General features: G+C 38.4%; 2 protein-coding genes across 2 annotated transcripts; one reads left to right on the plus strand and one right to left on the minus strand.

Moving 5' to 3' along the window:
- The first annotated feature begins 12,763 nt into the window (after positions 1-12,763).
- LOC105441177 (VWFA and cache domain-containing protein 1) lies at positions 12,764-77,411 on the plus strand. Its single transcript, XM_030996493.1, has 28 exons — positions 12,764-13,432; positions 39,008-39,076; positions 40,815-40,963; positions 41,362-41,468; positions 45,969-46,113; positions 49,126-49,270; positions 49,850-49,985; positions 52,608-52,697; positions 53,378-53,512; positions 54,194-54,300; positions 56,419-56,554; positions 56,824-56,973; positions 57,490-57,613; positions 58,319-58,391; positions 58,732-58,810; positions 59,232-59,321; positions 59,780-59,922; positions 60,710-60,807; positions 61,205-61,288; positions 61,624-61,734; positions 62,268-62,390; positions 63,100-63,199; positions 63,551-63,805; positions 64,337-64,455; positions 65,002-65,118; positions 65,815-65,957; positions 66,708-66,989; positions 72,625-77,411. Exons 1-28 carry the CDS (start codon positions 13,028-13,030, stop codon positions 73,056-73,058), a joined length of 4,149 nt encoding a protein of 1,382 aa, XP_030852353.1. The 5' UTR covers positions 12,764-13,027; the 3' UTR covers positions 73,059-77,411.
- Positions 77,412-79,315: 1,904 nt separating this feature from the next.
- Positions 79,316-96,869, minus strand: LOC582926 (general transcription factor 3C polypeptide 3). The gene is made up of 19 exons (XM_011672058.2): positions 96,732-96,869; positions 94,774-94,936; positions 93,946-94,011; positions 92,838-93,124; positions 92,142-92,256; positions 91,414-91,580; positions 90,683-90,770; positions 90,214-90,328; positions 88,747-88,940; positions 87,156-87,217; positions 86,258-86,438; positions 85,624-85,779; positions 84,597-84,757; positions 83,886-83,972; positions 83,030-83,128; positions 82,283-82,361; positions 81,377-81,501; positions 80,586-80,673; positions 79,316-79,822 (listed from the first exon to the last, which is right to left on the minus strand). Exons 1-19 carry the CDS (start codon positions 96,816-96,818, stop codon positions 79,644-79,646), a joined length of 2,499 nt encoding a protein of 832 aa, XP_011670360.2. The 5' UTR covers positions 96,819-96,869; the 3' UTR covers positions 79,316-79,643.
- Positions 96,870-144,179: the final 47,310 nt, after the last annotated feature.

The following is a 144,179-nucleotide window of genomic DNA, read 5'->3' on the forward strand; positions in this document are numbered from 1 at the left end:
AGCAAATTAGCATACATATGCTTTAGCAGTCACGCAAAACAAACACTGGTAAATTATTATTCCATAAAATCTGAGAATGTATACTATTATCTAGATCTATTAGGAATAAATCATTGTCAAATAATTCCATAAATTGGGGTAAAAAACAATATTCCAACTTTATGAGCAACAGTGTACATGACTTGAAAAGGTTTTTAACATGTGAGGAAGGTACTTAATAAACAGCATGAGTGCGCCCTTTAACTGAATATACATTATAGTCTGTCAGTTGAATAAAATTACATAAACTGGATACTGTTACAATCGTCATCATCCCTATTACCATCATGATGATCATCAATGTATACTGGAACATTAATTCGTCCCACATATATATATGATCCTACTCTTCTTAAAAGATGTTTATAGTCTTCCAGTTTTTTGATATGCTGTAGCTGAGACAATTCTCTACAAGGTCAGTTTCACAATTTTCATTTTGATGACGTCATCATAGTGAAAATTCAATTAGAAGGCGACATGTCAGAACTTTCTTAATTTGCGTATTATGCCTATGGAAGAAGAATTCCGTTGACATCATGAATCTACATGACATTGTTCTTTGAGCAGTATGTCGCGTATTTTTGCTCTATTTTCTCCCAAATTTTGTTCTATGAGCAGTATGTCGCGTATTTTTGCTCTATTTTCTCCCATATTTTGGTATGTCAATACTGAGACTATTGGCCATAGGAAACGTGCCGTATGTAAGATCAACGTGCCCGATCAATTGCATCTCCCCCCCCCCCCTCTCTCTCTCTCTCTCTTTCCTTTCTCTTGTTCTGTTTCCCTTCTCCTCTCTTGATTTGCCCCTCTCTTTCTCTTTTACTGTCTCTGCATCTCACTTTCTCTGTTTCTCTTTCCCTCTCTTTCCTTGCCTCCCTCTACGTACCTCTCTTGCCTTGCCTCCCTCTTATTCTCTTGCTCTGTATCCCTTTGGTTCTAGTTCTCGCTCTATTATGTATTGTAATGTTCCTTAATTTTCTATGGCTCTGCCCTTTGCCCTCATTCACCCCTACCATGTTTACCATGGAGAAGCAAGAAATTAAGTATAAAGTGCGTCCCAGAAAAAAACGAAACCGAGAATTATCGATGTTTTATCACTTAATCACAATTATTATTACTAAATGACACATGTTAAGCTTAGAGCCTCCTCTTTCATTTGATGCAACTCATATAATGCATATTTCACGCATGAGTGACCTTAGTTCGTTATCTCAGAAAATCGGTAAGAGTTTGAAAATCTGATATCACCAATAGAAAGAAGAATATCAAATTACCCCGAGACGGAATTTTTCTCGGAATTGGGTATGAAATTATGAAAATATTGACAAAAGATCGGCAAATTTTGCAATCATTTGCGTCCGTTCCCAAAAATTCTTGACTTACCGACAATTAGGGTCTAGAAATCTTGATTTTCAAAGCAGATATGCTTTAAAAAATTGTAGATATGATGTTATACCAACTCGTTGTATGATATCTTGCTTTGCAAATCATGAAATTACCTTATTTTTTTAAGGATCGCATTTTTAAATAAATTAGCTGTTACCCCCTCGCTCAGCTGTTCGTCTGTGCGGTCGGATTTGACACAAATTGTTGTCAATAAACAGTGAGCCTATGCGCAGTAGTGCCTTGAAAGAAAATATCAAATAGAGCATGCGCAGTTCTGCCCAAGAAAATATAGTAAACAAATATACCATGCACTGAGAGGCTATAATTGAAATTATGGATCGAGCTGGCAGGAATAGTACTATTTCTGTCGCCGAGGAATCCATAATTTCACTAGTGGCTTGAAATAGTGCATGATATATTGTTTTAATATTGTTCAAACCAACCTTAGAAATAATAATGATAATAATGTTTCCTGTCCATGAAGGAGTGAAGAGTGCAGTGAGAGCAGCGCAGTCGACATAACCGCGACCGCGACCGCGACCGATAGCACATTGATCTTGATCGATCGCATATATATGACGTCATCCATGGTATAGTGCCATGGTATAGTGCACTATACCATGGATGACGTCACACTTACATCATAGCAATGTTATGTTTGGTCACATGATGCTATGTTGACCAATCACTGAACAGGATGTCATTGATCAAAAATATAATGAAAACTATTCGGAGCTCTTGCAGAGATTTGTTTTCAATAGTGAAATATTTTATCATGTGAGCACCAATAGACCAATCACGTATTTAGAATAGGCCTACTCATATAATCATAGAAGGAATATAATGCTGACTTACTACATGTACTACTATCTACTGATGATCATAGTAACAAAATATGTATTGTTTACCCAGCTAGGGTAGCCTCATCAGTATTGATACTGAATCACCTAGATTGAGAGTGACAAATGTGGATTAATGTCTTGCCAATTGCAGTAATGCATGGGATGGCAGGGATCCGAGCACCGTAGGTGACGGTGACCATGTGCTCCTTAGGGACTTCATAATGTCTACATCAGAAAAACCTCTACACCTCCATGACTTACCGTCTGATCTCAGAAATATGGTCGGTACTACGGTTCTCGTTCCATCTACTGACGATTCGCAGTAGAAAACACCATACGATCCATAAGGTTGGATTGAGTTCAACTCTGTATGATAGATGTTTGATGTTTGATCTTCGCTCAAGAATATCTCTGGATCTGGTGGAGGTGGGTTTGCAGGACCTGGGTAATCGCCTATATTACTCGTGTCAGCATATCTTCTCGTGGTAATGACAGTATTTGGATTGCCTGGTTCTGTGTAGCACTCAAAGAATGGACTGCCATTCTCTGTGCTTGTGAAACCTCGGCTGATTGTAGTTAAGTAGTTAGGAGCGGCATCAGCTGTAATAGATGAGGCAGACGAGATGGTAAACGTGTGTATGAGTGTGTACCTGGGCCGTGGGGTGTGTGTTTATAATTTGCTTTTACATACGGCCATCAATCAGATAATTATTATATATATATATATATATATATATATATATATATATATTTTTTTTTTTTTTTTTGGGGGGGGGGTCGATTTTGAATTGGGGTCTATCTGATTCAGTTTGTATAAGCGATGACATCTAGCTGACCGAGTGGACTACCGTTAGAACAACTAACGCAGGACCACCCCCCCCCCCCCCTCCGCCCCCCTCCCCCACTCCATAGCGCGGCCATTTTGTATTTGTGACCTTAATTTTATTTTTCCGTGCATCCACGCGTTTTTTCTGTCTTCAAAACTTATGCATGTTCATACCCACATAAAAAGCTGTCGAATTAGAAATCATGATTTATAATTATACCTCTAGATTAAGCAAATCGAGCTCGTTCCATAAACATCTAATTTGTCAGTAATATTCATCACAAAATTATTCCAAAAATAAGTGGATTAAAAAATGATTATGTTTGCCATATAATCGATTCTTAAAATTATGGTTATGTTTCGGTTATAGTTGAAATAGTTGAAATAGTTGAAATATTTATTGGTTACTGAATCATCATAGGTTATAACAATAATGTGACAATGTCTTTACATGAGTATAAAACATAAGTTAAATTACATTTCCACATTCAGTAAATCATAGATACATACGCTCGAAGAGGTGATGATACAGAAGGGCTACAGCCTAAGCGTGACAGCTTGATACGCTTACAGCCCAGAAACATTTAAAATCATAACGATTGTAAAGTAAAGTAAATTACAGAACATAATTGGGGGAAAATAACAAAAAATAAACAGTGACTTGCAACCAAAAAAAAAAAAATGGGATAGAGGGTGCATGGGAGGGGGATTTTCCTGCTATATCAAGGTTGCCATGGTAATTATTTATTATCTATTATCCTATTTAGTTAGAACTCTAACGAACTTTTATTCTCCATCATTCTATCTTCAAATTGTTTTTATATGTTTGCAAGTCTTATTTGCTTGTTTTCAAACTACATCCCCTCAAAGTTGTATCTCAAAATTCTACGAATTAGCTATATTATTTAAAAGATTGAATCATTGGATATTAAAGAAACTATATATGGAAAATTCCGCCACTTTGTTTGTTTGATTGATTGCTTTTATTTCTGCGTTCTAATAACAAATACAAGGTTATACATTTTTACATAAGTATTACATAAATAGCAAATCATGTCTAAAAATATTATGCAATCACCATAATACAAAGCATACAGACAAGAATAACGGATATATGTGTATATTTTCATTGAACTAAAGAGATCAATTTTAGAACGCAGGAGACCGCAATCGTGAGCGGTTAGGATGGAAAAGGATGGCGGCCCTCATGAAAAAAAGATCTAGCAACATAACTCTCTTGGTCAAACCTAGTAATCAAGTGGGTGGAGTGCAATGCAGGAGCAGGTGCAGCATGCAGACAGCAGTAAAAGGAATAATAAATCATGGTTTCAGACAATGCTATTTTACTAATTTAGAGCGTTTGGCAGATATGATTGTATTATATTTCGTTTAAATGTCGCTTTGAAGGAATAGGGGGTTCAACAAAGATTTGATGTTGTCGGGGAAATTGTCCCAAATTTCAGTACTACAATGTCTAATGGCTTTGTGTTATTAATAATTTCGGTTAGTTAGATAGAAATTTCTAGATCCTGTACAAATATGGATAGTTCTCTTTTGTAATTTAAAAATAGAATTGATTTCAGTTGAATGGCCACGCTCTGTAAATTCAACAAAGTCCACGTTCGTGAGAGGAGGTGCGCATACGTGAATTGGGCTTGTCTCGAAAGGGTGCGCTGAGAACGGAGTACCTGCTGAACGCACCATTTCGGTATAAGCAGGGGGGGGGGGGGTTGTACGCCTATAGTTACATTTGATTAATGTTTACTTTGTTTTTCTTCATTCATCTTCTCATTCGAAATGTATTGTCGATGTCTGATATAAAGCAAATAATCAACTCCTTTACTTTGGCGGTTTGAGGCTGATTCGTTTTAATGAATAAAAGCCTTGTATTTTTGTATGATTTGCTGGCATTGTCAATTTAGGGACTCCACGTTTAATACACAACAATATATCACCACTGTCTCCAAGTCGAAATGAATCAGGACTTTAGTTGAGATTCTGGGTGAGATTAAGCGTTTGGTAGATTTTGGTTTAGTGTTGGTTAGGAATTCGGTTCGTTTAGAAATTGACGGCGGAGCAATTGTCGCTGGACCATGAGTCGTACACTCATCAAAACGAGTCCCTCAGGATTACTCTTATTATTAATACACACGCTAAAATTCAGTTATTTTAGTAGTCGCGAACAATAATAAACTAGTGAGTGAATGATGCGACAAGATCCCTCTTTATTAAAGGGATAGTTGAGTTCTTGTTTCAGACCGCAAATCCCTTCAAAGTGCATAGGTATTGCTCTTATTTTGATCAAACAAAGAAGATATTGTTATTGAAGTTGTATGTTCTTTCAAATTTGACACTCACATATAGCTCCCTATCGTCACAGTCCAGCAGCCTATAAACATGTTAGCCTATGGACTTTTACAAAAGGTATCGTTCAAAATTCTTCGTTTTTTTTTTGTTTAAACGAAAAGCACATCCCACCCCGACGTACGTTATCACTAGCTCTTTCATTGGAACCCCCATGTCCCATTGACTATTGAAAGTTTACCCACCGTAATTTGGTCAAAATAGGTCGCCAGCTCGCCATTGCCTATATAACACATGTGCAACAAGTCGAACTTTGGACGAAGGATAACGAAGGATAACAAGCATGAATTATCATACATCAGTTCTGATGTGTTCATTATGACCATTTCAGCCAACCCCCCACCGTAATTTTTCCATTTAGTATACATTTTGCCGAGGTAAGCAAAAACATGAATATTCATGAACACCATGGACTATTCGATTATTAACAGAGGGGTGCAATTGTGCACCACATCAAACTCCCCTACTTTCAGTCAAGTATTTCATTGTATTATGTAGTTTGGTAGGTTTATTTTACTAACTGTTTAATTATCAGATATCAATGATAGTTTAAAGATATGGAAAAGGTTCTTATATTTAGCAAAGCAATCTCACATACAAAATCACTATCAAGTGTCGTCTGATCCGCCGATTGCCGTCTGCTATATACGTTCAAGGCACATTTATCTGTGGACTGTGATGTACACAGTTTACTCGGCATTGTAGATTTATGATTAGCCATCTGTCATGTATTAGTCTTTAATTGTTGACACACATACAATTACCACACACATGAACGCTCTCACTTCCCCTCCCCAACACACCATTTCCGCACACCCGATTTACCCTGCAACATAGTGGAACATTCTAGTTTGGTAGTGACGGCGAACTAGCTACGTTTGTGCTGGCGAAAATGAGACAACCAGAGCAATATGGTTTTTCATTACCTCACAGCAAAATTGTTTTGTGTAGCGCCCTCTGCAACAAAACTCAATTATCCCTTTAAGTGTCCTCAGAAATGCAGAAATTAAAATATGGCGCATAAACATTATTGAATATACACATGGCATATTTAGAAAGATTGTTACTGGTAAAAACACTGCTACAAAGCAATGAGAGAGTTATAGACTTACCAATGTGACATGCTACAGCTATTATCAGTAAAACGTTTGCTGCATGATGTGATAAGGAAGACTTTGAAAACATCATGGCGAGCGAGCCTATGTTACGATGTCAGGAAATATTCTTTCCAGATACTTGTATTACCCAAATCACGAGTGCCTCAAGATCCCATTAAATTTCAAATTTGTTGTTGTATTTCCGCGTTATAAGGGTAAGAGCGAAGTACACGGTGCATGTTCTATGTATGGTGCAAAAATGCATTTAGATATAAAGTAAAGGTTCACTGATTCCTATTCAAGTGACAACAAATGACGTCTTTCATTTTTTGCGAATCTATGAATCATTACGACAATGACAATGGCAAGTTTTTTTGTTTATAAGCAGACCTAAAAACCACAATGTCAATATTTTTTTCATTTTATAATTGATATCACCTTTTAACAGATCAACAAACCCAACCTTTGGTCTTACATCATAATAGAGATCACTCTAATCTTTTAAAAACAATATATGTATCCTGAATATCATTGACACATTGTCTTTATATCCGTATGGTTGTAGAAGAATCTTCTATTCAATGTAAATTACCTTTTTGCAGAAAAAACATACATACATACACCTCGGGGCAGTTTTGTCAGCAAGTTTTGAAGCCAAAATAATGTAGGCTGCTTATTATTATCAATATTCTAGTACATTGATATCTTTTGTATGTAATGGTGTCATTGTAAACACTTCTTAATAAAGAAAACTCGAGACAATATACGCAATAACACTTATTAACCTGTTATACAAATTAATTTTTCCTCCAACTCCTAACTCACTTCTCAATTTTGTACAGTTACTTGTCTTCATATGTAATGGACGTCCCAGAAATAAGCATTTGCTCTCCGGATTTTTGCCTGCTTTTTATTCATTAAACTGTACTGTTATATTTTTTCTATTTGTTTGTTTACCATATTCTCAATGAAAAGGAAATAGATTTGAATTCAAACACTGAAGAAAAACAAAATTACCAAAAATTAATCTAATTTTAAGGAGGCACATTCGCTTTCTGTGCAACAACATTTAGATTAAAAATTTAGCTGCATTTACACTGCAAGGAAAAACAAAATCGTCGATTTTTCTCATATTCCGATATTTAAAATTAAAAAAAAAGTCATCTGGGGTTTGGTTATTTTAAACGCTTGCCGAAGTTTCATCCATTTTACTTTGGAAGTGAAAATACCCGCTCTCGAAACTTTGGTACGATTGCGAATTTTGGCAACGTTACTCTCCTTGCTTCCATGCGATACCACACAATCGGAATGAACAAAACGTTTTTTTGTAAGGGATTTTCCAGTATAAATGGCAGTCCACAAAATCTACGATTTTTTTCTTCTAAATAGAGTTTGGGATGTGTAAATAGTCCTTTTGACAGCTAGCATTAGTCTCGTAGAATATCACCTTTTGACATTATTGGCAACGGCGGTGCGGTATATAAACTAAATATTGACTGCTTATTTGTCGGGTGAAGATTAAAACTATAGCTATTCGGTGATCTCAAAACTGTGGTGATCTCGAGACTGTACTGTGCTCCTAGACTCCGTCTCGGGACACGGTTCAGTTTGGAGGTGCCCCTCGAGTTTTGATCGAAATTGCTTGGTGGTGTTTTCTTGACTATTACTGATTGTCGAACGAGATGCGTCAATATTTGCTAGCACATAAGAGATCACGTCTGGAGTATGTAACATTTTGGTTTTTAAATGATTGCTCCATACTTATTAATTATTAGTCAAAAGCGAATTGTATCAAATATTTTGTAACCAATATTCAAGGGTCAAAGATCTCCCCTTATCTCAATGTCTCATTGTATTGTCCCATTCTCTTTTGAGTGTTGAAATATTTAGATTCATTTACGAAAAATATTGAATATCTACGGAAGCGTTAAAGTGCCATTCTACTTGACGACATGACGAGATATTTCATCTTGTCAAGTCGACTTAATATCCATATCATGTCGACATGTAAAGATATTTAACCTACCATGTCGACTTATCAACTTTTATTAGTCGACATGGCGAAATAAATTATCTTGCCAAGTCGACTTCACAAAAACTTCATGTCGTCATGGCGACATAAGTTATCTTACCAAGTCGACTTCTAAAAAAATACATGTCGTCATGGCGACATAATATATTATCTAACCAAGTCGACTACCCAAAAAGTAATGTCGACATGGCGAAATAAATTATCTTGCCAAGTCGACTTCACAAAAAGTTAATGTCGACATGGCGACATGTATTATCTTGCCAAGTCGACTTCACAAAAAAGTTTATCTCGTAATAGCGACATAAATTATCTCACCAAGTCGACTTCCCAAAAAGTATATGTCGTCATGGCGAGATATGTAGTGTGACGACTATTTCATGCAGCGCGCGTATATGGCAAGCCCTTTGTGTAAAAACCAGATAAACTCAGTTTATCAGAAAAACTGTGTGTATCAATGATAAACACAGTTTATCAACAGATAAACAGAGTTTATGGGAGAATAACTGTTCTGTTACTACTTGATCTATCTTCCGCATTTGATACTGTCAATCATATAATTATGTTAGATACTTTGAAATCACTTGGTGTAGATGGAAAAGCTCTTGAATGGTTTAAGTCATACTTATTTGAAAGGTCTCAAATTGTTTGTGTTAATAATTCAAAGTCTGATCCTGCTGCGTTGGTAAGTGGTGTTCCGCAAGGATCTGTTGGAGGCCCAACACTTTTCTCAATTTACTTAAGTGGTCTAAAACAGATTTTACAATGTCACTCTTTTAATTACCATTGTTATGCAGACGATATCCAACTGTATACATCATTCCTACCTAACCAAACCAATGTCATTGATACCATCACAAAACTTGAAGCTTGTGTTCATGATATCAAGAAATGGATGAGCTCTAATTCCTTGAAATTAAATCAAGAGAAATCAGAGCTGTTGTTTATCGGTTCTAAAACTCTATTAGACAGGGTCAGCCTTTCCTCTATTAAGGTTGATGGTGATGTTATCACTCCATCTATATCATGTAGAAATCTTGGAGTTTTATTTGATTCTACAATGTCCATGTCAGTTCAGATCCCGGCTGTTTGTAAATCTGTCAGGTATCAACTACGTAATTTAGGCATTATTCGCAAGTATTTAACCCGCTCGGCCACAGAAAAAATAGTTCATGCCCTCATATCGTCTCGACTGGACTTTGGTAATGCACTTTTGTTTCAGCTGCCACAATCTCAACTCTCACGGTTACAAAAATTACAAAATGCAGCAGCCCGTATTGTTACCCTTACCAGACGTACTTCTCACATTACTCCTGTTTTGTCTTCACTACATTGGTTACCTGTTGAATCCCGTATTGTATTTAAATTATTATTGCTTGTTTTTCACTGTATACATGGATCTGCCCCAGAGTACAATATTAATTTGTTAATGCCTTATAATCCTCCCAGACGCTTAAGATCTTCCGATTCTCAATTGCTTGTTGTTCCGAAAACTAAGATATCATGGGGGATCGGTCATTTGCACACGCTGGACCTCACATATGGAATCAATTGCCACAACATATTCGTTATATTTCAAGTGTAGATTGCTTTAAACATGCCCTTAAAACTCATTTGTTCAAAGCGGCTTTTCAGTAGATTTAGTTTTATTTTCACATTGTCGTTGTTCATTTTTGTGTGTATTTTTGTGTACGTATATCTTTTCTTCTCCATGCGCCTCGAACACATTATTCATGTGGAGTTGGCGCATTACAAATACTCTATATTATTATTATTATCAGAGAAACTCAGTTTATCAGTTGATAAACTCAGTTTATCAGTTGATAAACTCAGTTTATCAAATCAGTTTATCATTGATAAACACAGTTTTTCTGATAAACTGAGTTTATCTGAGAAAAACAGAGTTTATCTGAGAAAAACAGAGTTTATCTGGTTTTTACACAAAGGGCCTGCCATATACGCGCGCTGCATGAAATAGTCGTCACACTTCATATCTCGCCATGACGACATATACTTTTTGGGAAGTCGACTTGGTGAGATAATTTATGTCGCTATTACGAGATGAACTTTTTTGTGAAGTCGACTTGGCAAGATAATACATGTCGCCATGACGACATTAACTTTTTGTGAAGTCGACTTGGCAAGATAATTTATTTCGCCATGTCGACATTACTTTTTGGGTAGTCGACTTGGTTAGATAATATATGTCGCCATGACGACATGTATTTTTTTAGAAGTCGACTTGGTAAGATACCTTATGTCGCCATGACGACATGAAGTTTTTGTGAAGTCGACTTGGCAAGATAATTTATTTCGCCATGTCGACTAATAAAAGTTGATAAGTCGACATGGTAGGTTAAATATCTTTACATGTCGACATGATATGGATATTAAGTCGACTTGACAAGATGAAATATCTCGTCATGTCGTCAAGTAGAATGGCACTTTAACGCTTCCGTAAATATCAGTACTTTTCAAAAATATGTTTAATTACCCCCATTGTGTTGTCATTTAAGATTCATATTCTACTGCAATATTAGCTAGGTTTTTGTGTTGACAATAATGATGTTTGTTGTAGAAAATAATGATTAATACAAATGTTAAATTACATCTGTTCTGTTTTTTAATTGCACTTGGTCTATTATTGAAATATCTTTTTAAAGGGTGCAGGTTTATGAAGCAAATTCACACGACAACTAATTATTCGTGTAAATAAAGAGCAAGAGAGAGAGAGAGAGAGAGAGAGAGAGAGAGAGAGAGAGAGAGAGAGAGAGAGAGGGGGGGGGGGGGGGAGAGATAGAGTGAAGCTGGTAATAAGAGGAGGTAGAGGGCTGCGATTATCAAAAGAAGAGAAATCTTCAGGAGAGCGAGGGGAGAGTGAATGAAACAGAGTGAATGAAAGAGAGAGAGAGATAGATAAGATAGAGAGACAGAAAGAAAGATAGGAGAGAGAGAGAGAGAGAGAGAGAGAGGTGTAAGGGAAATATGAAGTGAAGCTATAAATAAGAGGAAGTAACAGACTGATGTGAGTACTAGAAGAGAACTCTTCGGGAGAGCACGGAGAGTGTGAATGAAAGAGAGAGGAAGAGATATTGAGAGAGAGAGAAAAAAAAGAAGAGAGAGAGAGAGAGAGAGAGAGAGAGAGAGGGGGGGGGGGGGAGGGAGAGAGAGTGTATGTGAGAGAGAGAGGGAGAGAGAGAGAGGGAGAGAGAGAGAGAGAGAGAGAGAGAGGGGGGGGGGGGTGAGGAGAATATGAAGGAGGCATTTTTTGGGGTCCAATTTTTCAGGAAATATTTTGCGCCGACTCAGTCAGCCGGTGAATAAGGGGGGGGGGGGGGGGGGGGGGGGGAGGGGTAAGACCACTATTTCTTCTTTTTTTGGGGACCTAATTCGTGAGATTTAAAAAAAAAATTGTTGTTGTTGTTGTTGACCCGCCAGCCCCCCCCCCCCCTTGGATCCACGCCTGCAGAGGATCCAGTCGCCGTCAAAGGGGGGGGGGGGGGTAGCCAAATCTTAATACAAAATCTAGTGCCGTCTCAGCCGGCCGGCGAATAAGCGGGGGGGGGGGGGGGTGGGGCGCTTTTGTTTTTTGTTTTATAAAGGTTAACTTTACGTTATTATCCTATTTTTTTTATAGTTTTGTGGGGCTGGGGAGGGGGCGGGGCTCGGGCCGGAAAAATCGCTACGTGGATCCGCCCCTGGCTGCCGGAGTTAGGATAACAATTGCTTTGATTGGAAGCATATAGAGACGTTGTATATGTGATATGCGCTTTACAACAACCGAATATTATTATTATTATTATTATTAATCCGCCCGACTGCAATAGCGTTATTATCTCACGAGTCGCTTCCAATTATCCCTTCACCCCTCTTTGCACCCTTCTGGATCCCTGCACCCCTCCCTTCAGGCCCCCACCCCCTACCCCTACCCCACTTCCTTGGAATCCACCTACGCCTCGCCCGGGGCCTCGCAGGGGACCAGCATACATGTCAATGAAGATTCTCTGTATGCATTCTCTCTCAATCTGCCACTGAAAAAAAGTTGTTATTCCGCCCTCTCTCCCCAACTCGGCTAGCTCCAGTTCACCACAAACAACACCACTTCCAGCGGTACGCACCGTACGTACATGTACTAAGCCTGTGGATGGTACGGTACGGTATACGCGGTGTAAAATTAAGCACGGTACAAATCTTACTTGACCAATCTTTGTCAGTGTTCCGAAGACGTTCGCCGTGCACCTCTTATGCAGAGGGAGAACGCCACCAAAATAACCCAGGAAGGAGTGTTTAGCTTAGTCGGGAGGACACTGTGCATTACATCAGTAATAATGATACTGTAGATATTATATTCATAGCTGATCTCTTCTTGTGGAATAATTTTAGCAGGTTTTCTGCAGGAAGCTTTTAACCATCGGTGACAGCCACCACTGTCCACGGGAAGAACATGGCGTCGTTACTGCGTATAAAGCCCGTGGTAATGGTATACACAGTTGCCAAGCTGTGGCTGTGTTTTGCTCTCATTGTGTCGTCGATCCACGCCGAAAAGGCCAACAAATCCACCAACGAACAGGAAGATGAAATCGATGGGAGCATCAAGGATGATCCTACAAACTCTAAAAAGAAGTTACCAGAGTTTCCGAATGGAGTTATCAAATTTAACAACCCAGATTTGTTGAAAGGGATATCGGGAGCTGGCCGATCGGCTGCGGGGAGTAAGCGGCAGGGATATTCCGTTGTACAGGCTGAGTTCCGATCTGGAGTTACAACAAGTTTGATGGACGAATCAAGGACGCTTGCTAAGAAATACAGTCAGATTATGGAAGAGGAGCTTGGATATACTGCCATGCAGGTTAGTTCAATTTTTTCTTCATGTACACTGTACCTCTCTCTTTGTTGTTGTCCCTCCGCTTTTCGGAGATCAGCGAGTTCATCGCATTCGAACTAGTAGGCTGCTGTAAACTAAATATGCTATATAATCCTTAGTTGGAGGGTATGGAGTGCAGGTTAATTTTGTAAAGATAGTGAAGTGTCATCTTTAAATCTCTGTAGGTAGCAAGCCAGGTTTGTGTTAAAAAAGGACTTTCATTTAACTGTGAAGTGCAGTTGAAGGCGACAATTTTTGCTTGTGAACTTGTCACAAATAATAGTAACAATGTCGTTCTTAGAAGAATATGTATGATCATTAATGTAAATTAAAAACAATAGAGGACCTAAAATAGAACCTTGTGGTACGCCATGTGTAATAGAAGAAACATTGGAGGAATTGTTATAATAAACTACATATTGAGATCTATTAGAAAGATTACTCTCAAACCAAGATGACAGACAAATTTGAGTGATGTTCTACTAGCTTCCGAGTGGTGCATGGTGAGTCAACACACCGATTACTGAGCTGGGAGACATTGCCAGGCATAGTGCCAGGTGGAAGGGCATAAATTAAAACTTGTACCTGTGTATAAGACGCACCCCGACTTTCAATTTTTTTCGGCAGCAAAAAAGTGTGTGTTATACTGAGAGATTTACGGTAGGTTTGAAGTTGAGGCTTAATTGCAGAGTACCCTACCATATTTGATTTGATTTGATTTATTTACCAACAGCAATACATTCCATACATTTTATACAATAATTACATATACAGAAAGAGAAACTATTTGTTGGTAAAAGGGGCCAGATAATAGCACATGTGCTAGTCGAGCCTAACCCCTTAAAAAACTAAACAAAGTATTTTGTTACAAATCAGTTTATAGAACGTAACAAAACAAAAAATAATGAATTTACTGTTACAATCGATACTTAGACAAAACAAGAATCAGTACTCAACAATGTCTTACAATATACAAACTAATAATGTAAAATATGAATTATGAATTATGAATTGTGTACAATATTGTAATGTAAGTCTTCATATTATTAGCCAGTAGCCGTTAGTAGATATACTGGTCTAGTTTGTGATTTTATTGTTTTTTCCGATAACAGTGATAATGGAATTGAAGATTGTATGATGCAAGTGTTCGTATTCATTTGGTGGATGAAAAGTGGTATTTTACGCTGTTTGGTGCGTCATTGCAGCGCTGAATTTGGTGTGTTCGTTGCTCATTTGTGACAAATTTAATTAGTCCACTTGTGTGAAAGGCTGAAAGAAAAGCAGTCAGTGAAGCAGAAAGTTTGAAAGAAATCAGGCAAATAAAGGGAAAATAATGACCATTTTGTTGAGTTCAGTAATAAAAAATATATGTATAAAATCTCTACCGGTAATTGGTCCATGGATTGTGAAGAAGATATGGAGATGACAAGTCTCCCGTTATTTGAAATATTACATTTATAATCTTCTGGTTTTCTCACTTTTTCCCATTTTCTCCCACTTTCTCCTTGGGTACTACATTATGCATACTAAGAATTGCGTCTACATGTACATGTACATGTAGGTCGTCCGAAAAGAAAAGATCCTCATGTCATTTAATTACACTTTGAAAAAGTGACATTTTAGTTTGTTTGTGTGATAAAAAAGTTGGTAGAGCTGTCCAGCACTACAGTACATCATACAGGGTGTACATGAACATTGATGAGGCATTACCAAATACCGATTACAAATAATCTGTCTTGTTGTTTCTCCAAGGTCATTTAAATTTTCATCAATCTGCTTTACTTATTTTCCTGCTAACTATCTTTTAGTCTTTGAAAGAGCAGTTGACTTCCCAGGGAATTTAACTCCTTTAGAGCCTTGCTGCACGAGTCAGCAAAACACAAACAGCAAATATAATGTACGGTACATGTACATGTACATGTGTACAGTACATGTACATGTATCAGATGTCAATTAATTTAATGTTGATGTGCATGACAAAGGTAAATAGGAAATAGAAAACCCGCCACAGTTGGAGATGACACAGCCCACTAGAATATGTGGATTAGGAAACCAGGAAAATGTAGTAGACGATTAAAAATTGCAAGCAGCATACATGTACATAATATGTATGCACATGTAATAGGAGTGGAGGTTGGAGAAAAAAATAACAAAGTAATGGGAGTAACTAAGTGCTTTTAACTAGTAAGAGAAAGTTGAAGAGAATAAGAATTGAATTTGAAGTACGGTAAAAGTAAAAAATAAGATGGAGAGAAGAGGTACATGTACTGTATATTATGTAAAGGCTAGAGGATAGATGGGCATACAGTAGTTTACAAGAGTTGATTAAAGCGTGAGAATGGAGAAAAAAACGAGATGGAGGAAAAGAAAAGAGAGTGGCCAGATTTCAGCATAATACAGGATTAAATAACAATTTTGATTATCTAAAAGTATTTGTGTGTGTCATCTGTCAGTTTACTTTGTCCTCAAATCTTTTTGAATTATTTGTAGTAACCCATCATCCTATATTGTTTACATGCACAGTTCATGGTTGATTTGCCAAGGGATTTATTGCAGTCATTACAAGATTATCAGATTTTCTGCATGGTTAGGGATCGGAGGAGGTGCCACCAGCCCACATACCACATGAACCTATTGAGGGGCATCCCTAAAAGTACCCCAAACAAATATTGTACTCACATTTGAAATAACATGAGAAGAGTGTATAGATTAGAGAAGTGATTTAACATCCTTCACATGGCTGTGAATACAAATGCAACATTTTAAAAATATTTTTAAGCTTAATATTTCTTGCAGGTCTGATGTCTTTGTAATATTTGTTGTTTTGTATTCATGTACATGTATAATTTCGTTGTACTATTTGCAGGGCCCCCAAGTATAAACAGTGTTTGACTCACTGATGGGATTACCCTGGGTAAATAAAACAAAATAAATAAATAAATAAATAAATAGCACAGTACGAGTAGATTTATTCATTCCATTCAATAAAAAACATATATGTATATAAAAGACAACACAAGTTATACAAACATCAGAAGGTCACTGATCAGTACATTTAAAGGTAAAGAAATCAAATGAAATTTGGGTCACTGCAAAAGTTCAAATAAATTTGAACTTGTCGAGGCTGTGCCAAAGGTTTGAATTAAAATATTTTTGCAATAGATAACTATGTACATAAATAATTTACTGGACAATAACAAAACAATACAAAACGAAACAAATATATATACATGTATATATAAGTAAAGAAGGAACAAAAAAAAAAAAAAAAATGAAATTCTTTTTATCACATAAAATAGTATACAGGGGTTATGTACTCGTTAATAAATAAGATATAGATAAACATCATTTCAAAGTACAATTCTGATGTTTAAAAAATGAGAAGATAACCAATAGATATAAAACCTGCGTACCATGTTCGTGTTTTTAGGCCCATGTATGATATTTTTTTCTTCCTGTATGAGTGTTTAAAATATTTTTCAAATTCAAGTTTGTTTATTTTAAATTCAATTTGTAGACCACAACATGCAAAGAACTGTTAACTTACAGAATGTACTTATAATTTCCTTAAACATTCCAAAGGTACATGTGCATGTTTATTGTACATGTACATGTAGGTTTGCACCCTGAAGTGTACTAATCTGTATATGATTTTTATATTATTATCTACATGTACATTACTTTTACCCTACCGGTAAATAATTTTGAAACTAAACTCTGATACAATAGACCTACGATTATACATTAACTTATACATTGAATAGAATTTACTTTTCTGCTGATTTCATCTTCAAAGCAAAGTCATTTCATTTCTACGACAGAGTTTTGCACTCTATGTGATGTAGAGTGCAGATCACACACAGATTATGCAGTCAGAGTGTTTGACTCTAACTTTGCAGCATATTTGCCTTCTTTTAACTGCCTTTGTGCGGAGGAGAGCTCTCATATAAAAAAGCAACTTCTATGTTTACAATGTGGTAGGGTGCACATGTCTTCTATAGTCCTGATCAAGTTAAAGGGACCAGTAAAAAATTGATATTCTGTTCATGGGATTGGCAAAATTCCTGTATTTGAAGACCTACAGTTGTACAGTATTTTCACCAGAAGCAAATTATGTTGAATGGTTTTAAAAAATTGTTATACCTTCATTTAAGAAAGAATTTAACTCTTCACTTCAGGAACACATCATGATGAAGACACAGTCTCACAGTGTGAACTGTGAAATATATTGTTTTGTTCTAAAAAACTCTTTTAGTTTCTAATCTATAAAAGTATAAATATATTGAAATTTCATGAACGGCGATTCACATTTCCCCTAATTTTTGTCACAATAAAGCCCACACAATGTACTTGCAATTGATGCTGATGTGCATTGTACATGCACCAATGCAAGCTTCAAACGGCATAAATAGGATGAGTTATTTTTCTTGACCTCAATCTTTACAAAGTGGGCATGTAGTGCATAAAATTGGCATCTTTGAGACCTCCTTTTAATTTTTGCTCATGCATATTACTGGTAGTATACATGTACATGTACATGTACTTGTTTTTGTGTATAGCCAGGGAAATACTGTTCTGGCGCAGCCTTTTCTTGCATGCATAATATGAGCATTCACCATTCATCTGCACAACTGTAAATATAAGATCAAGATAAAACTGTTTGCATTAAAGATTATAGACCCAGATAGTCCAAACCTGAAGCATTTCTTTCTTCATTTTCTCTATGCTGCTGTATTGAGTCATGCTTTATTGTGTTGAACTGGCATATTTTCAAAGGTTTTCTCACTATATTTTAAAGGGCGTTTGATCACAGTCATATATTAAAGGTACGATTTAACAAGTTTGGTGAACATTCTCCTTGTGAATCTCTCTTTGTTTTAGTTTTGCGAAATAGAAAGAAATGTGGGTCTTTGCAGTGTCTATTATAAGTTAAAGTCCTATAGATTATAGTTGTCCATATATTTACATGTATATTATTGTAGATCTTTTTAAATAGCATACACATCTGCATGGCAAAGGGCATTTTGTAAGAATTAGAGTATCATTTTATCTGTTATTTTTTCGATACAGTAAGTACAGACATTGTGCAGTCATCAGATTAACTATAATCTTAATTCTCATGTGGTCGACTAGTTGGTAATGTTATGAGACAACATAATATGCACATGTACATGCAGTGTAGGCCTACTGTAGCTTGGACTTTTCCCAAATGGAAGTATCAGGTACTAACTTTCTGCCAATGCTCTTCCACTTGGCACACTGAAAACAAAGGAGATGGGATGGTACAATCAAGGAGTTTAATATAACTCCTTTAGTACAATCATCTACTACAGTGTAGGCCCAGTCAAGGAGTTCATTGGTACACACATGTACTGTACAATGTACATTGCATGCCTATATCCTGTAGACCCAGAATACTTGACTGTATGTATGGTGGCATCCTCGCCCTGGCCAAGCCTAGCCACAAACACAGGACCATGGTGTGCAAGGACACAGTTAATGGTGATGGATTCTCTACCAATAAAAAAAATATTCCAATAAAAACTGACAAGGAATTGCCCTCAATTTATGACATGCCAGAGCTAAAAGCAACCTAAAATGAGAGTTGGAAAGGTCGTTGATTTTATTTTGATAGAATAAGTGATGTTCTCTCTCCCTTGTCTCCTCCCTTTCCGTCGTCGGTTTATTGAAAAGAGCTTCTGATATTGTAGCTTTGATGATGTTGATATTCTTTTCCTTCTTAAAGTACATGTACGCTTCTAAGCCTTTGTGTTTGTGTACTGTCCTTTTCTTTTAATACGAATCTCAGAAAGTTTGTCAGTATTATCTTTTCCCCTCTAGGGATATTTAAAATTTTCATCAAAAATAGTATTAAAGAGACATTTGTTTGTTTTGCAATACCGGTATTGTTCTTAATTTGTTAAAATGCAGCCTTGGCTATCCAGGGTGGAAAAAAAAGAAAAAAAGGAACAATAAATATATGTGCTGTGGTATCACTTGTCCTTCAGGGTAGTCCAAATTATAATTTCTTGATTGAAAGTAATTACCAGTCAGGACATAAAAACTGTAAGTTCTCACTTTCGTTTTTATAACATACAGTGTACATGTAAAGTACAATGTAGGCCTACATGAGCGTGTAGGCCTACAAATATGTACATGTTTTTGCAGATGTATAAGGTTTCATGATGATTTCTCTTATTTCTTTGTTAAAGGTAAAGACCAGTTATGGTCATGCGATTGCATTGTGAAAGAAACGTTGTGGAATCGATCAGAAAAGGTTGATCATCTAGCATCTAGCGTCTGCAAGGTTCTGGAATCATCAAAATGATAAGAAATTTGGTCCATTCTTTGTAAAGTTACAAGCACTATACACAGAAAGATGTACAGTGTATATGGGACTACCCTATATCTCTCACAGACCATGAGAGAAACAAATTTACCAAATATATGAATTAGTAGGCAGTTTCCCCGGCAAATTTTTTATCATCATGTATTAGTCAAAACATATTCTTTCACATGATAGGTAATGAGAGCTTCCATTTCATTTTTTGAAATTGGGGCGTTTCCAAAACTGGTCTTTACCTTTACATGTTGGCCTTCATACTGTTTATTATCATTATTATTATTTATTTTGGCCATACAAATCAGAAATTCACAGTGTATACAAAGTCAAAATAACAAAAACAATTATCTTTAAAATAGAAATAATAGAGAAAGAGAAGGAAATGAGAATATAGTGATGCAAGGTAATCATGTTTCAAGATCCCTGAATATTACAATGCAGATGATGTAGCTAAAAAACACACAAATCCTTACAAGCCTACAGACATCCTACACATATTGTATTAAAAAGCAATTCTATTTTTTTTCTTCTCACATTGTTGAGATTTTCTGCCCTGCCAAAATAAAGCAGTTAAAACGTTTGTTAGCTAGGCCAGTCATCGGTAGGGCACGCTCTATCAATTTAGCTGTATGCATTGAGGGGGTTCTGTTGAGGTAATTCACAGTATTCACATACAAGACATGAGATAGGCTAGCTAACCCAGAGCAGGCCAGGCTCCCCCATTGGAGATGTGATTAGCATAGATGACAATAGTCTTTCTTTCAGACTCCTAGGCAATAAACTTTAAAGTGTACATGTATGTTTAAATGTGTTGAAAGTGTAGGTAAATAGTAATGGTGTACACTGTACGATGTCCATTGTACTTTTACTTTACACGTCTGTTGTAGTGTTAAAAATGCTTTAAATGAAGTCAAACTATAATGCATACATGTTCAGTAATAGTTGGGTAATAAAGCACTTTGGAATGGTTTCATTGTACTGGTATACCTTTACAGTGTACATGTACAGTGTAAGTGAAGTAATTAGAGCCAAAAAACACATACAGTACATTTAGAAGTACTTAGTAATTTAGCTCTAGGAAACTAGTAAGTCATTTAATGTAGCTCTCTGAATGTAAGCAAGACCTCTGATATTTATTTTATATAGATTTGATGATGAAATATCTTTTTCTTCAACAATTCCAAGTGGAGTTCTTTGTGAACTGAAACCATTTTTACAGTGCATTAAATGATATTTGGCAGTACTAATAGTATCCCCCAAAAAGTAATTTCCAATGATTTTAGTATTCATATAGCTAGAGGTACAGGTACTGGCATAACAATTTTTTTTCATTTTTGATACAAGAATATCAAAATTCAAGGAAATTGTTGGTCTGTCTGAAAGGAAGGCAATTTCTTGTGAAGGCAGCCCATTCCATACAAAGCATTCAATCTCCCCCTAGTAATTGCACTTACGGTGTCCCGGTCTCCCTCTGTCTCCTTGCTGACCTGCTATACATAGAGAACAGCAGGAGACAGAGAGAGGGAGGGAGGGAGAGAGAGGGGGGGGGGGGAGGGAGGAGAAGAAGAAAAGGGAGGGAGACAAAGAGAAAGACAGAGAGAGAGAGAAAAAATAAAGGTGGTCATACAGGTACATGTATATATGTAAGTTGTACATTATAGAAGATGAAGTAGAAAGTGATTCAGAGAATAGCAGAATGAATAAAAAATAGTGGAAAGAAGAAAAAGAAAATGGATACCATAAGCAGGAAACGGTAATAAAAACATCAGTGGTCTAAAATGTGATGAGACCAGTAATGAAGGATAGGAAGGAGGAAAGGAGAAACATATTGGAGAAATGATAGAGGGATAGAAATTTGAGCGAGGTAGCCTTGTGATTATGGCAGAGAGAAAGGGATTTCAGCGAAGGGTTGTCCTTACAAAAGAATCCCCATTGCTTTTAATTCCAGAGCTCTTGTGCCAACACTGGCCAATTGTAGTAGGGTGTATGGAGAGGTCCCTTTGTATGAGGGGGTATGTCAATGGGTCTGTCGGAGTATTGTTGTGGGGTCTTTCTATAATGAATGGTCTGCTTAAGGGCTAGAAATAATTACGGAATGAAAAGGAGTCAGGGACCCCAGAAGATATTGCTTTTTGCGGTGAGCTAACTCTTACTGCATGCATTCTCAGCAAATGTTTTGAGCCAGTTAAAAGCTTTACAATGTATACTGGATCTCCACATGTAGGCATAGATTCTGGACAGAATTTCAGGTAGTGCATGGAAGGCCTACAAAGGCAATCATCCCAAAATATTGGCACACCTACAGTGTACACTGTACTGTACATGTATCTAATGTATGTATATGTACATGTACATGTACATGTAGATACACTTAATGTTAAACTTGAGTTCTGGTAAATAGAAGAAGAACAAATCACAGAATCCAATGAAACACTGAATGTTCAAGATAACAAATAAATGACATGTGCTGAACAATTTTGGTAGAAAATGTAATATTGGCTGAGTAATGAGCATTGAAAGATAAAGAAATTCAGGTAATTTGGCCCGACACCATGTCATGTGCTGTACATGTATATGTGCAAAAGAGAGTTGTGGTTTCTATTGAAGATGATTTCCAGCAAGATTTTGTGAGGTTGTTTTTATTTTACTGGTTCAAATAATCAATCTACTGCAGGGAAAACAATCCAGAATGAATTATAGCCATGTTGTAAGTTGACCATACCAGAGCTCAAGATGAGCTTTTAATGACAAGGATGACTTAATTGGGACTGGAGATAGAGCTTTGCTATACGTTTGTGCTGCATCACCTATTTATTCTCAATACAGAATTCATGTCCTTGGTATGTTTGTACTAATGTATACATTACAATATACAGGCTAGATTGTAGGCAATGAAATACAACTCCCATTAAATAGTGAATTGTAAAGAAAGCATGCATATCTACATGTAGCTTGGTTTGAAATTTCATTGAAAGAGTGCACGTACATGTGTACAGTGTAGATACAAGTAGAAGGACAAAGCTATAGAGTACCGAAGCTGTGACGTCATAAAAATCTATTTTTAGAATTTCTCAATTTTTTCTTCATATTCCGAAAGAACATCAAAAATAATGTCCAAATGTCGAAAACCAATTGAATATGTTAAGTATTGGCTGAGATATGACCATCTGAATGAATATATGTCCTATGGGAACTCAGTGTTATATGCTCTGGCTCCTAACCATTAGGAGCCAGAGCATATAACACTGAGTTCCTATGGGGAGTATATTCATTCAGATGGTAATATCTCGGCCAATACTCAACATATTCCATTGGTTTTCGACATTTGGACATTATTTTTGATGTTCTTTCGGAATATGAAGAAAAAATTGAGAAATTCTAAAAATAGATTTTTGATGACGTCACACTTCACCACTCTATGCAGGCTATATGTCTAAGAGTCTAGTCATTCAGCCTACCGCAATTCTTGTATACCAAAGTCGATATCAATCGCAACTAATGTACATGTACAGGTATGTACAAACTAAGAGATACTGTAGGAGACTGCAAACTTGCGATTGATTTGGATCAATCGTAACTCTTTGTAAGACGGGACCCAGAATCATATACAAAGGTACTTTTTTCCTAGTCTGAATTTTGTATAAAGAAATGCTGTTTTTATAACGAAATGCATGTTCGAGCATCATTTCCAACAAAAACTTGATTTAAAGAATCAGTTTCTTAATCATATCTTAATATACGAAAGTGTATAATTGGGTGGGGCTTATTGTGAGTGGTGTGCGCACTGCTGATCTACCAGCTTTCACATCAGTTGTCTTCTTCAAAATTGGTTTATACATGTACAGTTGTATATACGATGATGTTTTCTAGTCTGTACGCTCCTTTCAATATACAATGGAAAAATACAATTTCTTTTTACATGTAGTTACGTTTCCCTAATAGTCTGAACAGAATGGTGCAAATATCTGTGGTGGTAGATTTGTCACAGCTTCTAGTAGAAATCAGCGTGCATGGATATCTGAAATAATAAATCACAGGCCGGCAGTATCTCTCTGGATGACTGTACCCATTGCAGAGTCAGCATGTGGCTACCACAGCTCAGAGGGGCAGGCAGAGAGGAATGGTGTGGAAGAAATGGAAGAGGAGGGAGAATATGTATACTAAGGAGATGGAGAAATGGGACAGAAGAAGAGAGAGAGAGAGAGAGATAGAGAGAGGGGGGGGGGGGGGATTTGGGAGGATGGAGAGCCCAATGAGTGCATGAACCCAGAGAGGGAGGAGGAAAAGTGACACAATAGAACAATGCTTTTACTGTATCAATTTTTAATGTTGAAATGCTATTTTCTGTTTGGGCAGTCATTAATCTTTATTTTTTTTATCTTTTCATCTTTAGTATAAAAAAAGGGGGGGGGGGGCTTTCAGTGGGAATCGATAAGGAAGACAAGCGTTTGAGAAAGAGCGGGATAGATTCAGGGAGTGAGAGAGAGAGAGGGAGAGAGTGGGAAAGAAAAAGGGGGATTGAAAAAAGAGAGATAGAGTGAGAAGTGGAATCAGAGAAGTGGGTGCAATTCTCTCTCTTTCTGGATTCTGTCAAAACAGCGGGCATGACCTGCAACTTGAACTTGGAGGATTTAGGAAAGAGGCAGAAAATTAGAGTCCCACCTTAAGAAAACAGTGTGCTTCCTGCTGCAAAGAACGGGTACTTTTCAATTCTCCATCTTGCTTTCAACATTAAAGGGATAGTTGAGTTCTGTTGCAGAGGGCGCTACACAAAATAATTTTTTTGTGAGATAATGAAAAACTGAGTGTCAAATTTGAAAGAACATAATATTTAAATGACAAAATCATCTTTGTTTGATCAAAATTGGTTCAGAGACGGCTGAAATATGACGATTTCTAATATTTGTGTACTACCACAAATATTACGGTAGATATTTTGAAAAATTTGAAAAAAACGCTAAAAACCGCTGAAAAAAGGAAATAAGGCCTTTTACGTCGTATTTAAGCCAATGCAAATGTTGGGTTTTGGTTGGCATTTTCGTGTTGCTTATATTATCCACAATCAGCCGGCTCATGTATTGTTATTTTTAATTAAATAATTGATTAACAGTCACCGTGTTTTTGTTTAAAGTGGAGCTGAATTGGTATGATCGTATTGGCTAAATTTCACACATTTTGGGGTCTAAAATTACCTTCATAGCAATTTTAGGTTCTAAAAGGGCACTATAAATGTCTTAAATAAGAATAAGAGCAATAACCATGCACTTTGAAGGCATTTGTGGTCTGGAAACAGAACTCAACTATCCCTTTAAGTGAAATTTACAAGATGTGCATTGTGCAGGTAGCACCTACATGTATAAACATTGTCTTATTTAGCCAAGTTCTTCCTTAACATTGTTTTTTGGCAGAATTCTCGGTACAAAAACATCACCCCTTTCATGACAAGTTACAGGGTATCAGTATGTCCATGTAAAATTTTCCATAGAAAATGAAAGCTGCTGCCTACCAGTGTCTTGTAAATTCCCAAAAATGCATTGATAACCCATTGACTTCACTTCACTCATTCCAATAAGGTTTTTATACAGAAACCATCCGGTTCCAGCAGGCAATGGGTTTAAACCTTGAAGATGTGTTGATATGAAACTTTTCTTTTGAAATTCTATAAAAATTTACAAGAGATGTAGATTAATATGATCTTTTGAATTAAGTCTTCTAAAAACTTTCAAGAGCGGATTAATAACTGAAGAACTTTCACAACTATTAAACAAATATTCAATACACATAAACATTAACATATCATGCGCAGTATTACTTTTAAAGGAAAGAGATTGAGAAATAAGTAAAAACAAAGGAAGGATGTCAACATTCCAGTATCAAATACCATGTTTTGAGTGTACCGGTAGGCCTTTATGCCGTGCGTGCCTGCGTGCATTGAGAATGAATATTGTACCGGAAACCAAGCATCCAATGAACAATGCCTCATTCACATTTCAAGCTGACTAGCTGTGACCTGAGAGAACAAGGCAAGATCTTGGCTTTGACATAAAAGCAGCTCAACCGCTGGGCCGGGTACCTTGCTTGTTGTGTATTCTCCTCCAGTACACACACCCCCCCCCCCATCTCCCTCCCCTCTCTTCATCTCCTGGTACATAAAGAACATACACTGTCAGGCCTTAAATTTCGTCATTTTTAGGGCAAGGCCAGTTTGGCCTCGAGTACCTCATATTTTTAAGGGCACCAAGGCCAAAATATTTTTACAAAAAGGGCATCGAGGCCAAAATATTTTACAAAAAGGGCATCGAGTATGAGGCCAAAAAAATTGATTCTATTTTTGTTAGATGTCATGTGTATTTTATGAAACTTGTGCAGGATCAATTTCCCATGACTTTTAAGCACCAGCTTCTTCACAGAATGTATAGAGGTCTACGGTACATACAAACAAGCAGGCGCGTAGCCACGGGGGGCACGGGGGGCACGTGCCCCCCCCTAAAATTTCCAGGATCGGTTGAAATTTTGTAGACCCCTTTTTTGACCTCGATCGATTACATGTATGTGCCCCCCCAAACACCAAACTCTGGCTACGCGCCTGCAAACAAGGCAGCGGCCCGCAAGCCTTAGATTTAGCAGCCAGGAGCAAGGGGCAATTTTCCAAAAACAGATAGGCCGCTTATCTAATCATAAGTTCAAAGAGAGTCTACAAATGTTAATTTCATAATGTGAATAGGTCTAGATCGAACGATCAATTTAATAACTTTTTAATCTTAACAATATGAACAGGAAAGATTGATTAAGAACATCAAACTTGTACATTAAACAGTATTTTAAAGTAACTAAAAATATTGATGAGCAAATGAATAAATAAATTGTCAATTTCACAAACATCGAAAGTCAGAAGGACTTAATTGGCAAGTTTACCGGGCCGGGTATTCCAAATCAACATCGCACCTCACACACAAACCTTCCGCCACTCTCTTGGTAGTAGGAGCAAATTTGAAGAAATTATCTTTTTAACTGTTGTATAGAAAGGTCTACATAGGCCTAACTAATGAAATAAGATGTAAAAATGTCCTTATAGACATTCGACAGCTGAAAGTGACACGCTCAGCTCAGTTGCGTAACGTGCATTCACGAAACCAAAATCGTTCCTCGCACACACACTCTCGCCACTTTTGGTGGGAAGCTGTCGGGCTGGAAGTTTGCCAGCGAAACCGATGCACCCTCGGAATTTTACCGGGACTCGAAACGTTCGTCTTGGGAAGCTGGCGGGGTAGCTTTTTGAAGCGAGGTCGGCTGGTGGCAAAATGAGAGTAACTACGATCGAGAACATCGTAGGTGTTCTTAACTTATTAATAAGATAATTCTAAATTCTATTTGAGATAAAATAATAAACTAGGCCTACAAACAAACCTCGACAGATCTCTAATGACTATTTGAATGCTTGTTTATTTCTCCATTTGACGATTTGTTTTCTTGATCCTGGCCTTCGATTTGTACGTACGTACGTGCGTGCGTCAACAGCATGCACCATATATCGCATAATATGAACGTACGTACGTACGTGCGCTAGCGCATTGCCTATATAACAAAGGGCGCATTTTCACGGCACTTGCGCCTTATTAAAGCACTAAATACGAAGGTAGAAGAGAGCTCGTGGGCGGCAAACTGTTCGTGATTCGTGTATTTTTACTGTTCTAATAATTTATGGGCGCATTTTCACGGAAAACACTTGCGCCTTGCCGTCTAGTTTTAGATGATTATGGGCGCAATTGGTGGTTTTATGTGCGCAAATTTAAAATAAAAAGGGCACGTCCAGTTGGAAAAAAAGGCACGTCGGCCAGTTTGAAAAAAAGGGCACGGCCTTTTTGGCCGTGAATATATCTTTTTTTGGGAGGGCACCGCGGCCAGTCATAGGGGCATCGACGGCCTGGCCGTCGATGGCCGTCGATTAATTTAAGGCCTGCACTGTACATGTACAATATGTTCCTTTATATTGTATTTGTAGGCCTTCATGTTCATGTACTGAATGTAATGCTCAGTTTGTACTTTTATTGAGAACTTTGTTTTATTTCCATTAAATTTTTCATGTATGTGTATATATATTTTTTAAAAGATGAAGAGTCGTATTTTCAAGAGGCAATATAATTTGTTTATCACTTTGTACATGTAGGTGTATCATTGAAGTACTGATAACCTGTACATAATCCTATGGTTTCCAGGTTCTAGAAAGCATTTTGCCCCCAAGGTATTACATGTACCGGGTACATCTTAAATGTACTATGTCCCTTTTGCAGCCAACCTCAAATGCTGTAGAACTTTGCAGGAATTATGAATATTTCATGTACATGTATGTCCTATCTGTGAAATTTAAACGTTAGCAGTGTCCTCATATTCAAATTATGCAAGGAAACCCGTTTATTTCCATTATAGATTATGTACTGTCGAACACCAGCCTTTATTTCAGTATCAGCATCTTTTAAAAAAACTCAAAGAATTTCTTTCTTCATCCACAACTTGTACAAAGCTGTCTCCCTTTGAGGGCAGATATTTTTCAGTTGACTTTTTATAAAGAGAAGGAGCCACCCTCTGATCATTTTTCAAATCCTAATTCTTGTCAGGGTAGTAGTACCTTGGGAATGGGGGATTTAACTGACAGAAGGGGGGGGGGGGGGTCAAAATATGAAAACCTGGAGCAGTAGAGGTCAACTAATAACAGCTAAATTGGAATGTACTTTGGGGAATTCTTATAAATTGAATTTCTAGCATAGAGAGATAGATCATTTATAACATAAGTGGCTGTGTGATACCCCTGCATACCACAATACAATGGCTCACATGAATTATTTTATTAGATTGTATGGTGCAAAATCTTTCTCATCTTTTGTACTAGTCAGATGAATGAAATGTTGTAATATGACACAAGACCAGATTTTTTGTTCATGTGAATTATCTTAATAGTGCTCAGTAAGCAGTGTATATTATACCACAATATTTGTCCTTCACAATGGTGTTTTGAATAAACATGTATCAACAATCCACTGTATTCAATATTCAATCATATTTATAGACAGAAAATGAACACTCTTGAGGTCTAATTCAAAACGACTTGCAAATTGGAAATTTATCTTCTGAGGTTAAATAAAACAGCATCTACATGTACATCTATGATACATGTAGACAAAACAGCAGAGTTACTGTACATGTATATATCACTTAAAAGAAAAGAAGTTTTTCTGAAATCTGAACCATGAAACAGAGAGCAACCTCTACCCAAAAAGTTCAAAATCATTGCCAAAAACTGGCAGATTTATGGGTGAAAGCGATCCCCTTCTCAACAGCACCTCAATCATCAACCTATCCACTCTCTCTCTCTCTCTCTCTCTCTCTCTCTTCCATCTAAAATCCAAGTGAAATCTATCCCATTTCGAGAAGGCCTACACATGTTTGTTGGTGATGTACACATGAAGTTGTTTTCAAAATCTTAAAGGGAGATCCAACCTTGATCGCAAACTACTCTAGAGGAAAGCCCCAAAATCAGAGAAGTAGACTGGTGAAAGTTTGAATGAAATTGGACAAAACATGAGAAAGTTATGATTTTTTAAAAATTTGAAATCACTATAAGTATGATCTCTTCAAATTGGTTGAATCAGTAATGTCTCTGTAATGTAGTCACAGACAACTTTCCCATTGTTCCAACACACAAAATGACTCAGCTCAGTAAGACTTGTTTATTCTTTAGAGGACCTAAATGTATGATAATATGATATCCATATTGTTGAGTAGTGGCATGTATTTGGGAGAAAAACATAAATTAATTACATTTTTGTACACTACAAATGGGAGAGTTATCCACGACTGGATACACCAAACTGCCAATTTGAGATTGGTATAGACTTTGTGATCTCATAAATCAAACATTCATAACTCTCTTATACCCTTTTCACATCTATTTTTCTTAACCCCGGACTATCCTTAACCCCATACTATCCTTAACCCCATACTATTTTTTTTGCTGTTCACATCTATTTTCTTAACCCCGGACTATGTGCTTAGCCGGGGTTAAGAAATTTCACGCGATTCACACTACGTTCGCCTTAGCCCCGGACTATTCGATAGCTCATGAATATTAATGCTTTTGCTACCGCGCATGCGCCTTTCGACTAAATGATTTTTTCATAATGACCTCTGCCTCGTAAAAGACTAAACGTCAATACAGAGAGCATGCATGCGTAACGTGAACTGCATGCATAGCGCGCGATAAATCCAAATTCACGACCACACGACCACGCTGTCTGTGATTGGCTGTTGCTTAGCCCCGCTTCTCCTTAGCCCGGTTCGGATTCACACTACGCAGCTTAGCACCACAATTGCCCGGCTAACCCCGCAATTGCCCGGCTAACCCCGCAATTGCCCGGCTAACCCTGCTATTTTGCAGGGCCAGATAGTCCCGTACTATTTGTGGGGTTAGCCCACTTTGGCAAAACGTAATGTGAACAGAAAGCCGGCTAAAATTACCCCGGGTAATTGGTGGGGCTAAGGAAGGAATTGGTGGGGCTAAGAGCCCCCTTAGCCCCACCTATTTCCCGGGGTTAAGCAATATTTGGTAGATGTGAAAAGGGTATTAAAGGAACAACATGTATGTCCCATTTGCAGGCCAAAAAATGAAAAAGTTAAATTCCAACTGCATTTGAAAGATAATACTAATTTAGAACTTCCCTAAACAAGGTGCATGGGCTTGAAAATGTCTTCAAGTGGGAAAATAACGACTATTAGTTGTCAAATCGACTTTAGGGCTATAGAGCCCAAAAGTAATAGTCTTGATTTTCAGACAATTGTACCGAATGGTCATACGTTTTATGCTGCCCAAAGATTCAATCAGTTTAATCTTGGCCATCACAAGAAGTGGGTTATTGATGTAGACAAATGATGTACCCTTTACAACTCTTTTCATGTATGTTATTACCAAAGAAGAAAAAAAGTCAGTCAGTCACTCAATAGTGTCTGACAGTGAAGTCTAGCAAATAAACATGTTCATTTTATGCAAAAAGGGATTGCCGGGGGGAGGGAAGGGGGAGGGGGGTGTTGCATGGGTGGTGATGATGCCCAAATATTGTATGGTGGAATGTACAGTAGGCCTATACAGGTACATGTAGCTTGATGTCCATAATTTTTTTCACTTTGTTTTTTTCTTCACTTTGTTGTTGTTGTTGTTGTTGTTGCTACATGTATATACCGGTACTGTACATTGTATGTTCAAGGCCAGTGTGAGGTTTTCAAAAACTTATGGAAAATGGTTTACATTAGGAAATTAGAAATAAAGTGAAATGATATAGTACAGTACATGTACAGTACATGTAGGCCCCCAAGTGTCAATTTATCACACACAAAATGAAGGTCTAAAGTGTGGTGGTGGTGGTGGAGGGGGTGGGATGGGGATGTTTACCCCCTCACTCTGTCTCTGTTTCTCTGTCATTCTCTGTCATTCTCTGTCATTCTCTGTCATTCTCTTTGGGGAGGGTTGACTGGTCGAAGTGATTACAGCATGGATGGATGGGTGGGTGGCACGGTGAATGAAAAATGGTGTTTTTCTCGGAGGGGCATCAATCCCATGGGCTGAAAGAGGAGAGGCTAGAAATGTGGAGATGATTTGAGGAGGATTTGGGATGAAGTCCATGGTTGGGGGCGCAGAGGTACTCATGCATTCCATCTTCACTTCTTGCTCCCCAGACTCAGTTGTAGAAGATATATTGAAATCTAAAAGAAAGAAAGGATGAGTAAGACGCTGGTATTGTTCTCTCAACTTGAATGCACTGCAGAGAATGTCATTTTAGAAGAGGATTTTGTGTAAGGTTTGTTATTAGGTCTGATTTAATTCACAGAGATCTGTATTTAAGTGAATTTGACTGTGAATATCAAAATATTAGTTAATATCTAATTATAAATAAATTTATACAATGAATATCATCTTTCCTTTTCTGCTGCTTTAAAATTGCAGTAAACTTGTCCTGGCTAATCTTTGCAGGCAGTAATTGCCTATTTGGTTTGAAGACTCACCTGGCTGTAAACATGTTTTGAAGAGTGCGAACACACCACGCTGTTGTCCTCTCTCAGCTACTCAAAGATATTAATCCTCGTCGCACTGCCTGACCTGTCATTAGCAAATTAACATTGACTTGTAATTGGGGGCACTTATTGACTTTCTAGCGCTTAATGGTACACCTTTAATGATTAACCCTAGAATTCTGCTCCACAAACACCTGAGAGTCAATACCCTCTGTCTGGAGCCAGAAGGGCATTAACTCATATATTCTCACAAATGATTAACTCCCTTCTAGTTCCAAACAGTCAATATCATCGACATGTACATGTAGTTGATTAACACAGAGCCTCATATTCTTGGGTAGTCTTGCGGTGTCAAGGATCTTCCTCTTAGATTATTGAATACATTTTGTATAAAAAGTGTCTTCTGAAGAGGACTATTATAGTGATTAATTTCCTTGCAAACAGTGTACCTTTATGTACGTGTACTTTACTCATGCATTCAGTATGATAAATGCAGTCATTAGGCACTCATTAATAGGTTGCATACAGGGGTGTAGTGCATACATTTCAGAATTGCAACAGGAAAATGTCCCTGTTTAGGATTTTAGTACAATGTTTGTATATATATATATATATATATATTTTTTAAAATTTTGGAAAGGAAAGAATTTTTTTTTACTTGCAGGGCCTAACATTGTTTGATTACCAACTCTGCAATCCCTCATGAAACTATAAGAAGTACATTAAAAGCCTGTTCAGAGTTCAGGCTTTAAAATGTATGTGAAACTTAATGAGACGTCATGTACATTGTCAAGAATCGTTGTCGAATAGGGGAATATATACATGTATGTACAGATTGGATAACAACATAGAAATATCGTATAAAGAAACCAGCTTTTCAATATTGCAACACTACTGGGCCAGAAGGGATTAGACCACACAGTGAGGTCACTGAAAGGTGGCTATCTCATTAACTCAGCTCTCAACTAACATAAGAAAAAGAGGATCATGGGGGACCAACAGGCACCGATTGGGGAAGTTTTCTATATAGAGGGAGCAAGTAGCTACAAGTAAGACAGTGGGGCTTTAAGAGGTCAATTGAATGACAACTGGCTAATCTGGTGCACACTCATGATTAGCCTGGCCCATTTACAGATATAACAGTTTATAATGTTTTTGTTTAATTGATTAAACGTTCAGTAGGACCCTGATTCTTTATTCAATTTTCATTAAAAAATATGGTCATACAGTGTAGGTGTAGATGAATTTTACTATACCAAGTTTCATCATAATATGATTTTTATGCAACGTTCAGATTAGACAAAAAGGTGATAATTTGTTGTATACCAAGAGCTATACTATTTTGGTAGTCTGAACGACTGGTATGGAACTACAGGTATCCATGTTGTATGTGTCTGCTTCTTCATGTGTACTCAACCTTGTATGAATTCATGCTTACATGTATTTGTTATGTTATCCTGATCAAGCAGCCTGATCTTGTTACAGGCATGAAGGCCATGCACCTGAATAAAATGACACAAATTGAAATGGCCTTTCTCTCATTTTAACAAGATCAGTCCTATTGGCTTGCAGTTTCCTTTATTTGTCAATGTCATAGATGTACAGAGTACCTGTTTGCATGTACAAAATGTGTAGGCCTACATCTTGAAGAGCAGACATTGGCTGAAGCATATTGGAATAAAAAATAGTAAAAGGTGTGGCACTTTATGATATTCCTACAAATCATGGTTTATAATAAACATAGCAGAAGAGCTACATGTACAATGTACATGTTAAAAAGGTATATTCTTTTTGTAAAATACACATGGTAAAAAATGAATGCAATTCCAAGGGATATCAATGCATGCAGGCTCCAAATTTGAAACATTCATTTTTTTAAAAGTACCCTACAGACCTTTTTTTATATTCATCAGCATTTTTAGGCGCTGTGGTTTTGATATAAGGAGAAAGTACATGTAGGTCTTTCACAAGATGACTGCAATAGAAATTTTGATGTAGCCTTATTTTGATAAGGAAAATCAATAACAGAGAGACAAATGATATCAGAGATAGTAGCTGAATAAATAAAGAACTCTGTGGCTTAGTTGTGACACCCTACTGTGTACTTATCGTTATTAAATTCCCATTATTGATTCAGCATGACATTTCTGATTCCAAGGCTCTCGCCTGATTGATTTCGATTAGACACAGAGCACCCCAAACGTGACTTCTCCTATCCTAATATTTATTTCATTTGGGTACATAGCTACATGCATGCATCTCCAGCAGTGTATTAACTTTGGTTTGCTTCAAGCTTCACTTATCATACACATCACCACACATGTTTAACATTCATGAATTTGGGTTCATACATTATGTGTAATTCAAGAATTTTACTGTGTAGGAAACTGTCTGTGTGAAAATCAAAGTGGAAGTACAGGTACATCAAGGTGTGGCAAATTCACAAAGATAGCACAGTGAAAAGGTTATTTCAAGAGGAAATTGTCAGTCAAAGAAGCAAACAAAACATATACATACATGTTGTTCTAATTATGTTTACCTTCTTAAATGTGGACAAGTTTGGATCCTTCACTATTAATATACTTTAGATGTTCTGATGTGTGCACTGAAATCAACTTTATGTCTCCATGTTTGCCCTACATTTAGCATTGTCCAAATGAATCAAGATGTGTGTCTAAATGCTTTCCATCACAAATCTCTGCAAGCCCGGAGAGCTTACCAGGAGCTCTACTTTTTATCTGATTGATATTTAAATGATATATGTAGACCTAAATATCATACAAGTATCAGTGCCATATTACTGTCATCATCATATTGTTCCTCGTGTATTGAAACTGACATTACCTTTGCATGATCATTCCTGATTGATGTCCATTAGGCAAAGTACATGGAGGATAGATCTACCGGTATACAGCTACACTGTACATGTACATTCACCATTTCTCTCTCCCTCTATCTTCTATCTCAGATGCAGTGTTGGAACAAAATTCTTGTTCTTTTTACTCTTTTATGTTCTCCACCAACCAAGTGCAGTTGCTGTATTGATTAGGAAAGCACAAGATGTACTTTGAAGAATTTGTGTTGATGTTCTCTCCTTTATTGTCTCAATAGAACTCAGGATAAATAAATCTCACCAGATAAATGGATGTGTACTTCATCTTTGGCATTTGTAAATTGTGAATAGTGATGCTCACACATCCATGTGTACATATCATTGCTTGTTTAAGATTGTTCAATGGCTTAAAGGAAACCAAAACCTTCATACTACATGTAAGTTACTTTTATTGTAAAGTTTAAAAGATTTGAATAAAATCAATGAAAATTTGAACAAAATCGGGCAAGGAATAAGAAAGTTAGAGCATTTTGAAATGACTCGTCACTAGAGGGCGGTATTCAATTTGATGACATCATCTGTGAACAACTCTCCATGCCTTTTGTACATAAAATTTCACAATTTTTTTGTTTTCTTCGTATTTATTTGTGTTCTTGATCCGACTTCATAACGTGTGAAGTAGAACATCATTTTGCATTCTATATCTTGCTTTCAGGGGAGTACATTATCTCAATCACAAGAAAGAAGGAAAAACATGAAATTTGATGTACAAAAGGCATGGAGAGTTGTCCACAGATGATGTCATCAAATTGAATACCGCCCTCTAGTGACTAGTCATTTCAAAAAGCTCTTACTTCCTTATTCCTTACCTGATTTTGTTTAAATTTTCACTGATATTTTTCAAATATCTTAAACTTTACAATAAAAGTAACTTAGTATGAAGGTTTTGGTTTCCTTTAAAGAATCAGATTACTCTTTGTACATGTATACTTCTGGAAAATCAAAAGGAGATTTGATAAAGGAAAGCAGTCCTGTACTATTATGGACATGAAGAGCAAACTTGTGCAAACAATTAGCATTGCCATTTTAAAGTGCTTTCCAAGACTTCAAGTGTTGATTTCAACATCCCATTGGTTTGACAGTTGATACAATGATCTCCCTTGAATCAACTAAAAATCATGTACATCCATAGAGACAACATGAGATTCTACAAAATCAACATTGTCCGAATGCTTGAGCACAAAGAAACAAATCTTGTTTATTCATCTTCTGGTCTTTAGAGAGGCGGCACAAGCACGTAGAATTCATCATCTTCTGGACTTTGCCGAATGGATACAAAGAGGTCCCAGTGCAGCTATAGACGTAGAATAGCCTGTTCACACCAGTTGAAATTTGGTTGAAACTCTTAATTTTAAAAAATCGTCGTGCTATGAAGAAACGTTGTTTGAAGAATCATCATATAAAGAACAATGTGTGAAGAATCATTGTATCACCTATGGGGCTAATACAGACTAGATAGCATCGTATAAAGAAACCAGTTTTGATAGGCCCTGCCGAGTTATACAATTTTCATACGATACGATGTTCAGAGTCATACTAGAACCGGACTTTGATTCTTTTTATCAAGCTTTTTGATGCAATACAACATTTTGTTTATGTATTTTTTATGACTAGTTCATACTAGAAAAAAAAAGCTTTAATATTGTATACATGTAGCTATATAATTCTTGTGTAACTATATGATGAATCATGGTAGTCTGAACACTGTCTTCTAAGACGACATCCATCCAAAGGCATTTCATTAAAGCTCTGATCACTCTGATGGGGATAGTATATTTGACAGATGATCACGTCTTAGGTTCCAAGGCTTAGCTCATCTTCACACCTCCGGGGTGACAGCCAATCGCTTCTCTGGTTTAGGCCCAGGATGATAATGCCTCTTATTCTCACACCTCCTAAAGATGATATTTATGATAGGGAAATCTCGATAATGCCTCGCAAGAGGAACATTATCGTTAACCAAAACGTGAGTGTTTTTCAGTAATGTAAGGAATCTTAAGAAGAGGAACTGTTATGGTTAAATCTCATACTACACTAAAAGGAAGAGGTTTAAACAAAATATTCAGACATATTTATCTTTTATCATTGTGGATTAGCCATTCCCCATTTCATCTCTAAGACCACCCCTCCCCAAAACATTTTGTTGAGCATAACAAAAGAGTGTAGTGTATTTGATGTAAGTATGTTAAAAGTATAATACAAAGAACATACTGCTCTTTCTTCAGAGTTCCAGCCCTACAATTATTAATGTCTTGCCAAAGAACATTAGTGCCAGGCTGGGATCCGAACGCTGAACCCTGGTACAGCTTTTAAAAATCTTATCAAGTGAAATCATATGAATATAATAATATTGAAACATTTCAATCATTTTGGGGACGTTCACACTATCTTCTGTAGATGTGAAGTGTAATGAAGCTTTAACACTGTATGCTGTGTTCATACTAACCTGTGTTGGTTAACATACAAGAGTATGGTTCATTTTTATCTTTAAACCTTTAAAAACACAAACATAATCAGTTACTTTATTAAGAAAGTATACAGACAGGCACAAATTAACACCCAAAACTTTCTGTTGCGGTTTACAGAAAAGCAGTAAGATAACCTTGAATTTGTATATGTACATGAAATTCCTTGTCGAAGTCACCTGAAGTTTGTTGAGAATACGTTTCCCCTCTGCTAGCATTGATTCTGGCCTCCTTCCTGATTATGCATGCAATACGACTGCACCACACTGCCCTAGACAGCACTCTGTATCAAAGTAGAAAGCAGTGAACAGTGAAAAGCCAATTTGATTTCATATGATGACAGAATGTTAAAATCATATTGATGTGATTGGTTTTCTTCATGTGCCTTTTAGGATTCTGCTTTTCATTTCTCTCTTGTCATGTTTGGATTGATAGTCCCTGGATAACTGAGTGATTCAGAAGATCCTAGCGGGAATAGGAGGGGGGGGGGGGGGGGTTGGATTCAGATAGTGAAGGTGTAATGGATAGAGGTGCATTTAGAGAGAAAGGAAAACAGAGAATAGATAGAGATAGAGAAAGAGAGAGAGAGAGAGATATGAAAGGGAAGAGATTAAATTGTAGACAAGTGAGATGGGATAGAGAATTGGAGATGGGAAAGACAATAGATCGATTGATAGAGAGATCAAGAAAGAGAGAGACATGGATTGATATTCAGAGAGAAAAAACAACTAGATTTAAAGGTAGAGATAGAGATAACAGTAGCGTAAATGAAGATAAAATAGGAGGAGAAGGAGAGGGATGGAGGCCAGGAGATAGCTATAATAATACGGAAGGGCTGCTACAGTGAGCAAAGTAGAAAAGATATCACCGGTACACCGTTCATAGCGTATCTGGTACAGTGCTGTCAGCAGTAGATAGTAAGATATTGTGATGATATAGCCAGAGGATGTCTCTTCATGGCTGCATAGATCTGAGAATCAGAGAAGATAAATTGGATAATGCTGACAGAGGAGGGAGGATACAGCATTTTAATAACACTAAGCATTAGATCCCTCTCCATGCAGCCACGATGTACATCAATGCTGTTTGGAGAATCTGCTGATTAGGAAACACTAACAATACATGTGCACCATGCAACAATAGAACTTGTAATAATACATTTCTGTCTTCAGGTTACAGTGAAATGTGTTTGTAAAGAATGTTTTGTCAGTTTATAACCAGACTGGCTTTAACTCTTTTACCTTTAACAATAACATAGAGTTAATGCCATTTAGGCTTTCAGTAGAAAATCTCCAAATTCTCAATATGATTTTAACAGAAATTCTGAAATTTGCAACATTTCAGTATTCATGAGCAATCACATTTGTTTATCACATGAATCTTGGAATTCACAAATATTCAAACTAAATTGAAGCATTAAACTGTTAAAAGCCAGGAGGTGAGAAGGGTGCTTACTTTCTTTAAAAATAATATGAGTTAACACCTTTTTGGTTACCTGAAGATTTCCATTTTTACATTGTAATTTATTAATACAGTGATATTTCAAAATACTATGTAGGTGTACATGTAGTTCATCCCATACATGCATGCATATAAGGAATGTCTCACTTACAGTGTATTCATCAAGATCCTTTTGTTTATCAATAACCACTCATTCATATTCTATATTTGGTTTGAGTTGAAAATATTGAACAAATAGTACCACAATCATATCACATTCAAGAGTATTTGAAGGAGATTAGAAATGAATTGTTAAACAAATTGTTGTTTTGTCTCCCCTTTTGTTTGCCTTCCAATAGAAACTCTTGGACTCTCAGAACTATCAACAAGCAGAGCAGACGACCAGTGAGGATTATCAGGTCCAAAGAGTAAGTCACTATTCATTGATCGTAGCAGAAACAAATTATACATGCAGTCATTACCAACATTCAGTGGTGGAGGGGTGGGGGTGGTGGTGGGGAGGGGTGGTGGATGGGAGGGGAGGATGGTAGTAATCTACATGTACACTCTTAAAAACATAGCTTCAAATATGAATAGAATACATTCAAACTTTATCAGAAGAACTCGTACGAGGGATATTTACGAGAATCTATTAAAAATTAATAATACAACAATGTTTTGTGTGTTCATACTAAAATCCCTCTCTGACAATACTGTTTTACAATACTTTAATTATTTGTCAAATTCTTCAGGAGTAAATGAATAAAGAGGCTTTATTTAAGATCGCTCAATTCAAGTTTTGTGTAAGATAGTAGAGTGGGCACAACTGCACCTTACAAACATCCCATCCACCTTGATGTAAGCGCTGCAATCAAATGCTCCCCACTTCAGCTTCTATTCTTAAAGGGCCTTACATTGTAGCTCTTGTTTCTATGCATTTTTATCGTCTCTCCTATCACCTCTCGCTTCCTTTTGCATGGAGGCTTCATCTAGTCAGAGTCAGAAAGGCATTAACTTGTATACTTTAATACAGAGTTAACGCCCTTATGGCTCTCAGCGGACGACATGTCAATGAATGAATGGTGTATGTCAGCAAGCAAGCAAGAGGCATTAGATGGGAGACGGTTAGAAGGTAGTTGAGATGAGAGGATGGGCTATTAGTGACAAGGCTTGAACGCCCTTCTGGCTCTCAGCGGACTACATGTCAATGAATGAGGAGGCATTAGATGGGAGAGGGTTAGAAGGTAGTTGAGATGAGAGGATGGGCTATTAGTGACAAGGCTTGAATGCTTCTCAGGGTTATTAGGCTCACATGACAGAAAACGTATCTCAGTGATAGCCAGCCGGCCATCTTCCATTCCTGATATCAATGTGAAGTTTCGAGTAGATAGTACATGTACAGTATCATATCATATAGAGATACTACAGTACATCATATTGGATAAATTGCTGTCATGTACTCAGTTAATGGTGATACAAGGTTGGTTCAGTTTATACTGTATAAAGCACAAGGACAAGTTTTTTTAATGACGAAAGAGAATACATGTAGTTCGTGACAGTTGCTTTGGGTCGTGAATAGTAGTCGAGTAGTACTTCTACATGTAATTAATGTCAAATGTCATATTATGACTAACCGTAATATTTACCGTATGTACATGTACATGTAATTAGGTTTATATCCAGAGATGTTAACTATACATACAGTAGGCAAATGTAAATTTTGTTGGTGACAAGTTAAACTTGAATGTTGGTCTTTTCACATGTCAGGGTATAAATACATGTACAATTATTTCCTAGCCCTCGTAAATTTGATGTTTTTCATGTTTTTCGTGACTCAAGAAAGACAAGAATGAAAGGTGTACTAGTTGAACTAGGGCCTTTGTCAAATACTTGTAGATGTAAAGGGTTGATATGTCACATTTTCAAGAAACATAATTCGGGACAAATTAATTTTTCACATAATTTAAAAATTGTGAAAGTTGGCAAGGGTATGAATAATTAGGTTATTAACTGTACGTATTGTGTTAGTGTAACTTCTTTGAACCTTCAGGGTACCTGTCAAAATGATTTGAATAAACAATGATCACAATCATCACATACTTACATATTGTCAGTATTACACCAAGATCTAATTAACAAAAACTTTTCATCCTTCTTCATGCATAGATATCGATGAAGATCAGATTAAAATTCAGGAAGTTCCAGAACGTGCTCAATACGAATCGACGCACAATAGAATCTCTGTACAGACAACATAGGACATCATCTGTTTCTTCCAGTGTAGACTGTTGCACTCTCTCAAAGTCAAAACAAAGGTAAGACTGTGTGTTGTGAATGAAAAGATCAACACCATTCTGCAATTATTTGTGTCAGTTTCTAATCTTTATGTAGATAAGGTTGTAATGTAGCAGTTCTGACACTTACAAGTACCATGATATTCTCTATCTTATGATATTGCAATTTCAATTAACTACTTAATGGGTTTTAAAATAAAATAAAAAAAATCACATTTATTCATTTTGTCACTGTTTCTCATTTGGGAAATACTTTTGCTGTTTGATTCTCCATGTATTATTTGATGTCCATCTTGATACATCTTAGTTTAAAACTATAAAATCATTGAAAATAGTTTGTTTTATCTCAGTATTAATTCATATTCTTCAAATGATTTTGTTTTGATTGTTGAAATGCATTTGTTTGTTAATCATTTCAGATATGACTCTAATTTTGGTGCAAACATCTCTCGGGACACTGCGTGTGAAATCTCCTCTCTCTCCACTCCCACTGGAGCATTCATACCAACAAAGAACCTCACACAAGGTAAGAATTTTATTACTACTAATAATAATAAATCTGGTTTTACACAGTGCTTATAATACGGAAACTGTCTCTAAGCGCTTTACAGATATTAATATTACCCCTAACATAAGATTCATTTACGCACACACAGTGCACCATATCTACTTCTGGGAAGTATTCCTACCATATGGTCACCTTAAGGGCACATGGCAATTTTTATCATCTTACTAGGTGCCCATTTCTCTCCTTGGTATGGAGTGGCAGATGTAGAATAATATCTGGGTTTGGAAAGCTTTTGCCATTTTGCATTTATTGAATTCAAAAGAGGGTGATATTTTGCTTTTACATGTTTGATGAACTATTAACACTAACAGTGTACATGTAGATGCTATTTACTAGACATAAACCCTGCAAATGCCCAAGCCCCCCCCCCCCTCTTTTTGAAGTCATATGAAAACCTTTACAACAATATTGCATACATATATATTATACAGTATGTTACACATGTAAGCCACCATTCCATATACCTTGTATTGAAGCAGTTCACCGTCCTGTCCTGTCTGAGGGTAATAAATGTTAGATCATTTGTAGGAAACCTATTCATTTCAATTTGACAAATGACAAACAGAGTGTCACTACCTCCCCTGTTCAGACAGATGAATGGCCCAGTAAAACCGTAAAGACTTTAATGTTCTTGTTTATCCCTCAACCATTCAGGGTATTTGCCTGTATTTTGCGGTTTTCCTCAATAACGCTGATTTCAAGCCCTTAATGCTTTGCACGAGCAGAAACAGCAAATATATCTGCTTATACTGCGTCCATTTTCGTTACGTCACCAAGTCAATGGATGCAAGGGATTTTTTTAAAGAAAAGGAAGATCAGAGCTGCCAACCTTGTGCGACCAAAAAAAGGAATCATGATGGCAAAAAAAAGGAATTCATGAAAACGAAAGTTACAACCACGCGTGACACACTTCCAATGTAGAAAGGTTCATTCATCATGCTGTTTCTTCCATACAAGCAGGTATTTTTTGTGTGGTTATTTTGATATTATAGGCATTTCATTCTTTTTGAGAATATTTTTCTCTTCAAGTATGTTCTAAAATTAGTGTTCTATTGAATCTGTGATCAAATCACCATTTTTGGGGCAGTTGTATGACGTGCAGTATGTAAAAAAAAAGAATTATAACAAATTAAAACCAAATATTTTAAAACGTAATACCGTAATTTGGAGGAAAAAACGGAGTAATTCCGGCAAAAACGGAATGATTGGCAGCTCTGGAAGATATATAAGAAAGACATAATATAAGTATTCAAATCATTGAAAAAATTATGACATGCTGAAAAGTGCAAAATATTTTTCATACAAATGACATTTTTTAAAAAGTCTTTGGCATAACTTCTATCAGTGTACATTCTAGCTGATAGAAACATGGGATTTTATTAGAAAAATGAAGCAGGTAAAGAAAATCCAATGTTGCCATGTTAAAGCTGATCAATTCAGTCCTCAAACTTTTGATGTCATAAAAAGCTTTTAAGAAGCTAGGTTGAAGGAGTGGATGAAGCAGGATACATGAAGAGATGAATGGAAGGCCATGGCTCTCGTAGCCGGTAATAAGGAAAGCTTTATTTATCTTGCCGAAAGGAAAGGAACGGTTCATTCTTGACATCTTTCTACCTGGATTGGTTATTCATGAGGGGCCTACATGTTAGTAGGAGGGTAATAGTATCCATGCATTCATGGTCCTCTTCAATGGCAGAGGGTAGTGTGATGCTGATATATACTCTTCAAAACAGATATGAAACATTGATAAGAATTGACTAAACAGGGGAGAAAAGTGACAATGTTAAATGAGATAGAATTGAATTGAATTGAATTGAATTGAATGGTTTACTTATTAAAATTCCATTGCAACCAGAGGCTGAAATCACAAAGACAAGGCAGTCGTAAAATACAGGATAAAGGGTATATGAAATATACATGTACATGTACAATCATTCATTCGTTCATTCATTTTGGATTATTGAAAGAAAATTTCTTTTAAAAACAGTCCAAAGACAGATACACAAACCGAGATTTCATAGTTGCATTGTTCAAAATTGTATAAAAGAATCTAATGAATTCACCAAATGAATAGACCAAAAGCATTATAAGGAGTAGCTTGCAACACATTCATGTAAGCCTAAGTGGTGTTTAAACATACAATTAAGGTAAATGTAATCGGTTGGATGTTGTTAGACTTGACATATCAAGGAAAATGAGAAGAAGAGAAAGAAACATGCAATTACAGAAACATCAATACCTGTAGGCCTACTACAATTTTAATTAAGGTAGGAACACATTTGAAGACTGTGCAAAATTGGCAATAGTTAGTATTAGTATATAATCTGTTTAGAGCCAGAAGTTCCCTTCTGCTTCTCAACGGATGATATGATTATATTCCTCTTTAATGTATGTGGATGTAACATCCAAAAGGGTTACCTTGTGATTTACGCTGTAGTATACCAGTTGAATTATTTTAATAAGAAGCATCTTAAAACACACCTATTCACATTGTTATTAAAAACTGCATTACTTTTCCACCATATTTTTCGTTGAGTTTTAATTCATTGATTGATTTGTTTTGTAAAGTGCTTTGATCAGTTCTAAATTGGATACAGCGCGAAAAAAGAAACAATTTATTAAAAGCTGCTGAACTGAAATCCACAGTATGAACATTTAACAAGGAGTGAAAACAAATAAACAAAGATAATGTCAGCACCCTATATGCCTTTATGATGTAACTCATTGTGTTAACTCAAGCACGAAGACTGTATCATCCAATTTAACCATGATGTATGGATTGAATGTAGACTGTTTGTTTACACTAACATGCTGTATTTGACATGGTCACCATTCCTCCCCCCAGTGTGAATGCATCAATCATCCCAGGCCTTTCAAACAAACCAATATTTTCACACCCCAACCCAGAATTTATGGATATTTGTTATGTAGTTGTGAGCTGTAATTGGGGGAAGGGTTGTATGTGTATTTGAAAGTGAAGATGTGCAGACTTACTGCATGGAGATGTGTTTTTATTTAATCTAATTTTGTTCATCAATTAGTAAATGGAATACTGTATATAAGAGAAAAGTGATATGCCTTGAAAGGATTTACCTTAGGAAGTTGATACTGTTGATTACATGTAGCTTATTTTCAAATTCTACAATGTGTACTGTAAAAGCACATACATGTATACTTTTATACAATTTGGAAAACAAATAATCTCAAATTTTTGTCAGCTTGTAATGGACAATGTGTGCTTTCATTCAGATTAATTGTTAGGATATTGAATTTGACTGTCAATATCATGTATTCACATCTAAAACGATGGCTGCTTTTAGAATTTGCTAAACAATAGTCCAGTTATCAAGAAATAATTATCTCTAGCCATTTTAGTACTTGTGCTTGAATGGAATCAATCCGTATGTACATTTGCATAAGTAGCAAAAACAAATTCCAATCACCATGATACAATGGTGCTAATTTAATTTTAAAAAGAGATTTAATAACTGAGGCATAAAGACAGAATCATTTCTTTTTTCTAATACAAATTTTTCTGTATGCACATGTACTGTGTAAATAAAGTGCATTTGACAATGTCTGCATGTCCTTTCCATTATGCCTATAATGAATTAACAATAGAAAATGCAGTGTACTGGAAATTACAATCATTTTGTTATTAAGGCTTAAGCCTTTTGAAATGTATATTAGATCGCGAAAAAGCATTTCAGTTTATCAGCTTTGACAGCGTACATTCCCAATTACTATGAATTATTTTAAGATGTTTATTTTGTGTTGCCTTTTTTCTTTGATTTTTCTTAGTAAAAGTTAGCCTGCATTTGTGAGACAAAAAAAATGACCACATTTCTCTGTAATTTCGATTTTAAATCATTATCTTGCATCATTCATATTCATTCTAAATAGAACATTCTTATTGCAGGATACATGAGGCTGCTTTTTATGTTTTTTTCTGTAGTTGGAGATATTTCCAAAATGCTATATTGAGAAACTATTTTTATTCAAAACTCTCAAGAGAACAAGAACCAGGGTCACTTTTACCATGACATTTAATGCCAGAACGAAAAATGTCAGAACGAAAAAAAGATATATATCTATTCCTATAACTTGCATATTTTTGTTAATAATTGAAACATGTAGTTAACAAATAGATTACTCATACCCTTAGCAAGTTTTGTAATTTTTCAAGCATGTGAAAAATTAAGTTGTCTCAAATAATGTTTCTTGAGAATGTGACTTATTAAAGATTACATCTAAAAGTATTTAACAAGGCCCTAATTGAACCAGTCTTTCTTTCAATCTTGAGTTACAAAAACACAAAAAGCATACAATTTACAAGGAGTATCAAAAATTCAGTTGTTAACAGGTTATGATGTATTGACTAGATTTTTTTTGCAAAGTGAAGGTGCGGAATATTTTTGAAGTGTGACACTTTGTTTTTGTATGATTTATCCTCTCTAGCCTTCAAGCGCCAGCTGCTGAGCAACCCGACTCTCAAATGGCAGTATTTCAGTTCTGAGGCGGGTATCCATGCCATCTTCCCTGCCACACAGTACCTAGCTACACACAAGTATGCTGATCAGTGCTCTGTAGATGTCCGTAGCAAGTAAGTGACATGTAACTCTAGATGGTGTTCAGGAGTATCCTGAAGGGTGGAGAGGAAACTTAACTTTCAAGAGGGAAGGATAGAGAGAGAGGGAGAGAAAGAGAGAGAGAGAGAGAGAGAGAAAGAGAGAGGGGGTGGGGATGGAAGGAGATGGATGAGTTTGGAGATCAAAAAGAGAAAGGGAGGTCAGAATGATATCAGAAGAGAGATAGATTGAGAGAGAAAGAGAGAGTGAGAGAGAGAGAGAGAGAGACAGAGACAGAGGGGATGAATTCATCATGAAAGGAGATGGATGAGTTTGAGATCAAAAAAAGAAAGGGGATGAGTAGAGGTCGGATGATATCAGAAGAAAAAGAGGAGAACCTTAAAGAAGGAGAGAGAGAGAGAGAAAAGAAAGGAGGGGAGAAAGGGATGACTGTAGATAAAAGAGAGAGAGGGAGAGAGAAAAAAAACATGGAAGTATTAAAGAGGGAAAGAAGGTAAGGAAATGGGGTAGTGTGAATACAGTGGAAAGAGGTAAACTAAGAGGAGGGCTAGTAAAAGAGGGATGAAGATAGATAGAGAGAAAGAGAAAGAAGGGAAAAGTTGTTGGATTGAGGGAAGGGAAAAGAGAGAGAGAAGAAAAAAGAGAGGGGGGAGTTGGATGAATAACTATAAAAGAGAGTATTGTACTGGGAAAGAGAGAAGATGATAGATAGATGGGAAAGGAGAGTGTAAAAAATGGAAATGATGAAGAACATACTTAGAGAGAGAGAGGGAAGACAGAAAATGAGAGCAAGAGAAAGTGAGAAAAGGCAAAGGCAGTAAAATTTAGTGAGAAAGAGAAATAAAGTATGGGGCAAGTTTGCACTGATATCTGGGTTAGATGTGAATGTACCATTAGCTCCATTCTTGTGAATAAGAAATGAAGGAACTACAGATTGAGAAGGAAATATACATTGATTACGTGAGAGGAAAGATAGAAAAGGAAGTGGGGGGGGGGGGTGATAACCAAGAGACAAGGATAATAAGACAAAAATAACATGAGGCAAATTATCTATCCTGTGAAGATAGAAAAGAAGAAATAATTTCTAAGCAACTTCTCTGAGAAGTCTTACAGGCAATCCCTTTTTCAATCACTACAAACCTTGTCTCTCTTTGTGATAACCTACAAAAAACTTTACAGGAAAGGATACACTCAATGTGTGCAGCAGTGTATATGCTCATTAAATATTCATCTCAGGTGTATTGCACCTCCACCCCCACACATGTCCTATCTGTGATAGCCACAGCGCTAGATACAAGAAAACTCCTGTTTATGCCGTAGGAGTAGCATTCCTGGTGCGCGCCTCGTACCTGATGGTTTTTCCAGGCCCCCTGACGTTTTTGCTAATTTGCAGATCATTCGCTGTGTGCCCTGCTCGATCTCTTCATGCAGGGCTTAGAGTACCGTTCCCTCTGCCAACAGTCTGTCTTGTTCCTTGGTTTAAAGAACATAAAATGAAAGTATTCCTTGAAATATATTTAGGTCATGGGAGGTGCTTTCTTTTGAAAATACTGATCCATGTTTCTATGATGAATTAGTCCCCCAGAATTACCAGCACTTTTCAAAAAGCATTTATTTTTTTATCTTCTATCACTCACCTGGTTGATTATGGTAAATGTGCTTTTAAAGTCTTGGAAGTCTTATCTTCTTGAAAACTCTGTTATTCAAGGAATTTGTGTGTGTGTGTACATCCTGCAGTCTGCAAGCAGTTCAATTTTTTTGATTTTGTGGATTATAAGATGAATGAGACATTAAAGAGAAGAACCACTCTCTGTCATCTTTCAAACCTTTATCAATTACTGAACTAACCAAAAGACTTGTCCATGTGAACATATCTTGATGTTGAGCTAATCAAGCATAGTAGCAGGCTGTGTTTCCCATCAGCTACTCACACGCAAAGTAGAGATGGGGCAGTGTTGTTGAGCTTGAGCTTTTTGGGTGGAATGGTGAGAGATAAAGACATGGAGTGAAGTAGAGATGGGGCAGTGTTGTTGAGCTTGAGCTTAGATGGGTAGAAGGGAGAGAGATAAAGACAGTGGGTGAGGTAGAGACAGAGCAGTGTAGTCCAGCTTTAGGTTGGTGTAAGGGTGAGAGATAGAGACAGGGAGTGAGGTAGAGATGGGGCAGTATTGTTGAGCTTGAGCTTAGATAGGTGGAAGGGTGAGAGGAGGTAGAGACAGAGCAGTGTTGTCGAGCTTTAGGTGGGTGTAAGGGTGGGAGATAAAGACAGGGAGTGAGGTAGAGCTTAGGATGGATTGGTGGAAAGGCGAGAGGTAAAGACAGTGAGTGAGGTAGAGTTGTAGAGCTTGAGCTGGGTAGGTGGATGGATTGGAAGAGATGAACAGATAGAGGGAGGGAGAGAGAGAGAGAGAGAGAAATTAGAGTATTAATGATTAGGGTTATAGGCTTTCAGATAGATTCATGGTGCTCTAGTGATGTGTGACTTGGAGAGTTACCCAAGGGAAATGATGAGATTGACATATATATGTTGTGTGCACACACTATCAAGCTTCAATTTGAAAGAGTTAGAGGCCCGGGTGCAATTGAATATCACATTTTGTGTATTTTGTGAACACATTCCTTTTTGGGGGGGTTAAAAGAATATTTCTTGCTTACTTTTGAGAAACATATTTAACCTGCATTGTATTTATATTTACCTTTGTCCTAATACTGAAAAAAATCCTAAATATTTAAATACTGATTTTTAACAGCAAAACAATTTTTTTAAACAATTCTCCCCTTCATTTCTTTAGGACATGCCTATCAAAACTTTGATCACATTTTTCAGTAGTTTTTGATGCAATCAACATTGCTGCTGTGAATCAGAGTTATGTCGTTAAATGGCTAAAAGGCAAGATGTATTTAGATGTTGTTCATGGCTCATGTAAAATAATTCCAGATCAAAGAGAGAGATAGAGGATGGTAGTACACGATATGTTTATGAACATTTATCCAACTGTCACTTTTAACTATATTTTCTTTTGCAGGAATCTTTATGCCTCTACCGTGCAGCCGTCACCTACCAATGTAGTGATCATCATAGACCACGGATCATCTATTAGTCCTGTCTCTCTGGTCATAGCTCAGAAAGCTGCTAAGACTGCGCTAGGAGCACTCTCACGCAAAGATAGGGTAAGAATCAATGTTCTGCCTAGCTAGAAGTATGTATTCAACTGATCGCAACCAGTATCAAATGCTTAATGTTCATCATATGTCCACTCCATGAATATATATTCCAATATTAATTTTGTGTCTGATATGGTGGAAAAGTTGCTATTGTCTGTCTCCCACAGTTACATGAATCTTTCATGGGATTAGGAAGTGAATAATTGAACATTTCCGTCTTAAGTATTTTGTTGTCAAACAGTGCCCTTCCATCTTTGATAGTACTAGTTTTCATGTCAACATAGTAAGCTTTTATAGCCAAAGGCTGTTTGTGTTTTAAGAGGTTTATGAATCTACTTTGCTTTTGCTGTAGTTTTTGTGTTGATGTTTCTCCTTTGACAATCAACAGCAAGTCTACAGGAGTGCATGAAAGCTTGCCTACTAAATGTTAAGGCAGGGTAGAAGCCTAAACTACATGTTACGATGACATCAACCAATGAAACTTTCCTGTATCATTATTAGAATGGTTGTAGAAAAATGAAAAATGAGCTGTGGCTGTTAAAATTCTTGTAAAAATATGATGTTGTTTGTCTCTCTCTTGCAAAGGTTGGTGTCCTGAGCATGGGTTCTGAAGTCGTGACCAGCCAGCCAGGGAGTTGCTATGACGACATGCTGGCACCGGCCTCGGCGGAAGTCAAAGAGCATCTGATCAAGTTTATTAATGGCATCAAGGCAATGGATGGTAAGTGACTTACGCTTTGCTTCATTGGCTCTTCCTACCGTACGTACGTCTGCCCACACTTCTTGTACATGTATGTAGCTGGTGTTTCATTTCCACTTTCATATTTGGTCTTGAGCTGAGGGGTAATGTTGTTTCCCTCAGAGAGGTTTGCTTATGGGCTAGATTGATTTTTATTCAATTTGAAATGTTGTTTGTTCCATTTTGTATATTTTCCTTTACTCCCCACTTTATATCTTTTTTTCCATATTTCATTCCTCGCCATATTTTTTAAACTAACTTTTCACTTTCCTTTTTTTCCCATCTACCTTTTGATTCATTCTCTCCCACTTTCTTGCTCTCTCGCTCTATATCTCTTTTATCTCTCTCTCTCTCTCTCTCTCTGCTTCTCTCTCTCTTGCTCTCTCTCTCTCTCTCTCTCTCTCTCTATCTCTCTCTCTTTCTCTCTCTGATTAACACACACACACACACACACACACACCTGCGCACACTCTCTCGCTCTCTCTTACTGTGTTGCATAGCATGAAGTAACATGTTTAAATCGTTTTATTTCCTTGTTTGCAACAGGATTGACACAATGTGTTCACTTTTGCCATTGAATTTTCTTTCAAGGCTCAAGGCTAGTCATTTAATTAGTTGATAGGGCTTCATTTATTGAGGTAAATTTGAACTATAATGGCTTCTCAAAGAAAAATGAAAAAACAGTGTCATAGAAACCATAGAAAGTTTGTAAAGATGCATTCTAGCATTCCCAACATTATTGCAGTCATTTATTTTCAGAATTAAAACTGCATGTACATCAAGTGACTGCATACTTTCCTGGGCCCTGTTCATAAACCTTGTTATCAATACAAAATGCTAAACTTCAATGAAAAATTTGATTTCCGCCAATCAAATGCCACATTTTCAGTTACAGTTATTGCAACATGTTATTGATTACAATGTTCATGAACCAGGGCATGACAGGAACCATGTTGCATCTAAGTATCTCATTTTCATGTCTACTGCTCTCACGTTCTTTCACTACAATCTGGTCTGGATAATGATAAGCATGTTTATGTTTGCTATGTTATGAACATTCCCTCCTGCCGTCCCTTATGCCATTTGTTAAATTGGCCAGGCTCCGTGTTTCTGGGGCCTTATTTATACTGAACTCAAATATAACTCTAGGGTATTGTGAAATCAATTTTGTTTCATTTCAGAAATGTGGGCATACAAACAGGAACATTGTATCTATCCCTGGCGAGATCCCTGTATTAGAAGTTTACAGTAGATTCAATTTCTTATGTATGCCTGGAAAACAAGATGCAGCAAATGATTTACCTTTCAATTCAGAGTATTGGGAAATGTTTAAATACATTACATTGATACTGATGGAATATATATTTAATCCTTACTCTACAGTCTACAGTAGGGGGGGGGGGGGGGGTTAACCACCAAAATTCTAATACTGTCCAGTTATTTTCTTTTCCCCTATCTCTCTATCTCTTTCTGTACCTCTCCATCCTTATCACCCCTCTATCTCTCCCTCCCCTCTACCCCCCTCTCCCCCCTCTCTCTCTCTCTCCCCCTCTCTCTCCCTCCTCCCCTCTCTCTCCCTCCTCTCTCTCTGTCTCCCACCCTCCTCCTCCTCCTCCTCCTCCTTCTCTCTTTCTCTCTCTTTGTTGTAAAAGCTCCCCCCTTTTTTTTAATTCAAAACTTGGCTCAAAGAAGTTTTGATTCCATACCATGAATCAAGATGAATAATAAAAAATGTATGGTAATTTAAAACACTGTACCATGTAGATTTTAGTTGTGATGTATGTTAGTACCACAAGGGTGAATGTTCAGATCTCAGAGGACATTTCAGGAATTTACAGTACCAGTATCTTTCTTTTATGGAAATAGTGTTTCTCTTCTCTTTACATTAAATTATTTTTAAATTACATGTACCTATAGTTGAGGAGAACATTCAAACAGTTAAATACATGTATAACAAAACATTTCACATGATCTCCACACGTTCCAACATTTGAAACATTTGATTCCTCGGCACATCTTCACTCTTCAGTGATTTGGTATGACACATCATTGAAAATCAATGCAGTGAGGCCTTCTATATGTACTGGACCATGAGAGCTAATCACTTTGAGATAGAATCAGAGAGAGAGAGGGAGAGAGAGAGAGAGAGAGAGAGTGACACAGAGAGAGAGAGAGAGAGGGGGTGGGTGGGGAGGGGGGGGGGTTGTAATGAGGGAGTTGTCTTCTTCTAGCAATATGACTCATTTTATTTATTTATTTATTCATTCATGTATATTTCACTAGGGTAGCCCATTCAAGAAAAGTTGGTCTTCCATGAGGCCCTGAAAATATTCTACCGTAATTTATACATCAATAGGGCCATTTACACTGGCAACCAAACATGCCAAAAGATGCCAAACCAGGGCCTGAATGCAATCTTTCAGTGAAAGTTGCTAGGCAACTAGGCCAAAACGGATGAGCATTTCATACCAAAATGCGCCAAAATATCACTGAGCTTTTCCATTCAATGATGTTTCAGTGCAAGTGTAAACGATAGCGCAAAAAATTTAATGAGGTTTTTTGACAACTTATAAAAAGTCTCATTTTGATGATTTTTCTTTGCAGGTCCTTCAAACCACACATCAGCTCTGAGAACGGCATTAGATCTGATTCAGAGAACAACCTCTCCTATGCCACTCAATCAATCTAAACCAGGTTAGTTTTACATTATGGTACTCAGGATTTGATTTTCATGCATTTGGAGATGGGAATCAAATGCGCTATAAAAGAACAACTTATTATATATTATTATTATTATTATATTGCAATATTTGTCTATGTCAATGAACAGTATCGTTGGAGATACCAAGAATGTGTACATTCTCATTTTTGTTCATCACATTTTCATATTAATGATATTAATGATATTAATGATATTAATAATATTGAATATTTAGGATTGCTGAAAATTAAAAGTACCTCATTCTTACAAAATCTAAGAATATAAAGAGAAACATGAAACATAAAACTCAAAAGATATGATATAAATAATATTACGTTCCTCAGGAAAGAACTATGTTTTAAGGGATCTTTTCAAAGATATATTGTTCCATGTTTTCGAGGAGCCACTGTAAAATCCTTTGGGTAGATGAGTGACTTGATTTAGGAATAATTAGTTTACATCACATGATGATTGTCATTTTCATATCATGATCATCATTAAATTTATTATACAAAAAGCATTGTATGTTGATTAGTATTGTGCATTTATTATAACATAACATGAAATAATGCCTTTGATGTCGTAGGTTAATGTATGTGTACATGTACCGTGTATTGTGATATATGTTCATGAATTCTATGCTCTTTGTCATGTCTTCATCTCTCCTTTCCAGATTCAGTAATCCTGTACATCAGTACAGGCCATGCGAGTAACCAGGATGAAGTGAAAACCGCCATCAACATAGCCATCTCTGAGAACAGAAGACTTAATAACAGAGTAGCCATCATGACTTATGCTTTAGTAGAAGGTAGGAAACATTACGCATTTCAGAATTTTAAGTCGTTTTACAAAAATATCCTCCAATACTATTACTTTTCAAATTTTGTATTATACATATTCTCTTGTTTTTCAATTGTTTGTAACTGCATTATACATGTACAGTGATGGACACATGCTTTGTTTTCTCAAGTTAAATGAAAATTAGTGACATTTTTGCTCCCTCCCCCCAAAAGAAAAAAGTTGCAAATAAGTAAAGAATTTGCAGAAACTGTTTAATATTTTATAATTTGCCTTGAATTATCTCCGGTCTGTCCTGCATCTGAACAAGAATGCTCCTTAGTTGGGTATGCACGGTGAGTGCAGAATTATAATTGAATCCACTGACAAGGATAACAATACATTTTACAGAAATTTGATCAGTTCTTGTAACTCTGTTAAGGCTTGTTCAGATATGGTTAACAACCTTAAAAACAGCTAAGAAAAAAAGCTGCCGTTTGTTTTGTAACATGTAAATGAATGACAACTGTGCGCTGGGCATATTCACTGAGCTCTGTGTATTAAATAAGATACAGAAATGTTATGCATATTACACTGTCATAAAATACTGGTGCGTTTTTGCCATGTCATGTGAATGAGGCCGAAATGGCAATAATCTATATCATTAAATGTTGTCATTATAACCTTATCTTTATCTGTGTTGCATGAACAGAGGGTAGAACTGGTCTTGAGGAGCTAGCCTTCTTACGTGACCTAGCTGAGCAGGACAATGGGACGTACCGAGCTGTAGCTACTGATTCTGATCTCCCGCCTGTACAGGTTAGCATGTGGAGATATCATCACGTAGACGTGTCATATCCAAGTGACTTAAACACGGCGCTAGTGTAGTTTCGTATCCATTTTTTAGCAGTTTCATATCCATTCTTAGCAAAGGAATTTTAGCCCAATTTTTTTACTTATTTGAATAGTAATCATATATTGCATTTTCCACCTGAATTTGGATCACATCCGACATCGGGAAGCCTCCGTTCAGGGCTTCGATGTCGACATCGTCGCTCAGTACCGTCTCCGCGCTATAGCTTTGCAACTCAAACTGAAGCTATCAGTCTAAATTTATGCAAGCTTCTCGTATAGTTTATGGTATCGTGCATGTGCGTAATACCATGAGGCATACGCGAAGTTTGCATAATTTTAGACTGATAGCTTCAGTTTGAGGTGCAGAGCTGTAGCGCAGAGACGGTACTGAGCGACGATGTCGACATCGAAGCCCTAAACGGAGGCTTCCTGATGTTGGATGTGATCCAAATTCAGGTGGAAAATGCAATATATGATTGTGATTAAAATTAGTAAAAAAATTGGGCTAAAATTCTTTTGCTAAGAATCGATATAAAACTGGTAAAAAAACTGCTTAAAAAAATGGATACGGAACTACACTAGCGCCTTAAACACTTGGCTGAAGATGAGAAGGTCCTGGCTTCCAGCTCTAGCACAGCACTACTGACTAGTGTCCTTTGGCAAGATATCAATCTGCATTTGACACTCTTCACCAAGGTGTTGAGTGGGTAGCAGTAGGAATTAATTCCTTGCTGCGACACTGAAATCTGTAGCCTAGTTAGAGCAATAGTAATAGAGCACATTGGGCTGTTGATATAAGCGCTACAATCCATCCATTTTGTTTGTTATTATGTTTATCATCAATAAGAAACAAAATCCAAAAATTAACAGGATATTCAAGATTTTTATTGAAATGATGAGCCTCTTGACATTTTGAGAGAGTGTGGAAGCTTTTCTCTTTGTTGTTCTTCATCAGTGATTTACAGGAATGGTTTGGAAAAAGTATCTTGGACATATTGTATGATTGTAAATGCTTGTTTCCCTACACTTAAATTTACCATCTATGCCATATGTGGCATAACTGTCTTAGGGAGATCAGTAAACATTTAGTTCCTGGCCATTCCCATTAAATTAGCACACTTAAGCACAGACTCTAATAATCGACCCATTTGTGCACAGACACAATAGAGGATTTACATGTAGCACCCATTTGTACACAGACACAGTATAGGATTTAGCACCCATTTGTACACAGACACAATATAGGATTTAGCACCCATTCATCACCTCTCTCTCTCTCTCTCTCTCTCTCTCTCTCTCTCTCTCTCTCTTCTCTCTCACTGTAATCCTAATATTGGGACTTGGCTTTCTTATGATGGATTAACATGGGGTCGCACAATGGGTGATGTAATAATAGCTTTGAAGAAGTCCATGGACAGCTTTGGTATTCTTAAACAGGGCTCTTTGTCCTGTAGTCTTTTGGGGGGTTCCATTCTGAAGTTTGATGAAAGAGCTGCTTAGTTCATGCCCCTGGACAGTGTTGGTATTGTAGAACAGGGTCATGTGTTGTAGTCTTTCTACAAACTGAAGTGTAACAGAATTAACTTGCAGCTCAAATCCTTACATGCACCAAGAAGCATTTCCCTGAAGCACTGTTCTTCTGTCAAAGAAGCATATTATCCTGTACCTTTCTCCATTTAAATGACTAAAAATGATACCCCCTTCACCCTTGCTATATTGCAGGGTTAGAGATTTCTCTCCTTTATTTTGATTAGACCATCTGAATGAATAGAACGACTAACGGTACTTGGTCTGATAATTTATGATTGCACATAGAGGTGGCACACTTCAGAATATTGATGCATGTACAGGCATTCCACACACTGTTAGAACAGTCTTCATTCTCTTTTTCATAAATTCCTAAATTGCTTCTATAATTTAGTATAACTTAAGCCAAAACACTGCTCTTGATTGCAAAAATCATGTGTTCTTCAGGTTTCTTATACATCACTGACAGCTTCAGGTGTCTGGTCTGGTTTGTACAGCCAGGCTGAAGGTGCATCTGAATCTACTGACCTTTATTCTTACTGGTTCTAATTTCAGATTGGTATGATGACGGTACTAAACCAGCTAAGCCATCTAGAATCGACTGTAGGAACATTCTATACAGTATTACCCCAGGAACCTACACAAGCACCTGTATCCTTCTCTCTACCTTACATGGATTATACTGGTTCAGGTTAGTTCTTATCTACATATATAGTTAACAACTAAATCATTCATACCCTTACCAACTTTTGTAATTTTTTTTAAGTATGTGAAAAATGGATTTGTCCCAGTAGATGTTTCTTGATAATGTTGTTATCATTTTTTTTAAATACATTTTTTTTTTATTTGTTACGTTCATGAAAAAATAATAAATCCCAAAATGTTGTTTTGTTTGACCTGTCGACAGTTCTTTCAAGACTTGTAACATGCTATGATTTGTCTCTTTGTCTTCTCCTGCAGGTTTGATAATGAGTCTGACCAGGCCATGCTATGCTAATGATCAGGTGCTGGGTATCGTTGGTCTGGATATGAACATGGCTGACATCTTAGAAGATGTGACATACTTTGAGGAGGGGGATCGCTCCTATGCATTCTTGATTGATAACCAAGGTAAGCTTGCAGAAAGAAGCCCTGTCCGGTTTCAACTTACAGTCAAACCTGTCTATTAAGGTCACCCAAGGCAGACATAAATGGTGGCCGCTGTAGGCAAGTGGTCTTTCTACACAGGTTCTACAACTCACATTTCTTTCTTGAGGGAGACAAAAAAATGGCCACTATGTACAGGTGGCCTTTATACAGAGGTGGCCACTAAGACAGCTTTGATATATTAGAGTATACTATAGACACTAACAATTTGCCCTGATATATGTGTTTTCCAGTGAGGCAGTAAACTTGATTTTGTTGTTCTTCTAGTGGAAAATTATTAATTTGAGCAGTACGTGTGTGCTTGAAAGTGTCGTTAAATGTGAGTTGTTCGTTAGTATGAAATGCAATTTATATTTGGTCAGATTTTATGCATGTTCTACCATGATGTATATGTAATGTAGGTAGAATTATAGAAGTTAGTAATTAGTACCACTATGTATTATTTATGTAATTTCTCTATCCTCTTGTGTTTGAATACAGGCCTTGCCATTATGCATCCATCGTTACCGAAGCCCTGGCTAGTCACTGAACAGCCAATCTTTACTAGTATCAAGCATTTTGAACAGTCTGTTGGATTTGATAAGCTGCAAGAAGTCATGCTCAGGTGAGTCAAAATAGCATATATATACCGGTAATATTTTCTGCCATTTATATCTTTACCGATATCAGAATACCTAAAATATTTTTCTTCAGAACCAATCTCACAAGAATATTGAGAGTTTCGTCTGATTCGGAATGTCAGGTACACACAACTGCTTGTTACACAATACTTTCTGAGGTTTATTTCTCAAATCTTGTTTTTAGACATTATAAATAGTGATAATGGTAAACTGGATCTATGTAGCACTTCATACCAGCACTACTATATGTCTCATTAGTGCTTCTCAGATATATCACTGCGTAACCCTTGTCATCAGATTGAGGATCGCACCACATACATTTGTTGGCCATGTAATTTGAATTATTCTAACAGTTCCTACACTGAATTCTTCCAATACTTCTATAATAAACATATTATATACTTATATCTTAAACATAAACTTCACTGGACTGTGGATCACATGGTTCATGTTTTGAGTCCCACTGCCATACTAATGTCCTTTGGCAAGACATTAATCTGCATTTGCCACTCTCAAGTAAATAAGTTCCCAATAGGAAGGAATTCCTTCCATGCTTTAGCACCTTATTATGGCAGCTCAGCTGCAGTGATAACATGATACTTTTTATTAAACGCAGTAGAGTATATTCATATAGTAGCTGCGCTATATAAATTAACCTATCATTATTAAATGACTCTTAATCTTTCCAGAGAGAAGACAGGAAGTGCCGTCCTGCCCATCACAGAGAACTGTACAACACAAGCCAAGTACTCATGGAAACATGTAAGTAGAATGGGGATCCGTTGCTGCTATGTGAGGATTTTAGATTTATATGTGTTTGTGCCTGTAAACAAAGTAAGGTTATAGTAATAGTAAGCCTTGAAAAAATTGTCATGCAGACAAAAGTTCATTATCAAAAAGCAAAGTCTTACCTTTATGAATATTATAGTCTACATTAACTGTATTATAACATGTACATATTCATGTTGGTTTATCAATCTGGTTTTGTAATTATCTCCTTCCTTCAGTATCTGTCTCAGAATGTTGCAAATATGTCAGTCTTGGCTCTATATTGACTTATTGTTATTAATCTGTTAATTTTTATTTTGATTCTTTTGATCAGATTGAGGGAACTCCATTCACAGTCTGTACTGTTTTCTTATCACAATACAAAGACCTACTCAACCTCAGACATACTAATGGTAAGTAGTGCATCAAAGAAGTGATCCTGTATCATACTGGATGCACATTAAGATACAGTGGTGGTCCTTCATTTTCCTCGAGGATGATAAAATTTTGCCGTTAATTTTTATGCAACAGAATTTATAATAAACATACTCAAGTTCATGCTCTTTAATAGAAAGACTGTTTTACAATATCATGTACATGGACAAATATACATGTAGGTGACTTGTGAATGCTATTGAGAAAGGGTTAGGTAGAAAAATAAATGTTACTAGCAATTTCAAGAGCCTTCAATATTTTATATGTGGTTTATGTATGACATTGCTAATTCTCAATGATGCATATCTCTCCTTTGTAAGGTTCAATCTTTGGAGCATGAGATTGTAATGCTTCATGCATAGTCATTTATTTCAATATTTTTTCTTTTTTTCTAAACAGTGCCCTCTGGAGATAGTCTGATGTACCATAGATTAGATCTGCTGCCCTCTACCAACATGTGCATGCATCTCAAGCAGCTCTCCACGATGGGTAAGTTTACAAGCCTCTTGGGATTTTTTTTCTGGCAACTATGTGCTTATATTGCCATAAAATGACAGGTTTAATCGGTACTGGCATCTGAATTTATCATTCATTGCTGTATAAAATTGCAACCGCAAAATAAAACACCACTATTTACTTTATCCAAATTATGGTGCCCAGTGACATGTCATTTTACCTTTTTCATTATCTTGATTTTTCTTTACATAATTCTCAATTTTGAAAAATAAGCAATCTAAATTTAAAACTTTGTGACTGAGGTACTGTTACATGTTTTAAGAAAAATTTCAAGTCATTTGTTCTAAGATAGAATTGCAGGTAGATGTCAGAATCTAAACCTAACCTTGTTCCTACATCTCATGTGTATTTTTTATTTCTTAAGTGTAAATTTAGTAAGATAATTACATGTAGCTTTTCCTAACATCACTTCTGTATGTTTTCGTTTGTAGATGGTAGTAGTCTACTTCTATCTGCAGGGAGCTTTGCCTCTCCCTATGAACACCTGAGTCAAGAGGAAACCAAGCTAGTCGTCCAGGCCTATGTGGCTTACCTCAGTGATAACACCAGACTCATTGCTAACCCTGGTCTAAAGGTAAGGAAGATGCAATCCACCTGGGGGGCGTTTCACAGAACTTGTCATCAGTCACAAATGACAGTTTTTGTTATAAGCTACTGATATCCTTGCTTCTGATTGGTCATCAGCAAATTAGTCACTGATTTTTGTAGTTTGTCATTGAAAAAAGGCTTTGTGAAAAGTTCTCAATCACCTCTTTGTAGAGTACATTGCCCTATTGGAAAGCAGTGCTGTGATGGCCACAGAGATATCTGTTAGAATAAGATGTACATGTTGAACATTGCAGGTTGGTGAGTTTGTAATAGATAACTAGAAACCAGTCTGAGCCATTATACCTTTTTATTGAAACGTTCTCTGGCTGTGCAGGTATTGCTGTCATATTATTCATGATGTATGTGGGGGGTTGAGTTTGGAAAATGAAATGTATCCTCATTCTCTACACTGCATCCAACCCATATCCATTTCAATCATTTTCACAAGTTAAAATGTGCATTGGAAGTGGGATATTACTGGTGTATGACGTCCATCTATGCTACTTCGTCCAAATATCATGTACACACACTTATTAAATTAAAGAATATAATACACGATGTACCTGTAGACATTCCATTATGCAGTAGGCATACAACATACATGTACATGTTTTTATAAAAAAGCAAAAGAAGGATTACCTGATAGTAGTAAAAGCAAGACTCTTGAAAATTGATCTACTTTCCATATAAATGATAACTGATAGACATACACTGTACGACATCTAACAAGGTATTCTGAAAGTCACCCTTCTTTTCTGATCTTATCATTACAGCCAACAATAAAGAATGATGTAGCAGCAACCAGAGCCATTGAGAAGACCTGGCTCAAACAAATCCTCAAGAGTGACATCAATGAATTCATCATTAGAAGGTAAGTCTGGATGTGATGTGTGCATGCTCTTGGAGTGCATTCACAAAGCAGTGCATTTATATCATTCTCCTTTTAGTTTTAGACACCTGTGCATTTTAGATATGAGACAAATAGTGTGTTTCAAACCAGGCTATGTATAAATATATCACTAGGAGAATTTATGTTGTTGTAAAGATGATGGCAATTTCTATAAAACATTTGCTCTTGATGAACTGGAAACATGTGGGTCTAATTTTCTTAGTAGCTTCTTTTCTCTGAAACCACCTTTAGAGATGGAAGTGAAGAGATACGTAATATTGTACTCAACTTTTTTGCATGTTTATAAAGTGTCAATGTATTATGATTATTTATATTTATATATGTATGAAACATACACCATTTAACTCTTATTTTACAGGTACGTTGCTACTACTAGTGGTGCTGTATGGATCTATCCTGGGACATTGATGCCTAAGACCTTTGACCCTGCAAGAAGACCCTGGTGAGTTCATCTGCAATCAAACCTTTCCAGCCACCGTGCTTGGATTGGAGTTATTGTAATAATGTAGTTGAGAAAAGAGAAAAGACAGACATATATTACAACCAAAAAAAAAAATGTGGGAGTGAAAGTAAAGAGCTCTTTAACTTCATGAAATATTTGGCTGAATGAATCCATGAACTATAATATTTATACGTTAACTTTCCTGTGACTGGCTTCGATACTTTTGAAAAATTCTTTTGTTAGTGTGAGTATACATTGCAGGAAATTCCTTGATTGCCATTATCGATTATTCTATTTTCATATTTAAAATGCAATAATTCTGTTTCTTTTCACAGGTATAAGAGAGCCCTTGAAAACCCAGGTCGAATCACGCTATCCTCTCCCTATCTGGACAATGGGGGCGCTGGTTACATTGTCACACTCAGTAGAGTCATCTTTGAAGGAAGGTGGGTCATTAAATATCTTCCTCTTTATACCTGTAATTTTGACAATTCTATTATAGAAGTTCTGCACTGAGCTTCATGACATCAATGCATCAATCAACTTGTAATTCATCACACCTTTACAGTTTGTCAGTGTATGTTTCATCCAGGTTGTAACATCACAGATATTTCCGTTTAACCGCTAGTCAAAAGCGGACGGTTTTCGGTTAAACTATTTTTACTTTTTTTTTTTTTGTATTGGAAAATTAAAAGAAATCACAATATTTACAAATAATTTACATAATTAGAAACAAAATCACTGAACAAAACATGAGATTTTACTGTCAGGCATGCTTTGGAACAATGACTGGGTCATCCTAGTACTGATAACTTGCCAAAATGTTTTACAAAGGGACTTTCTGATGTATCAGTTATTTTATATGTTTGACTTCTTAACTTTACATTATTTCTGGAGCACTACAACAACAACTTTGTTGCTAAATATATTACTCATAGCGATATTATTTTCAACAACATGTTTGTATCTTACCACTCAGGTCCAGTGGCTACCACACTGAGACAGACCATGTTGTAGCAGTGATGGGTATTGATATCACTCTGCCATACTTCTATCAGCTCCTAGTGGATACCTTGCCAGTCTGTGAAGAGGAACATATCAGGTAAACAACTCACAATGATAATAGTAAACATTTAGAAATTGCAGACACTACGCAAATGTATTCTACTGTGCTGCAAGAGCTCTTGATGTGCTTTGAATCTATGACATAATGTCAAATGAAAACATGTGCTTTTAGTTTTGAATTAAAAGCATTTAATCGATGATGATTTCATAATTTCTTACGTTAAGTTATTCCATAGTTTCGGGCCTGAGCATGCACGATCTCCCAAAGACTTAGGAGTGTGTGTATGCTATGCACATGTGCAACTCATCCATGTTTATGAATTAAGAGCACATCTCTTAGTGTAATATCATTTATTATATCATTATGTGTGCACTTCATCAAACCAATAAGCAGTTAACAATTCAGCCCATGTGTATGACTTTTGAACTCATATCTAAACAGACAAGTTTCCAATTACTAGATTAAAAATGCATATCTACTTGTACATTCCAAATACCAATTCCAACTAAAAAGTCCTGTTGCTTACAATCCAGGTCCTAAAGTTACCATTTAAAATAAGGGAAGTCCTTAGAAAATCATAAGAATCAGTTCTAAGCTGCCATGCTCATTACATAGGATAGAGATACAGCTTGCATTGTGTGATTACTGTTGTCAGAGATTTGAATTTGTATACCTATAGATTGTACATGTAAGTGTAGGAGCCTATCTGATCACCATGCATTGTTTTTCTTTTGGTTTATTTCAGATGTTTTGTCATGGATGAGAGGGGATACCTGGTAGCACATCCTTATTTCATTGAGCCCTTAGGCAGAGGACCTATGGAGAAACAACATATAACACATCAGGTCAGTACGAAAGATCAACTTGAAATTTTACGATTAACAAGAAAAATGTTTCTTGGAGCAGTTGAAGAATTAGAGGAAGTGTACATATTTGGGAAGTTCATTGCTGCAGGGTTTCATTTTGTAATTTTAAGTTGGAATTAGGCACCATGTCTTGAAACCTTTGTGATTGTATGTCTGCATGAATCATTTTCAACCTGTCATCATCTCTCTTTGAATACTCACTTTTGATTATCATACAGGAAAATCAATCTTTAGTGAAGTTTTTGTAAATTTGGGATGTGCACATTATCAAAAGGTTATGAAAAATATAATTGCTGATGAACAACCACTTTTTATCTTCCACCCAAACAGGAGATACTGATATCCAACGATGTCCTGTACCACACTGAGTTTGTCCAGAAGCTACGTTGCAACCGCTTCGGTAACCGCACCGTCCAACGCTACTACTCCTTCAACAGCAGCTACCAGGATGGTGTAGTAGCTAATAAGTTCCACAGCGAGCATTGTATCCAGTACAAGATGACCCCCGTGCCGTACAGTAATACCTTTGTGGGCGTGGTCAATGAAACATGTGACTTTGTGACTGCTTTCTGCCCTTGTAGCATGGTAAGGATTTATTTGATCACTTACAGCAACCACATGGGGAAGACATGTCACTAAACCAAAACATTACTCAACTCTTGATTGGACAAAGTGGCATATATTAATTTCTTTGCTGTATTGAAGCTAAATGACAGCAATTCTTCAAATCTATCTAAATGTATAAAATATAAGGATTGATGAATGTTGGAAGTATCTTCATCAGATGTTTAGAATATAAGTTATGTAATACAGATAGTACCATTCAACAGAGTGTTTTCTCTCATTAAACAGTTTAATATTTGTAGGAGACTTTGTGCAATGATATGATAATAAACCCCCAAATACCTGAGACTACAAAGAATGTACAAGTTGTGAGCAAGTCCAAAAAAAAGAAAAAAAGGTTAAAATAACCCATATTTACAAGATGCCCTCTGCACCACACATCCATCTACTTTGGAAGCATTTTATACCACAATCATAAGGACAGATAGCCACTAGCTTATTTCTCATACACCCTTCAATAATAGTTCCATTCTCATTATCACTTCTTTACAGACTGACAGACTTTGTTTGAACTGTCATCGTATGGAGCAGGAAGAATGTGAATGTCCATGTGAATGTGCCCTTGATCTGGATGCTTGTACAGGAGACATCCTCAATAGAGATGATGATAGGTAAGATTGCCATTCACTTGGGTAGTAATGATGGGGACAGTGATGACATGAGTGATACTGGCTTCTTTTGTTGTTGCTCAAATCCATGAAATTGTGATGTTTCTGGCTCTCTAAAATTACACTGGTTCTAGCCTGGCTTGTATTTTCATTGCATAAAACTGAAAGAAATATTTACATAGAGAGAGAGAGGGGGAAGGAGAAGGAGAAGGAGAGAGAGAGAGGTAGAAGAGAGAGATAGGAGGAGAATGAGAGAGAGAGAGAGAGAGAGAGAGAGAGAGAGAGAAATAGAGAGAGATTGTCTGGTGATGATTTGAGCTTGTTTCTTTGTAATAAATAATAAATACTGAGTAGACATAAAACTGAGCTGTAATAATGATGCTGTTGATGTAAACACAGATATTCAGGATCACTACCTTGTTCATGATGTGGACAGTTCCATATTTTGATGAGATATATATATATATATATATATATATATATATATATATATATATATACTTTCCCATGTCTAACTTTCATTTATCTCTACTCCTTTTATTTTGCCAGTAACCCAAGTTGTCCTGGAATGGAAGAGAACACAGGATTACCTAAACTTGATGAAGACATGACCAAAGATCTCCCTCAATGTCTGGACTTTCAGTGTGGGCTGAGAACCGCTGTTGGGTAAGTCAGGTTTCTTTTAAAATGTCATGTACAGTTTTCATAAGCCCTCACAAAAACAAAACAAAAAATACCCCCAAAAATACCCCCCCCCCCCTCAAAAAAATAAATAAATAAATAAATAAATCTTTGTGATGTAAAAAAAAATAGAAAGATATCAGCAATACTAAGCTGCTGTGAAGTTTTTTTCTTCTCAGGTGAAATATTAAACTAATGAGAAGTATAAAACTATACCATTCTGGGATGTAGGTTTTACCAACAGCAACCTTCACTTGGTAAAACCTATAAAGACCATGTGTATACGCTATAGTCTACACACACTGCAGCTAAGCTAAGCTCTGAGGTCAATGTGTCCAGAGGGATTGGGGTGGAAGGGTTCCTAGTGTAGGATATTATTGTAAAGAGAAATATAACCGGCAGTCTTCATAGTCAGGTGCAGAGCTGCCAACCATTCCTATTTTGGAGGACTGATTCATCTTTTGTTGTGCCTTCAAACTAAAATCAAGGACCCAAGGTTCCCCTCTCAATCTGAAAATACTGTATTTCCAATTTTGCACTGAGAGATTCCTTATTTCTGCTTAATAAAGCTGGCAGATATGCAGGTGGTCTTTCTACACAGGTCAGTGAAGCAGGCTTCGTAACATTCTCAGTTCAGTCAGAGAAAGGAATCATAGTTTCCTCCGCTTTTTTCCATGACAGGACATGCCGTGGTGTGCTAGATTGTGAATGGTGTCAGTACGGCCAAGATGGGAGCACACTACTCAAAGATCCATACTGTGCTACACAAAGGGAATGCTTTGGAGGAGTGCTGGGTGCTGTCACGCCGTATGGTGATCACATAGGTAAGTGGCCAAGGTCAGCCAACATTGACTCTGGCAACATTTGTTTAAAGCCTGTCTGCACTTGTTAGGCCAGGAGGGACTAGATCTCCCTGCGGGGTCATTGACAGGTGGTTATCTCAGTAACTCAGCTCTCAATTAACATAAGGAAAAGAGAATCATGGGGGACCAACGGGTACCGCTTAGGCATTGTTTGCTTTAAAAAGGGTGCAAGTAGCTACAAGTAGTGCAGTCCCGCTTTAAAGGTCACAACTTCGGTTGTCAATGGGTTTAGTTTTAAAATGAGATATTGTATTTGGTTGAAGTTTAGAAAATTGATTCTTTGAAATTGAATCCAGTGCACATTATTTCAGGGTATTTGTTATAAAGTGGACCGGACGTCAGCAGTTCTGATCCCCATATAAAAAATACACTAAAGAAAAGAAATCATACAGTTCTGGATCTTCTATTGCGGAATTCACAGTTCCCAACATTCATATCCTTCATGCAAATGTGAAAGACACAATGAAGATTCTACAATTGTATCATATGTAGCTATTGACAAATGTTTCTACAGCGCCTGTACATTATACAAAGGGTTTCAGTCTGTTCCTTCACTTCCTACAACCTTCACTGTCACCATTTGGTTGCTGTACAAATTTTGTAGATCTCAGTGAAATTATAATGGACCAATGTCTGTTTGAGCTGTGTGCATTGTCCTTGTGATATGTCTTCAGCAACAGCGCCGTAACTCTGATTTTGCTCACTATCTAGTGGTTGCACGTCGCTCCTACACCTTTGAGACCAGTGCCAACGCCCATGTTGGCCCCGTGGCTGGTGCCCTCCTTGCCGTCATCCTCTCCTTAGCCCTCGTCATCTACATCTACCGTCATCACGTTCACAACCAGGAGAGGCGGAGACGTGAGATGGCTCAGCAGGGATCGGATACCTCCGTCAGGATGACACAAGGGGATGGAGATGGGGGTGATGGGATGGAGGTGGATGCTGGAGCTGGAGGGAGCAATGCACCTGATAACCAGCCTCCACCAGGAGCATGTGAGTTAGCATTTCATTCTTTCTCTGATTGTCTATCATACTTTCCGCCAAGATAAAGTCAAACCTGTCTATAGTGACTGCCCAAGGGAAACACAAAAAGCGGTCTTTATAGACAGGTTCCTTCGGAAAATGTTTAAATGAGAAACCATTTTCAAGGGAAACAAAACATGTACTGTTGTAGAAAGGTGGTCACTAAAACAGGTTTGACTGTACATAGTTTTGTGCTCTGTGGCAGATGGGGTAAAAATTGAACCTTCTGTACTGGGACTACAAGTGTGTTTTAGTGTCATACAATACAGTGGAGTACTGGAAGGTCATTGATATGTAGGAATCTTATCACCAAGATCCTGTCTGTGTAGTAAAGTTATTTTCTCATGACAAAGTAAATTAGATGGAGTCATAATAATCTGTATGGAATTATGTTTACATTGCAGTTAAAGAAATGTGTCTCTTAGAAATCAGAGTATTTTGATCAACGTGTAGCAGGAGCTTTTGCATTTCATCATTTTTTGTTATTGCTCAAGTGTGCCTCAAGTGAATTTGGCACCAAGAAAATCCCATTATTATTGTTACTTCTGAATTTTTCTCCCAGAAATAAATGTATTTAACCCTTACTGTACTGGGGGGGGGGGGGGGGGGGGGGGGGGCCTGGGAGGCCCCCCCTCGACATTTTCGGAGATCGCGCCGCAATCGCTCGGAATTTCGAATTGTCGTTTCATGACTTTTTTCCCTCAAGTCTTACGCACATTTTGATACCATTTTCGTCGAAATCGGATATACCTGTAAGGTGTTACATAACAATTAGTATGCGCATGTCATCAAAAAAGTGCTATAATTGCATATATTCATGTACAAGCAGAAATGTGAAGATATGAATTGATATCAAATTGCTTTTATATGTTTCTCAAAGTAACTTGATGTATTTCAGAACAAAAGAATACATTAGAAATAAAACAATAGATATAATAAGAAAAAAAAAAACGATGAAATACATAAGAAAATAAATAGTTGAAAATCGCATCAAATTTGCATAAATTATCATTATTAATTACATCAAATAACTATTTTGTGTTAGAAAAGAAGTTTCATATGAATAATGAGTTTCAACATTACAAAAGTGGAGTCTGACAATTTTTGTAATGATTCTAGTTCCCTGTTTATTTCCAGATTTTAAATTAATGAATGCGTAATTTGCATATTCATAATTTATGCAAATTAACCTATGCATTTTCAAATATCTTAAAAATAATGAAACCTCATGAATTTGAGATGAAGGAAATATTTATTCAATACATTTTCAAGATTCTTCACAAGTCTACGGACAAATATGTAGAGTTTTCTGTAAAATGCATAAAATTAGCATTTTGCATAATTAATTAGGCTATAACGACAAAAATTTGCAAATTAGGAAAAAACTAATTATACCATCTTGTTCCTTACGTAAATATCTACAAACATGCAAATTTTCGCGTTCATCGGACATTCGACGGCCGAGATCATAGGGGGGGGGGGCCTCCCAGGCCCCCCCCCCCCCCCCCCAGTCAGAGAGGGCTTTCATCGAAAGGGTGCGGTGCGGTGCGGCGCGGTGTGGTGTGCTCAACGCACCCATTCGATAAAAGAGGGGGCCTTTTCTCGAAAGGGTGCGTTGAGAGCGGAGTACCGTTTTAACACACCCTTTCGATGAAAGCGGGGGGGCTTTTCTCGAAAGGGTGCGTCGACTAGTCTTTCGCATCAGTCGTTTAAAATGAGGATCTCGGACAGAAGGTAATAGTTGCCAATTATAAAATGGAATGGTCTTGATTACAGAGTGGTCTCTTTGATGGGGGAGACAGAGAGAAGGAAAAAAGGGAAAGGGAAAGGGAAGATAAAAGGAAAGAAAGAAGAATAAGAAGAGAAGAGGGAAACGGGGGGGGCGAAGGACTCTTGCCCCCCCCCCGCCAAAAAATAAATCAGAGAGAGAGAGAAGGGAAGGGAAAGGGAAAGAGAAGATAAAAGGAAAGAAAGAAAAGAATAAGAAGTAAAGAGGGAAACGGGGGCGAAGGGCTGTTGCCTCCTCCCCCCCCCCCCCGGCAAAAAATAAATAAGAGAGAGAGAGAGAGAGAGAGAAGGGAAAGAGAAGATAAAAGGAAAGGAAAAAGAGGGAAACGGGGGCGAAGGGCTCTTGCCCCCCCCCCCCCCGCCAAAAAAAAATTAAAAAAGAGAGAGAGAGAGAGAGAGAGAGAAGGGAAAGGGAAAGGGAAAGAGGAAAGGAATATAAAAGGAAAAAAAGAAGAAGAAGAAGGAAAGAGGGAAACGGGGGAAGGGCGAAAGGCTCTTACCCCCCCCCCTCCCGCCAAAAAAAAAAATAAGAGAGGGAGAGAGAAGGGAGAGGGAAAGAAAATATAAAAGGAAAGAAAGAAGAGGAAAAAGAATAAGAAAAGTGGGAAACGGGGGCGAAGGGCTCTTGCCTCCTCCCTCCCCTCCCCCCCCCCCCCCGCCAAAAAATAAATAAGAGAGAGAGAGAGACGGAAAGGGAAAGAGAAGATAAAAGGAAAGAAAGAAGAGGAAGAAGAAGAAAAGAGGGTAACGGGGGCAAAGGGCTCTTGCCTCCTTTCTTTCCTATTCTCCCTCTTTTTCGTTTTTCTCTTTCTTTCTTTTCTTTCTTCTCTTTTCTTTCCTTTCTTTTCTTTTTTTCTTTTCTTTTCTTTTTTTCTTTTCTTTCCCTTTTACTCTCTTTTTTCCCCTCCCCCTTTTCTCTTTTTTCCCGACGGCAGCGCAATTTTACCGACAATATCCTGACAGGTGGGGGGGGGGGTGTCGCACCCCCACACCCCCCTTTGGAGACGCCCCTGCCTACGCCACTGTTGGCGACCACAAGGCTATCAATACAAATTAAGACATATTAATGAAGATTCTTTTTTAATGTTGCAGAGAGATAAGTATTTTCTCTATGAACTTGTTTAATGGACAATAAATAATATTAAAAACATGAATACTATAGCGGTATAATGATGAGAGAGATGATTTAAGTCATACTTTTTTTCAATGTGATTGGAGTGGACTTGAGGGTGGGGGGGGGGGGGGGTCCCCTAAGATCTCGGCCGTTTCACAGCCGATCGCCGCGAAAATGCATATTTATGGTAATTTATGCAAACAAGGTCAGAGAATTCACATTTTACCCATAAATCATATATAATTCATATTCGAGCGTTCTTTTTCACTTCATATATTCGTTAGAATAATAATACGACAACAAAGTTGGAAGAGCCAGTTTATCCCTATGTTATCTCTTGTTTTGATAATTTGTATTTATGTATTATATTATTTTGTTATTTCATTTCATGTCTAACCACAATTCAACTATTTTTACCCAAAATGAACACATTTACTTGAAACAAGACCAAATAACCAATGTTTTTTTTTTTTTTAAATAAATGGTATTTCCATATGTTTGGTACATAAATCACAAAAATGAGCGATTTTAGGGCTGACATGCAAAAACAAAAGGTCACGTGACTCCGCAATTATACGTCCGATTTTCAACAAAAAAAATGTTTCAAAAGATGCGTAAGACTCGAAAGAAAAAAGTCATGAAAGAAAAACTTTATATCTGCCGCGGTTCCGGAGTAGTCGCGAAATTACTAGAGAGCACTAATCTTTTTTAAGGCCCTCAAAAATTTGAAAAATCGTACCCCCCCCCCCCCCCTTGAACGCCAGGGGGGGAGGGATATCTCCCAAAAACGGTAAAAATTAACGTGTTTTTTTTACACGTTTTTTTCACAGGGCGGAGCCCTCAGAAGCTCAGGGGTATTAAACATCAAAATTAACGTCGGATGAGCATAATTTTATACCTTATTTGTGACAGTGGCAGGACACAATTTGGTGTTAGGTCCAGGGGGCGGAGCCCCCAGAAGCTCAGGAGTTTTGTCCATTAAATAATTATTATTTTATACCTTATTTGTGACACAGGGGTCACGAATTGGCGTGGGGTCCAGGGGGTGGAGCACCCGGAAGCTCAGGGGTTTTGGGCCATAAATAACGGTCAGATGAGCATATTTTATATCTATTTGTGACACTGGAAGGACACAAATTGGTGTTGGATCCAAGGGGCGGAGCCCCAAGAAGGTAAGGGGTTTTATACATCAAATTATCGTCAGATGAGCACATTTATATATCTATTTGTGACACTGGCAGAACACAAATTCTTCTTCCTCTTCCTCTTCTTTCTTTCCTTTTATCTTCTCTTTCCCTCTCCTTCTCCAACATAAAATGCAAGACGGATATATATCGACTCACCTTCTTTCCAAGAACCATACGGGCCTGGAATTTACTCCCCCCCCCCCCCCCCCCCCCCCCCCCCAGCATCTTTGCCTGCGACGCAGTCGAAACCTTCAAAGCCAGACTCTGGGGGTAATATAATCATAGTCCCTCCCCACAACTGCAATGTGATGGGACTTAATTCTAAAATGTTCTAGAAGCAACAAACACTCTCTCTCGAACGATATCGTTCTTATTGGTCATCTTTATATCCCTCTTGAGGATCAGGACCAGGATCAGAACAGATTCTCTCTCTCTCTCTCTCTTATTTATTTTTTGGCGGGGGGGGGGGGGGGGGAGGGAGGAGGCAAGAGCCCTTCGCCCCTGTTTCCCTCTTTTCTTATTCTTTTTCCTCTTCTTTCTTTCCTTTTATATTTTCTTTCCCTTTCCCTTCACTTTCTCTCTCTCTTATTTATTTTGTTGGCGGGGGGGGGGGGGGCAAGAGCCCTTCGCCCTTCCCACGTTTCCCTCTTTCCTTCTTCTTCTTCTTTCTTTCCTTTTATATTTTCTTTTCCTTTCCCTTCTCTCTCTCTCTCTCTCTCTCCTATTTATTTGTTGGCGGGGGGGGGGGGGGGGGGGGAGGAGACAAAAGCCCTTTGCCCACGTTTCCCTCTTTTCTTCTTCTTCCTCTTCTTTCTTTCCTTTTATCTTCTCTTTCCCCTTCCCTTTCCCTTCTCTCTCTCTCCTATTTATTTGTTGGCGGGGGGAGGGGGAGAGGCAAAAACCCTTTGCCCCCGTTTACCTCTTTTCTTCTTATTATTCTTCTTTCTTTCCTTTTATCTTCTCTTTCCCTTTCCCTTCTCTCTCTCTCTCTGATTTATTTTTGGCGGGGGGGGGGGCAAGAGTCCTTCGCCCCCCCCGTTTCCCTCTTCTCTTCTTATTCTTCTTTCTTTCCTTTTATCTTCCCTTTCCCTTTCCCTTTTTTCCTTCTCTCTGTCTCCCCATCAAAGAGACCACTCTGTAATCAAGACCATTCCATTTTATTTAATACATTTTCGATATACTTAAATTGGCAACTATTACCTTCTGTCCGAGATCCTCATTTTAAACGACTGATGCGAAAGACTAGTCGACGCACCCTTTCGAGAAAAGCCCCCCCGCTTTCATCGAAAGGGTGTGTTAAAACGGTACTCCGCTCTCAACGCACCCTTTCGAGAAAAGGCCCCCCTCTTTTATCGAATGGGTGCGTTGAGCACACCACACCGCGCCGCACCGCACCGCACCCTTTCGATGAAAGCCGTCAGAGAGTGCTCGAAATAGCCCAGTACAGTAAGGGTTAAAGGAGAAATGATGCATAAATATATATTCATTGATATGTTTTTCATTATCTCACTTGCAGATGGCCAGGGGAACATCATACTTGCCGCCTTACATCACCCTAGTCCGTACCATCAGCGAATACGACATGGAATCCGTATCTGGCGCCGCCAAGGCCAAGCACCGAGCGAAAGTGACCACGGTTACAGCACCATGACACCGCACGAGGACAGTGAATATCAATACGTTGAACCGGATCCTGTGGTGGCATCGCCGGAGAGAAACATTGTTGATCCTCCGCCTGGAATGCTACATGTGGATCGGTCCAATGAATTACCCAGTGACACTTGTAGAACTGCGCTTTTAGAGCGGGATTGCAGCCCGCCCTCATGTGATAACCCACTGTCGCAATCAATAGTGCCCAAGATAGAGCCTCCACCACAGACAGTATTGCCACGGAGGTCACATCACATGCGCACGAGAGCACAGGTTCATTCCGTGGATACCACCTGTTAGCAAAGACTCATGCAACTTGTAATTTAGAAGAATATAAGCATTATTGTATATTTATCTTGCATTGTGTAAATACGAACACACCCACCCCGTAGGAGGAGGAGGAGGATGTGATTGCCAAAGTATTATTTTGTGAGAGACCGGAATGGATCATATTTACTGCATTAATGATAGATCATTGCTATAGTGTCATAGCTTGCTGAGAGATTATCAAGTGTGGATCATGCAAGAAACAGCAAGAAACAGCAAGAAACAGCTAGAAACGGCTAGAAACAGCATGAACAATTCTACAAAACAGTATATTCAGTTTCTTTGTTGTAGATCATGATGTAGGAGGAAAAACTGAATCGCGAAGCTTCTATTTACACAGTCATGCTGGTGCTTGCTAAGGAAATTATGTCTACATCTCTACGCTAAAGATTATCTATCTGTTTCAGCTTGCTTGCATGGGCTTTTCTACAACATATCTACACAATACGATGATGTCCTCTGTAGCACTTGTCAAATATTTGATGCCATATTTTGTCTATTGACTCAGTTTTTTCTACGCGAATGCCATTTTTCATCATCTAATTTTAGTCATCCGGATATTCTCTTGACTTGTATGCTCTCACTTGTTTATCACTATGTCTTAAATAGATGAGTAGGTGTTTAAATTTTGTAGGAAAAATGATGTTTTGAAGAACATATGTAAGATTTCTTCCACAGGTAGATATATGTTAAAGTCATAAAGGCCACACCTCCTTACATGCTTTGGAATGGTACATGTACATTTATCCCCCTGTGTTTTATATCTGCATAATTTGGTTTGGGATTGTGCCATTTGAAATCCACCGTCTACTTTTTCAAATCACAAAATGACCATGAAGGAACATTTGAAATGTAATAAGGTATGAACTTTGTTGGAAAGAAAGGACCAAATCCTGAATATAAGGTACCCAGTAATATCAGACTCTTTAAGAAGGAGGCCCAGGAATGTTGCTTAATATGGACCAAATCTTGACTTTAAATTCTCAATATTACCAACTCTAAATGAATGAAGGCCCTCGGATGCACACCTTCTTGCTGACTGCAAAAACAAAGATGAATCAGTTGTGCCAAATATACCAGCCATTAGAGAATGCAATCATGATTTGAATACCCGTGTATGTAAGTGTGCATGCGTGTGTGGTCAATGGATATATAAGGCAGTAATTTGTGTATCCTTAATCATTATGTGTATACACATAATGTTGTTAAATGAAAAGTAGTGGAGCATCTTTTACATTGAAGTAAAACAATAAGTAGGAAATTGAATCATGCGTAAAGTGGAGGCCAAGTTATTGAAAATGAATAGACCGAAGGAGGCAGAATGTTTTGATTTTATACCCCATTACAATATCTTGAGAACTATTTTGAGAATGAAGATTTGAGCGAGCTTCAGTTCTGTTCTAACAATTACTGTTCTGTGTTAATAATTCATGGGACCATAAGCTGTAGGGAAATTCGGTGTGGTTGTCGTTTTATCGTCATGCTATCGTCATACTATGTCTTGGATTCTTTTTCAAAGAGCCTCATGTAGCCATTTTCTCTTTGGCATATACGATTGCCCTTCTTCAGGAAATATATATTTTTGCTTATGTCTTTGATAGGAGGTAGCGAGCGAGTGAAAGGCATAGGAATTTTTGTATTCTTTTAATAGCTTTTTTGGTTTGTTCCGGTGTACAAAAAACAAAAGCAGGCTTCCATTAAGCGCATATATTTTTGTTCAATTTGCTGATACTATTTAATATTGTGTATGATTAATCTCAGAAACCGAATAGTGTGTAAAAAATTCATGTAAAATGGTGGCTCTGCATGAACTTCAAATAAAAATAAAAATCCAAAGCAGATTGTAAAAACAAGCGAAACACACTTGATCAGAGTGTGATCCAGTTTTTCAAGAAGTTTCAATATCATTAGCATTGCCTACTTAAACATCCAAAATATTGCTGATTAAGGTTCGTCAGTTATGTAGGCCTTCAAATAGAATTGCTCTGAATTCTAGTGATGAAACATGAATGAAAAGCCTCGCCCCCTGATTTGAAAACTGATGTGGATTTCTCTCTGACTGAAAGGTTGATAATTACAGTTCAGTGAAAAAGATTTCCATAATATTTCACATCTATTGACATTGCAATTTCTTTCACATTAGATTGCTGTCTGATCATTTAGTGCACGATGAGCTTTTCTCTATCATCTTACACATACTCTTCAGGAACCATTACTTGATGCTTGCACCAAATGCACTAGCGTATTTTCAAAACATGTTAAAATGCTCACGTCAAGCTGAAAATAAAGAGCTGGAATTATCTTTATCTCTTAAAATCTTCATTCTTCCATTTTGCTATGCATATTTTGTTTGCAATAATTTGTTTTCCCCCAAACTCAAAATTTCATAAAAACTGCCAAATCAGCAGTATAGCATTAGTTATTTTTTTTTTTGTACAGTTTATTTAATATGTGTTTATATTTTGTATTTGTTTTCATTGATTATTTGGAAGTCGGAAGCTGTTGAGCAGTATATACATGTAGCGATTATCAATAAATGATGTATACTCCAAATAATGCATTGCTATGTATGTGCTAGATCATAGAAAACATATTTTGCCAAATTTGTGTCATGTTTTTTATGTTAACTTATGTTGTAAATATATTTGTAGAAAAAAACGAGACAGAAAAAAGCAAACAAAAAGAAGATTCCCATAGTTTTGTAATCCCACCGTCAGAGAGGTACGCCAGTGTGTCGTTCAATCAATTATATTTTGCCAATTAGTTGTTGTATGGAAATTTTCTTTTAATTTGCTAGTCGTACTGTTATACATTCATGTACTCATCATAATATGGGAATTTGCCAGTCTAATTTCTTTGTATTTTATTGGTATGGGTTTCTGATACAAGTATAACATTGTTACAGTATAAATAGGTCCCAAGTCATTTGTTATGTAACAAGTTTATAATGTCTTAGAGAAAATAAGTGATATATTGGTTGACATAGTCCCACCTACCGGTACTCGACCTGAAGGGATACAAGTTATGTTACATCACTACTGAAGGTAATACATTTTTAATGCCATTTTTTGTGCTCATGAAATGGGACTACAACCTTACAATTTGTACTTAAAATGCAAGAATTAATAAATATGTATGATTCATGTACATGTATTCAAAAATGAAATGAAAAATGTCCAGTATATTACCTTGAATCGAAAAATGAATTGTACTTTTTTTCTAAGAATTCTGCCATTTCTGTTTATCGACACTTCTGTATTCAAAATTATTCATGTGGTTGAATCTAAACAGGAAGAATTACTTATTTTCTGAGATCCTTATTTATGTATTTTATAGACTGACGTTTTGTCACTCTATAAGACAGTACTAATTTTGTTGTCAATTTTATAGAACTACAATTGAAGTCAATAATCAATTTAAATGTACCCTCAGAGTGTATGAAAAACTAAATTACACAAATTTAGAGTTTTCTGTTGTAAGAATTGTATACCTTCATCATGCTTGTTACATGGATGGAACAGTGTTGGGGGGGGGGGGGGCTATAATACAAATCTTTTCAACCATTACAACAACAAAAAAATGAAATTGAATTTGTAGATAATGAACAAAAATGAACAAATAATTTTATGAGAGATTCATGCACCTTCATATTTGCTTTGAAATATCAAATAGTGCCAACAAGAAATGACCAGAATCAAGAACTTTGTATATTTATTGAAGAAAGCTGGAGCTGTATTATACAGGGATAGTCCACTAGGAGTTCAAAATGTCACAAAATAGAAATGGACACAATGATTATTCATGAAATATTGGTCATAAAATGTGATTGACAATGCCTCAACATACGATTCAGACTGCGCCATGGAGTATCTAAGAACCCCCATTGCTCCCTAGCTCCTGGCTGCATGGGACATTGCTCTTCACAGGTTTGACATTTAGTCTGTGGACCACCCTCATGATAGGTACCAGTGACCAGGGCCCCATTTCACAAAACTTTTCATCAGTGACACAGTTCTTGTTATAAGCTAGTGAAATCCTTACTTCTGATTGGTTATCAGCAGATTTGTAACTGATTTTCGTCACTTGTCAATGAAAAAAGGCTTTGAGAAAACGGTCCCTGGTCTCTGACCATTTTACATGATATGTCTATGTTATACACCCTCGAAGCTTTTCATATTTTTGTAATCAATCAGTCAAGTCCAGAGTGTAGTAGACTACAAGCTTCTGGTAAATCTGTAATTAGACTTAGAATGACATTCATTGTGGGTTCATATCATTGTATACACAAAATAATGAATAAATGCAACAGCTATTTCATGAACGAAAGAGAGGCTCTCCAGTGCATCATTGAATTAAGTTCCAATGGGAGTGAAACGAGACCCAAGATAGAAAGTGCATGTTTGTATGTGAGGTACTACTGATGGTCATTTATTGTGTGGGAGAAAGTGATCAAAATAGAATAAAGAGACTGGTTTTAAGTACAAAGAAAAAGTGACTGGAAAGGAAATATATTCAAAAGAGAGAGAGAGTGAGAGATACAGAAAGAGAGAGTGAGAGATACAGAAAGAGAGAGAGAGTGAGAGATACAGAAAGAGAGAGAGAGATTGGAGAGGGGGGGGGGGGGTGCAGTACTCATAAATGGGTACCTGATAGGAAGACATAAATTTGTGAAATGCTGGAAATGGGTACTAATATTCATGTTAAGTAACTTTTCATTTTCATTATTTGAGAGGAGAGCGTTGGAGATAAAAGCATCAATGTAGTGTAATATCTAATAAAAACAGAGAAGAGATGTAAAAACCATTCTCTCCTACATGTATTACCCCTTTCCTGTCAAGTCATTATCTTGATTCTTACATGTCTGTCTCCCCTCTCACTTACACACACACTCTCTCTCTCTTTCTCTCTCTCTTAATCTCATTCCAGATTCCCTTTTCTTGTCCTTTTAGATTTTAGCCAGCCTTTTTCCTCTTCTCATCTCTGTTATTGTCATTTGTGACTGTGTTGTTTGTGTGAATTCTCCTAATCATATTCTACTGCTGTACACATGAACCCATGTGCATTGGAAAGCCAAAAGTAGGAAAGAGTACTCCATTCATACATCTGTATTTTGTATGAAAAAATAGTTTTATTTCAAATGTATGTACACATTATGTTATATACAACTACAGGTAAATATACACACATTTTAATGGCAAGAACTTGATTACAGTATCAAGAACATGTGATGTCACATCAATTCATAGTTTTCATGAGTAAAATGCAGTACATGTCTCAATGAACAAAAATCTTGAGTACAACATGGGTGTACAATAAAATTCAGAGTAAAGAGTACCAAACAACAAATAATATTCTGTTCTGTATGTTGAGTTGCACGTGCCTACTGATACTATGTTCAAAATATGACCTTCAAATAGTACTTTCATAAAGAGATGATGCAAGTTTGAATACAATCTCAATTAAAATCAACCTGTGAGTAGAATACTTGACGCACCTGTACTTGCATGCTTAGAATAGCACCTGCATGAAACTAAAAGGCTGGCTTGGGTTCAGTACGTAGGAATCTCTTCATACTCCTTATTTGTTGGCCCCCAAAATGCCAGGTAACAGGGGTTTTTTTAGGTTAATTTTATACACTCTTGCTGTACACTAATTATTTTAAGTAATTACAAAATTGCACTTTAAAAAAAGAATACAGGATGTTAACAATCATCTGACAACACAATCAATTAACACATTAATAGCTCTTTGCAAAGAAATGATAAATCTGGACCTTGTCTTATAAAGAGTGGTGATAGACTGGGATTGATCACTCATCCTCAAATAGATTGCTAACTTACAAGCTCCATCTCTACAGTGCAGAGTTGATTTCAGGTCGAGACTCATTTGAATTCATCACAACTATTTATAAGAGGGGTTCCTGGGGGTGTTTTATAAAGCTGTGCGTAAAGTTACAAATGACTTTACGCATGATTTGAATATGAAGAGCTGAATGGGATGCCCAAAGTTTTTCCTTACATTTTAACAAAGTGTGGCTGTATTTCCCATAATCTCAATTAAATTGTAGCCAAAAATACACTTTGCATTGAAATGTTTGTTAAAAATGATAAGGTTAATCTACATCCGCATATTTGAACTTTAGCTTAATATGCAATTAAAAGGATTTGAGAATCCCATTTAGTTCTTCATATTCAAGTCATGCGTAACTTTACACAGAACTTTATAAAACCCCCCCCCCCCCCCCCCAGGTATCACCCCATCTCAACATGTTTTTACTCTCATGGTAATCTTCCAAAATGACTTACAAAGAATGAGAAAGCACACAAATTATTTTCCATTTCTACCCAAACTCAACCTTCTCTTTGGGTTAAAACCCCTGTCACTCACTCACTTAACCAAGGTGATGTAAATGGGTACCGGGCAGGAATTAATTCTTTGAAATGCTAGAGCACCGCAATGGCAGCACAGCTAAAGCCGAGGTAATAATCTCCAAATTTGGAAGCACTTAATTATTCTAATAAGCGCTATATAAAAACTGAGTTTTATTATTATTATTATTCATATGACACAGTAAGTCTCTAATAGCTCCTGAGCCATTTCAGGGTTTCCACTGCCCCTATAGATGAGGGAGAGGTTGAAGGCTATCTGAGGTTGAAGGTCAAATCTATCATCATGAGGAATGATGGAAGGTAGACTGAGAGCCTTGTGATAGTAGTGGACTGCTAGGTGGTCAATAGCTGCAAGAAAAAACAAGATGGAGATTAAAGAACAAAAATAATAAATAGGAATCACTGTAGAAAAACTCTCATCATGAACAGCAAGATTTAAAAAAAGAAAAAGAAAGGATTTTTCTTGTAAAGTTAAATGGCTACTGTTTCTGATATGTTTATTATAAAGGGATCCAGTAACTTTGTCTCAGATCCTTTTTTTTTAAATCCCTGATTTAGCAATCATAATTATAAACCTTTAGGGCATACATGAATCCCATGACATTTACAAGCCGATCGCCTGCCTGATTATCAAGATATTTATGATTGGAAATCGAAATCAAATTTTGCATTTTCCTGATGGTTTTCATAACACTACAGTCTATTAGGGGAAATAAGGATGGTAAAACCAGTCACTCAAAGATTTTTACTTTTTTGAGGAACTTCATGATCATTTTGAAGCGAATTTTTTTTAGGGCTTCAATATTACACCATATCACAAACACTGATGATAGGGCCATGCATCTCAGACTTAACATTGTTAAATGATGCCTTTAATGGCAGTCAGTCAAATTTACCATTATTTATCAGCAGTCCACTGCCGACTAATTTCTATCATACCATGTGATTTTGACAACCCTAACAACTAAATCATTAGTACGAGTATAGTATAAGTCAATTGGTTTGATTAGCGGATCCTTCTAATCTAATCATATTTCATCTAATGAGTCCCTGGTTTGTTTCGCTGGTTGTTCAAATAACAATGTTAATATCTAGAGAGGAGTGTACTTACAAACTTGTTGTAATGCTCTTCCAATGTTATAGTTGGATTCTTGCGTATCTCCTCTTAGCTTCTGATAGGAGCGAAGACATGAAAACCCCTGTTGGATCAATTACATATTATGATATGAGATCCATCATCAGACAATAATAATGATATATCCATCAAAGTATGATTTCCTTGTGAAAACTACATGAGATACATATCAGTAATCAGATTTTTAACAACATGTCTGTCTATTGCTAAATCCAAAATCCAAAATCACTTGGTGTGTAGTTTAAAAAAAAAAATTTTAAACAATATTACCACCAGTTCTCTCAAATGATTAACATTGTCATTCAAATCAAGACCATGATCTACATCACCAGTGAGACCAATAAGATAAACACCATCATCATCTTCATGATCATCGTCAACTTGTCATCCATATCACCATCATCATCATCATCACCACCATCATCCTTATGACCATGATGATATTGATCAATATAATAATAATTTTTACCACTAACATCACTCAAGTGTTTCAGTTATCAGTATTATTTTTCACTTCCAACAGAACAGTAATTTTGACAAGAAATCAGACATGATTCAATAGTCAATAATATAATACATTTTTCATGGTTTAAAGTTATACAATAGAAAGTATACATAAATATCCAGTACAATAGATTGTTAAACCTTTTTAAAAGATAAACAGGTGGAAATGGAGGGATCAACAAACAAAATGTTGGCAACAAGCAGACTCGATGGTCATTTTGTAATGTGTGTTCTTCCTTCTTTGAAAATTAAAGTAGCCTAACCTGTGTAATGATGGAGTCCTTGTTGACGGTGAACCTCTGCGTTGCAAGGGCAAACAAGCTAACACCAACACACAGCAGCAGGAAAGGATTAGAAGGGTCGTGATAATATGCTCTCACATACTCTCCTGTAAATATGAAGAGAGAAGTTGTCAGTTACAGAGATGAGACAGAGAAATTCCCAAAATGGAGGAAGATTAAATGGGGGTCCGGGGGCAACACCCCTGGTGGGAGTTAAGGGGGCAGTGCCCCTTTCCAGGAGTTAAAGGCTGCTCCCCCTTTCCGCAGAAAATTTTAGGATATATTTACGTATTAAAAGGACACATTTTTCTTGAATTTAATTCTAAATTTGAGAGATATCTGCTATCTCATCTTGCTTAAAGGAACTTTATAGCATTGTTCAGATGAGAGAGACTTTTTTTTTTAACCCCTCTGTCTTGAAATCCCATCCCTGAATTTACCATCACATGTTCCTCACAACATTCCAAACAATCAGTGTCTCTTGATATCATCCTGGGGGCCAGTTTGTCCAAACCGTCATAAGTCTAACTTCTTGGACATCCCATTGAAACTTGTGTCATAGAATTCACACACATTGATGGGATGTCCATCAATTTAGACTAAATGATGGTTTTGAGAAACTGGCCCCTGAGGCCTAAGCACAAAAATTGAAATCTGGATCTACTAATTTCACTTATTAATGTCAGAATTATGCCAACTACTCATGATATTTAATATATTTCACAAATGGGGTCTACTGTAAATGTGCTGATATTTATTTCCATTTACACAAGTGCAATGACATCTTAACGACTCTGAAATTATTAAAAGTAGCGGGTCTTTACGTTGCCTTCACACATAAACAATAAACAGTCAGGTAACATTGTAAAATCTCACACAGTTACTCACCTATAGCATGTTTATAGCTGCTAGTCTGCAACGCATTATGTCCATTGATGATAGACAGGGCAGTACTATCAGGGTACAACTACATTTATTATAAGAAAGAAATAAAACCATGAATTACATAATTGTATACATTACATAAAGAGGTTTTCAAAATGAGAAAAAAAATCCAACAAAACTAGTATACCTAAACTCTTTGTAATTTTCAAAACATTCACTTTTTCTTTGCTCTAAATCCTGAATATATGTGAGTTTCCATTGAACATGTTTCTGTATTTGTTAGCACCACAGTTTCTCAATGTTGTGCTCCTTCTCTTCAATATACATGGATAGATTAATGTTGCCCTGTTTTTTTTAACGCATGTGTAACTTGCATTAGTCTGCTTAGAATCCAGTTTCACAAAAATATTCTAAGGCCAGAGGAGCAATTCCTATTATGACATGTCTCTTATGAGCAAGTCACACAACCTAGCCTACAGAAGCAGTTCCATAATCAAAGAAAACATTGTAAGCACTTGTAAAAACTTCAGGGCCCGTTGCATAAAACTTACCATTGATGGTAACTTTGACATAAATGGAAACTGCCATGATGGTAACAGGGCTCAACAGCCAATCAAAATCAAGGTTTCCATGGTAGTTACCAATGATGGCAAAGTTACTATCAATGGTACTGTGCAACATGACCCAGATGTTAAGTACTTGAGTTTACACGAGAGGATTTGCCAAACTACTTTTTTATCTTTCACTCACCCTTATAGTCAGCCTGAGGCAGAACTTATGATGTCTTGGTCCCATAGTGTTGGTTACAATCAAGCTAAAAAGGTTCATTAGATTTGTCTTCTCACCCCACTAATCAAATAAAGACAAGGTAGAAAAAACATTATATAGGAACAGTGAAACCTGTCTATATAGAACCACCCAAGGGAGACGAGAAAAGTGGTCTTTATACGCAGGTGGTCTTAGTTTACAAGTTCCTTTAATATATATTTCAATGAGAAACCATTTTCAAGGAAAATGAAAAATGTGGTTTTTGTAGACAGGCGGTCTTTCTACACGGGTGGTCACTAAAGCAGGTTTGACTGTATTACCAACTTGGCCACTCACATGCTCTGAGCAATCACATCCAGTTTGTACATGCCCATTCATGTTGATGGTAATGGTTTTATTGAAAATTCATTTGCAGCCAAATGACTGAATTGCAGAATTTTGATAATTGTGTAAAAACATAAATATTTATACAAACATTAATTTAAGTCAATTATTTGGAGGCCATGATTGGCAGGCATGTGGTTTTCTTACGCAGTATTATAACCTGCGCACAATTATATCAGCGCGCATTTATTGCAACGCATTAATTGCGCATTACTTTTGATTGACCGTGTGATGTCACAATGCTTATCAGTTAGTATTTTACTTAGATTTTGTCTAACGTAAGTAAAAGTCTAAAATGCGATTCGAATACGAGATAAGTAAATTTCTTAGCTTAGCCATTTACTTAGTAAATTTCTTACTTATGCTAAGTATTGAATTGAATACTGGCCCTGGTCCCAGTAGACCAAACTGAGAATTGATAATCAACACAATGAACAATGCATGCCATATGTACCTTGTTGACAAACTCCCTGATGTAGAAGAAAGCTTCTTCAAAGTTGTTATGAAGGTAGGACGCACAAACCAGCATGAATTTCAGTTTCTGTTTATAGATGTGAAGTGAAAGAAAACAAATAAACATGCCATGAGTGAATCAGCAATGACAAGTATTGTAGCATAGAAACCAAGGTGATCCTGCGGACCTAAAGTATTTGAATTAATGAACGATTCACTCTCAAGGGTTAGATGGCAGAAATCATGCTTGTGAAATATCTTTGATATTTAAATAAACTCTGATTTTCAGATCGAGTTAAAGTGATAACGATCGACATGTACATGAAGGAGAAGGGTTGACCGTGTGACAGAAAATGATATGGAAGATCTCTGCCTCGCTGCATTACGTCAAGAATGTGGTTATAGGTAAGACACTACCAATATGAAAATGAGCTTTATCGAGTACTTTCTACTGTAATCCCAAAGATGCTACTAAGGTAAATGACCTTTAATAAGACAAGATTTCAATCACAGTTTTCAACTATTCCTGTTATCATTATACCTATTCATACAAACATTGCTGTAAAATATCTAAGTCCGCCATTTTTAAATCCATTATAAAGGTGGAAAAGAGAAAGTTTTCTGTGTCTAAATATAATACACATGATATCAAATTTTTAGGGTGTTCTAAACTGTCTTCAGAGGGTTAATACATGCATGATGTTGTAGGTACCCTTGGCTTATCTGTTTCCTTCTCAAAGACGTTAGACTTGAGGGTATCTTGGAGGAGCCTGCACGCCTCACCAAACCTCTTCATCTCGCCTAATGACTGACAACTCTTCTGAATCAAACTAAACCACTCCCCTTTAGTGATCACGCTGTAGTTTGCATAATCTGTAGAAGAAGAAAAAAATTCATTCATTTTCAATCCCTTTCAAATAATTTGGTTTTAAAAGAGGAAGAGTGAAACCTGACGAAGGGCAGGCAAAACAAGATTTGTAAAATGTTAAAACTTGAGGTAAAATCTAAGCATTAGACTCAAGGAAATTAACATAACATTTAATAACATAACATTTAATGTTGTCTTTTTTTTTTTTTGCAAATTAGAGGAACTTTTGTATCAATAATCTACTTAAAGAGAATTTAGGTTTGAAAATATAAATAAAACCGGTACATCAAATCTAACTTCTAGAAACAATTTCACAGATTTTCTTATGACACAGTGGAAATGACTGACAGTAAACTGCTTGCAATAAAAATACAGCAAGACAAAACAAAGACAAATGAATAAGCCCCAAATTACAGAGATGAAGGGGACATAATAAATACAACCCTATTCTTCCTTTGTTCATATTTGGGTCCGTCCAGAGAGTTGGGGCATTTTTTGTGACATACCAGAAGTAAGAAACTATGTCTCCTATCAACTGTAACAATGTTTGCCCAAATTGAGTTTTGCATAAAAAGCATAGTCAACTATCTTCAGAATTACTCAAGCTTCAAGGCGAATCAATATCATGGACCTCAAGTTTATGAAATGATATGTGAATATGGTGTCCATGTAACGCTGATTAAAAGAGAAATGTGTATTCAGCAAGGATTTTGAAGAAAATCAACTGAAACATTAATGATTCCGGCATGGCACTACTATATATATTCATTGCATAAAAATCTTTAACATACAATTTTATCTTGCATGTGTAGTAGAATATCTCAGCGTCATATTTTTTGCCCCAACTTTATGGAATGACCCATATACAAACCTTCTTGGTCCTTCTGGATGTATTTTGAGAGAAGATTGAGTCCTTTCTCCACGAACTCTTGAAGGTGTCCTTGTGTGTGCATCAGTGTACTCTGTCTGAAGAGAAGCTGAATGTCTTGCTTGGAGAGAGCCTGATCATCATCCTGCTCTACTGGATCTGTACAGACAGCATAACAAAGACTAGGGGTAAACATGTCATCTTCATCATGATAAAATCTGAAATCGGCTGCCTAGCAGAGCCGGGGTAATAGTTGGAACACCTTGAACACCATGCATGGTGGATATAAATATCCAATATTATTAACAAATCTTTTCTATACATTCAGTTATGATATATTTGAAAAACCGACATTGCAAATCATTATCGTCGTCGTCGTCATCATTACCATCACCATCATCCCCATCATTAGCATCATCAATTCAATAATAAGTATCACCAAAATCGGCATCCTCACCAATGATAAACATATCATTCTCATTAAAATCAGTATCATTAACATCATATCATCCATAAAAATACTCCATTCATATCAAGTCTCCTTATATCATTAAATATATGAAATATAATACAAATGCAAGATACTAATTAATCAACCCTCTTGAACACTGCTGTCATCTCTCTACATGTTCCTTACCAAGAGTAAGTGTCTGTAGCGCTGACTCTGCTCTTCCCAGCTGCTGTTCAATGGCTGCTAGGGCTAACCTAGCATCTAGGTGTCTAGGTGCTTGCTTCAGAACCTCACTGTATGCCCTGCTGGACTCTGCTAGCTCACCTAAGGAGTTCAAACACTCGGCATATCGCAACCACACTGCAGGCTGATGGGAGACAAGTAGAAAGGATAATGTAAATAGTAAGAACCCATCTAAAAAGGACATCAACAGTGACCAAGACTTTATGAACTTTTTCAAATGGCATGGAAAAGTATTATTGGACATATTACAAGTTTCTCTTAAAGTCAAGAAATTATGAGAGCATAATTGATATTTGTTATCGTTGCCTCCAAAATTCAAAGTGATGGCCAAAGAAAACTTAGTAATTGCCTTCTTTAGTCTATAGTTAATAAAGACAACTTGTCATGTTTATGAAACCCATCTTCTATCACTTGCACATGGCATTTAGGGGCATCATTTAATGATTTCTCTTCTTTTATTAAATCATCTTATGAGGAATTTATTGCTTTAACAATAACACAATAAACATATTACACAGATTACATGACTGTAAAAAGTAAGGAAATAATATATTACATATTTTCAAATTGTTTAGTACTCTGTTAACATTATTTTCTTCAGACTTTTCCTCTGAGTGTTTTTTTTTTTTTTTTATTGTATTCACTTATTTTCATTTATTATTCTTTTTGTAGATTTGTAAACTTCGTTAAAAGAAATGTTTGTTCTCAAGTTAAATAATCTCTCAGGGAAGGGATTAGGCTGCTGTACAACTGATCAGCATGATCAACGATACAGGTGTGATAGGTTCTCTAGCAAAACGATCATTCATAGGAGCTGTACATTGCAAGATCTCAGCCTTACCAAATTGTAATTCTTGGCTGCAACAAGAGCTGCTAGTATCGGCTTGGCTGCTTCGTAATCATCTGAAATTCAAAATCCACACAAGAATACTTCCTTACATCACAAGCAGAAACAAAATTTGTGTATATCATCATCTTATTGATTTTCAATCATAAAAAGTATGCTATACAAAATGTCTTTGGCCTTCCATCTCTCGCAAGCCATCAATCTCACAATACCACAAGGAAAATCAATACAAAAATACTACTGCAAAGTGTTTTGTAGCTTGGAGAAATAAATTAAAAGGATTTCACATACACCAGACATTTAAGGTTTATTGCCATTTGATCTATGGCCAGTTCACCTACTTTCTAATTGGTCTATTCCCATATGGTCTACACCCAGCCCGTCTACTATCCACATGGTCTAATAATAGTTTCATCATGAACAATAATTCAATTCAATTCCATTCAATTTCGGTTTTATTACAAATATACCAAATAAAAAGTCCAAAGACTAACAATAATTGGCTCACAATGTATCATATAAAAATGCATTTAAAACAGTAGATTTAAACATTAAATAATCATAAAATATAAAATAACAAATATATTATGAATTAAATAAATAATAAAGTATCATATCAGACCTTATGGATAGGAGACAAAATGGACATTATATAAACTGGGAATTAGACTAACTGGTTATTAGACTAAATGAACAATAGACCAAATGGGTAGTAGACGAAATGGAAATTAGACCAAATGGCTGAGCCTAAATGAGCCTTCTTACCAAATGATAAGACTAAATGATTATTAGACCATGTAGATAGTAGAAAGGCTGGGTGTAGACCAAATGGGATCAGACTAGTTGGGTAGTAGACGAACTGGTTGTAAAACCAAACAACAATTCACCACCATATTATTGGTCAAAACATGATATAAAACGAGATTTCAAATCCCAACACTGCTTTTGTCACAGCTGCCGAGTCGCTTCACCTGCACAAAATTATTCATAAAATGAGTGAAATATTCACGAACTATCTGAGCTGATATTACAAACTTGACTGCTATACTGATACGAGCCAGGTACTTACTGATCTCTATGTAAGCCTCTGCTACATCCAGATACAAGTATACTGATACGAGCCAGGTACTTACTGATCTCTATGTAAGCCTCTGCTACATCCAGATACAAGTCTACTGATACAAGCCAGGTACTTACTGATCTCTATGTAAGCCTCTGCTACATCCAGATACAAGTATACTGATACGAGCCAGGTACTTACTGATCTCTATGTAAGCCTCTGCTACATCCAGATACAAGTCTACTGATACAAGCCAGGTACTTCCTAATCTCTATGTAAGCCTCTGCTACATCCAGATACAAGTATACTGATACGAGCCAGGTACTTACTAATCTCTATGTAAGTCTCTGCTACATCCAGATACAAGTATACTGATACAAGCCAGGTACTTACTAATCTCTATGTAAGTCTCTGCTACATCCAGATACAAGTCTACTGATACAAGCCAGACACTTACTGATTTCTATGTAAGCCTCTGCTACATCCAGATACAAGTATACTGATACGAGCCAGGCAGGTACTTACTAATCTCTATATAAGCCTCTGCTACATCCAGATACAAGTCTCCCATCTCCTCGGGATCCTCAGAGAAGAGAGGTTGGGTTACCATGGCTACCGGAGTGAGATGTCTGGAGTGGATGAGGCAGATGGCTAGCTTGACCCTCAGGTCAATAGGAAGACCATCGGGAATGTGGACATTCACTGCTTCTGGTTCTGCTCTGAAGACATAATAAAGAAATAAAAATAGAACAATAATTACTTGGAATGAAGAAAAAAAAAACATGGCCTTTAATTTGCTTTAAAGATACTATGTCCCTTTTGCAGCCAACATCAAATTCTGTAGAACTTTGCAGGAATTATGAATATGTTATGTATGTCATAGCTGTGAAATTTAAACTTGAGCAGTGTCCTAATATTCAAATTATGCAAGGAAACCCGTTTACTTGCTAGACTTCACTGTCAGACACTATTGAGTGACTGACTGGCTTTTTTCATCTTTGGTAATAACATACATAAAATGAGCTGTAAACGGTACATGAGCATTTGTCTACATCAATAACCCACTTCTTGTAATGGCCAAAATTAAATCTTTGCTTGGCATAAAATGTACGACCATTCGATACAATGGTCTGAACAATCAGACTATTACTTGCTTGCTCTATAGCTCCTAAGTCAATTCGACAACTAATAGTCGTTATTTTCCCACTAAAAGACATTTTCAAGCCCCCTCCTTTTTTAGGGAAGTTCTAAATTAGTATCGTCTTTCAAATGCCGTTGGAATTTAACCTTTTCATTTTTTTGGCCTGCAAATGGGACATAGTATCTTTAACTGTGTAGGTCGGTGGGTTGTATGTGTATTTCTGAAGCCAAAGGTACTATGAAAACAAGGGCAAATTTCTGAACATAGATAGGCTCCTAATAAACCAGCTAAAGCTTAGCACTATATCTGTGTAAGGGTGGAGAGCAACATCACCAGCAATCTTGATCCCAACACAATATCAGACTAGCAAGGACTAAACTCTAACTTACTACAATCGTAGGTTTACTAAAATATTTGATGTAGGCAGCAGATTATGGTCTACATATCTTTGAACGGGGCATGAAATCATCTACTAAACTCACAAGAGCCTTAGCTTATTCCCTTTTCTCTTTTTCTCTAGTGAATAACAGACCTGGGCCCAGGTTCATTAACTTCGTATCAATAACTAGTGTTCTAATTCAATACCATATTTACTCACAGCCAATCAAATGCAATAACAAATGCAATGACATGTACACATAATGTAATAATCTGGAGGCTTCCTATTTTCAAGTGTATACTTTTCGTTGTCCTCCTTTTCTTGTTCAAATGTAATTATTTACGAATGTACAATCTGATGTTTTATTTGATGTTCAAGAATTGAATTTGAATTGAATCGAATTGAATAATGTCAGTAACTTGAAATAGTTTTTTTTTTTTTAAAGTTGTCTTTGATATGAAGTAGTCCTTACCTTGACGGCTCTACTTTGCCGAGCTCTACTCTGACCCCACAGTGATCACACATGACCTGTATAGCACGCTGGTACTGACGACTGGAGATGTACAACTCAGCTATGGTATTTACCTCTGTACAAGGGAAATACAGGTAAACACTAATGAAGATGTTCATCCTAAATGACTCCTTATGATATGTATGTTGTCTTTTAAATACTGTAAATATAAAAATATATAATGCTAACCATTCTTAACAGTTCTTAACCCATTGACTACTGAATTTGTTCATTCCCATAGGCTTAATACAGGAACTACCTGTATTAAGATTAATCTTGCGCTGGACATATAGTAATCTCAAAGCCTTGGGTATATCTATTCCATGAATAACACAATATGACACAGGAAGACTATTTTTGTGACATACGAAAAGTTAAGGAATCTTAAAGTTAGGTGAGAGGAAGAGAAGTAATAAGAGATTGTGTTTACCTTCTGAGCTGATATGGTCTGGAAACCTCTTCACCAATGTCTCCATGGCCTCTATAGCAAGATTCACTTCCCCCAAGTTATGGCACCTCTGATTAAAAAAGAAATAAAACATAAGAATTCAATGGTTTGAAAGTTCATATATCCTAAAGTAAAAATTACCTGTCACTGTTTCAATGTCTAGAGTTAAAACATCTTCCTCAGACACAAATTGGCGGATTGAATCAAGTTGGTAATTTTACGACTACCAGTAGTTGTTTTTTGGCCATAACACCGTTGTAATTCTGCCAATCCGCTTTGGAGGACTAGTAGTCAATAGGGTAACAACTTCCAACCTACTGGGGACATAATCAAGAGATTAGCATACCATATCATAAGGATAGAGACAGATACCGAATTACTCACTTATGCGTATGTCAATAAAACTTTCTTGGAGATTTTTACTCTTGCACAACTATTGATGTAGTCCCACACTTAGGTTTTTTCAACTGGTAGGTCTGTAGTCTATGAACATTTAATCCTGACTCTGGCTTTAAGCTCAGTCTTAAGTTGAGTTTATCAAAGAAGTTAGACTGAGGCTTAGTTTTTCCTTTGTTTAACATCACTGAAGTCCTCAAGTCAGTTATAATTGAATTAGTACAATATAAGCCAATCAGATTAAATGTGACAGGTTCAAATTTTAATGATTTGGGTAATTCTGTTTGACTGGTGAAGGTCATGACAAGGTGATTCACCTGGACTAGTTCCCTAGCCACCTGTATACCCTGGTGCCATTCATCTTGAGGAAGATGCTTGATGATGGTATGATAGGACTCCATGGCCTTCTTGTTCTCTCCTAGTCTGATATACAGACCAGCGCGGGCATGGAGAGTGGGGATGTGATGGTTGTTGAATTTCAGTACTGCAACAGGAAATAAACACACAGATATTCGTCTAGATACAAAACCCTTCCAACTGCTTTACATTTACTTTTGGAAAGTATCAAAACTGTATGTAGTTAAGCAGCTATTTTTTTTCTTCATATTGAAATCAAGCCTACCTTTCAATTACCTTAAGTTTCTCTTAAATTAAAAATAGAATTGAAGTAATGTGTTCCAATCTTTAACTTGCTTTAAACTACCCCCAGTGATAACCATTTCTATTGAACATGAATTTCAACTGGTTAAAGCATTCCATACCAGGGCTCACTGACTGATGCTAAAATGCACTAACAATCAACAAGGTTGGCAACTCTTTCTGGTACTAAACCACTTTTATCTCAAACTTAACAACTAGCCTTGTTTTTTTCCTTAGTTCTCTCTCTGATCAACCAAGAATGAGGTTTCTCAAAAGATGAGAAAGATAATTGGGTTCCAGATTAAGGGTTAACAAAATAATTATTCATACATATACGTTATCTGCAGCCAGAGTTGACTTAAAATGATGAAAATAATTAATTACATGGCCATCATAAAGAGCTTACCTTTAGTATAGCAATAGACAGCTTTCTCCAGGTCATCTCTCTCTAAGCACACATCAGCAAGCTGCTGCCATTGCTCTGTATCTCTTGGTGAGATATGGGCTGCAATCAGTTGAAACTGACAAGATAAAAGAATGAAAATTGATGTTATATGAATCAAACCACTCTCTCCTTTGCTCTTCAACCAATTATCGAAGATTGGATTCTTCCAAATTTGGGGCTTTGATACATTGCTTCGATGGTAAATGTATTTTGTACACAAACAAATTTTGAATTGAATTGAACTGAACTATAAAATAAAAATAAAAACATGGTAAGTCAAAGAATAAAATTTCTTCCAACGTCAAGTCAAAGCATAGAAAACAATCAAAAGGAAATATCAAAGTTGTTGAATAAACGTAACGCTGCTGGATCCAAAGTACCCCTCCGGCATACTGCAGGGGGATACAATTACAACTATAAAAAAGGATGGTTATCACAATTCTAAGCGCCCGCATCAGGTGAAATTTTACATTTTGATTTAAGCTACTTATTGTTGCTCTCTGTTTAAGTTTGCTCAGTTCAAATCAGAAATACTTTTATCATAGCAAACGTGGATGTGATAATTGATACAATTAATCCACTTAGTCAATATTGGACCAAAATGAACGCCTCATTGCTTTTAAGAGAAAGAGATTCCTTGATGCCCTTCTCATGTACCTGCATAGACTTCTCCATGTCTCCCAGGTCCTCATAGATCATACCAAGGAGCTGGAAGGGCTCCACGCTCCTGGGGGCTTGACGTATGATCTCCATACACATCTTAGTAGCTTGGTCATGCTCTTTGCGTGCAAAGCAGAGATGAGCCTGACCCATCAAGCCTCGTAGGTTCTTAGGAACCCTGGTACGACGTCGACGGTGCTTGTGGAGCTCCGCGGGAGGGACGCGACACTTGCGTCTGCGTAGTCCACGCATGATCTGGATCTCTACGTTCATAGCATCAAATCCTATATGGTATGAAAGCAGTAATAGATTATGTTTTATTACATTTCAATTTTTTTACCTGACTACTACGAATGCATGTGTATGCTTGTAGGTGAGCAATGAGGGGAATGATTGCTTTAAATCCTTGCTGAGGGATTTGGTGAGAGGATTTGGTGAGAGGATTAATGCCTTACCAAAGGGCACTACCACATTGACTTGGTTTTAACCCAGGAACTCGCGGTTACAAGACACTTCTCTACCACTGAGTCATCATGCCTCCTGGACTTCCTTAATGAAGAAAAAGAAGCGAAATCATTTGGAAAGGCAAGGTCAAATGTGGAAGTTGGATTCTGTATCACATGTGTGAGTGTTCTCAAGTTTATACAGCTGGATGTGAGAAATATGCCATATTTGTGAAAATTTGTATGGGTAAGTGAACTCAAAGGTGGTTTGATTTATTGGAAATAGATAAGTGGTTGGTGCCTTTAAAAGTGGTGCTTGCTCAAAAATGAAAAAAATACAAACACTTCTGAATTTAGAGGTTGTCCTAACTGATATGAAGCATATTTCACTGCAAACCCATCATCATTCCGTTTCCTAAAACATCTTGGGTTGAGGATAAGAAAACATGAAAACAGTAGAAGCTTCATATGCTGGAGATCTCAACTGTCACATGACAGCACAAAGAATTTCGTTTCTATTTTTCATCCAGGATACTTAATAATGAATGCTTATAGCTCTGCTTGTCTAATTACATGGAAAACTGTACAAAAGTCTGTATAATTATGTTCCCTTCATAAGCCCAGTCATCTAGCCTGTTCTTCATTTTTCTAATCTTCCTTACCTGTAATGTCCCGTACGTTTTCCTCTTCATCTCCAGCGCTACTCTCTAACCTGGGGAAGGATGGATCTGGAAAATTATAAGATACAATCATCTCAAATCAAATGCCATAAGCACACTTAAACTTGCATTAAAAATAACCATAACATTATTTATAACTCGCACATATCCACCCCAAGGGGTGCTCATGGCGCCTTAACAAATTTTGGAAATTATTACCCCCAGCTTTGCGTGTGTTGCCATTACAGCGCTCTACTCTAGCATTTCAAGGAATTAACTCCTGCCAGTGATCATCAATGGCGAAAGAATACCTGTGAAGTTGTTTTTGTTTCCCTTGTAAGTGTTCCTCATCAAAACTTTTAGAGGGGAAGTCGACCCTGATATCAAGTTGGTTTAATATGAGCAGAAAAAAAAGAGAAAAATTGAGCAAAACCAATGAAAAATATTTAAGTCATGGATTTGTTAAGTTTAAAAATATTGGCAACTTTGTGATGTATCTTGCGAGGTCTCCTCTCATTTGCTACGTACTGAAAATATTCAAAAAGATTTATATATTTCCTTCAAAATAATAACTCATCCTCTAATAACAATCCAAAAAAAAGCATAACTAAAAAGAAAGTGAATACACATTTTCTAGTGAATGTTGTTTTAATTTAACTACCATCAGCAGTGCACCTACAGTACAGAGTTTTACTGATACAAGGATCTTAGTTTGGAGAATGTGCTATCAGCGTCTGATGTGGCAAATACAGTATGGAGTACCGTAATTGCATACCATAACAGGTACCTGCATACCGTACAAATACAAACTAATTACAGTTAATTTCATACCAGGATCTGTGCTAGGTCCGGCTTCTTCTGTCTTGCCGTCATCGCTTCCTCCTTCATCCTCCTCTTCATCATCATCCTCATCTTCTTCATCTTGCTTCTCTTGTGTTTGAGATGGTTGAGGTACATCAAAGTTCAGAGTAAACTGACCCTCTTGTTCAAGCATCTGAGAAATAAACACCATATTAAGGGGAAGTTAACCCTGATTTTAAGTTTATTCTAATAAAAGCAGAAAAATTTGAGAAACAAATAATTGAAAGTTTGAGAAGGGATGTGATAGAGAAGGACTGGAATCAAGCCGCTCTCCTATGACCCCATGCTCCAAGCCGCCGCAAAGTTATGCGCTAATCTGCAAGTGTTGATCAGGTGGTGAGATAAAAGAGCGCCATGAAATTTCAGGATTTAGAATTACTACATCAGAAAATGGTATCACAGCAATTGTTCGCTGTCCCTTTCAATGATTTCTCATCCATTGTTGAATGTGTAAAGAGTAGCACAAGCGAACACAAACTTGTGTACTTTCATGTCTCAGATCCTCATTACGGTAGATAACTTTACACAGGCGCGCGCCCGCCCGCAACCCACCGCCACGTACGGTATGCACTTGTATTGTGCAGCGGTTTGCTGTGAAACCTGTGAAAAACTGTATACTAATATCAACGTTTTTCCGAAAAATACTCCTAAAATAACAAGAAAATTTACATGAAACAGGTAATAAACATAACAACTTTTAAATCATGATCTTTTTTTTGACATTTAATGAATATTTACTTCATTTATGGTATGTTTTAGTAGGGTATCTCCACGCCAGAGTTACGGGTCAAATTTTGGATAGATTTCTGAACAAGAGCCATGCACTTCACACATAACAGACGCACACACTGCATTGCACACACATGAAATAGATCTAGACAAATCAACAAACATTTCAGAATTAATTTCCAGTTTGTACCTTCAATATGACGGAAATGAGAAATTTGTTAAACTTTAAAAATAGTTACGTAAGACTTAACTGAAGTGAATTAACCTTTTAAAGGATGCTGAAAAAATTGTAAAAAATAGATCTAGAAGACTAGAGGGTTGAACTTTGACTGAAATATCATAATTTGGGTATCGAATGAATTATGAAACAGAAAATCGCAAGCTTGCTCCTACTCCTACTAGTCCTAGCTCCTCGCACAATTTTTATACTAAACAGTCCGAGTCTAGACCTCTAGATCTAATTGAGTGCATGGGAACCAGCGCGATAGCCAATAGGAAGGGCCCTGTCGGCGCCAATTTAGTAAAATGAGACTGCGATTCGCCAAGATCGGATGAACGTTTTGGGCACACAGAGGAGCATCACTATCCTGACTCACTGACTGTGTAGTAAAAGCTGTGCTTTTGATTCTCAACATTTCAAACACCACTGTACAAAACTCAACTGATTTCACTCAAAATTGGTACATTAGTGACAATTGATGACACCTAAATAGCAGTAAAATACATTTTTTTTCAACTTACTGATGTTAAAAAGAATAATTTGAAAATTCAAATTGTAAGTCTAGTGTCAAACTTTGCTTACAGCTGCATCGACATGTACAGTCTATGCGATATTGTGTGGTGTGTGTTAGTGTATAGACTTCTAGGTCTCTGCCTCACAGCATGTATGCAGTGCTAGAGGTCAATACGCATTAGCATTGACTCTCTATGCTTTGCTGGAGTGGTTTTGGGCATGCATTAATTGACTAAATCATAATGTAAGTTCTCCGTGCGTGCCAGGCGCAGCGCGCAGGCCAGGCCGAGCCATACATGCTCCTCACAGCGACCAGCCGGGTCCCGATGGCGTGGGGCGTGAAGCTACAGCGGCCTGTAGCCTCTGCGCTGCGCTGGCCTGGTGACACTTGTCGTTAAGTTCTTAATGAGCGAAATAAATCTACAGACATAGACCTCGGGCTCTACATTTCATATTATATTATTACCTGTTGCCCCTGAACCCACTTCTCAAAAGGAATTTCTCCCCGAAGATACTGAAGAAGCTGTTCTTTGTCGATTTCTTCTTGGTCCATATTTGTTGGTTATTCTCAATTTCTCAATTAGGGTGTCGCCGAAAACTTCAATCGCTAAAGGAAATTATTTCTAAACCAAAAAAAAAGTAATAAAAAAAAAGTAATAATAAAAAGTAATAAAAGTAATAATTCGATAAGAATTAACAATTAAGGAAACTAAAATATTATTTAGGATGAGAATAAGGGGTTCATAGGGGAAGGAGAATAAGAAGGGGGTAGAGGAGAAGAAAAAAAAAAGAATGATGATAAATAAAGATTGAAGGATATCAGCTTATAAATAGTGTGAAGTTACGTGAAGGATTATATATGAAAATGTGACAATTCAATTTGTCAAATAATGGACTTTCGTCAGCCACTGACACTGTACATCCAAAGTCAGCGCTCATGGAGACTTAAATTGCTGGTTTTATACACAGGGTGACAGGGGGTAGCCATAGTTTGATGGTTTTTTTTTTGGGGGGGGGGCAGGGCACATATGCATGTAATTGATCGACGTTCTGGGGAGGGGTCTAAAAAAGTTCAACCGATCTTGGAAACATTTTTTTTGGCACCGGGCACGTGCCCCCCCCCCCCCCCCCCCCCGTGGATACGTGCCTGGTTATATATGAGAATAAAGAGCAACTTTTGAGCTTTAAAACGATGTAGACCCAGGGGCGTCGCCAAAGGGGTGTGGGGGGGGGGGTGCGACACCCCCCCCCCCCCCCCCACCTGTCAGGATATTGTCGGTCAAATTGTGCTGCCGTCGGGAAAAAGAGAAAAGGGGGAGGGGAAAAAAGAGAGGGAAAAAATAGAGGGAAAGGGAAAGAAAAGAAAAAAGAAAAGGAAAAGAAAAGAAAGAAAGGGAAAGAGAGGAAAGAAAAGAGAAGAAAGAGTGAAAGGGAAACAAAAGAAATGGGGGATGAAAGAGAGGACAGAGAGTCTGAGAGAGGAGGAGTGGGAGTAAAAGAGAGAAGTGGGTTGTTGGATGGAGTCGTCTCGTCGAGGGAGCCGGTGTGACCGCACCGTTTGTCCTACCAGTTTCGTTTGTCCGTCGGACATAACATGCGGGTTTTCTGCTCGCATCGATCGTCCGTGACTCGCACGGATCGTCCGAGGGACGATCCGTGCGGTTTGCTATCCGCACAGTCTGTCCTCATTTTGTTTTACGTGTATATTTGATAAAAGGAAGCAACTCGGTAAATCATGTGGTAGACATTTTTTCTAGATATTACATAATAATAACTCTCTACAATTTTTTTAAAGCAAATGGGCCAGTCCTTTTGAAAGTAGAAGTGAATATTTTATTTAAAACCTTTATTCTATGAATATCGGCCCCACAACTGTTGTAATCGATTATACTTTTGTACGTGTCTTCGTTCTTCAACCGACTCACTACTAGTATATACTCGTGATCCAGGAAATAAAAGTGATTGAAAATGTGGTTGAAAGTGAGTGGGGGAGGCTAGAGTATTTAAGATAAGGTAGAGCGTAGCACAAATTGGCGGATGCTCAGGGGGTAGGGGCATTTAATTACGGTCAGATGAGCATATTTTAATACCTTATCCATGACACTAGCAGGTCAATAATTGGCGTATGGTCCAAGGGGCGGAGCCCCCGGAAGCGCAGGGGTTTTAGGCATTAAAATTACGGTCAGATGAGCATCCAGGGGCCAGCCTTAGGGCACAAGGTGGGATCAAGGGGGCAGAGCCCCCGGAAGCTCAGGGGTATGGGCATTTAGTTACGGTCACATGAGCATACTTTATTTTCTATTTCTTTCTATTTAATTATCTTTAATATACTTTTTCAAAAGTGTGGGGGGGGGGGGGGGGGGGCTTGAGCCCCCAAGCCCGCCGTTCCACAGGAGTATTGTTTCCCTGATCCGTATATAGGCCCTGGGGCAGCTAGCCATAATCCGATATTTGGGTCGTTTTCCGGTCAGAACTAGCCCTTACTATCATTCCAGGATTTTGTTTCAGAACCTGAGACAAAGTTACCCAATCCCTTTAAGTTCAAAAATTAGAATTCATTGACCTGTACAAAGGCTTAGGGACCCGGGGGGGGGGGGGGGGCTTGGGGGCTCAGATATCATTGAGCCCCGCAAAAAAATTTGCGGGGCTTATAGATATCATTAAGCCCCCCAATTTGTCGGTGGGGCTTAGATATCATTGAGTCCTTAGGGGCTAAAATACCATTGAGCCTCCAATATTTAAGCGGTGCTCAGATATCATTGAGCCGCCCCCGATACTTATTGCGGGGCTCGGATATCATTAACCCCCCCCCCCCCTCCTCCCCAATCATTATATTCTAGGCATGAAACTCATGTATACCTATAATCTACAGGCTTACCATTCAAATATAAACATTTTATAAATATTTATTTGGGGAGGAGGGGGGGGGGGGGGGGCTCAGACATCGGATCTCGCATACCATTGACCCCCAAAAATATATTTGGTGGATCTCAGATAATTATTATTGAAACCCCCAAATATTTTGGCGGGACTCTGATATCATTGAGCGCCCCCCCCCCCCCCATATTTTGGTGGGGCTCAGATATCACCCAATTGTTTTTTGTGGGGTTCGGATAACATCACGGAGCCCCCCGATATTTGTGTGGGGCTCGGATAACATCACGGAGCCCCCCGATATTTTGTGAGAGGCTCGGATATCATTGAGCCCCCCCCCCCCCCCCATATTTTGGCCGGGCTCGGTTATCATTATCATTATAGATTGGTGCACATCATTATGCTCGATTATCCTCTCCTATCTGTTTGTTTTTCATTCCTCTTTTAGTCATCCTTTATTTGCTACCTATGATATTTGATAAATACCAATGTATGCAAAATAAACCCTGGAGGTTTAAAGTTGTAAAGTCCAGGGCAGTTCAACACACGCAATCATGAAATAAGGATGTCTTCATCGAAGTGTCTCTGTAGGTTTAGAACCACGCCTGTGCCTACCCGCTCAGGCCACTCTACATTCAGGGGCGTCGCTAAAGGGGGGGGGGGGGGGGTGTGGGGTTGAAGTCGGTGGGATTTTTGTTATGTCGGTCGGCCAGCAATTTTTTCCCCCTCGAGCTGTGACTTTTTATCGGACAAAGAAACATTTTTGAAAATTCAGACAATGATTTAGAGTCGGTACAATGTATAGTCTTCTATTTCTAATAATTTAATGAAACGTTGAAGCTCCCGCATTTCGCGCGAGAGGGGGAGAAACTGAATTCAGACAATTAGGGTCAAGAGTAGAGAACGGTACACAACAAATCGTCTTCTTTCTATAATAACTTAATGAAACGTCTAAGCTTCCGCGCTGCGCGTGGGATGGGGAAACTGAATTCAGATAAGGATTAAGAGTCGAGAACGGTACAACAAATCGTCTTCTTTTCATAATAATTTAATGAAACGTCTAAGTTACCGCGCTTCGCGCGGGAGGCCTTTCACCCTTCCCCTCCCCCACGCGCGCTCTTTAAGTGATTCGCTTGCTCAATACCGCCCCTCCCTAAAATAAGATCCTAGCTACGCACCTGCGTTTAAATATATAGCTATGATGCTAACTAAGTTGACGAAATAATTTGTATATTTATGTCGTCGACGAAAATGACCATTTGCGCATAACAATTTAGCCTTCGCATGATCATTTTTGCGCTTCTTGCTGCCAGCAAGATAGTTTCCTTCTGCATTTAATTTTGTTGCTGTTATGAGTTTATATTCATATTTTTGTTATCAAACAGGAATAAATAAATGAATATATTAAATACATTTGTACAATACGATTTGTACGATAGTTGTACAATGATGATAGAAGAACCAATGAAAATCGCAACTGATCTTTCCTAATTCTTTTTCCCTTTTCTTTTCTTCCTCTTTGTTTTCTGTCCCTTTCTCTCCTCTTACACTTTCTCTCTCTCTCTCTCTCTCTCTCTCTCTCTCTCTCTCTCTCTTTTTGCTGAGGGGGGGGGGGGGGAGGGGTACACATCGGGAAAAATTGCAACTGATCTCACCTACCTATCTTCTTCCTCTTTTTTTTCCCCTTTCCCTTCCCTTACTTCTCTCTCTGTCTCTCATTTAAGTTTGGTAAGGGAGGCAGGGGCCTTTCACCCCCTCCCCCGATCCACATGATGTTGGTGGGATTAATTGCAACTGATCTCTGCTTCTTTTTACCCTTTTCTTTACTTCTTCCTCTTTTGTGTTCCATTTTAGCTCTCCTCTTTCCCTTTCCCTTCTTTCTCTCTTTTTTTTTTTTGGCGGGGAGGGGGGGGGGGGTGGTCGGGGGGCAGAGGCAAGGGCCTTTCTCCGCGATCCACATCTTGTGTGCATGAAAATTGCAAGTGATACCCCTTCTTTTCTTTTCTTCTTTTGGTTCTTTCCCTTTCCTTCCTTCTCTCTTGTTTTGCGGGGGAGGCAACAGCATGGGCGGCAAGGCCCTTTCGACCCCCTACCGATCTCCTTCTTTCCCCCTTTTTCCTTTCTTCTTCCTTTCCTCTTCTCTCTTCTTTCCCTTTCCCTTCTTTTCTCTCCTTCTCTCTCTCTTTCTCTCTCTTTTTGTTTGCTGAGGGGCCAGGGGAGGGTAGGCGAAGGCCTTTCGCCCCCGATCCACACCGCGTTGGTGGGAAAAAACACAATTGATCTCCCGTACCTTTCTTTTCTTTCCCTTTTCCTTCTTCTCCTTTCTCTCTCTTTTAAGTTTGCTGCTGAAGGGGGAGGCAAGGGCCATTTGCCGCCCCCCCCCGATCCCCAATTTGTTCGCGGGAAAACTGCAACCGATATCCCTCTTTTTTCTTTCCTTCCTTTTATCTCCTCTTTTCCCTTTTTTCTTTACCTTCTTCCTTCTCTCTTTCTTTTTGCTCGGGGGGGGGGGGGCAACAGCCTGGGAGGCAAAGGCCTTTCGCCCCCCGATCACCTTCTTTTCCCCTTTTCTTTTCTTCTTCCTCTTCTTCCTTTCCCTTACTCTCCGCTTTACCTTCTCTCTCTCTCTCTTCATTTTTTGTTGGCGGTTGAGGGGTCAAGGCCCTCTCGCCCCCCCACCCCCTGGATCCGCGCTGGGAAGACCTGTAGTGTCATCCCTAGCTAGCTGGCAAAGCTGAATATGGTTATCCAGTCGTTTCATTCATTAAGTATAATTATACTTGTATTGAATATGTATACGTGTGGACTAGAGTACGGAAATTCGGTGCGGCAGTCGGACTATTGGTGCGAGACCTCTTCCGCACAGATTGTCCGTCAGACATTTGAGACGCGCACGGAAAGTATGATTTTTGTATACATATCAGGGGCGGATCTAGCTTTTTGCTAAGGGGGGGGGGTTTGACCAAAATATGACGATGCAGAGCATCGTCCACGAGCCGCGTAGCGGCGAGCCGATTTTTTTTGGGGTGTTTATTTGAACCCCGTAAGTGATGTTTTCCTGGCATCTATTAACACAATGGAGACCATAAAAAGCAGTGCATGATAACGTCTTTTTTAAATCAAGTAACAGCTTAATACACAGTTATATCCAGCCTTTTTTATCATGTGTTTTGGTTAAGTTACCAGATGAGTGAATATCTTCTCACAATATTTGCACTTGAAAGGTTTCTCTCCAGCGTGCGTTCTTTTTTCTTTCTTTTTTTTTTTTTTCTTTTCTTTCTTTTTTTCTTTTTCTTTTTTTTTTTTTTTTTGGGCCGCCCAAGGGGGGGGGGGGGTTTGAACCCCCTAAACCCCCCCCCCCGTAGATCCGCGCCTGCATATCAAAGTAATATTTAGCACATTTAAGCTCAGAGTGTCTCGTGATTCAGCTTTGATGGCAGCCAATATTTTTTTTTAAATCATTCTATTTGGTTATCTTTAAAAATTAAAAATAAATTTCTCTGCGAATATCAAATCGACACTAAAGTTATGTTCTGTCGTTTTGGGGAAGTGATATGATTCGAGTCTTCGAATGCGTATTGTCATTCATTCAATTAAATTCAATAATTTTATTTCATAACTCGATCAAAACATGTCGGCATAACAAGACCCCTGAACATCCGGTGGCTTTGCCCCCCCCCCCCCCCTGGACCCCATCTAGGGCCCTAAGGCGGTCCACTGGATGCTAATCTGATGGAAATTTAATGCCCAAAACCCCTAAGCTTCTGGGGGCTCTTTCGTCCTCTTTGTGCATGGCTGATTGTCAACGAAACGTAGTTAAGTCTTTTGTCAAGTCTGCTCGTTGCTATGGCAGGCAACCAGGAAAAACCAATTCGTTTCATCAAATTATGGAAATGCAAGCATTAATTTAAACAAACAGAACTTTGTTATTCCTGATTGAGGTGTCGTATGAAAGGGCAGAAAATAAACTTTCTAGAAATGTGATTTTCTCTTTGAAATTCAGATAACGCCCGCCAAATGACTTTTTGGTACCCTCTCTTCAATTTGTTTTTAATCACTCGCGCGTGAAATATGCATCATATGAGTTACATTAAATGAAAAAGGAGGATCTATGCTTTACAAATATGTGTCATTTATTAATTATAATTGTGATTAATTCTCGGTTTCGTTTTTTTCTGGGACGCACTGTATAGTAGGCCTATACTTGCGATATGGGCACAAGGTCATTTTCCATAACAACATAAATATATTAAGATTTATTTCGTTAACTTAGTCAACATCGTAGCTACACCCGTACAAATTAGTGCTCACCACCACCTCCCCCACCACCCCCCCCCCCCCGCCTTTTCGCCGGCTAATTCGCGGATAAACTTTTTCTCACGAAAAAAAATTAAGTGCTCATTACACCCCTCGCAATGATTCACTCTCACCTCTGGCTCAAAAGTGGCAACCTATAAGACCCCTCCCCCCTCCTTAAAAGCTTGTACGGGCTTGAGCTATATATTTAACTGCAGGCACGTAGCTAGATTCTTATTTGGGGGGCGGTGGTGAGTAAGCGAAGCGTGCGAATCACTTAAAGATAAAGACCAGTTATGGTCATGCGATTGCATTATGAAAGCGGCGTGGTGGAATCGATCAGAAAAGGTTGATCATCAAGCATATAGGCTAAGTATTGGTGTGTCCTCCAAGGTTCAGGAATCATCAAATGATAAGAAATATTGGCCCAGTCTTGGTAATGTTATAAGCACTGTACACAGAAAGATGTTAATGGGACTACGCACACGTGCGCGACACGTGTGTTATATCTATCGGGTCCAAATAGATAAAAATAATTTACCAAATATATCAATTAGTAGGCGGTTTCTTGGCAAAATTTGTATGACCACGTATTAGTAAAAACATATTCTTTCACATGATTGGTAGTAAGAGCTTCCATTTCATTTTTCGAGAGGGGGGCATTTCCAAAACTGGTCTATACCTATAAAGAGCCTCGTTTCCGGGGTGTCTGGAAGACCTGTGGTCATGCATGCTTACAGTATTTCTACATGACTGAGACCCCCGGGACATGAATATGGAAATTTGGAGGAAGTAAATATCATCAACCTTTAAGCATTTCAGGTGGGGTAGCATGGTCACGATAACCAACTCGGGTACAAAATAGCGTACTGATTTCTTTTGCAGCAAAAGAATATTATTAGTCACACACTTGGATGTTGCCCACAAAATATTACATAGGATATATGTGGTAAGATTAGACTATTATATAGCATAACTAATATTCTATCAAAACAAAAGTAGTATTTATTTCCATAGAAAAGCATATACAATGTAACAATATAACAATACAAAATAGATAACAAGGAATCTTTCCTTCACATAGTGAATAGACATATTATAAAGACGTGAAAATCGTGCCCAGGACGTTGACATTACTCAGGCAGGGCCTAACATGTAAACATATACATACAAACATATATACTTGTTCTAAGATCATTAGCAGTCAGAAGTATCAGTTATAATATGAAAAATTAATTATGGGGTTCGTTCATTCTATACAGTATGCCAATATTTCTGGAGATTGATGTAACGGTGTGTTTTACATGGTCGCTCCAGTCTTTTCAATGGTTTATACACCAATGAACTTTGTACATGTCTTTCTCGCTGTAGAAAAAAACATTTATTTTATTATCATATGGCTCCGTTTAGTCTCATTTCACGACGCCCCCTATCGTCAGAGCATGGTCAGCGTCAGCAGCCTAACATGTTAGCCTATGGACGTTTTTTTTTTAAAAAATCGTTACAAATTCATTTTTTTGTTTAAAACGAAAAGCACATCCACCCCGACGTACGTTATCACTAGCTCTTTCATTTGAGCCCTCATGTCTCGTTGACTTTTGAAAGTTCACCCACCGTAATTTTTCAAAATAGGTTGCAAGCTCGCCATTGCCTATAATACACATGTGAAACAAGTCTAACTTTGGACTCAGTTTACCAAGCGATTTGAAGATTATAGGTCGAGCACACGAAACATAAAACGCATGAATTATCATAGATCACTTCTGCCTATTTCATTTTGTCCATTTCATCCAACCCCCCACCGTAATTTTTTCCATTTAGTAAAAGCAAACATTTTGCCGAGTTTAGCAAAAACATGAATATTCATGAACGGTCAGACAATACAGCCTTTTAGTACGTAACGTATAGTGAATGGGAATGTGCGATGATCCGTTCAGGAGGTAGAGGTCAGTGGTTTGTGCTGGCAATGTTCACGCGAGCGAAAATGAACAATCGGAGCAATATGTTAGAGCAAGCTTATCATTAGATTTTCTACCTCTATAATATATCAATAGAATCATATCTATCATTAATTCTATGATTTTTTTCCCCGGGCTCCCCCTGGATCCGCCACTGGTCAAGGGCAGATTCCCAGTAAGCTAAGGGGTTTCAGGCATTTAATTATCAATAATTCATTGCATTTTGCCCCGACCCCCAACATAAAAGTATCCTCTATGTGGGCATTCCATGAACCATAATGCAGAGCCCTACAGAGGAATTTTTTCCTGTTGGGGACCGGGGTGAAATGCAATGAATTATTGAAAAATTATTGCATTTTCTTTGTTTATAATTGTGATTAAGTTATGATAAAACATTGATAATTCTCAGTTTCTTTTTTTATGGGACGCACTGCATATACTCAGTCTTATCTCAATACTTACGATAAAATATTGCAGAAGACTTTGACATTATCGAACATTACTTCCTTACCTGGTATCAAAGGCAACTTGAAAGTAACACGTAGGTGTATTATACATAAATTAGTTTTGAAAACTAGCATTAATGGCAAACTAGCTAGGAAATGGAGTTAATATTTCTAAGGCTCAATGGAGGGGGTGCTAGGCTAGATGGAGAGGGTGCTAGGCTGGATGTAGTTAGTGCAAGTTTAAATGAAATCATGCTACGGGATAGATGGAGCTAATATCTCTAAGGCTCAATGGAGGGGGTGCTAGGCAATTTTAAATGAAATCATGCTAGGAGATATTATGGAGTTAATAATTAATGAGCGAGAACACTAACTGAAGTTCTTCAAAATGAAACATACAAGGTATGGGGCTTGTGTGATCATCACACGATTGTTTAGAACAAGATTGTTTGGAACCAGCAACCTTGATAACTTGGCCAGTATGACGTGACATTTCGGTACTTTATAATACATTATATCTGATATATTGGTAAAGAGTAAAGATTGTGAAAACTTTATGTAAAAATTAGTAAATTACAAATATGCAAGTAGTCAGGAAATTCCTTACACGTTCTAGGAATAAAGATTGTGATAATTCTATCGCGCTCTAACTCGCCCCCTCCCCCTCTCTCTCTCTCTCTCTCTCTCTCATTTAGTTTTTCACGTCTAGTGACATTCCTAAACATAAGCCTGGTATATAACGAAACTAAACATTATAGAAGTAGGAGCAGATGTGCGAAAATAACCAAACATCATTATTCGACATGATCGGTATCAGAAGCTCCGAGAGAGATGAAATGAGACGGAGCCTAATTTGCGTCAACTACACTATATGAGATTGAAGGTGGCTTGTGTTCCAAGTATGGTACATTGCTATCTATGCACATTAAATTGATCCACAGAAACGTATACAATGCTCGAGGTGCTGCCGGGAAGGCGTATGAAAGATGACGTAATGGTATCGAAATATAAGAAAGGAAAATAACTTCAGTTCAAGACGGTTCAAAATAATGCTGGGAAATGGAAATTAAAATGATACCGTTTTAAAACCAGTTAGATATGGTTTTTGGACAAGAAGCATGAGATAATTCATTGCTCGGCAATCTGAACTGTATTTGAAACAGAGCATCCAATATTCCTGATATTTAATAGTATACTGTCAATGAAAAAATATAACTAAAAAAAATAATAGTAATGGACCTCTTTACCCAAGGCTGTGTGTCTTTGTCGAGCACAAAATGATTCTGCTCGGGTATGCAGGCCAGTTGTTAGCCCATATTGGGCTTGAATAGACTTGAATTGAAAGACCCTTTGTTTCACCTCGCGAAGTTTGGGCGCTTTCATATGAGGAGTAAAACCTTGCCCATCATTGAATTCATGTTGTAAAGTTGTTTACAGACTGGAAAAGGATAGCATGGGAGTGTACAGATTTAATAAATGGATGTAAGTAGTACTGAAAATGTAAAAAACTTGTTTAACCTGGCAATCAGGGACTCTTGAATGTAGTTTAAAAATTGGACATGGCTTTGGGGCTAACGCTACCGGCCACCGGCTACGCTGACGACCGCCAGCTAGCTGACGACCGCCAGCTAGCTGACGACCGCCAGCTAGCTGACGACCGCCAGCTAGCTGACGACCGCCAGCTAGCTGACGACCGCCAGCTAGCTGACGACCGCCAGCTAGCTGACGACCGCCAGCTAGCTGACGACCGCCAGCTAGCTGACGACCCCCCCCCCCCGAAAAAAGACCCCCCCGAAAAAAAGACCCCCCCCCCGAAAAAAAGACCCCCCCCCCGAAAAAAAGACCCCCCCCCCAAAAAAAGACCCCCCCCCAAAAAAAAGACCCCCCCGAAAAAAGACCCCCCCCCCCAAAAAAAAGACCCCAAAGGGGCTCCATTACAGTTTTTTTCCTACACTCAGCTGCTCCCCCTCACCATAGGCCCTTTTTCAAGTTTTTTTTTGAGGAATCATTGACATATTGTGATTTGGAACCCTTTCCCATACATCAACAACACCAACAATAATTATTTTATCACACCAAACTTTGAGTGAGATGAAAATGGGTTCTAACATCAGTTTTTTCTTTTTCAAAAATTTATAAAAAAATAAATAAAAAAAGCATTAGCTGGGAGTCGAACCCGATACCTTCCAGTTGCCAGGCGTTTGCCTATCCACTAGACTAATGTGTCACACTAGTAATCTTCATTTATTTTTTCATATTGATACTTATTGTTGTAGATGTAGCAAAAGACGTATTCTAACTAATTCAGAGAGTCGCTTGTTAAAGAAAGAGTATCAAATGTTATTTTCTCCTTTGTTGAGGAGGTGGGGGGGGGTGTCCCCTTTAAAAAAAGGAGATGGACACGTCAATATCATGGGGTAAAGAAAAAAAAATTAAAAAATAACATGAGGTATAAAGAAGAAGCTGGGAGTCGAACCCGAGTACCTACATACATTGCGTTGTGAAGCGATCAGTCTTATCCACAAGACCACTTTGCCTCACTGCTACTAACTGGTTCACTTCTTGGTCTTATAGCACTTTCTGCATGTTAACGACTTTAATATGTTGATTTACTGATTTAACGATTTCGGGATGCATAATTATTCATATTTTTGCAGTCCGATGTTGTCAAGATTGCCCGTAAATGTTTTCTTTCAGTTACTGATATTTCTGATATAATAGTGAGGTTTTATGTTATTTTCATTTATTTTGCAATCTGCTGACTTAAACTTCAAGTGATATGACAATAGGCCACTGCCCTGACATAGCATAATGAACAGAACACGGATCTATTCAATTCAGGATATGCTACGAATTCTGTAACAGGGCACCAATGAATAGGGAAGCTTGGCTATTCGATTATGTGTTCAATAGCTTGCACCTGCAGCATCAATTAATGAATTGAAGAAAAAAACCCGACCCTCCCTTCATTGACGGAATATATTTGTCAATTGCGAGGATTACATAAGAGGTAATAATAGCATTCCTGACATTGCAACAATGACCGCATTACGTTGATGTATTGTCCATAAAGGTACTGAGAAGGTCTTTCTCCTTGTCTGCATGGAGGACACGCACTTTGAATATCCCCATAGAAAAAGGATAGAATGGGGCTGTAGTCTCATTTTAAAAAAGGAAAGCGATTTCGGGACAGTTCAAAATAATGCTGGGAAATGGAAATTAAAATGATACCGTTTTAAAAACCAGTTAGATATGGTTTTTGGACAAGAAGCATGAGATAATTCATTGCTCGGCAATCTGAACTGTATTTGAAACAGAGCATCCAATATTCCTGATATTTAATAGTATACTGTCAATGAAAAATATAACTAAAAAAATAATAGTAATGGACCTCTTTACCCAAGGCTGTGTGTCTTTGTCGAGCACAAAATGATTCTGCTCGGGTATGCAGGCCAGTTGTTAGCCCATATTGGGCTTGAATAGACTTGAATTGAAAGACCCTTTGTTTCACCTCGCGAAGTTTGGGCGCTTTCATATGAGGAGTAAAACCTTGCCCATCATTGAATTCATGTTGTAAAGTTGTTTACAGACTGGAAAAGGATAGCATGGGAGTGTACAGATTTAATAAATGGATGTAAGTAGTACTGAAAATGTAAAAACTTGTTTAACCTGGCAATCAGGGACTCTTGAATGTAGTTTAAAAATTGGACATGGCTTTGGGGCTAACGCTACCGGCCACCGGCTACGCTGACGACCGCCAGCTAGCTGACGACCGCCAGCTAGCTGACGACCGCCAGCTAGCTGACGACCGCCAGCTAGCTGACGACCGCCAGCTAGCTGACGACCGCCAGCTAGCTGACGACCGCCAGCTAGCTGACGACCGCCAGCTAGCTGACGACCGCCAGCTAGCTGACGACCGCCAGCTAGCTGACGACCGCCAGCTAGCTGACGACCGCCAGCTAGCTGACGACCGCCAGCTAGCTGACGACCGCCAGCTAGCTGACCCCCCCCCCCCGAAAAAGAAAGACCCCGAAAAAAAGACCCCCCCCCCGAAAAAAAGACCCCCCCCCCGAAAAAAGACCCCCCCCCCAAAAAAAGACCCCCCCCCAAAAAAAAGACCCCCCGAAAAAAGACCCCCCCCCAAAAAAAAAAAGACCCCAAAGGGGCTCCATTACAGTTTTTTTCCTACACTCAGCTGCTCCCCCTCACCATAGGCCCTTTTTCAAGTTTTTTTTTGAGGAATCATTGACATATTGTGATTTGGAACCCTTTCCCATACATCAACAACACCAACAATAATTATTTTATCACACCAAACTTTGAGTGAGATGAAAATGGGTTCTAACATCAGTTTTTTCTTTTTCAAAAATTTATAAAAAAATAATAAAAAAGCATTAGCTGGGAGTCGAACCCGATACCTTCCAGTTGCCAGGCGTTTGCCTATCCACTAGACTAATGTGTCACACTAGTAATCTTCATTTATTTTTTCATATTGATACTTATTGTTGTAGATGTAGCAAAAGACGTATTCTAACTAATTCAGAGAGTCGCTTGTTAAAGAAAGAGTATCAAATGTTATTTTCTCCTTTGTTGAGGAGGTGGGGGGGGGTGTCCCCTTTAAAAAAAGAGATGGACACGTCAATATCATGGGGTAAAGAAAAAAAATTAAAAATAACATGAGGTATAAAGAAGAAGCTGGGAGTCGAACCCGAGTACCTACATACATTGCGTTGTGAAGCGATCAGTCTTATCCACAAGACCACTTTGCCTCACTGCTACTAACTGGTTCACTTCTTGGTCTTATAGCACTTTCTGCATGTTAACGACTTTAATATGTTGATTTACTGATTTAACGATTTCGGGATGCATAATTATTCATATTTTTGCAGTCCGATGTTGTCAAGATTGCCCGTAAATGTTTTCTTTCAGTTACTGATATTTCTGATATAATAGTGAGGTTTTATGTTATTTTCATTTATTTTGCAATCTGCTGACTTAAACTTCAAGTGATATGACAATAGGCCACTGCCCTGACATAGCATAATGAACAGAACACGGATCTATTCAATTCAGGATATGCTACGAATTCTGTAACAGGGCACCAATGAATAGGGAAGCTTGGCTATTCGATTATGTGTTCAATAGCTTGCACCTGCAGCATCAATTAATGAATTGAAGAAAAAAACCCGACCCTCCCTTCATTGACGGAATATATTTGTCAATTGCGAGGATTACATAAGAGGTAATAATAGCATTCCTGACATTGCAACAATGACCGCATTACGTTGATGTATTGTCCATAAAGGTACTGAGAAGGTCTTTCTCCTTGTCTGCATGGAGGACACGCACTTTGAATATCCCCATAGAAAAAGGATAGAATGGGGCTGTAGTCTCATTTTAAAAAAGGAAAGCGATTTCGGGACAGTTCAAAATAATGCTGGGAAATGGAAATTAAAATGATACCGTTTTAAAAACCAGTTAGATATGGTTTTTGGACAAGAAGCATGAGATAATTCATTGCTCGGCAATCTGAACTGTATTTGAAACAGAGCATCCAATATTCCTGATATTTAATAGTATACTGTCAATGAAAAAATATAACTAAAAAAATAATAGTAATGGACCTCTTTACCCAAGGCTGTGTGTCTTTGTCGAGCACAAAATGATTCTGCTCGGGTATGCAGGCCAGTTGTTAGCCCATATTGGGCTTGAATAGACTTGATTGAAAGACCCTTTGTTTCACCTCGCGAAGTTTGGGCGCTTTCATATGAGGAGTAAAACCTTGCCCATCATTGAATTCATGTTGTAAAGTTGTTTACAGACTGGAAAAGGATAGCATGGGAGTGTACAGATTTAATAAATGGATGTAAGTAGTACTGAAAATGTAAAAAACTTGTTTAACCTGGCAATCAGGGACTCTTGAATGTAGTTTAAAAATTGGACATGGCTTTGGGGCTAACGCTACCGGCCACCGCTACGCTGACGACCGCCAGCTAGCTGACGACCGCCAGCTAGCTGACGACCGCCAGCTAGCTGACGACCGCCAGCTAGCTGACGACCGCCAGCTAGCTGACGACCGCCAGCTAGCTGACGACCGCCAGCTAGCTGACGACCGCCAGCTAGCTGACGACCGCCAGCTAGCTGACGACCGCCAGCTAGCTGACGACCCCCCCCCCCCCGAAAAAAGACCCCCCCGAAAAAAGACCCCCCCCCCGAAAAAAAGACCCCCCCCCCCGAAAAAAGACCCCCCCCCCAAAAAAAAGACCCCCCCCCAAAAAAAGACCCCCCAAAAAAAGACCCCCCCCCCCAAAAAAAAAAGACCCAAAGGGGCTCCATTACAGTTTTTTTCCTACACTCAGCTGCTCCCCCTCACCATAGGCCCTTTTTCAAGTTTTTTTTTGAGGAATCATTGACATATTGTGATTTGGAACCCTTTCCCATACATCAACAACACCAACAATAATTATTTTATCACACCAAACTTTGAGTGAGATGAAATGGGTTCTAACATCAGTTTTTCTTTTTCAAAAATTTATAAAAAAATATAAAAAAGCATTAGCTGGGAGTCGAACCCGATACCTTCCAGTTGCCAGGCGTTTGCCTATCCACTAGACTAATGTGTCACACTAGTAATCTTCATTTATTTTTTCATATTGATACTTATTGTTGTAGATGTAGCAAAAGACGTATTCTAACTAATTCAGAGAGTCGCTTGTTAAAGAAAGAGTATCAAATGTTATTTTCTCCTTTGTTGAGGAGGTGGGGGGGGGTGTCCCCTTTAAAAAAAGGAGATGGACACGTCAATATCATGGGGTAAAGAAAAAAAAATTAAAAAATAACATGAGGTATAAAGAAGAAGCTGGGAGTCGAACCCGAGTACCTACATACATTGCGTTGTGAAGCGATCAGTCTTATCCACAAGACCACTTTGCCTCACTGCTACTAACTGGTTCACTTCTTGGTCTTATAGCACTTTCTGCATGTTAACGACTTTAATATGTTGATTTACTGATTTAACGATTTCGGGATGCATAATTATTCATATTTTTGCAGTCCGATGTTGTCAAGATTGCCCGTAAATGTTTTCTTTCAGTTACTGATATTTCTGATATAATAGTGAGGTTTTATGTTATTTTCATTTATTTTGCAATCTGCTGACTTAAACTTCAAGTGATATGACAATAGGCCACTGCCCTGACATAGCATAATGAACAGAACACGGATCTATTCAATTCAGGATATGCTACGAATTCTGTAACAGGGCACCAATGAATAGGGAAGCTTGGCTATTCGATTATGTGTTCAATAGCTTGCACCTGCAGCATCAATTAATGAATTGAAGAAAAAAACCCGACCCTCCCTTCATTGACGGAATATATTTGTCAATTGCGAGGATTACATAAGAGGTAATAATAGCATTCCTGACATTGCAACAATGACCGCATTACGTTGATGTATTGTCCATAAAGGTACTGAGAAGGTCTTTCTCCTTGTCTGCATGGAGGACACGCACTTTGAATATCCCCATAGAAAAAGGATAGAATGGGGCTGTAGTCTCATTTTAAAAAAGGAAAGCGATTTCGGGACAGTTCAAAATAATGCTGGGAAATGGAAATTAAAATGATACCGTTTTAAAAACCAGTTAGATATGGTTTTTGGACAAGAAGCATGAGATAATTCATTGCTCGGCAATCTGAACTGTATTTGAAACAGAGCATCCAATATTCCTGATATTTAATAGTATACTGTCAATGAAAAAATATAACTAAAAAAAATAATAGTAATGGACCTCTTTACCCAAGGCTGTGTGTCTTTGTCGAGCACAAAATGATTCTGCTCGGGTATGCAGGCCAGTTGTTAGCCCATATTGGGCTTGAATAGACTTGAATTGAAAGACCCTTTGTTTCACCTCGCGAAGTTTGGGCGCTTTCATATGAGGAGTAAAACCTTGCCCATCATTGAATTCATGTTGTAAAGTTGTTTACAGACTGGAAAAGGATAGCATGGGAGTGTACAGATTTAATAAATGGATGTAAGTAGTACTGAAAATGTAAAAAACTTGTTTAACCTGGCAATCAGGGACTCTTGAATGTAGTTTAAAAATTGGACATGGCTTTGGGGCTAACGCTACCGGCCACCGGCTACGCTGACGACCGCCAGCTAGCTGACGACCGCCAGCTAGCTGACGACCGCCAGCTAGCTGACGACCGCCAGCTAGCTGACGACCGCCAGCTAGCTGACGACCGCCAGCTAGCTGACGACCGCCAGCTAGCTGACGACCGCCAGCTAGCTGACGACCGCCAGCTAGCTGACGACCGCCAGCTAGCTGACGACCGCCAGCTAGCTGACGACCGCCAGCTAGCTGACGACCGCCAGCTAGCTGACGAGCTGACCCCCCCCCCCCGAAAAAGACCCCCCCGAAAAAAAGACCCCCCCCCCGAAAAAAAGACCCCCCCCCCGAAAAAAAGACCCCCCCCCCAAAAAAAGACCCCCCCCCAAAAAAAAGACCCCCCCGAAAAAAAGACCCCCCCCAAAAAAAAAAAGACCCCAAAGGGGCTCCATTACAGTTTTTTTCCTACACTCAGCTGCTCCCCCTCACCATAGGCCCTTTTTCAAGTTTTTTTTTGAGGAATCATTGACATATTGTGATTTGGAACCCTTTCCCATACATCAACAACACCAACAATAATTATTTTATCACACCAAACTTTGAGTGAGATGAAAATGGGTTCTAACATCAGTTTTTCTTTTTCAAAAATTTATAAAAAAAATATAAAAAAAGCATTAGCTGGGAGTCGAACCCGATACCTTCCAGTTGCCAGGCGTTTGCCTATCCACTAGACTAATGTGTCACACTAGTAATCTTCATTTATTTTTTCATATTGATACTTATTGTTGTAGATGTAGCAAAAGACGTATTCTAACTAATTCAGAGAGTCGCTTGTTAAAGAAAGAGTATCAAATGTTATTTTCTCCTTTGTTGAGGAGGGGGGGGGGGTGTCCCCTTTAAAAAAAGGAGATGGACACGTCAATATCATGGGGTAAAGAAAAAAAATTAAAAAATAACATGAGGTATAAAGAAGAAGCTGGGAGTCGAACCCGAGTACCTACATACATTGCGTTGTGAAGCGATCAGTCTTATCCACAAGACCACTTTGCCTCACTGCTACTAACTGGTTCACTTCTTGGTCTTATAGCACTTTCTGCATGTTAACGACTTTAATATGTTGATTTACTGATTTAACGATTTCGGGATGCATAATTATTCATATTTTTGCAGTCCGATGTTGTCAAGATTGCCCGTAAATGTTTTCTTTCAGTTACTGATATTTCTGATATAATAGTGAGGTTTTATGTTATTTTCATTTATTTTGCAATCTGCTGACTTAAACTTCAAGTGATATGACAATAGGCCACTGCCCTGACATAGCATAATGAACAGAACACGGATCTATTCAATTCAGGATATGCTACGAATTCTGTAACAGGGCACCAATGAATAGGGAAGCTTGGCTATTCGATTATGTGTTCAATAGCTTGCACCTGCAGCATCAATTAATGAATTGAAGAAAAAACCCGACCCTCCCTTCATTGACGGAATATATTTGTCAATTGCGAGGATTACATAAGAGGTAATAATAGCATTCCTGACATTGCAACAATGACCGCATTACGTTGATGTATTGTCCATAAAGGTACTGAGAAGGTCTTTCTCCTTGTCTGCATGGAGGACACGCACTTTGAATATCCCCATAGAAAAAGGATAGAATGGGGCTGTAGTCTCATTTTAAAAAAGGAAAGCGATTTCGGGACAGTTCAAAATAATGCTGGGAAATGGAAATTAAAATGATACCGTTTTAAAAACCAGTTAGATATGGTTTTTGGACAAGAAGCATGAGATAATTCATTGCTCGGCAATCTGAACTGTATTTGAAACAGAGCATCCAATATTCCTGATATTTAATAGTATACTGTCAATGAAAAAATATAACTAAAAAAATAATAGTAATGGACCTCTTTACCCAAGGCTGTGTGTCTTTGTCGAGCACAAAATGATTCTGCTCGGGTATGCAGGCCAGTTGTTAGCCCATATTGGGCTTGAATAGACTTGAATTGAAAGACCCTTTGTTTCACCTCGCGAAGTTTGGGCGCTTTCATATGAGGAGTAAAACCTTGCCCATCATTGAATTCATGTTGTAAAGTTGTTTACAGACTGGAAAAGGATAGCATGGGAGTGTACAGATTTAATAAATGGATGTAAGTAGTACTGAAAATGTAAAAAACTTGTTTAACCTGGCAATCAGGGACTCTTGAATGTAGTTTAAAAATTGGACATGGCTTTGGGGCTAACGCTACCGGCCACCGGCTACGCTGACGACCGCCAGCTAGCTGACGACCGCCAGCTAGCTGACGACCGCCAGCTAGCTGACGACCGCCAGCTAGCTGACGACCGCCAGCTAGCTGACGACCGCCAGCTAGCTGACGACCGCCAGCTAGCTGACGACCGCCAGCTAGCTGACGACCGCCAGCTAGCTGACGACCGCCAGCTAGCTGACGACCGCCAGCTAGCTGACGACCGCCAGCTAGCTGACGACCGCCAGCTAGCTGACGACCGCCAGCTAGCTGACGACCAGCTGACCCCCCCCCCCCGAAAAAAGACCCCCCCCAAAAAAAGACCCCCCCCCCCGAAAAAAGACCCCCCCCCCGAAAAAAAGACCCCCCCCAAAAAAAAAGACCCCCCCCCCAAAAAAAGACCCCCCCGAAAAAAGACCCCCCCCCCCAAAAAAAAAGACCCCAAAGGGGCTCCATTACAGTTTTTTTCCTACACTCAGCTGCTCCCCCTCACCATAGGCCCTTTTTCAAGTTTTTTTTTGAGGAATCATTGACATATTGTGATTTGGAACCCTTTCCCATACATCAACAACACCAACAATAATTATTTTATCACACCAAACTTTGAGTGAGATGAAAATGGGTTCTAACATCAGTTTTTCTTTTTCAAAAATTTATAAAAAATAAATAAAAAAAGCATTAGCTGGGAGTCGAACCCGATACCTTCCAGTTGCCAGGCGTTTGCCTATCCACTAGACTAATGTGTCACACTAGTAATCTTCATTTATTTTTTCATATTGATACTTATTGTTGTAGATGTAGCAAAAGACGTATTCTAACTAATTCAGAGAGTCGCTTGTTAAAGAAAGAGTATCAAATGTTATTTTCTCCTTTGTTGAGGAGGTGGGGGGGGGTGTCCCCTTTAAAAAAGGAGATGGACACGTCAATATCATGGGGTAAAGAAAAAAAATTAAAAAATAACATGAGGTATAAAGAAGAAGCTGGGAGTCGAACCCGAGTACCTACATACATTGCGTTGTGAAGCGATCAGTCTTATCCACAAGACCACTTTGCCTCACTGCTACTAACTGGTTCACTTCTTGGTCTTATAGCACTTTCTGCATGTTAACGACTTTAATATGTTGATTTACTGATTTAACGATTTCGGGATGCATAATTATTCATATTTTTGCAGTCCGATGTTGTCAAGATTGCCCGTAAATGTTTTCTTTCAGTTACTGATATTTCTGATATAATAGTGAGGTTTTATGTTATTTTCATTTATTTTGCAATCTGCTGACTTAAACTTCAAGTGATATGACAATAGGCCACTGCCCTGACATAGCATAATGAACAGAACACGGATCTATTCAATTCAGGATATGCTACGAATTCTGTAACAGGGCACCAATGAATAGGGAAGCTTGGCTATTCGATTATGTGTTCAATAGCTTGCACCTGCAGCATCAATTAATGAATTGAAGAAAAAACCCGACCCTCCCTTCATTGACGGAATATATTTGTCAATTGCGAGGATTACATAAGAGGTAATAATAGCATTCCTGACATTGCAACAATGACCGCATTACGTTGATGTATTGTCCATAAAGGTACTGAGAAGGTCTTTCTCCTTGTCTGCATGGAGGACACGCACTTTGAATATCCCCATAGAAAAAGGATAGAATGGGGCTGTAGTCTCATTTTAAAAAAGGAAAGCGATTTCGGGACAGTTCAAAATAATGCTGGGAAATGGAAATTAAAATGATACCGTTTTAAAAACCAGTTAGATATGGTTTTTGGACAAGAAGCATGAGATAATTCATTGCTCGGCAATCTGAACTGTATTTGAAACAGAGCATCCAATATTCCTGATATTTAATAGTATACTGTCAATGAAAAAATATAACTAAAAAAATAATAATAATGGACCTCTTTACCCAAGGCTGTGTGTCTTTGTCGAGCACAAAATGATTCTGCTCGGGTATGCAGGCCAGTTGTTAGCCCATATTGGGCTTGAATAGACTTGAATTGAAAGACCCTTTGTTTCACCTCGCGAAGTTTGGGCGCTTTCATATGAGGAGTAAAACCTTGCCCATCATTGAATTCATGTTGTAAAGTTGTTTACAGACTGGAAAAGGATAGCATGGGAGTGTACAGATTTAATAAATGGATGTAAGTAGTACTGAAAATGTAAAAACTTGTTTAACCTGGCAATCAGGGACTCTTGAATGTAGTTTAAAAATTGGACATGGCTTTGGGGCTAACGCTACCGGCCACGCTACGCTGACGACCGCCGCTAGCTGACGACCGCCAGCTAGCTGACGACCGCCAGCTAGCTGACGACCGCCAGCTAGCTGACGAGCCAGCTAGCTGACGACCGCCAGCTAGCTGACGACCGCCAGCTAGCTGACGACCGCCAGCTAGCTGACGACCGCCAGCTAGCTGACGACCGCCAGCTAGCTGACGACCGCCAGCTAGCTGACGACCGCCAGCTAGCTGACGACCGCCAGCTAGCTGACGACCGCCAGCTAGCTGACGACCGCCAGCTAGCTGACGACCGCCAGCTAGCTGACGACCCCCCCCCCCGAAAAAACCCCCCGAAAAAAAACCCCCCCCCCCGAAAAAAGACCCCCCCCCCGAAAAAAAGACCCCCCCCCCAAAAAAGACCCCCCAAAAAAAAAGACCCCCCCGAAAAAAGACCCCCCCCCCCAAAAAAAAGACCCCAAAGGGGCTCCATTACAGTTTTTTTCCTACACTCAGCTGCTCCCCCTCACCATAGGCCCTTTTTCAAGTTTTTTTTTGAGGAATCATTGACATATTGTGATTTGGAACCCTTTCCCATACATCAACAACACCAACAATAATTATTTTATCACACCAAACTTTGAGTGAGATGAAAATGGGTTCTAACATCAGTTTTTCTTTTTCAAAAATTTATAAAAAAATAAATAAAAAAAGCATTAGCTGGGAGTCGAACCCGATACCTTCCAGTTGCCAGGCGTTTGCCTATCCACTAGACTAATGTGTCACACTAGTAATCTTCATTTATTTTTTCATATTGATACTTATTGTTGTAGATGTAGCAAAAGACGTATTCTAACTAATTCAGAGAGTCGCTTGTTAAAGAAAGAGTATCAAATGTTATTTTCTCCTTTGTTGAGGAGGGGGGGGGGGGGTGTCCCCTTTAAAAAAGGAGATGGACACGTCAATATCATGGGGTAAAGAAAAAAAATTAAAAAATAACATGAGGTATAAAGAAGAAGCTGGGAGTCGAACCCGAGTACCTACATACATTGCGTTGTGAAGCGATCAGTCTTATCCACAAGACCACTTTGCCTCACTGCTACTAACTGGTTCACTTCTTGGTCTTATAGCACTTTCTGCATGTTAACGACTTTAATATGTTGATTTACTGATTTAACGATTTCGGGATGCATAATTATTCATATTTTTGCAGTCCGATGTTGTCAAGATTGCCCGTAAATGTTTTCTTTCAGTTACTGATATTTCTGATATAATAGTGAGGTTTTATGTTATTTTCATTTATTTTGCAATCTGCTGACTTAAACTTCAAGTGATATGACAATAGGCCACTGCCCTGACATAGCATAATGAACAGAACACGGATCTATTCAATTCAGGATATGCTACGAATTCTGTAACAGGGCACCAATGAATAGGGAAGCTTGGCTATTCGATTATGTGTTCAATAGCTTGCACCTGCAGCATCAATTAATGAATTGAAGAAAAAACCCGACCCTCCCTTCATTGACGGAATATATTTGTCAATTGCGAGGATTACATAAGAGGTAATAATAGCATTCCTGACATTGCAACAATGACCGCATTACGTTGATGTATTGTCCATAAAGGTACTGAGAAGGTCTTTCTCCTTGTCTGCATGGAGGACACGCACTTTGAATATCCCCATAGAAAAAGGATAGAATGGGGCTGTAGTCTCATTTTAAAAAAGGAAAGCGATTTCGGGACAGTTCAAAATAATGCTGGGAAATGGAAATTAAAATGATACCGTTTTAAAAACCAGTTAGATATGGTTTTTGGACAAGAAGCATGAGATAATTCATTGCTCGGCAATCTGAACTGTATTTGAAACAGAGCATCCAATATTCCTGATATTTAATAGTATACTGTCAATGAAAAAATATAACTAAAAAAATAATAGTAATGGACCTCTTTACCCAAGGCTGTGTGTCTTTGTCGAGCACAAAATGATTCTGCTCGGGTATGCAGGCCAGTTGTTAGCCCATATTGGGCTTGAATAGACTTGAATTGAAAGACCCTTTGTTTCACCTCGCGAAGTTTGGGCGCTTTCATATGAGGAGTAAAACCTTGCCCATCATTGAATTCATGTTGTAAAGTTGTTTACAGACTGGAAAAGGATAGCATGGGAGTGTACAGATTTAATAAATGGATGTAAGTAGTACTGAAAATGTAAAAAACTTGTTTAACCTGGCAATCAGGGACTCTTGAATGTAGTTTAAAAATTGGACATGGCTTTGGGGCTAACGCTACCGGCCGCCGGCTACGCTGACGACCGCCAGCTAGCTGACGACCGCCAGCTAGCTGACGACCGCCAGCTAGCTGACGACCGCCAGCTAGCTGACGACCGCCAGCTAGCTGACGACCGCCAGCTAGCTGACGACCGCCAGCTAGCTGACGACCGCCCGCTAGCTGACGACCCCCCCCCCCCCGAAAAAAGACCCCCCCGAAAAAAGACCCCCCCCCCCGAAAAAAGACCCCCCCCCCGAAAAAAGACCCCCCCCCAAAAAAAAAAGACCCCCCCCCAAAAAAAGACCCCCCCGAAAAAAAGACCCCCCCCCCCCCAAAAAAAGACCCCAAAGGGGCTCCATTACAGTTTTTTTCCTACACTCAGCTGCTCCCCCTCACCATAGGCCCTTTTTCAAGTTTTTTTTTGAGGAATCATTGACATATTGTGATTTGGAACCCTTTCCCATACATCAACAACACCAACAATAATTATTTTATCACACCAAACTTTGAGTGAGATGAAAATGGGTTCTAACATCAGTTTTTCTTTTTCAAAATTTATAAAAAAAAATAAAAAAAGCATTAGCTGGGAGTCGAACCCGATACCTTCCAGTTGCCAGGCGTTTGCCTATCCACTAGACTAATGTGTCACACTAGTAATCTTCATTTATTTTTTCATATTGATACTTATTGTTGTAGATGTAGCAAAAGACGTATTCTAACTAATTCAGAGAGTCGCTTGTTAAAGAAAGAGTATCAAATGTTATTTTCTCCTTTGTTGAGGAGGTGGGGGGGGGGGTGTCCCCTTTAAAAAAAGGAGATGGACACGTCAATATCATGGGGTAAAGAAAAAAAAATTAAAAAATAACATGAGGTATAAAGAAGAAGCTGGGAGTCGAACCCGAGTACCTACATACATTGCGTTGTGAAGCGATCAGTCTTATCCACAAGACCACTTTGCCTCACTGCTACTAACTGGTTCACTTCTTGGTCTTATAGCACTTTCTGCATGTTAACGACTTTAATATGTTGATTTACTGATTTAACGATTTCGGGATGCATAATTATTCATATTTTTGCAGTCCGATGTTGTCAAGATTGCCCGTAAATGTTTTCTTTCAGTTACTGATATTTCTGATATAATAGTGAGGTTTTATGTTATTTTCATTTATTTTGCAATCTGCTGACTTAAACTTCAAGTGATATGACAATAGGCCACTGCCCTGACATAGCATAATGAACAGAACACGGATCTATTCAATTCAGGATATGCTACGAATTCTGTAACAGGGCACCAATGAATAGGGAAGCTTGGCTATTCGATTATGTGTTCAATAGCTTGCACCTGCAGCATCAATTAATGAATTGAAGAAAAAAACCCGACCCTCCCTTCATTGACGGAATATATTTGTCAATTGCGAGGATTACATAAGAGGTAATAATAGCATTCCTGACATTGCAACAATGACCGCATTACGTTGATGTATTGTCCATAAAGGTACTGAGAAGGTCTTTCTCCTTGTCTGCATGGAGGACACGCACTTTGAATATCCCCATAGAAAAAGGATAGAATGGGGCTGTAGTCTCATTTTAAAAAGGAAAGCGATTTCGGGACAGTTCAAAATAATGCTGGGAAATGGAAATTAAAATGATACCGTTTTAAAAACCAGTTAGATATGGTTTTTGGACAAGAAGCATGAGATAATTCATTGCTCGGCAATCTGAACTGTATTTGAAACAGAGCATCCAATATTCCTGATATTTAATAGTATACTGTCAATGAAAAATATAACTAAAAAAATAATAGTAATGGACCTCTTTACCCAAGGCTGTGTGTCTTTGTCGAGCACAAAATGATTCTGCTCGGGTATGCAGGCCAGTTGTTAGCCCATATTGGGCTTGAATAGACTTGAATTGAAAGACCCTTTGTTTCACCTCGCGAAGTTTGGGCGCTTTCATATGAGGAGTAAAACCTTGCCCATCATTGAATTCATGTTGTAAAGTTGTTTACAGACTGAAAAGGATAGCATGGGAGTGTACAGATTTAATAAATGGATGTAAGTAGTACTGAAAATGTAAAAACTTGTTTAACCTGGCAATCAGGGACTCTTGAATGTAGTTTAAAAATTGGACATGGCTTTGGGGCTAACGCTACCGGCCGCCGGCTACGCTGACGACCGCCAGCTAGCTGACGACCGCCAGCTAGCTGACGACCGCCAGCTAGCTGACGACCGCCAGCTAGCTGACGACCGCCAGCTAGCTGACGACCGCCAGCTAGCTGACGACCGCCAGCTAGCTGACGACCGCCAGCTAGCTGACGACCGCCAGCTAGCTGACGACCGCCAGCTAGCTGACGACCGCCAGCTAGCTGACGACCGCCACTAGCTGACGACCGCCAGCTAGCTGACGACCGCCAGCTAGCTGACGACCGCCAGCTAGCTGACGACCGCCAGCTAGCTGACGACCCCCCCCCCCCGAAAAAGACCCCCCCGAAAAAAAGACCCCCCCCCCCGAAAAAGACCCCCCCCCAAAAAAAAAAGACCCCCCCCCAAAAAAGACCCCCCCCCCCCAAAAAAAGACCCCCCGAAAAAAAGACCCCCCCCCCCCAAAAAAAAAAGACCCAAAGGGGCTCCATTACAGTTTTTTCCTACACTCAGCTGCTCCCCCTCACCATAGGCCCTTTTTCAAGTTTTTTTTTGAGGAATCATTGACATATTGTGATTTGGAACCCTTTCCCATACATCAACAACACCAACAATAATTATTTTATCACACCAAACTTTGAGTGAGATGAAAATGGGTTCTAACATCAGTTTTTTCTTTTTCAAAAATTTATAAAAAATAAATAAAAACATTAGCTGGGAGTCGAACCCGATACCTTCCAGTTGCCAGGCGTTTGCCTATCCACTAGACTAATGTGTCACACTAGTAATCTTCATTTATTTTTTCATATTGATACTTATTGTTGTAGATGTAGCAAAAACGTATTCTAACTAATTCAGAGAGTCGCTTGTTAAAGAAAGAGTATCAAATGTTATTTTCTCCTTTGTTGAGGAGGTGGGGGGGGGTGTCCCCTTTAAAAAAGGAGATGGACACGTCAATATCATGGGTAAGAAAAAAAATTAAAAAATAACATGAGGTATAAAGAAGAAGCTGGGAGTCGAACCCGAGTACCTACATACATTGCGTTGTGAAGCGATCAGTCTTATCCACAAGACCACTTTGCCTCACTGCTACTAACTGGTTCACTTCTTGGTCTTATAGCACTTTCTGCATGTTAACGACTTTAATATGTTGATTTACTGATTTAACGATTTCGGGATGCATAATTATTCATATTTTTGCAGTCCGATGTTGTCAAGATTGCCCGTAAATGTTTTCTTTCAGTTACTGATATTTCTGATATAATAGTGAGGTTTTATGTTATTTTCATTTATTTTGCAATCTGCTGACTTAAACTTCAAGTGATATGACAATAGGCCACTGCCCTGACATAGCATAATGAACAGAACACGGATCTATTCAATTCAGGATATGCTACGAATTCTGTAACAGGGCACCAATGAATAGGGAAGCTTGGCTATTCGATTATGTGTTCAATAGCTTGCACCTGCAGCATCAATTAATGAATTGAAGAAAAAAACCCGACCCTCCCTTCATTGACGGAATATATTTGTCAATTGCGAGGATTACATAAGAGGTAATAATAGCATTCCTGACATTGCAACAATGACCGCATTACGTTGATGTATTGTCCATAAGGTACTGAGAAGGTCTTTCTCCTTGTCTGCATGGAGGACACGCACTTTGAATATCCCCATAGAAAAAGGATAGAATGGGGCTGTAGTCTCATTTTAAAAAGGAAAGCGATTTCGGGACAGTTCAAAATAATGCTGGGAAATGGAAATTAAAATGATACCGTTTTAAAAACCAGTTAGATATGGTTTTTGGACAAGAAGCATGAGATAATTCATTGCTCGGCAATCTGAACTGTATTTGAAACAGAGCATCCAATATTCCTGATATTTAATAGTATACTGTCAATGAAAAAATATAACTAAAAAAATAATAATAATGGACCTCTTTACCCAAGGCTGTGTGTCTTTGTCGAGCACAAAATGATTCTGCTCGGGTATGCAGGCCAGTTGTTAGCCCATATTGGGCTTGAATAGACTTGAATTGAAAGACCCTTTGTTTCACCTCGCGAAGTTTGGGCGCTTTCATATGAGGAGTAAAACCTTGCCCATCATTGAATTCATGTTGTAAAGTTGTTTACAGACTGGAAAAGGATAGCATGGGAGTGTACAGATTTAATAAATGGATGTAAGTAGTACTGAAAATGTAAAAAACTTGTTTAACCTGGCAATCAGGGACTCTTGAATGTAGTTTAAAATTGGACATGGCTTTGGGCTAACGCTACCGGCCGCGCTACGCTGACGACCGCCAGCTAGCTGACGACCGCCACTGGCTGACGACCGCCAGCTAGCTGACACCGCCAGCTAGCTGACGACCGCCAGCTAGCTGACGACCGCCAGCTAGCTGACGACCGCCAGCTAGCTGACGAACGCGCCAGCTAGCTGACGACCGCCACGCTGACGCCGCCAGCTAGCTGACGACCGCCAGCTAGCTGACGACCCCCAAGGGGCTCCATTACAGTTTTTTCCTACACTCAGCTGCCCCCCCTCACCATAGGCCCTTTTTCAAGTTTTTTTTTAGGAATCCATTGACATATTGTGATTTGGAACCCTTTCCCATACATCAACAACACCAACAATAATTATTTTATCACACCAAACTTTGAGTGAGATGAAAATGGGTTCTAACATCAGTTTTTCTTTTTCAAAGATTTATAAAAAAAAAAAAAAAAGCATTAGCTGGGAGTCGAACCCGATACCTTCCAGTTGCCAGGCGTTTGCCTATCCACTAGACTAATGTGTCACACTAGTAATCTTCATTTATTTTTTTTCATATTGATACTTATTGTTGTAGATGTAGCAAAAGACGTATTCTAACTAATTCAGAGAGTCGCTTGTTAAAGAAAGAGTATCAAATGTTATTTTCTCCTTTGTTGAGGAGGTGGGGGGGGGTGTCCCCTTTAAAAAAGGGAGATGGACACGTCAATATCATGGGGTAAAGAAAAAAAATAAAAAAATAACATGAGGTATAAAGAAGAAGCTGGGAGTCGAACCCGAGTACATACATACATTGCGTTGTGAAGCGATCAGTCTTATCCACAAGACCACTTTGCCTCACTGCTACTAACTGGTTCACTTCTTGGTCTTATAGCACTTTCTGCATGTTACGACTTTAATATGTTGATTTACTGATTTAACGATTTCGGGATGCATAATTATTCATATTTTTGCAGTCCGATGTTGTCAAGATTGCCCGTAAATGTTTTCTTTCAGTTACTGATATTTCTGATATAATAGTGAGGTTTTATGTTATTTTCATTTATTTTGCAATCTGCTGACTTGACTTCAAGTGATATGACAATAGGTCACTGCCCTGACATAGCATAATGAACAGAATACGGATCTATTCAATTTAGGATATGCTACGAATTCTGTAACAGGGCACCAATGAATAGGGAAGCTTGGCTATTCGATTACTGTGTTCAATAGCTTGCACCTGCAGCATCAATTAATGAATTGATGAAAAAAAAACCGACCCTCCCTTCATTGACGGAATATTTTTGTCAATTGCGAGGATTACATAAGAGGTAATAATAGCATTCCTGACATTGCAACAATGACCGCATTACGTTGATGTATTGTCCATAAAGGTACTGAGAAGGTCTTTCTCCTTGTCTGCATGGAGGACACGCACTTTGAATATCCCCATAGAAAAAGGATAGAATGGGGCTGTAGTCTCATTTTAAGAAAGGAAAGCGATTTCGGGACAGTTCAAAATAATGCTGGGAAATGGAAATTAAAATGATACCGTTTTAAAAACCAGTTAGATATGGTTTTTGGACAAGAAGCATGAGATAATTCATTGCTCGGCAATCTGAACTGTATTTGAAACAGAGCATCCAATATTCCTGATATTTAATAGTATACTGTCAATGAAAAAATATAACTAAAAAAAAATAATAATGGACCTCTTTACCCAAGGCTGTGTGTCTTTGTCGAGCACAAAATGATTCTGCTCGGGTATGCAGGCCAGTTGTTAGCCCATATTGGGCTTGAATAGACTTGAATTGAAAGACCCTTTGTTTCACCTCGCGAAGTTTGGGCGCTTTCATATAGGAGTAAAACCTTGCCCATCATTGAATTCATGTTGTAAGTTGTTTACAGACTGGAAAAGGATAGCATGGGAGTGTACAGATTTAATAAATGGATGTAAGTAGTACTGAAAATGTAAAAAACTTGTTTAACCTGGCAATAAGGGACTCTTGAATGTAGTTTAAAAATTGGACATGGCTTTGGGGCTAACGCTACGCGACCGGCCACCGGCTACGCTGACGACCGCCAGCTAGCTGACGACCGCCAGCTAGCTGACGACCGCCAGCTAGCTGACGACCGCCAGCTAGCTGACGACCGCCAGCTAGCTGACGACCGCCAGCTAGCTGACGACCGCCAGCTAGCTGACGACCGCCAGCTAGCTGACGACCGCCAGCTAGCTGACGACCGCCAGCTAGCTGACGACCGCCAGCTAGCTGACGACCGCCAGCTAGCTGACGACCGCCAGCTAGCTGACGACCGCCAGCTAGCTGAAAAACGACCGCCAGCTAGCTGACGACCGCCAGCTAGCTGACGACCCCCCCCCCGAAAAAAAGACCCCCCCCCGAAAAAAAGACCCCCCCGAAAAAAGACCCCCCCCCAAAAAAAAAAAAGACCCCCCCAAAACCCCCCCCCCCCCCAAAAAAAAGACCCCAAAGGGCTCCATTACAGTTTTTTCCTACACTCAGCTGCTCCCCCTCACCATAGGCCCTTTTTCAAGTTTTTTTTTTAGGAATCCATTGACATATTGTGATTTGGAACCCTTTCCCATACATCAACAACACCAACAATAATTATTTTATCACACCAAACTTTGAGTGAGATGAAAATGGGTTCTAACATCAGTTTTTCTTTTTCAAAGATTTATAAAAAAAAAAAAAAAAAGCATTAGCTGGGAGTCGAACCCGATACCTTCCAGTTGCCAGGCGTTTGCCTATCCACTAGACTAATGTGTCACACTAGTAATCTTCATTTATTTTTTCATATTGATACTTATTGTTGTAGATGTAGCAAAAGACGTATTCTAACTAATTCAGAGAGTCGCTTGTTAAAGAAAGAGTATCAAATGTTATTTTCTCCTTTGTTGAGGAGGTGGGGGGGGGGTGTCCCCTTTAAAAAAGGGAGATGGACACGTCAATATCATGGGGTAAAGAAAAAAAAATAAAAAAATAACATGAGGTATAAAGAAGAAGCTGGGAGTCGAACCCGAGTACATACATACATTGCGTTGTGAAGCGATCAGTCTTATCCACAAGACCACTTTGCCTCACTGCTACTAACTGGTTCACTTCTTGGTCTTATAGCACTTTCTGCATGTTAACGACTTTAATATGTTGATTTACTGATTTAAACGATTTCGGGATGCATAATTATTCATATTTTTGCAGTCCGATGTTGTCAAGATTGCCCGTAAATGTTTTCTTTCAGTTACTGATATTTCTGATATAATAGTGAGGTTTTATGTTATTTTCATTTATTTTGCAATCTGCTGACTTAAACTTCAAGTGATATGACAATAGGCCACTGCCCTGACATAGCATAATGAACAGAACACGGATCTATTCAATTTAGGATATGCTACGAATTCTGTAACAGGGCACCAATGAATAGGGAAGCTTGGCTATTCGATTACGTGTTCAATAGCTTGCACCTGCAGCATCAATTAATGAATTGATGAAAAAAAAAAACCGACCCTCCTTCATTGACGGAATATTTTTGTCAATTGCGAGGATTACATAAGAGGTAATAATAGCATTCCTGACATTGCAACAATGACCGCATTACGTTGATGTATTGTCCATAAAGGTACTGAGAAGGTCTTTCTCCTTGTCTGCATGGAGGACACGCACTTTGAATATCCCCATAGAAAAAGGATAGAATGGGGCTGTAGTCTCATTTTAAAAAAGGAAAGCGATTTCGGGACAGTTCAAAATAATGCTGGGAAATGGAAATTAAAATGATACCGTTTTAAAAACCAGTTAGATATGGTTTTTGGACAAGAAGCATGAGATAATTCATTGCTCGGCAATCTGAACTGTATTTGAAACAGAGCATCCAATATTCCTGATATTTAATAGTATACTGTCAATGAAAAAATATAACTAAAAAAATAATAATAATGGACCTCTTTACCCAAGGCTGTGTGTCTTTGTCGAGCACAAAATGATTCTGCTCGGGTATGCAGGCCAGTTGTTAGCCCATATTGGCTTGAATAGACTTGAATTGAAAGACCCTTTGTTTCACCTCGCGAAGTTTGGGCGCTTTCATATAAGGAGTAAAACCTTGCCCATCATTGAATTCATGTTGTAAAGTTGTTTACAGACTGGAAAAGGATAGCATGGGAGTGTACAGATTTAATAAATGGATGTAAGTAGTACTGAAAATGTAAAAAACTTGTTTAACCTGGCAATAAGGGACTCTTGAATGTAGTTTAAAAATTGGACATGGCTTTGGGCTAACGCTACCGCCGCCGGCTACGCTGACGACCGCCGCTACGCTGACGACCGCCAGCTACGCTGACGACCGCCAGCTAGCTGACGACCGCCAGCTAGCTGACGACCGCCAGCTACGCTGAGACCGCCGGCTAGCTGACGACCGCCAGCTAGCTGACGACCGCCAGCTAGCTGACGACCCCCCCCCCGAAAAAAAGACCCCCCCCCCCCGAAAAAAGACCCCCCCAAAAAAAAAAACCCCCCCAAAAAAAAAAGACCCCCCCAAAAACCCCCCCCCCCCAAAAAAAAGACCCCAAAGGGCTCCATTACAGTTTTTTCCTACACTCAGCTGCTCCCCCTCACCATAGGCCCTTTTTCAAGTTTTTTTTTTTAGGAATCCATTGACATATTGTGATTTGGAACCCTTTCCCATACATCAACAACACCAACAATAATTATTTTATCACACCAAACTTTGAGTGAGATGAAAATGGGTTCTAACATCAGTTTTTTTTTTTTTCAAAGATTTATAAAAAAAAAAAAAAAAAGCATTAGCTGGGAGTCGAACCCGATACCTTCCAGTTGCCAGGCGTTTGCCTATCCACTAGACTAATGTGTCACACTAGTAATCTTCATTTATTTTTTCATATTGATACTTATTGTTGTAGATGTAGCAAAAGACGTATTCTAACTAATTCAGAGAGTCGCTTGTTAAAGAAAGAGTATCAAATGTTATTTTCTCCTTTGTTGAGGAGGTGGGGGGGGGGGTGTCCCCTTTAAAAAAGGGAGATGGACACGTCAATATCATGGGGTAAAGAAAAAAAATAAAAAATAACATGAGGTATAAAGAAGAAGCTGGGAGTCGAACCCGAGTACATACATACATTGCGTTGTGAAGCGATCAGTCTTATCCACAAGACCACTTTGCCTCACTGCTACTAACTGGTTCACTTCTTGGTCTTATAGCACTTTCTGCATGTTAACGACTTTAATATGTTGATTTACTGATTTAACGATTTCGGGATGCATAATTATTCATATTTTTGCAGTCCGATGTTGTCAAGATTGCCCGTAAATGTTTTCTTTCAGTTACTGATATTTCTGATATAATAGTGAGGTTTTATGTTATTTTCATTTATTTTGCAATCTGCTGACTTAAACTTCAAGTGATATGACAATAGGCCACTGCCCTGACATAGCATAATGAACAGAACACGGATCTATTCAATTTAGGATATGCTACGAATTCTGTAACAGGGCACCAATGAATAGGGAAGCTTGGCTATTCGATTACGTGTTCAATAGCTTGCACCTGCAGCATCAATTAATGAATTGAAGAAAAAAACCGACCCTCCCTTCATTGACGGAATATTTTTGTCAATTGCGAGGATTACATAAGAGGTAATAATAGCATTCCTGACATTGCAACAATGACCGCATTACGTTGATGTATTGTCCATAAAGGTACTGAGAAGGTCTTTCTCCTTGTCTGCATGGAGGACACGCACTTTGAATATCCCCATAGAAAAAGGATAGAATGGGGCTGTAGTCTCATTTTAAAAAAGGAAAGCGATTTCGGGACAGTTCAAAATAATGCTGGGAAATGGAAATTAAAATGATACCGTTTTAAAACCAGTTAGATATGGTTTTTGGACAAGAAGCATGAGATAATTCATTGCTCGGCAATCTGAACTGTATTTGAAACAGAGCATCCAATATTCCTGATATTTAATAGTATACTGTCAATGAAAAAATATAACTAAAAAAAATAATAATAATGGACCTCTTTACCCAAGGCTGTGTGTCTTTGTCGAGCACAAAATGATTCTGCTCGGGTATGCAGGCCAGTTGTTAGCCCATATTGGGCTTGAATAGACTTGAATTGAAAGACCCTTTGTTTCACCTCGCGAAGTTTGGGCGCTTTCATATGAGGAGTAAAACCTTGCCCATCATTGAATTCATGTTGTAAAGTTGTTTACAGACTGGAAAAGGATAGCATGGGAGTGTACAGATTTAATAAATGGATGTAAGTAGTACTGAAAATGTAAAAAACTTGTTTAACCTGGCAATAAGGGACTCTTGAATGTAGTTTAAAAATTGGACATGGCTTTGGGGCTAACGCTACCGGCGCCGGCTACGCTGACGACCGCCAGCTAGCTGACGACCGCCAGCTAGCTGACGACCGCCAGCTAGCTGACGACGCCGCCAGCTAGCTAGCTGACGACCGCCAGCTACTGACGACCGCCAGCTAGCTGACGACCGCCAGCTAGCTGACGACCGCCAGCTAGCTGACGACCGCCAGCTAGCTGACGACCGCCCCCCCCCGAAAAAAAACCCCCCCCCGAAAAAGACCCCACCCCCGAAAAAAGACCCCCCCCCAAAAAAAGACCCCCCCAAAAACCCCCCCCCCCCCCCCCCCAAAAAAAGACCCCAAGGGGCTCCATTACAGTTTTTTTCCTACACTCAGCTGCCCCCCCTCACCATAGGCCCTTTTTCAAGTTTTTTTTAGGAATCCATTGACATATTGTGATTTGGAACCCTTTCCCATACATCAACAACACACAATAATTATTTTATCACACCAAACTTTGAGTGAGATGAAAATGGGTTCTAACATCAGTTTTTCTTTTTCAAAGATTTATAAAAAAAAAAAAAAAAAAGCATTAGCTGGGAGTCGAACCCGATACCTTCCAGTTGCCAGGCGTTTGCCTATCCACTAGACTAATGTGTCACACTAGTAATCTTCATTTATTTTTTCATATTGATACTTATTGTTGTAGATGTAGCAAAAGACGTATTCTAACTAATTCAGAGAGTCGCTTGTTAAAGAAAGAGTATCAAATGTTATTTTCTCTCTTTGTTGAGGAGGTGGGGGGGGGGGTGTCCCCTTTAAAAAAGGGAGATGGACACGTCAATATCATGGGGTAAAGAAAAAAATAAAAAATAACATGAGGTATAAAGAAGAAGCTGGGAGTCGAACCCGAGTACATACATACATTGCGTTGTGAAGCGATCAGTCTTATCCACAAGACCACTTTGCCTCACTGCTACTAACTGGTTCACTTCTTGGTCTTATAGCACTTTCTGCATGTTAACGACTTTAATATGTTGATTTACTGATTTAACGATTTCGGGATGCATAATTATTCATATTTTTGCAGTCCGATGTTGTCAAGATTGCCCGTAAATGTTTTCTTTCAGTTACTGATATTTCTGATATAATAGTGAGGTTTTATGTTATTTTCATTTATTTTGCAATCTGCTGACTTGAACTTCAAGTGATATGACAATAGGCCACTGCCCTGACATAGCATAATGAACAGAACACGGATCTATTCAATTAGGATATGCTACGAATTCTGTAACAGGGCACCAATGAATAGGGAAGCTTGGCTATTCGATTACGTGTTCAATAGCTTGCACCTGCAGCATCAATTAATGAATTGATGAAAAAAAAAACCGACCCTCCCTTCATTGACGGAATATTTTTGTCAATTGCGAGGATTACATAAGAGGTAATAATAGCATTCCTGACATTGCAACAATGACCGCATTACGTTGATGTATTGTCCATAAAGGTACTGAGAAGGTCTTTCTCCTTGTCTGCATGGAGGACACGCACTTTGAATATCCCCATAGAAAAAGGATAGAATGGGGCTGTAGTCTCATTTAAAAAAAGGAAAGCGATTTCGGACAGTTCAAAATAATGCTGGGAAATGGAAATTAAAATGATACCGTTTTAAAAACCAGTTAGATATGGTTTTTGGACAAGAAGCATGAGATAATTCATTGCTCGGCAATCTGAACTGTATTTGAAACAGAGCATCCAATATTCCTGATATTTAATAGTATACTGTCAATGAAAAAATATAACTAAAAAAAATAATAATAATGGACCTCTTTACCCAAGGCTGTGTGTCTTTGTCGAGCACAAAATGATTCTGCTCGGGTATGCAGGCCAGTTGTTAGCCCATATTGGGCTTGAATAGACTTGAATTGAAAGACCCTTTGTTTCACCTCGCGAAGTTTGGGCGCTTTCATATAAGGAGTAAAACCTTGCCCATCATTGAATTCATGTTGTAAAGTTGTTTACAGACTGGAAAAGGATAGCATGGGAGTGTACAGATTTAATAAATGGATGTAAGTAGTACTGAAAATGTAAAAAACTTGTTTAACCTGGCAATAAGGGACTCTTGAATGTAGTTTAAAAATTGGACATGGCTTTGGGGCTAACGCTACCGGCCACCGGCTACGCTGACGACCGCCAGCTAGCTGACGACCCGGCCCCCCCCCCGAAAAAAAAGACCCCCCCCCCGAAAAAGACCCCCCCGAAAAAAAGACCCCCCCCCCAAAAAAAGAACCCCCCCAAAACCCCCCCCCCCCAAAAAAAAGACCCCAAAGGGGCTCCATTACAGTTTTTTTCCTACACTCAGCTGCTGCCCCCCCTCACCATAGGCCCTTTTTCAAGTTTTTTTTTGAGGAATCCATTGACATATTGTGATTTGGAACCCTTTCCCATACATCAACAACACCAACAATAATTATTTTATCACACCAAACTTTGAGTGAGATGAAAATGGGTTCTAACATCAGTTTTTCTTTTTCAAAGATTTATAAAAAAAAAAAAAAAAAGCATTAGCTGGGAGTCGAACCCGATACCTTCCAGTTGCCAGGCGTTTGCCTATCCACTAGACTAATGTGTCACACTAGTAATCTTCATTTATTTTTTCATATTGATACTTATTGTTGTAGATGTAGCAAAAGACGTATTCTAACTAATTCAGAGAGTCGCTTGTTAAAGAAAGAGTATCAAATGTTATTTTCTCCTTTGTTGAGGAGGTGGGGGGGGGGTGTCCCCTTTAAAAAAAGGAGATGGACACGTCAATATCATGGGGTAAAGAAAAAAATAAAAAAATAACATGAGGTATAAAGAAGAAGCTGGGAGTCGAACCCGAGTACATACATACATTGCGTTGTGAAGCGATCAGTCTTATCCACAAGACCACTTTGCCTCACTGCTACTAACTGGTTCACTTCTTGGTCTTATAGCACTTTCTGCATGTTAACGACTTTAATATGTTGATTTACTGATTTAACGATTTCGGGATGCATAATTATTCATATTTTTGCAGTCCGATGTTGTCAAGATTGCCCGTAAATGTTTTCTTTCAGTTACTGATATTTCTGATATAATAGTGAGGTTTTATGTTATTTTCATTTATTTTGCAATCTGCTGACTTAAACTTCAAGTGATATGACAATAGGCCACTGCCCTGACATAGCATAATGAACAGAACACGGATCTATTCAATTTAGGATATGCTACGAATTCTGTAACAGGGCACCAATGAATAGGGAAGCTTGGCTATTCGATTACGTGTTCAATAGCTTGCACCTGCAGCATCAATTAATGAATTGAAAAAAAAAACCGACCCTCCCTTCATTGACGGAATATTTTTGTCAATTGCGAGGATTACATAAGAGGTAATAATAGCATTCCTGACATTGCAACAATGACCGCATTACGTTGATGTATTGTCCATAAAGGTACTGAGAAGGTCTTTCTCCTTGTCTGCATGGAGGACACGCACTTTGAATATCCCCATAGAAAAGGATAGAATGGGGCTGTAGTCTCATTTTAAGAAAGGAAAGCGATTTCGGGACAGTTCAAAATAATGCTGGGAAATGGAAATTAAAATGATACCGTTTTTAAAACCAGTTAGATATGGTTTTTGGACAAGAAGCATGAGATAATTCATTGCTCGGCAATCTGACTGTATTTGAAACAGAGCATCCAATATTCCTGATATTTAATAGTATACTGTCAATGAAAAAATATAACTAAAAAAAAATAATAATAATGGACCTCTTTACCCAAGGCTGTGTGTCTTTGTCGAGCACAAAATGATTCTGCTCGGGTATGCAGGCCAGTTGTTAGCCCATATTGGGCTTGAATAGACTTGAATTGAAAGACCCTTTGTTTCACCTCGCGAAGTTTGGGCGCTTTCATATGAGGAGTAAAACCTTGCCCATCATTGAATTCATGTTGTAAAGTTGTTTACAGACTGGAAAAGGATAGCATGGGAGTGTACAGATTTAATAAATGGATGTAAGTAGTACTGAAAATGTAAAAAACTTGTTTAACCTGGCAATAAGGGACTCTTGAATGTAGTTTAAAAATTGGACATGGCTTTGGGGCTAACGCTACCGGCCACCGGCTACGCTGACGACCGCCAGCTAGCTGACGACCGCCAGCTAGCTGACGACCGCCAGCTAGCTGACGACCGCCAGCTAGCTGACGCCCCAGCTAGCTGACGACCGCCAGCTAGCTGACGACCGCCAGCTAGCTGACCCCGCCAGCTGCTGACGACCCCCCCCCCGAAAAAAGACCCCCCCCCGAAAAAAGACCCCCCCGAAAAAAACCCCCCCCCAAAAAAAAAACCCCCCCCAAAACCCACCCCCCCCCAAAAAAAAGACCCCAAAGGGGCTCCATTACAGTTTTTTTCCTACACTCAGCTGCTGCCCCCCCTCACCATAGGCCCTTTTTCAAGTTTTTTTTTAGGAATCCATTGACATATTGTGATTTGGAACCCTTTCCCATACATCAACAACACCAACAATAATTATTTTATCACACCAAACTTTGAGTGAGATGAAAATGGGTTCTAACATCAGTTTTTCTTTTTCAAAGATTTATAAAAAAAAAAAAAAAAAGCATTAGCTGGGAGTCGAACCCGATACCTTCCAGTTGCCAGGCGTTTGCCTATCCACTAGACTAATGTGTCACACTAGTAATCTTCATTTATTTTTTCATATTGATACTTATTGTTGTAGATGTAGCAAAAGACGTATTCTAACTAATTCAGAGAGTCGCTTGTTAAAGAAAGAGTATCAAATGTTATTTTCTCCTTTGTTGAGGAGGTGGGGGGGGGGGGTGTCCCCTTTAAAAAAGGAGATGGACACGTCAATATCATGGGGTAAAGAAAAAAAATTAAAAAAATAACATGAGGTATAAAGAAGAAGCTGGGAGTCGAACCCGAGTACATACATACATTGCGTTGTGAAGCGATCAGTCTTATCCACAAGACCACTTTGCCTCACTGCTACTAACTGGTTCACTTCTTGGTCTTATAGCACTTTCTGCATGTTAACGACTTTAATATGTTGATTTACTGATTTAACGATTTCGGGATGCATAATTATTCATATTTTTGCAGTCCGATGTTGTCAAGATTGCCCGTAAATGTTTTCTTTCAGTTACTGATATTTCTGATATAATAGTGAGGTTTTATGTTATTTTCATTTATTTTGCAATCTGCTGACTTAAACTTCAAGTGATATGACAATAGGCCACTGCCCTGACATAGCATAATGAACAGAACACGGATCTATTCAATTTAGGATATGCTACGAATTCTGTAACAGGGCACCAATGAATAGGGAAGCTTGGCTATTCGATTACGTGTTCAATAGCTTGCACCTGCAGCATCAATTAATGAATTGAAGAAAAAAAAACCGACCCTCCCTTCATTGACGGAATATTTTTGTCAATTGCGAGGATTACATAAGAGGTAATAATAGCATTCCTGACATTGCAACAATGACCGCATTACGTTGATGTATTGTCCATAAAGGTACTGAGAAGGTCTTTCTCCTTGTCTGCATGGAGGACACGCACTTTGAATATCCCCATAGAAAAGGATAGAATGGGGCTGTAGTCTCATTTTAAGAAAGGAAAGCGATTTCGGGACAGTTCAAATAATGCTGGGAAATGGAAATTAAAATGATACCGTTTTAAAAACCAGTTAGATATGGTTTTTGGACAAGAAGCATGAGATAATTCATTGCTCGGCAATCTGAACTGTATTTGAAACAGAGCATCCAATATTCCTGATATTTAATAGTATACTGTCAATGAAAAATATAACTAAAAAAAATAATAATAATGGACCTCTTTACCCAAGGCTGTGTGTCTTTGTCGAGCACAAAATGATTCTGCTCGGGTATGCAGGCCAGTTGTTAGCCCATATTGGGCTGAATAGACTTGAATTGAAAGACCCTTTGTTTCACCTCGCGAAGTTTGGGCGCTTTCATATAAGGAGTAAAACCTTGCCCATCATTGAATTCATGTTGTAAAGTTGTTTACAGACTGGAAAAGGATAGCATGGGAGTGTACAGATTTAATAATGGATGTAAGTAGTACTGAAAATGTAAAAAACTTGTTTAACCTGGCAATAAGGGACTCTTGAATGTAGTTTAAAAATTGGACATGGCTTTGGGGCTAACGCTACCGGCCACCGGCTACGCTGACGACCGCCAGCTAGCTGACGACCGCCAGCTAGCTGACGACCGCGGCTAGCTGACGACCGCCAGCTAGCTGACGACCGCCAGCTAGCTGACGACCGCCCCCTAGCTGACGACCGCCAGCTAGCTGACGACCGCCAGCTAGCTGAACGACCCGCCCCCCCCGAAAAAAGACCCCCCCCGAAAAAAGACCCCCCCGAAAAAAAAGACCCCCCCCCAAAAAAAAAAAGACCCCCCCAAAACCCCCCCCCCCCCCAAAAAAAAAGACCCAAAGGGGCTCCATTACAGTTTTTTCCCTACACTCAGCTGCTCCCCCTCACCATAGGCCCTTTTTCAAGTTTTTTTTTAGGAATCCATTGACATATTGTGATTTGGAACCCTTTCCCATACATCAACAACACCAACAATAATTATTTTATCACACCAAACTTTGAGTGAGATGAAAATGGGTTCTAACATCAGTTTTTCTTTTTCAAAGATTTATAAAAAAAAAAAAAAAAAAGCATTAGCTGGGAGTCGAACCCGATACCTTCCAGTTGCCAGGCGTTTGCCTATCCACTAGACTAATGTGTCACACTAGTAATCTTCATTTATTTTTTCATATTGATACTTATTGTTGTAGATGTAGCAAAAGACGTATTCTAACTAATTCAGAGAGTCGCTTGTTAAAGAAAGAGTATCAAATGTTATTTTCTCCTTTGTTGAGGAGGTGGGGGGGGGTGTCCCCTTTAAAAAAAGGGAGATGGACACGTCAATATCATGGGGTAAAGAAAAAAAATAAAAAAATAACATGAGGTATAAAGAAGAAGCTGGGAGTCGAACCCGAGTACATACATACATTGCGTTGTGAAGCGATCAGTCTTATCCACAAGACCACTTTGCCTCACTGCTACTAACTGGTTCACTTCTTGGTCTTATAGCACTTTCTGCATGTTAACGACTTTAATATGTTGATTTACTGATTTAACGATTTCGGGATGCATAATTATTCATATTTTTGCAGTCCGATGTTGTCAAGATTGCCCGTAAATGTTTTCTTTCAGTTACTGATATTTCTGATATAATAGTGAGGTTTTATGTTATTTTCATTTATTTTGCAATCTGCTGACTTAACTTCAAGTGATATGACAATAGGCCACTGCCCTGACATAGCATAATGAACAGAACACGGATCTATTCAATTTAGGATATGCTACGAATTCTGTAACAGGGCACCAATGAATAGGGAAGCTTGGCTATTCGATTATGTGTTCAATAGCTTGCACCTGCAGCATCAATTAATGAATTGAAGAAAAAAAACCGACCCTCCCTTCATTGACGGAATATTTTTGTCAATTGCGAGGATTACATAAGAGGTAATAATAGCATTCCTGACATTGCAACAATGACCGCATTACGTTGATGTATTGTCCATAAAGGTACTGAGAAGGTCTTTCTCCTTGTCTGCATGGAGGACACGCACTTTGAATATCCCCATAGAAAAAGGATAGAATGGGGCTGTAGTCTCATTTTAAAAAAGGAAAGCGATTTCGGGACAGTTCAAAATAATGCTGGGAAATGGAAATTAAAATGATACCGTTTTAAAAACCAGTTAGATATGGTTTTTGGACAAGAAGCATGAGATAATTCATTGCTCGGCAATCTGAACTGTATTTGAAACAGAGCATCCAATATTCCTGATATTTAATAGTATACTGTCAATGAAAAAATATAACTAAAAAAAATAATAATAATGGACCTCTTTACCCAAGGCTGTGTGTCTTTGTCGAGCACAAAATGATTCTGCTCGGGTATGCAGGCCAGTTGTTAGCCCATATTGGGCTTGAATAGACTTGAATTGAAAGACCCTTTGTTTCACCTCGCGAAGTTTGGGCGCTTTCATATGAGGAGTAAAACCTTGCCCATCATTGAATTCATGTTGTAAAGTTGTTTACAGACTGGAAAAGGATAGCATGGGAGTGTACAGATTTAATAAATGGATGTAAGTAGTACTGAAAATGTAAAAAACTTGTTTAACCTGGCAATAAGGGACTCTTGAATGTAGTTTAAAAATTGGACATGGCTTTGGGGCTAACGCTACCGCCACCGGCTACGCTGACGACCGCCAGCTAGCTGACGACCGCCAGCTAGCTGACGACCGCCAGCTAGCTGACGACCGCCAGCTAGCTGACGACCGCCAGCTAGCTGACGACCGCCAGCTAGCTGACGACCGCCAGCTAGCTGACGACCGCCAGCTAGCTGACGACCGCCAGCTAGCTGACGACCGCCAGCTAGCTGACGACCGCCAGCTAGCTGACGACCGCCAGCTAGCTGACGACCGCCAGCTAGCTGACGACCGCCAGCTAGCTGACGACCCCCCCCCCGAAAAAAGACCCCCCCCGAAAAAAGACCCCCCCGAAAAAAAACCCCCCCCCCCCAAAAAAAAAGACCCCCCCCCCCAAAAACCCCCCCCCCCCCCCCCCCAAAAAGGACCCCAAAGGGGCTCCATTACAGTTTTTTCCTACACTCAGCTGCTGCCCCCCCTCACCATAGGCCCTTTTTCAAGTTTTTTTTTAGGAATCCATTGACATATTGTGATTTGGAACCCTTTCCCATACATCAACACAACAATATTATTTTTATCACACCAAACTTTGAGTGAGATGAAAATGGGTTCTAACATCAGTTTTTCTTTTTCAAAGATTTATAAAAAAAAAAAAAAAAAAAGCATTAGCTGGGAGTCGAACCCGATACCTTCCAGTTGCCAGGCGTTTGCCTATCCACTAGACTAATGTGTCACACTAGTAATCTTCATTTATTTTTTCATATTGATACTTATTGTTGTAGATGTAGCAAAAGACGTATTCTAACTAATTCAGAGAGTCGCTTGTTAAAGAAAGAGTATCAAATGTTATTTTCTCCTTTGTTGAGGAGGTGGGGGGGGGGTGTCCCCTTTAAAAAAGGGAGATGGACACGTCAATATCATGGGGTAAAGAAAAAAAAAAAAAAAAAAATAACATGAGGTATAAAGAAGAAGCTGGGAGTCGAACCCGAGTACATACATACATTGCGTTGTGAAGCGATCAGTCTTATCCACAAGACCACTTTGCCTCACTGCTACTAACTGGTTCACTTCTTGGTCTTATAGCACTTTCTGCATGTTAACGACTTTAATATGTTGATTTACTGATTTAACGATTTCGGGATGCATAATTATTCATATTTTTGCAGTCCGATGTTGTCAAGATTGCCCGTAAATGTTTTCTTTCAGTTACTGATATTTCTGATATAATAGTGAGGTTTTATGTTATTTTCATTTATTTTGCAATCTGCTGACTTAAACTTCAAGTGATATGACAATAGGCCACTGCCCTGACATAGCATAATGAACAGAACACGGATCTATTCAATTTAGGATATGCTACGAATTCTGTAACAGGGCACCAATGAATAGGGAAGCTTGGCTATTCGATTACGTGTTCAATAGCTTGCACCTGCAGCATCAATTAATGAATTGAAAAAAAAAAACCGACCCTCCCTTCATTGACGGAATATTTTTGTCAATTGCGAGGATTACATAAGAGGTAATAATAGCATTCCTGACATTGCAACAATGACCGCATTACGTTGATGTATTGTCCATAAAGGTACTGAGAAGGTCTTTCTCCTTGTCTGCATGGAGGACACGCACTTTGAATATCCCCATAGAAAAAGGATAGAATGGGGCTGTAGTCTCATTTTAAAAAAGGAAAGCGATTTCGGGACAGTTCAAAATAATGCTGGGAAATGGAAATTAAAATGATACCGTTTTAAAAACCAGTTAGATATGGTTTTTGGACAAGAAGCATGAGATAATTCATTGCTCGGCAATCTGAACTGTATTTGAAACAGAGCATCCATATATTCCTGATATTTAATAGTATACTGTCAATGAAAAATATAACTAAAAAAAATAATAATAATGGACCTCTTTACCCAAGGCTGTGTGTCTTTGTCGAGCACAAAATGATTCTGCTCGGGTATGCAGGCCAGTTGTTAGCCCATATTGGGCTTGAATAGACTTGAATTGAAAGACCCTTTGTTTCACCTCGCGAAGTTTGGGCGCTTTCATATGAGGAGTAAAACCTTGCCCATCATTGAATTCATGTTGTAAAGTTGTTTACAGACTGGAAAAGGATAGCATGGGAGTGTACAGATTTAATAAATGGATGTAAGTAGTACTGAAAATGTAAAAAACTTGTTTAACCTGGCAATAAGGGACTCTTGAATGTAGTTTAAAAATTGGACATGGCTTTGGGGCTAACGCTACCGGCCACCGGCTACGCTGACGACCGCCAGCTAGCTGACGACCGCCAGCTAGCTGACGACCGCCAGCTAGCTGACGACCGCCAGCTAGCTGACGACCGCCAGCTAGCTGACGACCGCCAGCTAGCTGACGACCGCCAGCTAGCTGACGACCGCCACTAGCTGACGACCCGCCAGCTAGCTGACGACCGCCAGCTAGCTGACGACCCCCCCCCCGAAAAAAAGACCCCCCCCCGAAAAAAGAACCCCCCCCCCGAAAAAAGACCCCCCCCCCCCCAAAAAAGACCCCCCCCCCCAAAACCCCCCCCCAAAAAAAAAAGACCCCCAAGGGGCTCCATTACAGTTTTTTCCTACACTCAGCTGCCCCCCCTCACCATAGGCCCTTTTTCAAGTTTTTTTTTAGGAATCCATTGACATATTGTGATTTGGAACCCTTTCCCATACATCAACAACACCAACAATAATTATTTTATCACACCAAACTTTGAGTGAGATGAAAATGGGTTCTAACATCAGTTTTTCTTTTTCAAAGATTTATAAAAAAAAAAAAAAAAAAGCATTAGCTGGGAGTCGAACCCGATACCTTCCAGTTGCCAGGCGTTTGCCTATCCACTAGACTAATGTGTCACACTAGTAATCTTCATTTATTTTTTCATATTGATACTTATTGTTGTAGATGTAGCAAAAGACGTATTCTAACTAATTCAGAGAGTCGCTTGTTAAAGAAAGAGTATCAAATGTTATTTTCTCCTTTGTTGAGGAGGTGGGGGGGGGGGTGTCCCCTTTAAAAAAGGGAGATGGACACGTCAATATCATGGGGTAAAGAAAAAAAATAAAAAAAATAACATGAGGTATAAAGAAGAAGCTGGGAGTCGAACCCGAGTACATACATACATTGCGTTGTGAAGCGATCAGTCTTATCCACAAGACCACTTTGCCTCACTGCTACTAACTGGTTCACTTCTTGGTCTTATAGCACTTTCTGCATGTTAACGACTTTAATATGTTGATTTACTGATTTAACGATTTCGGGATGCATAATTATTCATATTTTTGCAGTCCGATGTTGTCAAGATTGCCCGTAAATGTTTTCTTTCAGTTACTGATATTTCTGATATAATAGTGAGGTTTTATGTTATTTTCATTTATTTTGCAATCTGCTGACTTGAACTTCAAGTGATATGACAATAGGTCACTGCCCTGACATAGCATAATGAACAGAATACGGATCTATTCAATTTAGGATATGCTACGAATTCTGTAACAGGGCACCAATGAATAGGGAAGCTTGGCTATTCGATTACGTGTTCAATAGCTTGCACCTGCAGCATCAATTAATGAATTGATGAAAAAAAACCGACCCTCCCTTCATTGACGGAATATTTTTGTCAATTGCGAGGATTACATAAGAGGTAATAATAGCATTCCTGACATTGCAACAATGACCGCATTACGTTGATGTATTGTCCATAAAGGTACTGAGAAGGTCTTTCTCCTTGTCTGCATGGAGGACACGCACTTTGAATATCCCCATAGAAAAGGATAGAATGGGGCTGTAGTCTCATTTTAAGAAAGGAAAGCGATTTCGGGACAGTTCAAAATAATGCTGGGAAATGGAAATTAAAATGATACCGTTTTAAAAACCAGTTAGATATGGTTTTTGGACAAGAAGCATGAGATAATTCATTGCTCGGCAATCTGAACTGTATTTGAAACAGAGCATCCAATATTCCTGATATTTAATAGTATACTGTCAATGAAAAAATATAACTAAAAAAAATAATAATAATGGACCTCTTTACCCAAGGCTGTGTGTCTTTGTCGAGCACAAAATGATTCTGCTCGGGTATGCAGGCCAGTTGTTAGCCCATATTGAGCTTGAATAGACTTGAATTGAAAGACCCTTTGTTTCACCTCGCGAAGTTTGGGCGCTTTCATATAAGGAGTAAAACCTTGCCCATCATTGAATTCATGTTGTAAAGTTGTTTACAGACTGGAAAAGGATAGCATGGGAGTGTACAGATTTAATAAATGGATGTAAGTAGTACTGAAAATGTAAAAAACTTGTTTAACCTGGCAATAAGGGACTCTTGAATGTAGTTTAAAAATTGGACATGGCTTTGGGGCTAACGCTACCGGCCACCGGCTACGCTGACGACCGCCAGCTAGCTGACGACCGCCAGCTAGCTGACGACCGCCAGCTAGCTGACGACCGCCAGCTAGCTGACGACCGCCAGCTAGCTGACGACCGCCAG

The sequence above is a fragment of the Strongylocentrotus purpuratus genome, unplaced genomic scaffold (assembly GCF_000002235.5).
Source record: "Strongylocentrotus purpuratus isolate Spur 01 unplaced genomic scaffold, Spur_5.0 spur5_scaffold_3, whole genome shotgun sequence".
Classification (NCBI taxonomy): domain Eukaryota; kingdom Metazoa; phylum Echinodermata; class Echinoidea; order Camarodonta; family Strongylocentrotidae; genus Strongylocentrotus; species Strongylocentrotus purpuratus.

What these genes read in the sequence shown, in the direction of transcription:
- LOC105441177 (XM_030996493.1), top strand. Translation starts at nt 13,028, where the DNA reads ATGGCGTCGTTACTGCGTATAAAGCCCGTGGTAATGGTATACACAGTT. An exon ending in TCTGTAGATGTCCGTAGCAA is followed by an intron (nt 46,114 to 49,125) that starts GTAAGTGACATG and finishes TTTCTTTTGCAG; the next exon opens with GAATCTTTATGCCTCTACCG. An exon ending in GACCCTGCAAGAAGACCCTG is followed by an intron (nt 61,289 to 61,623) that starts GTGAGTTCATCT and finishes TTCTTTTCACAG; the next exon opens with GTATAAGAGAGCCCTTGAAA.
- LOC582926 (XM_011672058.2), bottom strand. Translation starts at nt 96,818, where the DNA reads ATGGACCAAGAAGAAATCGACAAAGAACAGCTTCTTCAGTATCTTCGG. An exon ending in CGGACCTAGCACAGATCCTG is followed by an intron (nt 94,012 to 94,773) that starts GTATGAAATTAA and finishes ATAATTTTCCAG; the next exon opens with ATCCATCCTTCCCCAGGTTA. An exon ending in AGGAAACAGATAAGCCAAGG is followed by an intron (nt 83,973 to 84,596) that starts GTACCTACAACA and finishes ATCTATAAACAG; the next exon opens with AAACTGAAATTCATGCTGGT.